This window comes from Amblyomma maculatum, chromosome 9, assembly GCF_055883805.1.
Source record: "Amblyomma maculatum isolate TAMU_Amacu chromosome 9, ASM5588380v1, whole genome shotgun sequence".
NCBI lineage: Eukaryota > Metazoa > Arthropoda > Arachnida > Ixodida > Ixodidae > Amblyomma > Amblyomma maculatum.
In genome coordinates this window covers 102,902,377-103,046,555 of record NC_139352.1, presented here as the reverse complement: position 1 = coordinate 103,046,555, position 144,179 = coordinate 102,902,377, and the positions used below count along the sequence as shown (strand labels likewise).

The window sequence follows — 144,179 nt, the reverse complement described above, 5'->3', positions numbered from 1 at the left end:
TTGCTTGTGACAACTGCGGCTTGAATTCGGCATCGTCTCGGTGCATCAGGGAGAACAACTAAAAGGAGACCTTCTTGGCGCTGTTCAGGAGCGGTATATGTATTCTTCCGCGTATAGAGGGCGGAAGCAGATCCAGAGTTTTGAAACCAATAACGCATGCAGCGCAGGCTACACCAGCCAACGTTGGGCAGAGCGCTGAAGCGCGGTCGCATAGGCACTAGAAGCAGCTATGATCAAACTCTGTTTACGGTACTGGCGCTTCTGGTTGTGACGTGAAATGGTGAAAAAAAAGTTCGATTTATCAACACGGTCCACATACGCATTCACATGCGCTCTGAGAAGCAACTCGCAACATACTACCGCTGTAATGTGTCTAGAATATAATTTCCAGTCAATTTTGAATCTGCCTCCTCTGCTGAGGCCACTGCATGAGGTTATTTTTATCCGGTTTGTGAACCTCGACATAGGTGCTTTGTTTCGGCTGAGTTTTACGTGATGTTGGGACTGACTGCCGACATGTGGAAACAATATTCTACGTACACGCAGTGCGCGCATGCGTGCGTGCGTGCGTGTGTGTGTGTGTGTGTGTGTGTGTGTGTGTGTGTGTGTGTGTGTGTGTGTGTGTGTGTGTGTGTGTGTGTGTGTGTGTGTGTGTGTGTGTGTGTGTGTGTGTGTGTGTGTGTGTGTGTGTGTGTGTGTGTGTGTGTGTGTGTGTGTGTGTGTGTGTGTGTGTGTGTGTGTGTGTGTGCGTGTGTGTGTGTGTGTGTTTGTGTGCTTGCGCACGTGTGCGCGCGCGCGCGGAAGTAGGCTTTATGCAGACATACAGACTATAGCTATTAAAACGAGGACTCTTGTCATGCTCCGCAAAAAGCAAGTTCGCGGTAATACTGAAGAGAATTTTAGTAAAAACTTTCAGTGTTTATTATTTTAAATTTTAAACCCTAATTCTGTTCAGTATCTGCTCACGCCTATATGCGCCCCCGATCTATATTTCAATTTCGGCAAGCGTCAACTGCAGCTGCTGTCGGTTCCTTACGTAGCGCTGCCTTTCGATTGGAGCGCGTGCGCGTTATGAGAATGCCAAGGGAAGTTGACGCGCCATTCCCAGTCACGTCAATCTTTTTGCTCTAAAAATGATTGCAAAATGATAGAATTTTAGCAAGGCACTCAGTTATTGGCATTCCCAAGTTCATTTCTGTCCTGAGTTTCTATTTATTTTTAATTAAGGAAAACTAGAAAATACTCCAGCTTTTTTTTGTGACCGAAGAGGACAGTCGTTGCAACACGAAGTGTCCGCATCTACTTGGACTGGGGGATTTCCCCATTAAGCAAGTCTGCGTTGCGACGCGCATTTATAAACTTTTGTTTTAACGAAAAACAATGTTTATAATGCAGTATTTCTGCTATAAATTTGTAAAACCATATCAAAAAAGCTTGATTTTTTGGGCTACAGTGTGCTCTTATATATAGCCTTGGCAAAAAAAATTTGATGATACAACATCAGCGCTCTGGATACTAGTGCGCACAGGAACTATGTCACTAGTAGCCCTATAATGGTGAAATGTCAAATCCTTTGGTAGTGACAGATTTGGTAGCACTTGGCAGCAGCAACGCCACCTGGAGCAAGGCTTGAGCGCCATTCTACTGTTTGCCACGGATTGCCACCGGTGAAACGTTACCGCACCACAGGACAACTGCTTGTCGCACGTTCCTACCATGGTGACCTGTCATCGCACGCAACCGCACAAGCATCACCTGGCAGCGTTGCCATTAATCTTTGCAGGCCTCAGAGCTGGTGCTGTTGTCGCCATCGATCACATATGAGGGACCACTGTGAGCGTGTCGGCAAACTTGGTAGCAGCAACAACGCCTGAATAAACGCCACAGCACCGTCGTAATCTTTGCCGCAAACTAGTCCTGTGTGCAATCTTCCTCATTCTATAGTCGTGTCGCTGCTAACAAGTTAGAGATTTGTTTTGAATTATTTTTAATTATGTTCGTGTTTAATATTTTATTTTGCTCAAATGAATAGAAGCTGACTAAAATTGAAGAACACATGGGAGCGGATTTCAAGAACTAAAGGATGAACTCCGTCAGGAAGGCAATATGTCCCGTTTAGGCATGCTAACGAGACCTTCTCCCAGAACTTCATGAGATACGAACTGAACGACGACCGCAGCCGAAAGCTCGGCTGCGGTTCCACAATTGAGGAACTAAAAAAAAGCTGAAATTAAACGGAACGTGGCACCAGAAATTGAGAACGAAGCACTCCGGGTGAAATTCGAGCATCTCGATAAAAATGCAGACTAACACGAGAAAAGAATTGTAAATCTAGAACCGTACTTATGTAATACCAATGTCGCAATCAAAGGCATCCACAGGGTATACAACGATAACGTTTTATTGCGAAAGCAATACTGCTAACACTTTTCTGCCGTCGGTTGAGGTCGTTCCTTCGCTTGTGGCGCACGACCACGTGACAGCGTGACGTCACGACCAGAGGAGAGCAAGGGCCCCAACTTCTCTCTTCGGCCGTAGTGGCTCCTTCGCTCGGCGCGGCGGCTACTACGTGACGGCCTCCTCGGCCCGCCGCGTGAGGGCGCTCGCTGGGAGAGGATAAACGGGGCGCCGCAGGCCCCCAAAGCGTGTTCATTGGAATAAACAAACAGTAGAAATCTTGTTGTGTCCAGAGTGAACCTTTTAGTTGCACAAAAGGCGAAGCCATGGCAAATCACCAGCAGAGCCAAGCGCAGCCCTGAGAGGTATTGCTTTCGCAATCACTCAGGCTTAACAAGAGCTAAGCCTTATCTAATTTTTTGACATATTCGCCAAATAGGAAATGCATTCGAAGTCTCGATCACTCCCAATGAACTTGCTGTTTACCACCGAGGGCCAACTGGCAACCAAGGGGAATTGATCTGAGTAGTGTAGTTTAAATCACGTGAAAACCTGACGCGACACTCAGACCTGCAAAGAAAGCCAGGCTTACGAATGAAGAGAAAGGTTTCACTAACTCGGAGCCGGTGTACGTAAACGATCATCTCTATCTCGCACTCGAAACACCTTCGGTGTGGCCACAAAAAAAAACACTGCTCCCAAAACGAACTCGTTTAAGGGCCACATCTTTGCGAAGAGAATAGAACAGTCAAAAATTATACATATGACAGCGGAACGTCACCTATGAAGATAACCAGCCGAGAAGTAACTAGCTCGGAAGTAACCCCTTAGACGCACATATTGGCGTCTGAAACCGCTTTACCGGAATCCATCAGACGCCTTGCCGTATTGCCGTATTGCCGCGTGATTTGAAAAAATCCATTAGAAGAACCTGCTGTATTGCCGCGTGGTTTGAAACTCACCGACTTCGAAGAATAACGCCTTTCTATGCCCCTCGCCGCGTTCAGTGACGGCATTGCTCCTTCAACTACACAGTCGGATCCTACTGATTCTCAGTTCCAGTCCATGATAAACGAATTGCTACCCACGAGCGACCGCCGGATATTGATGGAAGTTCTTAGGAAACATGTGGACGTGTCCTACTTTGCTCGAGATCAGCAACAACTGATTCCACCTTCCCGCACTCATCACATGATTGACACTGGCTCTGCACACCCAATTAGACAGACGCTATGCCGTGTCTCACCTTCAGAACGCAAGATAATTAACGAACAGGTCCGTGATATGATGCAACGGGGAATTATTCAGGAATCATCTAGACCGTGGGCCACCCATGTGATTCTCGCGAAAAATAAAGATGGTACATGGCGATTTTGTGTCGACTAGCGCCGCCTCAACTCTGTCACAAAGGAGGATATTTACCCGCTACCGAGCGTTGATGATGCCATTGACTGCCTCCATTCAACTTTTTCTATTTTCCCTCTCTTGATTTACGGTCCGGATACTGGCAGATCCTGATGCATCCTGAAGACAGAGAGTACTGCGTTCGTGACTCCCGATGGGTTATATGAATTTGATGTGATGCCTTTCGGGCTATGCAATGCTCCGGCTACCTTTGAAAGATTTATGGACACACTTTTGCGTGGACTGAAATTAAAAATTTGCATGTGCTATTTAGATGATGTGGTGAATTTTAGGAGGATTGTCGCCGAACATAACATCCGTTTAGCTGTTGTCCTTAACTGCATGGAGAAAGCCGGCATTATGCTGAACTCTGACTGAACTCTAAGAAGTACCACTTCAGGAAACGCCAGATCGTTATGCTTAGGCATCTGGTTGACAAAGACAGTGTTAAGCCTGACCCACAGAAGATTGAAGCTGTCAGCTGCGTTAATGAGCCCAGGTCTCTGAAAGTACTCAGGTGCTCTCTGGAACTTTGTTCTTACTTTCGGTACTTCATCCCTAAGTTTGCTGACGTAGCCTACCCGCTCCCATGCCTCTTGCGGGGAGATATTCCTTTCAAATGGATTTTTGAACGTGATTCTATGTTTCACAAGCTCAAGTTTGTTCTTACCTAGCGGCCCATACTGCTTCATTTCAACCCTGCAGCTGCCACTGAACTTTACACTGACGCAAGCGGCATCGGCGTAAGTACTGGGCTCATACAACGGGATGACGAGAATCAATACGTTGTCGCTTACGCAAGTCGCATCCAAAGCAACTCTTAACGCAATTATACCATGACAGAGCAGCAGTGTCGTGCCGTGATTTTTGGCGTACAATGGTTTCGCTCGTGCCTTTATGGACGTGCCTTTAGATTCATGACCGATCGTCATTCGCTTTGCTGGCTGGTGAGTCTGGGCGACCCCTGCGGTCGGTTGGCTTGCTGGGCATTACGCCTTCAAGAGTTCAACTTCGCAGTGTGGTACAAAAGTGGCCGCTAGCACGCCGGCGCGGAATGCCTCATTAGGCTGCCTCTCGCGACTACTATTTGCGATGATGACAACTTTAGTGGCTACTTTGCTGCCGTTTCCGCACAATTTCCGTATCTTACCACATGCTATCCAGAATAACAAAAAGGTCAAGACTTGGTACCATGTTTTGAGCAAGCTCGTGATCCGGCACCTACGAACCCTTTCTGCATTCGCCACTGCTTGCTGTACCAAAAAAAAAAAAAATACTCGTTCGGCGGTGCACGTTTTCTGCTCGTCGTTCCGGTTATCATCTACTCTGTTCTACACGCAATGCACGATGACTTTACAGCTGGGCTCTTGGGGTTTGCCAGGACCTTTACCCGCAATATGGAACGTTTTTACTGGCTACATATGCGTCGAATGAGTCATCGTTACGTGACGTCCTGTGTGCAGGCCAGCGGTTAATGCTCCCCGCGACTTCTCCTCTGGGCCGCTTACATTCGATGACACCACAGACCACATCATATGAGCAAGCGGGTGTTGACCTCATAGGCCCGTTTCCCCGCTTGTACAAAGGGAATCGCTGGGTCATCATATGCGGTGACCATATCACTCGTTACTGTGGAACTGCCGCCATCCCATTCGCCACCGCCGTTGACGTCTTTAAGCTGTCGTCCTACGTCATAGGCCTCCTCGGGTCAATATTAGTGACCATGGCCGCCAGTTTAAGGCAGATATTGTGAAACCGCTTCCGCGCTTTTGTACTTGCGAATTGCTTCACTCTACACTGCAGCATCCGCAGACAAATGGCCTCGTTGAACGTACAAACCGAACACTGACGAACATGCTTGCTACGTATGTCGACTCTCAACACAAGAAATGGCATAACGTGCTTCCTTTCATTACATATGCCTATCAAAGCATATGCCTCGAAGCGAAGCCTCGAAGCATGAAACAAATGCTTTTAGTTCATTTTTCTTTTCTCTGTGCACGTCCGCCTCGAAGTTCTTCCGACACCATTTTGCCATTCTCTCTCGACACCGGGCCTTCTGTTTCGAGCACCCTCTGTCGCACTGAAGAGGCTCGTCGGCTCGCCCAGTTACACATTCTTGCCTCACCCCACCTGCCTGGCGCAGTGGTTACGGCGCTCGACTACTGTTCCCAGGAATGCGGGATCGAATCCCGGCCTCGGCGGCCGCTTTTCGATGGAGGCGAAAAGCAAGACGCCCGTGTGCTGTGCGATATCAGTGCACGTTTAAGAACCCCAATGGTCGAAATTTCCTGAGTCCTCCACTATGGCGTATCTCATAGCCTGAGTCGCTTTGGAACGGTAAACCCCATAAACCAAACGAACCGACCAACACATTCTGGCCTCGCAGGATCTCTAAGCAGCGCTACGATCGTCAGCATCAGGATGTGTGCTACCTTCCCGGAGATTTCGTATGACTCTGGACGCCTCTCCGCGAGCGTGGTTAGCCCCGGAAGCTGCTGTCGCACTACACAGGCCCATTTATTGTGGTCACACACATCAATGACATGAATTGCGTGGTGTCTCGCCGATGTTCCTAAGGTCCGCTCTCTCGGAAAACACAAGGTCTGCTTGTCGCAAGAATAAAGCGCTGCCACTTTCGGGACTCTCACTGACAGCGGGCTTCGTCTGCGAAGGGGGAAATGTATGGCAGCGGTGAGGAGAGAAGAAGGAAATGCGAGGATGAACCACGCCAGAAGGAAGTCGGATGAAGAGGAAGCTCGCCAACGTTAAGTGAACGCACCAGCACCAGCCTAACAATAACTTTGGACTCATTTTTGAAACCTCAGATTTTGAAAGCTGTTTATAGTCTTTTGTGATTCTTATATTTTTTTATGGATTTGGATCGGGGATGCCATAAAATAAACGGTTGGTGCTTCTCGGATGGTTCTTGGGGTCATCTATTGCGGAAGCCAAGGACAGAAACCTGGCGGGTGGTGTCTGCAGCGTCTAACTAGAGGTTTTCAAGTTTTGTACATATGTTGCCGAAGCATTGCCATTTAAATTCCAGGTCTGCAATGTGGTCACTTAAGGCTGATAACATTTTATCAGTTGATGCTATTTGGTTTTTGGAATCCGGTGTTTCAATAATAAGCTGCGATTGACCAGCGGTTAACTTCTGTATTTCAGACAAGATAGTGCGAGTATCTGAGAATCTCAGGTTCATTTCCACACCGTCACAAAGTAGTAATAATGCCCAGATGACATTTGTACATTGTGTTGTAAGACCAATCAAACACGGAAGGCTCTGCAGCTGCACCAAGAGAAAAGGGGATCATTTTACTAACCTACGTTTCGAAGGTAAGCTTATTAACGACGTGCGCAGTGATACAGCCGGAGAGCCCTCGGCGCCTGGGATGTGTGTCGTTCTATTATACGCGACGTTTTCCATGTTTTTGGTGATGACTGGGTTGCTCATAGAGGTAATGATACTGCTCCGACGGTCCGGTTGTCGACAAGAATATTTCGAGGTGATGCCGAATGTCGGTGTGCAGGAGACAGTGCGCCATGTTGCCACCTTGACGTGATGGCATGGTAGCGAGAGTGATGGCCGGCGTGCTACCATGAAGGCCAGCTGTAGAGTCCAGGTGAAAATTTGAACGAGAGCCTGCACTGCAAATGTAAGCGTGTTAGCGACGTGTGCAATGGCTCAGCCGGCTTTTATGGACCCAAAAGACAAAGTAGAAATGCATCGGACGTTTGATAACCTAAACAAAAGTACTGGAATAATTTTTATTAAGCCAATAAAGTATGTCTTATACTTCCTTCTTCCCGCGCTAGTGCACGTTCATAATCTAATTATTGAATATGACGTATTTTCAAATAAAATGACAAGCTCTAAACTTGTCATTTACAAAGCTGGCGATAAAAGCTCAATGGCTAATTACAGACACATAAGTTTCATTCTGATCTTCTAAAAAGGACGGGAAATTTTGTTTTCTGGTAACATGATATATTTTTTTGGTAAGACATGTTTGCTTGGTACTTACAGGGTTCAGAATTGGGAAATCAACTGAAACAGCTCTCTTAATCTAATAGAATTTACGGTTGATAACATCAATATTAACTACTTTAATTTAGGCCTCTTTGCAGATTTTACTGCAGCCTTTCGATTGCTTGAGCTACATCATTCTGATAGCTAAACTGTCCCGGTGCGGAGTTTGCGGCATATATCTAGAATTAATTGAATTGTACCTAAGCAGCAGAAAATCATTGGCATGCTTATAGAATCACCGATCAAGCTATCTGTCCATTAATAACGGAGTTCTGCAAAAAGGCCTTTCAGGGCCTCTCTTGTTTTACCAGAGGTATTGCTGTCACTGACAAATTTGTAAATTTTAACCTATATGCTAATAACTGTTTCATATTCCGGGGCCAGAAGCAGGTTTGTTGGTAACGCAATGTGAGGACTTCCTTGAAGCGAAAAGCTTCACTAGGCTAGTCAACACCGGATCTGGATTGCGTGAGATCACGTTTAGCCGCAGCTGCGCATGCGCGACCTCGCCGAGGGACGTCACTAGGAAAGGCGCATGTGTTTGAAGCGAAAAGCTTCACTACGAGGGTCAGAGCCGATGGGTTGGTTGATTTCACAAAATCATTTCCATCGAAAATGGGCATTGTCTTCCCCGCCCCCTGCACTCGTGTCGGGGAAGACGGGGAGTCGTGCGCCTGCGGATTAGAGGCAGGGAGGTAGCCCTCGAGTTGTTGCGGCCTCTTCCGTCAGATGAGCTTTGCGTATGCCATGTGCCGCGTGCCGTGACGTCACAGCCAAGGCTAAATGCGCAGCCTGCTCACTAAGGTCTACCAGCGTTGCCTAGCAATGCTTAAGAGGTATGCGACTCCTCCTCACTAAAAAAGTTAGTATCCATTCAGGAATCGAACCTCCATCCCTTGGATCCCCAGCCGAGCGCTTTACCGCTGTCCCAAGCCGCGGGTTGCGAAACGCTTCTCATAATTCCTCTTGTATACCGTGAGGATGATAGCGGGATTCGGCGCGTGTCAGATACTGCGATTGGCGCACAATTTGAAAGTACCAAAGACTAAAACAGTAATTCACTCCCTTTGCGGTGATCAGAGAGTAGATCTAGAATACATCATATTTAAATGTGAAAACATGCAATCGCCAGTGGGCCTGCAGATGACTCATTGCAGGTGTAGAAGCAAATACACACACCAGAAACGTTTTCACGGAGTTTAAAATACTTTCCATACATAACCTTTACTCTTTAACCTTGGCCAGAAGATACGAGCAAGATCTACATAGCAATGAGGACCTTATTACATCCAATTCAAATTTAAGTTTAAGGGAAGGTAGGTCTACATCCCTGTCACCAGAAATTTGGAAAGTTCCTTTTTTTACGCACAACCTTTAGCCGTCAAATGTTGCAACTTTTACTTCCATTGTTACATAATTATCTCCACACTCACAATATAAACGCAGAAAATGGTAGTATGTCAACGTTGCAGACATTTGTAGCATCATAAAAGAGATGGTACCTTCGTTAAGAATTGTGAAATGATGACGATTTCTTTTTTCTTTTTTTTTTCTCCATCCTTTATATATGTATTGTGTTCATTACACTTATTAAGCAATTTTTTAACATGCAAATGTAGCTTTCTTATTTTATTATGTTTGCTTCAGTTCATGCAATGTCCTTGCACATTTATTTTTTTTTCTATAAAAGATTATACTGTAGATTATGCACTCCTTATGTAAACATTTACGACCGCTGTAGGCTGTATTGTACGACCGCTGTATGCCTGGTACACAGGGGCTTGAACCTCGTCAAGTGAAACGTTTTTCACTTTTGTTCGAACCCCTGCCTATTTGACGAAAATAAACTGAATTGAATTGAAATTCGGAACAGTGGGAGGCCGCATTGCTTAGTTGTGATCAAGGCCGGCAACACGCCATCACGGCCTGAGCCAAGGAGGTCGTCGAGCGCCATCGAGCGACGACCGCCCCTGGGGCGGCTTGAGGAGAAGCGTCCTCCCACGAACAAAGAACACATCAATTTCCCCTCAATAAAGTTTTCTCCTCCGCCTTCTCCCTAAGTCACTAAATTAGGATGACGTCAAGGATGTGACGTCACCCATCTGCCGTTATCTATGAGGACCAAGCGGGAACAAGTGCTCTCCAACGCCTCCAGGCGGCGCTTCCTGCCTTCCGCGAATGACAGATGCTCCGGCTTTCCTTTCCTGTAAACGAATTATAGACCGCCGGTGAACTTAGACGCGCTTGACATGGAAGCCAAGGAGAGTTTAGCTGCTGGCGAATGGCGCAGAAGACTGGGAAAATTAACTTCTGATCCCGAGGTAGTAGCTGCTTTTCACTCCGTATATCCAGGCATAGCAGAGCTAAGCCATGCTTATTTTTTTAGAATTATGCTTGTGAACACAATCCAACGGACTGGAACATAGTCATTCTAATACCAAAATTGTCTTCAGAGCAAAAAAAAAAAATAATATATTTCAGGTTACTCAGAACAATACTTATGAGGCTCAGAATATTGAAATCGTAAAATGTTACATAATATTTGAAGTCAGGTTCTATAGTAACTTCAGCTTGGATTTGCATGTTATGAACATATACCCTCCCCGTAGGGCCTTTAGGGTATTGAAAAAATATGCAAAAACTTTCCTACAGCAGCTCGGCTGATCATACGTTGCCGAACGTTCCTCCCAACGCAAATAGTACTCAAGTTCTATTATGAATATTCCTGTTTCCCGCATCAATTGTTGCAACCTTGTCTGGAGCACCGCTATAAGTAATAACAAGCATGAACTTCTTACAGACCAAAAGAGAATCATTAGGTACATCGGAAATTAACCATGCCTCTCGTACATCGGTATCTTTTTCGCAGCCTATAAAATAATTCCCGTGACATCTTTGGGCGAATTTAAAACTTTAGTGCGTTTCATTCTTCAAACAGTCCATTTCTTGAGCTTCTTATTGCATGGATGGATAGAAGGAATATAGGAGCGTCCCGTTTGAAACGGGGGAGGATGCAATTGCTATCATGCTCGTTTTTTTCCTATATCTTAATTATTGATTTAGGTCAGTTAACTATACCATCATGCCATTTATCGAATTCTTATTTCTACATTACTAGCATTATGACAGTTTTCTACTTTTAGGCCGCCAATCTTCCAATCGTTTTTTTTTTTGCTAGCTTCCACCGCAGGTTCATTCTCCCGGCCACTCGTAATTCTAAATCCCAGGGCATCTGGAAGATTGCGCCTGCACCGACTTCTGAATGGATGCCATCGCATTCGAGTATAAGATGGTCAATAGAGGCTTTACAAAAGTTAGCGCCATCTAGTGAAAGAAACAGAAACTGTGCGCGGCGGCCATGTTTTGTTCAGTCCGTCCGCGCCTCCCAGCGAGTACGCTGTCAACGTGCGCCTTCGTAGAACCGGTGCATGTACCGAAAGGTGCATAGGAATGCTCACAAGCGATTGTTTCCTTTTTTTAATATCACAGCAGTCGCTGTTAGCTCCAAGCTTTATTCGGAATGATGCCAGCATGCTGCTGCGTACCCTTCTGCAGCCAGCGCACCATCGTAGACGCGCACGGAATCAAGGTATACGCGTGTATGCGACCGTTCGTTTGCAGTCCTAATCGGCTTTACAAGGGTCACTTGCATCATGTAAAGCATTACTGCACGTCCCTCTGACTGGGATCTAGCTCACATAATGTGCTATCACCTAAAACAGCAAGGTTGTTTTGCGCGCTATGGAGCCTTGTCAACTTGAAGGATAAGCTTATGCTGCGATGGAGGACACGGGAGAAGGAGCAATGCATGTATTACGAACGCTATTGTGCAAATACGTTCTTTGAAACCTTTTGTACGTAGGTTGAATTTACCATTGTGTATTGGATTTAAGACACGGGCATGATTACCGAAACTACTTTTCACAGTCGTACGAAATGGTAGTGCTTAGTGCAGAGAGAGTCTAGTGCGCCCCAGGTGCGTGTTTCGCATTGCAAAAGCAAGCGGCTGCCAAACCCGCGGCGTCTAGAAAAGCAGGAAAAGATGACATTCCACTAGTGTGTTGTAACATGCTCACGTGCAGCCCGTTTCGACCGGTCCACGTCTAGAGAGCGCAGCTCGGGTTTTATACCTGCCAGAGCGGCCGATAAAATAACGAAGCGTGCGCTTCACTTTTGTGTGTTTTTTTAAGTCACCCGATGGTTCGCTAATTTACAGCTACCTGAAATTCACTGGAATTTTTAAATAGGTCGATTTCTTGTTTATTCCCTCTGTCAGAAAGTAAACATTTGAAGCCGTAATCTCATATGAAAGCGCTGACATTGGAAGCTTCGAGGAACTCGGAGGAGGAGGAACTCGGCTGAAACGAAAAGAAATTTGAAAAGTGAACTCACATTACTGCGAAGTGTTTGTGCTTTGTGCAACTGGCTGTGTTCATAAAATCAGATTTATTTTATATCATATCGTTATAGAAAAATTAGGGGGTCACTTAAGCTCCGCCGTTAAAGGTATAACGCGATAGTGTCTCTCTCTCATACACACACACGCACGATGTTTTCTTTCTTCACTTGTTACATTTTAGCTCTTTTATTTATTTATTTTATTTACCAAATACTGCAGGCCGTAACTGGGCCCTAGCAGGAGGGGCGAAAATAATGCAATGCAGTGAAATATGAATTCATCAAAAATAGCATACTACACACATGTGTAGTATGTTACATGTTATGTATGTTATATTTCTATGGTATATTTCTATCATTTCTTTGTTTATTTTTATTTTATTTGCGTTTTATATTTTTATACACCAATACGCATGCGTCAGCAACAGTCGGCCTTCCATTCTGAGCAATTTGACACTTTTGAACACATTCTTCAATTATTTCAATTAATCAATTACACATTCTAAATTTTCTTCCTTAGCATCACCACGCACTGTGACACCTTTAAACCCTTACTTTCCAAATTTTCATTTTTTTTCGTTTCTTTATTTCTTCAATTGATCAATTAATTACAAAGATTTTATTAACTCGTCATCGCCTATCGCACACCAATCAATATTCAATCACTGGAAGCAGAAATTACCATGGCACTTTTTTTTTTACGTAGCCCCCGATTATTTCCGAGACTAATGCCAACTACTGCGTCGATGGCATGGGCAGGAAAGTGCTAAGCGCCAGTCCAACTTGCGTCAAATTACGCACGATCCTTTTATCATAAAATAAAATGCATCCTCGCTCATTTCACCAACCAATTATCTTCCAGTGGGATGAGCGACGGTGATTGCGCAAACCAAGCAAACAAACTGGCGATGATCTCTCTTAGGCATCTAAGTAAACAGCAAAGGCGCACAGACAAAAAAAAATCCACATTACAAAACTCTGGATACTGTACCTGGATAGGGATGACGCTGCGGATTGCCGAGGGGCGGGGGGGGGGGGGGGGCATGCACGACTCGTAGAGCAATTTGTAACTGCGCTCGGCAGCGCGGCCGGTGGGTCCCGCCACGTCTCGGCTGTGAAAATGCGCTTCTAGGCGTCGCTAACAGAAACCGCCAGAGACCGAAGAGAGGTCCAAGCACAGCACACTAGGTTAAAACGTGAAAAGCGCGAACAGAACGGCGAGCGCTGACGGACGGACACGAAGCGAACAGATGGAGCGAACAAAATATGGTGGCCAGCGCGGGATCAGCGTGCCGCTCACGGTTGCCAGACGTACTTTTGTAAACCCTCTATTGTTAATATGAATTTACCACATACTGCACATGTGTCATCTTCAGGGTTAAATTTCTTTTGGTAGCTGTGCGTCCAAAGGCACCTTGATCTAGCTTCAAAAAGTAGGGCACTGCCTCTTGAGTTATCAAAGAAAGCTTCCTTCCTGATCTGGATTTTCCACTTTCGGTATAGTTCTACACTCTTTTTCTTTTCCATTATATCTATCCAACTTTTGCCTTCTGTGTTTTTCACCCGTAGCTTAACGCTGTTTATTTCTTCGTCCTTGTGAAAATCATACTTACTGATTTTCTTTACCTCTATTTTGTGTCAACGCTTTTTAGGCATAGAGGTTTAAATACTTAAGCCGCCCACCTGTTACTGTCCAGATTCCTCAGGCGTTCCTCATATAATATTTTACTTTGAGCTTCCGGTACTTTTAAAGATGTCCAGCCCATATTTCCCTGTACCGCCTCATTTGTGAATTTTCCGTGGGCACCCAGTGCCAATCGTCCGATGGCTCTCTGCTTTTTTTCTAATGTCGACTGTACCTCTGTTGTTAGGCACAAAATCGTATTTTCGAGCGTAATCCAGGGCACCATAATTCCTTTCTAAATACTTCTCAGCCCCTGATGCCTGTTGTATACACGTAGTGCTCTATGCTTCATTGTCCTGGCATTTCTTTACCCTTTTACCCTAAGTGATTGCTCATGCTTTTCAATGTATGCCAATCCTTGGTTTACCCATACCCCGAAATATTTATATTCTGCCACTCTGGGTATTTCATGGCCTTGTGTTTTAGGATCGTGATCAGTTGAGCTGTTGAAAATCATCAGACCCGACATAACTGCGCTAAAACTGAAGCCTAGAGCGTTCCCTTCGTCTCCTGAATACTTAACTAGAGTTTGCAACTCTTCCTAGCTATCTGCTAACAGCCCAATATTGTCTGCATACATTGAACCAGGGAGGCGCTGCTCTGCCAACTTTCCGCCTACTCTATATGACAGGTTAAAACCTAGGTTACTTTTTTGTATCCTTCGTTCCATATTTATCCCCGTTACTGCCCTTGGACACCTCACTACCAATGGAAGACTCTACCAGTACTTATGCCAGTGATGCCGTTGCCCGCGCTCATGATGCCCATCGGAAAGCTCGTGCCAGGCACTCTGCATCCCGAGACTCCCAAACTTTCGGTACAACAGTCGCTACCGTGACGTCTACTACACTGCTTGGATCTCTTGTCTTGCTGTGGCTTCCGTGCCGTCGAGTGAGATTGTGTGAAAACTTTTGCCCCGTTACACAGGCCCTTACCGTGTATTCCGACCCGTGTCTGACGTAACATATCAAGTTGAATCTGCGTATCCGAAGTCGTCGTCCAGAGCGCTAACCTCCAAAATAGTGCATGTGTCCTTTCAGAAGCCCTATTATGCACTTTCTATTTCGCCAACGTAGAAGGCACTGGTACTGTGCTTTTTTTGAGGGGGGTAGTGTCACCTAGTGGTATTCGCTGGTCGCGCTGAGGATAATGAAGTGCGGCAGGCTCCCAGAAGACTACGACGCTGAGGTGGTGAGATTGGTGCTGTCATCAGTGTTAGTTGTGTGGACAGCCATCGGACCGTGGATCTTCTCCCTAACAGTATAAAGCATGAACAGCAGCGGTGATAGACAGCCTTGTCTTAATCCTTTGCATACTTTGACATCTTCCGTACTTCTTATCTCTTCCCTTGTACTTCTACTTTGTAATCCTGGTATACTTCCTGTAGAAAATTTGTTTTCTCATGACCGATACATTCTTCTTTCATTATGTTTCACAGGAGTTCCTTGTTGACGTTGTCGTACGCCCAGTTTATGTCCAGGAAGGCCAAATACAAAGGCGTATTTTCCACTCTAGATATTTTGATGCATTGGGTAAGCACGAAGAGGCTATCACTAAGCACCTACCATTTCTAAATTCGTTCTGAGGTTCTCTAAGTATTTTATTTCTTTCTACCCATGATTGCATCTTTGATTATTCACCGCCTTCATGGTCAACCTGCATGTAACAGGCATATATTTCATTTCATTTCATTTATTGCACCCTCAGGGCTTTCGCATTACAGAGAGGGTGGGAGTAGTGTAATCGGCCTGTAGGATTTTATATGCAGCCTATCTCCTTGCCCTTTATAAATCAAATTCATTTTACTCTGCCGCCACCTGTCTGGAATTTGCTTATTTGTTTTGACTGTTTCCAGACATTTTAACTACATTTCTTGCTTCTTCGAGATTGTTCATTAATCAGCATGATCGGAATTCTATCTATTCCTGTAGAGTTTTTGTTAATATTTTTTCCGCCTCTTCAAGGTTCGATTGGTCAGTTCTAAGCTGCTTTGTATGCGGCTATCTTATGTTGCTCCCTGATTTGTGGAGATTACCCTATCGTCGTTTTTAAGTGACTCGGCTATAACTGAAATAATGTAGTTCAACGCATTGTCTCCCTTTAAACAATTTCCCTCGTTACCTTGAATCCGGGCCTGCTTTCTTTGATTCTTTTACCTAGCCAGTTTATACGTAACCGCATCCCTACAGCGCCACCAACATGTCCTTTCGATTAGAAGTACTAATTACTCGTACATTTCCCGCTTTAGGATAAATTATAGATATCCCTCGCTAGAACATAATATTCCTTGAGTTCGAAATACATATACATAGTATGCGAAGCCAACGATAAACCAGTGGGAGCAGCAATGTTTTAACGCGTTATGACAAACATATAAACTGCCTATGAATTTTTTTTCCAAAAACATTTATGGCTTTTGTTGTGTGTTCTACGTATTATTGCTCCTTTTAAAGTGAGCATGTATAAGCTACAAACATCCTGTTTGAATTTCCCTATCCCTTTATAGTCACAAGTAAACCATGTCTGTATATATATATGACTATATATGAAGGAAAGAAGCCAACCGTCGGCGAGGCCAAGGAAAGTGTGGGGATGGTAATTTGTCTTTTTTTTTTTGTTTACTTGGATAATCACAGAAATTAGTAATGCAATCTGTTTAGGGGAAATATAATTAAACACAAAGTAGAAGAAAAACAACGTGCCGATGGTGGGAACCGAAAACACGACCTCCAAATATCGCGTCCGGTGCTCTTCCAACTTCCAACGTATACAGGCAACATAAATACCCAAGCAAGGAGCAGGGGGGGGGGGGGGGGGGGGGGAGGGACAGCGGCTGATGTAGCTCAGTTGGAAGAGCACCGGACGCGTTGTTCGGAGGTCGTGGGTTCGGTTCCCACCATCGGCACGTTGTTTTTTCTTCTACTTTGTATTTAATTTAATTATCTTTCCCCTAAACAGATTACATTACTAATTTCTGTGATTATCTAAGTAAACATTAAAAAAAAAAGACAAAGTACCATCCCCAACGCTTTCCTTGGCCTCGCCGACTGTTGGCTTCTTTCCTTCATGTATTATAACGATCACTCTCATTTCCCCTTAATTGATCTGCTTGTAGCTTATGGGGTTCTCGGTTCTGGCAGTCTTGAAGCCATAGGTAGCGTGAGAGGGTTCTAACACAGCTTTCGCCCTCGCTCTTGATCACGTTCTACGTGACGCTGGTGGTAACAAAGGACGTTCCACGTCCGCCGCTATGATTGAGGGTGGCGCTGGTGAACACTCTCAAGGTTCGTATACAGGCAACATAAGTACCCAAGCAAGTAGCAGGGGGGACAGCGGCCTATTTAGCTCAGTTGGAAGAGCACCGGACGCGATATATGGAGGTCGTGGGTTCGATTCCCACCATCGGCACGTTGTTTTTTTTTCTACTTTGTGTTTAATTTAATTATCTTTCCCCTGAACAGATTACATTACTAATTTCTGTGATTATCCAAGTAAACATTTAAAAAAAGACATAAAGTACCATCCCCAACGCTTTCCTTGGCCTCGCCGACTCTTGGCTTCTTTCCTTCATGTATTATAACGAGCACCCTCATTTCCCCTTAATTGATCTGCCTATAGGTATAGATATAAATATATATATATATATATATATATATATATATATATATATATATATATATATATATATATATATATATATATATATATATAAATATATATATATATATATATATATATATATATATATATATATGTCTTATACATGATGACTTTAAATATGGATATATATCTATATAATATATTTTTTCGTTTTTTTACAATATGTTTTCTCGTACTTCAACATTAGTTAGCATTTGTGAATCTTGAATTAAAATTTTGCTTAAAATATTGCGATTTTAAGTGATCTCTCTTCGGCATATGTAATGTATGCTGACCATCCAATGACATTATGCATACTGGTAACTGATTGCACGATTCTAATACCAATTACTGTTTTGCAACTTGATTTATATATCGTGTATCCTTATGTGTGAACATGCCAGTTACGTTGTTATATTATTTTCCCGCCGCTGTTGCATCTTAAGTTTATATTTTTATGTTGACCTGCCCTGTGTGGTCTCTTAGGTTCGAGTCAACCAGCCTCGAGCAGCTTTTTGTCCAAGACTTCCTACAACGTGTGCGGTGAAATAAACGAATTTGAAATCATAGTGTCCAGTGCCTCAAACCTCATTGCCTTTGGTGGTTGGTTGGTCGGTCGGTCGGTCGGTCGGTCGGTCGGTCGGTCGGTCGGTCGGTCGGTCGGTCGGTCGGTCGGTCGGTCGGTCGGTCGGTCGGTCGGTCGGTCGGTCGGTCGGTCGGTCGGTCGGTCGGTCGGTCGGTCGGTCGGTCGGTCGGTCGGTCGGTCGGTCGGTCGGTCGGTCGGTTGGTTGGTTGGTTGGTTGGTTGGTTGGTTGGTTGGTTGGTTGGTTCGCAGTAAGGGAAAGGCGCAGTATCTGTCACACTTGCTCCGTGGACACCTTAACCGCTCCGTAAGGGAAGGGATGAAGGTGGGAGTGAAAGTGGAAAGAGAGAAAGGGGAGCCTTGGGTGAGGGCTACGGAGTAATTTCGACCAAGACTGCCATACACAATTTCGTCCGAGGTAGAATTGCACAATCTACTCTAAATATTCTTAATAAGATTCCCTTCCCAGATAGGGACATTGAATTGATTTGGGTACCGGCACATTCTGGCAACCCTGGAAACGAGGCGGCTCACCAGACAGCCCGAGGTTTAGTCGGCTGGGCGGGGACCACCTCCGCTCTTGGGACAGCCAAGGATAATCTTATATCATTTCATGATTTAACAAACCACTTCCGCCTTGAACGAAGGAAGTTTCCGCCCCGCACAAGCGTCTAAGCAAAGAACACGAAATTACCTGGAGGAGACTCCAAACAAACTCGTTTCCAAACCCGGTAGTTCTCACACATATTTTCCCCAGCCAATTTTCTCCCGACTGCACACTGTGCGATGAAAGAGCTACCCTCAACCATATACTCTGGGGATGCAAGGAGGACCCCCCCCCCCCCCTCCAGAATTAGGAGAAATCTTGCATCCAGATGACTGGGAGACCCTGCTGCGCAGCTCGGACCCGTGCATACAAGACCGGATCCTCAATCGCGCCTACGAGGTCGCTAACAGGCTTGACCTGCTGGCCATCTAGTAGGGCAATATAACTCGGCCCGGCCCTATATAACTATCCGGCTAAATAAAGGTTTCTTCTCTCTCTCTCTCTGGGGATCTTTAACGTACGCTTACATCGCACAGCACACGGACGCCACTTTGTTTCGCCCCCATCAAAACGCAGCCGCTCTGGTCGGGTTCGAACCGGCGTTGATCAATCTTGTCGGCAAGTGTTGTCATCCTCACTGAATTTGCTTGTCTTTTCCAGCCTCATGCTCTCTCAAAACAGCGAGAAGGTAACTTTTGACAGTCAACTAGTTCACCACAAATCCTCAGTTACTTCCAACTTTATTGCGCTCATAGTACTTGCTAGCGGCTGCTTTTTTATTGCACACTTTGCTGGCCCTGCACCATCGGCGAGGGCGAAATATCCGGATGCTGCTTTCTCTGAAGCATATCATAAAGAAATTAAATAAGATCGACCTGTTGTACTGTTGTATACGCGTGCATCTTTTCAACGTGTAGATATATTCACTAATGCACTTCTTACAGACCTGAACCATGATTTTATCAGCCCCCAAATATTCCCAGTGGGACTTTGCCGTCCGTCCAGCTTCATGCATAAATTAGGAAAGTATCATGTTCGGTCGGGAACCCCATTGTAGTGGAAGCTTTTTGCCAACTCTGTATTCACCCTATTGACGGAAGGCCAAATTTTGATAAAATAATCTGTGGATAAGAAGATAGAAAAGGCGGCGTGCCGATAATGGGCAGCAGAGTGCCTCTGTTTCTGTCCTATTCTTCCTACACCTACCCACTGCACCCATTCCTGTGCTTTATGTCTCTACTGTTCCTTCCTAGTTTTCAAAGGAGATCGGTAGAACAAGAGCATTTTCTCCTAACGTACCGCGGTCCCGCTTTCTATCTCGTAGGAAGAGATCTTCCTTCTCTGTTTTGTTTTCTCTAGAGTGCCCTTATTTTCATGGTTACCACCTAGCAATTGTTGCAGTTTGAAACACGCCGCGAAAGGCACAAGCGCTAAAAACACTCTTATTCAATCCGGCGGAATGCGCGGGCGGATTGCCCTCAGGCCGGTCGGGATGCGATCGATGGTAAGCTTTAGCTACGGAGCAAAATCGCCAAGAAACAAAAACAAACTCCTGCATGGCCCTCCACTCTCTTAAAGAAAAACATTGTTCAAACTTTGAGTTTTGTCTATTCTGCTAAGAATCTCTGACGTTTTTTACAGTTTTACGACAGGCTTTCGCTTATGTTCCTGCCGCTTTATATTTTTATTCCTTATTTGATGGTGTGTAAGGAATTTCAACAGGAATTTCCCCAGCTATTTTGCGGTCTGTTGGATGGAATAGGCAGTTTGTTTTTCGTGAAATTGGCGGATGTGCTTCTTGCAATATTGAAAAGCTGCTGTAAACGTTTTTAAATATATCTGTTATCAATGTTCAGCGCTCAAGCCACCTGCCTGAGCTCGGATGATTTATTCAATCACACAAAATATCTGATTTCCGCTCGCCATGAAAAGGGCTGCTATCAGCGTGCTCGTGCTGTCAAGATTCCAGGTGCTAGGAATCGCAAACGGGGTTATATCAATTATCAAATGTTGTGAAATGTTGTTCGCCTAAAGAGGAATAATGTTTTTCAAAGCATCGCTGCGCAGCTATTTTGCGTCCTGGGTCATTTCAGCACGTTTCTGATAGCCTATGTTTGGCGTGAAAGATCTTATTTTGTTGATTAAAACAGCGAATAACCGATTGCTGGTACAGCTACTAGTTCAAGACACGCCCTTTAATTTGGTATCGAGAAACAAAATAATCAATGACCCGCCTTTATTCTAAAAGCAGTGAAGATAATATGCGGCTTCGCTAAGTCGAGCATTGGGCTTTGAAGGAATTTCGTTCCTCGGGAAAATTGTTTGGAACGAAACATCCACTTCAAAATGTAACCCCAAAGCATGCCAAGCACAGAGTCTCTCATTCGATATCAGTGACTTTGAAAGTATTCGCCTAACAGTGTCACTCGCTCACTCGGCAGGTGCTCCTAACCACGTGACTCGCTCCTGGCTCGCCACCGCGCGCTTCATTCGCATCGTGGTTGCACCTTACTATTGACTAGCCCTTCCCCGCGTAAGAGACGTGGTTATTTCCGGCTCTCCGGGGCTCCGAACTTAGGCGCTTTCGTCCTTTTTGGTGGAGGCTTGTTGCCACTGGTGTATCTGTATCTGCTTTGCATGCGTCATTGCACTCACCACCTCATCGGGGCCTCGATTCTCCTCCGTCCGCACAAGGCAGCGATGGTGACTTAGCTCAAGCTAATTGGCAGGTCCATGCATTTTCCTTTCCTCCTTCACCCCACAGTCGCAGCAAAATATGATGTTCTGCAAAGCTTTGAATGAACCGGCTGCCCGTCGTTGGGCTGTGAACCAAAGACGCCAAGTCGAATCTAACCGCACGGCAGACGTTGCGGGTCGGTCAATATTTTCACATACTAAAATATCGCACACCCAAATAAGTGTAGGTGACGCGCCAAAGTGTGAAAGGCACTGGGCCTTCCTTTTCCAGCTAACTAACATTATAGAGCACCGTTCAGGCTTCTTTGGCGGTGAAAATTAGAAACAAGAAAACAGATTGCATTTGAACAAACCATAAACAATGAGTTGGAGCAACAGCAAGCATGCGCTTTTAATTGGAGCACGCCTTACCGAACATCTGGCCCACTTGTAAAGTATTCATTGCAAAGAGCGGCCGTTTCTTTCAATTAGATGCTAATGATACTGGTGTCCCTAACTAGGCGTGGCTGTGCCGTCTGAAGCAAGCGTGTTTCATGAGACTTGACACGCGGTAACGCTTTAGTGAACGTCATACTATACAAGGCTCTTCCTCAAGATCGCTTTCTTTAGCACATTTCGGTGCAAAACGGCGGACGCTTCCGCATTCTGGACTAGGGAACCTTTTATACCCCAAGGCCCATTAGCACCTGATTTCGTTTTCTGCTGGAGGTGCAAGAATGTAAAAGTGAACTCGCAATGGATGAAATGGGGACCTACCATTAAGGAACCGCCGTTTTATTTCAACCTGTGAGGTTCTCTGAGGAGCCAAGGGGCAGGTTTCTCTTCACGAGGTGCATACACAAAGGTTCAATAATTGTGACCACTAATAACGTCCGGACTCAGACATTACCCTGCAGGTTTGCTAGCTTTGTTCGCTGCATGCAATATTATCCCGCTTACTTTAAACGTAGCGCAGGAATTTAAGAACGCGCAATAATTGTGTCTACACCAACTGGACGGAATGCGTCGCCATGCGCATATTTGGTTTTAAAGCTTATATATATATGACGAAAAGAAGCCAGCAGTCGGCGAGGCCGAGGAAAGCATTGGGGATTAAATAAAAAAAAAATACAATCCCCAGTGCTTTCCTTGGCCTCGCCGACTGTTGGCTTCTTTCCGTCATGTATTATATCGAGTACCCTCATATGCCCTTCATTTATCTGCTTATATATATATATATATATATATATATATATATATATATATATATATATATATATATATATTGTGAGCCTTGCGTGGAAGTTCTTTAATTTATTCATTCCATGATCTTCCTCTTTCATTTGTACATACCATCATCATCGTCCCGCGGCGCCGGCTCCGGCACGCGCCTGGGCTTTGTCATCGGAGTAAAACGCCAGACACGGCATCCCTTGCTTTGCCGTCTCGACCTTGCCGTCTCGACCTGGCCTTCTTCCACAAGTGGTGGAGGTAGGACTTGATCTCCTTGCTGTTTTGTGCCCTGCCTCTCGCTGGAGCTACGTTCCGGTCGCTGTTTACCGCCTGCCACCATCGTTATGACCACCGAGAGTACCCACGAATCCGCAGCACCCTCTACCTCGGCTGCACCACCCCCTCTGACTGCGCCCACACGACAACGCGACCCGCCGCTGTTCGCTGGTCGTCGCGATGAAGACGTCGATGACTGGCTGGACACCTATGAACGCTGCAGTAACTACAACCGGTGGGACGATGCTCTAAAATTTCTGAATGTTTCTTTTTACCTCATTGAGGTCGCCAGAACCTGGTTTATTAACCGCGAACCCCCCACCACTAACTGGAACACGTTCAAGCAGCAGTTCCGCCAATATTTTGCGGACCCAGCAGTTCGGACAGAGGTCGCGAAGAATAAGCTCGCCTCTCGCCTCCAAGGTCCCGATGCGTCGTACGCGTCTTACATAGAGGCCATACTTGCACTTTGCCGGCGTATTAGTCCCACCATGCCGGAACCTGAACGCGTACACCATATCTTGAAAGGAATTAATTCAGTGGCATATAACACCCTGATTGCCCAGAATCCTTCTACCGTTGACGCCATTATTGCGACCTGCCAACGTATCGACCAGCTGCAGTCCTCCCGATTGCAGCCCGGCATTGCTACTGGCCCGACCTCTGCTGACATGGATCTGCGGGCACTGATTCGAGCCATCATCCGGAGGAGCTCCAAGCCCTCAAGCCTGTCTGTCAACACGGGTGCGATCATTCTTCGGTACCTTCTAATGACGCCGGTCTCCGCAACATCATTAAAGATGAGCTGGCAACAATCACTCGGCCTATGGTGTCCGACCCTCCTGTAACCCGCCCAGCATCGACTTACGCAAACGTCGCAGCATCACCCCCTCCTTTTGTTCCGCCGCCACAACTGGCACCGCCCTACAACCACATCAACGCCGTGACGACGGCTCAGCCTACGCCACCCTATTACGCACCTTGGCGCTCCTCGGGTGCTCCTAAGTGACCGCGGTACAGCCTTCTTATCGAAAGTCGTTGCCGAAGTTCTTCAAGCGTCATCCACCCTTCATAAGACAACCTCGAGCTACCATCCCCAGACTAACGGGCTGACTGAGCGATTTCACCGCACCTTATCGGATATGATCTCCATGTACATCTCACCGGATCATCGAAATTGGGACATTATTCTACCATTCGTCACTTTCGCCTATAACACAGCAGTACAGCGGACTACCGGTTATTCTCCGTTTTTCCTCGTTTATGGCCGTCCTCCCACTACAATTCTCGACGCTTCCTTTTTCTCTCCGCCCGACTACTCCACATCAGTACCTACCCATTTTTTATCTCGTGTGGCCAGATGCCGTCATCTTGCCCGCCTCAACACGGCAGCGTGCCAGGAAGACCGCAAGACTCGCTATGATTCTACACATCGAGTGGTCTCTTTCCGTCCTGGCGACGAAGTGCTGCTTTATACACCGTTGCGCACCCCTGGCCTTAGTGACAAATTCCACCACCGCTACATAGGTCCCTATGAGGTCATAAACCAAACTTCCCCAGTGAATTACAAAGTGACGCCTGTTGATACCCCAGCTGATCGACGCCACCGTGGAACTGAAATTGTTCACGTGTCTCGCTTGAAACCGTTTGTGCGCCGCGATGCATCGCTTAGTTAGGAGCGGCCAGGCTGGCCGCTTCCGACCCCCCGGGCAGATTGTGTGAGCCTTCCGTGGATGTTCTTTAATTTATTCATTCCATGATCTTCCTCTTTCATTTGTACATACCATCATCATCGTCCCGCGGCGCCGGCTCAGGCGCGCGCCTGGGCTTTGTCATCGGAGTAAAACGCCAGACACGGCATCCCTTGCTTTGCCGTCTCGACCTTGCCGTCTCGACCTGGCCTTCTTCCACAATATATATATATATATATATATATATATATATGTATATATATATATATATATATATATATATATATATATATATATATATATATATATATATATATATATATATATATATTCCACGGCCGCCAGTGCTGCAGGAAGAGTACAGTAGATAGTAAGAAACATTCCGTGAATTCTGAAGAAATGTGCACTGGTTACCAGATTTCGCCTATAGTAGAGTGACGTTAAATCAGGACACTACTTCCTCGAACACGTTATGTACCGAACAATTGATAGGTCTGTGGGGAAATAACTTGCCATAGATGTATGCACTTTATTTGGATCCATCAAGGGATCAGAGGGCGATGAAGACCACAGTCATATTCCTACCTTTTTGAGCAAGCTGGAATCATTTAGGATTCAGCGGTGTTCACTGCTGGATGAATTACTTTCTTTTAGACTTCTGATAATTAAAGTCCCTCAGGACTCCCCATTCCTATTGGGTTCGTTGTAGCGAGGGCGTTAGGACTCCCCATTCCTATTGGGTTCGTTGTAGCGAGGGCGTGTCCACACCATGTGTATCATGTCTGCAATTTCGTTACAATGTTTACATCGCAGGTCCTGTATCGTCGTTTACTAACTGCTTAGTGCCTTATTGGCTGTTTTGACACCTTCCTGGTTAGGATTTCAATTTATTCTTTCAAGCTTTGGCTAGCCTTAAATATGATTCCAAGCAATGAAATATTAGATATGGTTCCAAGAAAAGTAGTTGGGACACCGTAATTATATTGACGGCAGGAAGAAACAGTCGGACGTTCCACCAGTGACGAAGGACGAGGTCGAGAAAGCACTAGAAACTATGAAAAGGGGAAAATCAGCGGGAGAGGATCAGATACCTACAGATTTGTTAAAGGGCGGGGTGGATATTGTGCTAGAAAAGCTGGCCATCCTGTATACGCAGTGCCTGGTGCCATCGATGGTACCGGAACCATGAAAAAACGCGAACATTATCCTTATTCATAAGAAAAAGGACTCTAAGGACCTTAAAAATTACAGACCAATTAGCTTACTGTCAGTTATGTATAAGGTATTTACTAAGGTAATCGCTAATAGAACCAGGACAACTTTAGACTGCAATCAAGAGAAGGATCAAGCAGGATTTCGGAAACGGTACTCTACTATCGATCATATTCATACCATCAATCAGGTGATAGAAAAATGCTCGGAATATAACCAGCCCTTATACATAGCATTCATTGATTACGAAAAAGCATTTGACTCAGTAGAAACCTCGGCGGTGATGCAGGCATTGCGAAATCAGGGGATAGACGAGCCGTACGTGAAAGTGCTATATGTATAGTGGCTGCACAGCAACCATAGTTCTGCATAAAGAAAGTAACAAAATTCCCATAAAGAAAGGCGTTAGGCAAGGAGACACAATCTCCCTAGCACTATTCACAGCTTGGTTAGAGGAAGTATTCATTGGCTTGGAATGGGAGCAGTTAGGGATAAGGGTAGATGGAGTAATCTGCGATTTGCTGATGACATTGCCTTGCTGAATAACTCGGGGGATGAACTACAAATAATGATCGATGACCTAGACAGGAAAAGTAGAAAGGTAGGCTTAAAACTCAATATGCAAAAGACTAAGGTAATGTTCAACAGCCTCGAGAAGGAACAGCAGTTTATGTTAGGTAGCGAAGCACTGGAAGTAGTAGCCGAATATGTCTACTTAGGACAGGTAATAACTGCAGATCCATAATTCATGAAAATGAAATAAACAGAAGAATAAGATTGGGATGGAGCGCATTTGGCAAGCACCCATAGATTATGACTAGCAGCTTACCGGTATCGCTCAAGAGGAAAGTATACAACACTTGCATCTTACCTGTACTCACCTATGGGGCTGAAACGTGGAGGCTAACCTAGAGGGTTCTCTTAAGTTGAGGACAACTCAGAAAGCTATGGAACGAAAAATGGTAGGGGTAACATGGAGATAGGGAGCGTGCAGAGTGGGTCAGAAAAAATAACTCAAGTTACTGACATTCTACTGGAAATTAAGAAGAAAAAATGGGCATGGGCAGGAGCTCCCAACTTGGGTCTCTCGTTTCCCATGGGACGGTTATATCAGAATCAGCCTGCTAGGACCCTGGCATTCACGTTACCCCTATAGGCTACTAAGAGACGTTCATAAGGCTTAGTTAAAGCGGGGCTTTATATGTGGGCTGAGGAAGAAGAAAAAAAAAGAACACTCGGTCACCCGCAGCTAATGCTTTTGTTTAATAGTTTTTCAGCAGCGTTGAACCCTTGTAATTTTTCTTTCTTCTCTGCTTTCTCTCTTCTCACAACACGAGGCAGCGGAGGTGGCTCAGCTACAGAGCCAGCAGCAGGCCCGTGCATTTTCTCTTTCTCCCTACAGCCTCAACAACAACAACCTCCATACCTCGTGCGGATAGAAGAGAAAATAGAGAAGAAAGAAAAAGAAGAGGGAGAGAAAGACGTGTCGAAACAGCCATCGTCTACCACCGAAGCGGTGGAGGGTACAATGACGGCCTACAACACATAAAAATTCGGGGGCAGGCTAGCCTCCACTGCAAGCGGTGTTGACCTACCAGTCCCAGCCCCCTAGGGCACGAACAACAACCCCGCGAGAGCTGTAATAGAAGGGAGCAAGGTGGGACAGAAAGTGGAAAGAGAAAAAGAGGAGCCGTAGTGGAGGGCTACAGATAAATTTCGACCACCTGAGGATCTCTAAAGTGCACTGATATCGCACAGCACACGGACGTCTCTGGATTTCGCCTCCATCGGAACGCAGCCGCCGGTAGAGAGCAAAACACGGCGCATAGCAGGAGCGTTAGAAGGCGAATAGAGCAGCGGAGACGCCCGAAAAGAGAGAGGAACGGCTGCCGAATCGTGGTACCAGACTGCCGAGCGTAATAGACGGAGCAAAACTGCTGAGATGGATACTATAGAATAGTCCAGTCAATGGGCAACAAAAGAGCATCTGAAGGCACACCATGTGACCGATCACTCCTTTCGAGCTGCTGAAAGTGCGTCTCCTACCCAGACATTTGAAGCAGACTTTGCGAGCAATCCGTCTAGGCTGTGGCATGAAATAGACTTGGCGAGTAATCTAATGTATGAGACTGCGTTTGGTGACTCCGCCAAATCGTAATACTGTATAGACAAAATTGAGACCGCTGCATGCTACTTCACAGATCATGGGGCAGTGTTCGTCCCTGTCAAGTAAAATGATTAAGAGATGTGTATACCCAATGTCTCGCACTGCTACACGTGCATGATCACAACACGCTCAGCCAGGGAAACGTACCTCTCGCTACGTACATCCTGTCATAGCTGAGCTAAGCCGCTTTTAATTGTTTTACCAATTGCAACGGCATAATATTTTCTGTGAATTATGTGTAATGTGCATGTTTGGAGCATAAAAGGATACTACAATCAAACGAGTGTTTAGTAAACACAACATGGCTTTTGAACGTTATTGTTTTCATGAATTGAAAGAATTCGTTAGAAATTACGCAAATGTTTATAGAAAATTAGTTTCGTACCTTGCTTGTGAAATCAAAAAAGAGTTCAGTAATACTTGGTTTGTTTTGGAGGGAAAGGAGCAGTGCCACTTAACAAAACTGTACAATTAATAAAATATATATTATAGTTTTTATAGAATATGTACTGACTAACAACGCAATAGTTAATTTCCAATCATGGGCTAAACCCTGTAACGAATCTTGCGTTTTATTCGCGCTGCCGTAGAAGTGGAAATGCCCTTGTGCAACGTGATCCTCATATGCGATAGGCTATTTTACGGTGTGATAATTCCCTTCGTTACCGCGGCGGCAGCAGGCACTAGGATCCGTTCAAATCAGTCGAATAGCGTCAGGTTTGAGTGTAACGCGTCAGTTCCTGTCAAACACAGCGGCACCTTATTGCGTAGCGCGCTTGCCATGCTGGCGGTTTCCGCTTGTCAGAAGCCATGTTCCATCTTTCAAGGAGTACCGTAATCCCGTGAATTCAAAGTCAATATCGAAATTCCGCCTGCATAACCTCCCCAGCCCATCATCCTTTCTCACCCCAAGCTCTTCAAGGCAGCAACAATTCCAAGGACGAGATAGCAAGGGTCAGGACCCTCCCTTCCACATAAACAGCTGTTAGCCAGTTCGTTTGCCTGACTGCTTGTGCCTTTCATTTTTTTGCTACTGCAGGTGGATGCCGCTTGCGGGCGAGATCATTAAGGGCTTTATGAGGTGCTGAACTGAGTCAGCTTGGGTAAAACCAAATTGGGTAAAATGGCCTTTCTTTCCTATTCTTCCTTCGTACGTTGGCATAGAAGCGTTAAAAGGGGGTTAGGGGCTCCTTGAGGCCTTTGCTGTTCGAATCCATAAACGCCCGCTTATCAGTACCTGCAAGCTGGGACGCCGATCATTAAAAGTTAAATTGGTTCACAGGAAGGGAAAGGCGCAGTAACTGTCACACTTGCTCTGTGGACACCCGAACCGCGCCGTAGGGGAAGGGAGGAGGGTGGGAATGAAAGTGTAAAGAGAGAAAGAGGAGCCGTAGTGGAGGGCTACGGAGTAATTTCGACCACCTCCTTTTGGCTAAGATCAAAGTGTAGAATCGCCGATCATTGCTGTTTTTGTTTTAGGTTTCAGTTGCGCAAATGTGTAAAGAACATGAAATGAAATTTGCCGCAGATCCTGAGCTAGAAATGGGCATAAGTATAATATTCAGATTGGGTTGCCACTTTTGACGAGTACTATGCGAAAATGAACGACAGTTTAGAATTGTCCCACAAGAGGGGACACTTACGCTCCGCAGTTAAAGGTGCGACTCGATAGCATAGGCTACCACCCGACATACAGAGCCAAGCTTTAGCCAAGCCGTATGAACGTGACTGCGTGGCCTAGGGGTAACTTGTCTGACTCCGCATCCAAGAGCACTGAGGAGGTTGACTTATATTCACCTTCCCACCTCAAATGGGCAATTCTAGTTGGCGACTCCTTCCAATTGTGTCATATCATATTCTCACGGGTTCTATCGCTACCCGGACGGCAGTCCAGAAGGACAGGGTCAAAGGACGGGGTTAAGGCACAGGAGGCAGAGAGCAGGCGCTTGACCAGGCAAAAGCAGCGGCAGCCCAGAACCACGCGCACTCCGCACGAGCTTCGTCTTCTTCCCCCTCCAAACTGACACGGTTAGCGCGGGTGGTTACACTACTCCTCCCCCTGAAAGGCGCATCATCGCGATGCGCGCTCCAGCGTAACTGAAATGTTACATCGAGCACAGCTCAGTCAGAATACGTAGTTCTAGCGTTCACAGTAAGTTTTGAGGCGAACCACATGCATCACTTTAGAATGAAGGGGCCGACGAGATGTGCCCGGAACAATCGGAATCACCTCGTAATTCACGTCGCTTATACGGCGAACGACCTCGTATGGTCCAAAGTAACGTTTTAGGAGCTTCTCGCTGAGACCGCGACGGCGAACGAGAGTCAACACCCACTCTTTATCACCAGATGAAAAATGAACTTCACAATGCCGGAGGTTGTACCTGCGTGCATCGACGCGCTGGTGGTCTTGGATGCGTAGTCGTTCCAACTGTCGGGCTTCTTCCGCGTGTTGGGTTACCAGTTGGACATCGTCGTAAGAGTAGGCCACCGGCTCATGGGGAAGCATGGCGTCAAGCATGGTAATAACCTCTCGGCCATGCACTAGGCGGAACGGTGAAAACCCGGTTGTTTCCTGAGTTGCGGTGTTATAAGCGAAAGTTACGTAGGGAAGAATGTCGTCCCATGTACGGTGCTCTACGTCCACATACATAGATATCGTGTCGGCCATAGTCTTATTAAGGAGCTCAATATGGTCTCGTTAAGTAGCACAAATATTCGAAGAATAAGTATGCGGCAATGCCACCTACCACCTGCCAGCGCTAGGGCCGTGATTGTCGACGCCCACGCAGACGCTGCATTTTATGTGTAACGGACATTCAATGCTATCGCGTTAAAAATGGTGATAGCAAGTGAGCAAAACTGCATACAAATTGCATCACTGATGATTCTCATACTTGGGACATTGGAATAAAGTGCTTTCTGACATTCGCGCAGAGCCGCCGTGGCTTCCTTGAACCCTCTCTCAAGCATAAGTATACAGTTTAATTTAATATCTTCATTGTGATACCAAGCCCTCAACATCAACATCCAGAGAAAAAAGCGGATGGAGATACGGCTGTGATCCTATTTCTTTCATCTTCCGCGCCTTCCTTTTTGCACTATACAAGTGCGCTCAAGATTAGTCAAAAACAAACGAACAAGCCCTAAAAGACGTCTTAAGCACGCCGTCCTCGCTTCCATCCTCCCCCCTTTCTTCTTTTCTTTGTGGCGTTGCAATAGGGTCGTCACATCGTGGAGGGGAAAGGAGAATTGAAGGGGCGTCTCAATGGGTGAGGTACAAAGCTGTATTGAAAAAGCAGGGTGTCAAAGCAGGGTAGCGTCTCTGTAACGGTGCATGGGAATAGCTAACTGGGTTTCAAGACTGCCTTGTTTCGTACAAATCCCGAGGGAAAGCGGTATTTGGTTTTCAATACAGCTCCTAAAAGTGACGACTTCGACAACGCTGAGTGGTATACAGTCAGCGGCTAGTAGATCTACTATTCTTTTCCCAAATTCTTACCATTTAGTGTTATGTAATAGAAACGTTAAATGCCTTCTTTTTCCTTCTGGAATGCCTCCGGGAAAGGCTGGCCTAGGTACAAACTGACTTGAAGTGTATGTCGATGGAAAGTCTTCACTGTAGCAAAATCAGTTTACAATTCCGATGACAGCGAAACAACTGGTTGTTAGTATAGAGACATCGCCACCGCAAGAAAACGGTACAAGCAATTCTAAAGAGCATCTAATAAAAGGTACAAAGAATATATATTTTTTCTCATGTGCCAGATGAAATTGTATTTGTCATTCCCTCTTCCTGAAGATCCTTGTTTCATTCGCGCAATTCAGTACTGCAGAGCTTGCATTATTTGATGTGGGCCACATGTTTAAAATGCTTCTTCAGGTATAAATACGTTCGGCAACTTTTCATAGCAATTCCTTCATGCGTTTTGAGCTCCTTGGCATAACGAGGCGTTTCCACCGTGGTTACGCTATCCGCGATGCTCAACTGGCATGACTGTTCTTTTGCTTCGCAATCCATACGCTGATTGACTCAAACAAGAGAAGACTCAGGAGACACCGTCGGGGTGCGCGCTTCCGGCGATGGTGCCGACAAAGGCAGATATTCCATCGCGTCAGCAATACAGAATTGGGGCGCTTCTAGCACCCTCCGAATACTGCGCTCTCCACAGTCAGCGCGTTGGTCATCTTTGGGGCTGCGGAGATGGCATGAAAGACACCGGCCGCATGTCTTTGATAGATTACAGAAACATTTCTTTACGAGCTGAATAATTTGCCGTTGGCAAACATCGGATCCGCTTTTTCCCACAGCGCGATTCTCCGAATGCAACTAAATACCCTTTTGGCGTGGACGCCACCACGAAGTAAAGCAGTTCGCTATTGCCAACCGTCAAGTGTAAGACGCAGAGCCATGGAAGAAGTCGACATTATAAGAATGAAAAGATTCGAGCCATCAGTTTGTGAATGGCATCCAATACTTCGAAATGATAAATGGTGTAGTTCCTAACATACCAAGTGGGATGTTAGATATTAAAACAATGCCGAAAGAATAGAAAAATACTCTATATAAAACAGAGAACAAATTGATTCCGCAAGCTGCAGACAGCTATCACATCTGCACATGCGTACGTTCTGAGAAAACACGTGCAGCTGTCTATCAATCATCTTGCAAAAATATTTCCTAAATAACATCGAATCCCGGCCTCGGCGGCAGCTTTTCGGTGGAGGCGAAAAGCAAGGCGTCCGTGTGCTGTGCGATGTCAGTACACGTTAAAGAACCCCAGGTGGTCGAAATTTCCGGAGTCCTCCACTACGGCGTCACTCATAGCCTGAGTTGCTTTGGGACGTTAAACCCCACAAACCAACCAACCAACCAACTACACATTACGGCTACATTAGGAAAGGAAACACAACTTTGATTTTATAGTTAGCAGATCCCGTCAACTCTGCAATTACAAATAAACGCCGGTACATACTGGCACCATGTTTAGACGCAACAAAAGCCTTTGATAGTAATGACTATGAGCTGAGTTTGAAAATTTGGAAACGTAGAAATATTGAGGTTTTAAAGCACAGCTCCATTTGGTGTTTTCAGTAGCATTTTACGGAAAGGCAGCAACTTTTTAGGGATGAGAATAAGCAAAACGAACTTGAACTTTGCGAATCCGGGGTTCCGCAAGAAATTACATTGATACCATTGATATTCAGTACTTGAGTCCGATTTGGGATAAATGAAACCAGCATCAGTAAACATCCAATATGCACATGATACTGCAATTGCTCTAGACATACAGCTGACTCCCAAGGCGGTTTCTCAGGTTTCTACTGTCATTAACGTTTTAAAGAAGACATATTCGAGGTAACTGAGTGGTTAACACAAGTGAAAACTTCAAAAAATAATAAGTATGTATGCTTCATGAACTCTCACAAAAACAATTATTCTCAGTCATTTCTCCTAAATAGTTCACACTGTAATACTTATAGTTGGCCGCAGTCAGTCAGTTTGTGCGGCAAACCGATTTCTGTCCTTAAATGAAATAAAGAAAATGGGCATGAGTGGATTCTAACCCAGGCTGAGGCGAATAAGTCAGCTTAGCTGGACACTGAATTACACCACTCATACATCACCGCACAACTAGCAGCCTCCGACTCGGCCAGCATTCTATCCTGTTATTCAAACATTATATCATTATCCTGTTCCTATAATTAAGCGGCGAAAAGAGCAAAGTTTGCCTAGCGGCCTCCAACTCGCCAATCTTTCCATTTTGTTGAAGTGTTAGATCATAAACATTTTTCTTTAATTACTCAACGAAAACAGCAACGTGTTACTCCAAATTCCGCTGCCATGTGGGTTGGCCTTCTTTCGGCCTTCGTGGTTATTACTTCGATAATTCAAAACTTCCGCAGTGCAGTTTTGTGGTCTTGCTGAGCTGTTTTGTTGCTGTGCTGTTTTCTAGCGTTTTTTTGTGTGTACTTTTTGTCACCGTGCTGCTCTTTCCCTGTGCTGTTTTGTCATTGCGCTGTTTCTTGTGCTTAGCTTTGCCGCATTCCATGTTGTCTTGAGCTTTTCTTTCGTGTCACCCCTGGCAATCAGTAGTCAATCATCAACCTACATTATCAAGGATGATATCAGGCCTGAGGGGAAAGGGGGGGGGGGTTAACTTAGGGAAAGGTGAGGGCGTCGGACTGCATAATGAAGTCTGACAGGTCTCTAAGCTTGCGCCTGGCATCGGTACTGGGGGCCATCCAGTTTTGATATTTCTGGATATGATGAGCACAGGTGTAATGGGTACAGAGACTCTTCGGGTCAGGACAAACGCGCAAAAAAATGTTGCAAATATACGGAGTCAGCAAGAAAATTATACATTGCAGCCGATCCGGGTTTGGCGCCATTAAATCAGTATGCCCGGTGTGTACACTGCACCGGTTCGCACCTTGTGAACGTGACCTTGGGCCGGGCGAGAAAGGCCGGAAAACATGGGGATATTAATATCATAATGATGTGAATAATATGTTACACGGAATTCTACCAGGCGGCACCACAACTATCAGCAATGCATGCGTGACTTGTTTCGAGTTGGTTATTCTACATTGAATGCCTGTTTATAATTAATGACAATGGAATGAGACATGCCTACAATAAAATTTGGCGATAAAAATAGCCGTTCGTATGCTCTCAGTGCACCAAATTTCAGCAAGGTTCAAATACAAAAACAAAACATTCAAATGGTCGCGCTTAGCCTTGCAACAAGCAGAATATCAATATCCCACTTTTGCCTACAAAATAAATATATATATATCGTCAATAAAAAGAAAGCTGACTGCAACCGCTCTCACGTCCGCGAAAAGTTCACTTTCGGGAACTTTCCGCAGGAGCAAAATTCATTCAATTAGGGAAGCAACAAGCGCTACACTCTCGGACAGGAGAGCAAAAAAGCGACAGTTTCAAAGTTCACAGTGACGTCTAAATGTTTACTTAGCAGAGTGTCTGAACGTTGCGATAACGTGATGGGTGACATCAATCTTCCCTTGACAGCAAAGGCTTTGTAATCTGCTGCGTTCTCAGCGCCTTTAAGCATAGGCAGGACGCCTGCATTATCCTTTCAAATAGCGCGTTCCTTTTCTTAACGGCAAAGCCTATCCAAGTAAATAAAGCAAAAGAAAAATGAAGCATGACTTACAGCGATCAAACTGCTGTTTCGCACCATGCGCTGCGCGTATTCAATCCGCGTTTTCTTGATCCCCGTGTCTTTGTCTCCCTCTTTCCTAAGACGCCTCTTTGGAAGAGCCTAGGGCATCGTCTCATTTTTCGCCGTTGATGTTTATCCGCTGCTTGAGCAACAAACCTTGAGGCGGCAATTGGAAGGCTTAAATGCTTCACCAATTTAAGGTGCTGAAACGGCGCATCAGAACAAAGATTGAAAGCAGCCTGTTTTTGTTATGAGACAGCTTGCCTGACGTTGCTTTTCTGACTCAGACTTTTCTAAAGCAGCTTTTAAACGAACAAAAAAAGCAGCAGGGTAAAATGCGGTTTCTCTTCTGTATTCTGCCAACTCTTAATATGTTTTGGTTGCACAAAACAGGAGCAAAACCTGCTTCAAATATGTTACATGCTTCACGTGAAACACGAAGTACACCGCAGATAAAAGCTTGATCGAACCTCGATGCGTAGCATAATCGTTGCTGCCCTCCCACGTTTAGTCATTTTTGCGGAAAGGATGTGAACTGTGTGAAAAGAAGTCTCAGAGCATTTTTCGACTTTTGCTTCTGAAAAAGGCGCTTGTTTCTTTGACGTGTCGATTAACCGCGAAGGTCTAACTGAATATTATGCTTTTTACCTAATTTGAGAGATAGGCATTCAGACCAAATTTAGGCAACCTTCTGCTTAGACGAAGGAATGGCTGTTCTATTACATAGCAAAATCAATTTTTTATTGAAGGGCCAAAACGTCTTCCAACCTTGCCTATTAAGCTATATAGAAGTGGTAAATACAGAACTACTCAGCCCATTGAAACCCACCGCAGAAAACTGCTTTCTGTCTACATCTATCTCGTCCTTGTTCATATGCGCTAGAACGTTTCTGTAAGAAGCAGATCACCCAGCTTATACAGCGCCTGCAGCTAGATGTTCAAAAATATTTTCACAACCTCGAGTCCATTCACACTACATGCATTGTGTACAATTGCGGCACATGCCTACGCTAACATAATTAGCAAATAAACAAAGTCAGGCTGGTATCTTTTATAGGGAAATAATATTGCTACCTCACCCAGACGAGGGAAATGATGTCACAAAGCGGTTGTCTTGCAAAATACTTCGCTTGCTTATCGCAAAGTCTGGTAAACATTACATGTTATAAATATTAGGAATATGCTTAATAAACAGAGAATAAAAACCAGCCAAGGGACGAGGACGAAGAAAGACGATGTACACACGGAAGCTTCCGTGTGTACATCGTCTTTCTTCGTCCTCGTCCCTTGGCTGGTTTTTATTCTCTGACTATGTACCAACTGACCCAGATTTCAACCCTCCTTCAATGCTTAATAAAGTTTTTCACACACACACACACACTGGTGATCGGGGGTAGGCGTTCCATTCCCTGCGGAGGATTATTTTTTCCTCAGAGATTAGACAGAACCCTGCGGTATCCAAAGGAATCTTGAGGACACATCTTCCGTGCAGATCTCGCCCACACAAGATTTTTTGGGCGAAAATGCAATGTTTATTCAACAGCTTGTGGGTGCTAGGGCGCGGGAAAAAAGCTAAGCGAAGGCATGACTAGGCCCGTACCCTCGTTCACCGCTGTTCATCGTACGATACCAAAGGCCGCGGCACTCCAGGTGCGAAGGAAGAATGCGCGCACATTTTGCTCATCGTTAAACCAATTACATTAATATAGTCGATGGAAGGTGGTGTCAACTACTACTGCGACGGTCAGACAAATATGCTGCAACATGTTGAGTGTGGAATAGCCATCCCCCTGGCGAATAGCAGTGATGCGGCCGGAGAACTTTAGCCTCTGTAAAAGTGTAAAAAAGAGAAAATTGTATAGAATAGAAACTGATGCAGAATAATCTATCAGTCACTGAAAAAGAGATTGAGGCGACCGCCAAACTTTGGCGTCTGAGGAAGCATAAAAAAGAGAGGGTGGTAATGAACACAAATTGATACGAAATAAACAACCTGATCGAAATAAAGCAACTCGGAAATAGTTAAGAAGCTAGTTAAGTTAAGAAGAAGTTCTTGTAAAATAACGGTGCAAGAAAACAAACTCAATTATGTAATGGGTGTCAGAGAACGCGAAGACGGCGTTACAGCAGTCCATATCACAACGGCAGCTTGAGAATGCCCTTATTTTGGGGAAAAGCGCTGATAAATGGGATAGCTGGATTTCTGTGACTGAACATGACAGACTTGGCGTGTGACGGTGCCACAACTTGGCGCTTTGCTGCACTGCCTTATTTTAAATCCAAAGCCATATAAGAAGGACGTTCGATATTACTTTACAACCGTCCTGGGCAGGAAACAAAACTTTAGGGGGGGGGGGGAAGAGAAAGGGGAGTGATGGTTTGATTAAACTGATAACGTTGCTAGGTAGAACGTCCACGTAACTAGTGTATCGAAAAGCGTTGTTCTTCCACTTTAGATGTCTGTCGTCACATGACGGGGTTGCCAGCTATGCTCACAAGGCTGTCTGAAACAAAAAGTTTTTGTTTTTTTGCTTGTGCGGCCGGAAGGTAATGATGGCGTAACGACATAGAGGAGCTGGATGACGCACAGTAAAATGAAAGCCGGAACCAAGGGAGTGGCATATTAGATAACTTTTTATCGAGAACTGTAAGGAGAAGCTTGAGGTGCAGCGTCAGTTGGCAGGAGAATGCGGCGCTTTAAAGGATGTCTACGTTAAATGTAATCACGTTACAATAATTTTCTTTATGTCGCATAAGGCTTGTTCAAGTGAACAGCCGTTGATGCATCCACAATTCATAAAAAAGAATACAAATATGCACATGACCTCCTATCATACCTGTCTTTGCCTTTGCCTCTTTTTCTATATATTCACTCATTTCCTAAGTGTATAAACAGTGGCAAGACGCCGCATGTCTCGTCTTTCTTTCCTTTGTGATGTCTGTGTTGCGTACCGCATTTTTTTTTAACCGTGCACAAGCAGCCCACCCAGCGTGTATTCCTATAGCAGATCACAACTGTAAGCCTCCTTCTTTGTACCAGGTTCAATGCGGTGTCATAACAATTCACCCCACATTTCGATGCTGTGAATCTGCCTGTGAAGTTGGGGGCGAATTTTCGAACCGACCACATATGTACAATTTTGCATCGTTAGTGCCACCCTACCCCCGCGGTGGTGGAGTGTTTAAGATGCCCGACTACTATGAGAAGTACCCGGGTTTGGTCCCGACCGCAGGCAGCTGCGTTTTAATGGGAGCGAAACGGAGAGGTGTCCGTGTGCTGTGCGATATCAGAGCTTTTGGATCTTATTCGTTGGAAAACTCCCCTCTAAGAAATGACTGGCTTTAATGTCTATTTTTCTGATGCCTATGAGTTTCCAAGTATTCTAGAAGCGGTCAGTAGATGCTTACTGCTCTTACCGCCATTGCCCTTTTTTATTTCTTAATTTCCACCTTGACTAACACTGCAACTGTTTTGCCTAAGCATTTTCGCTACGAAAACTCTTCAGCTTATTTTACTAACGATGTGATTGTACATTTATCAAGAATCTGAAAGTTTGACGCGTACACACTTCTTTGTTTGGCCGCGGGCGCCGCCACTATTCATATACAGCCGAACTTTGATCATTGAAAACAGCCATTTTTTTTTTTATGTGGGTGCTCTGGGAAGTTTTGCAAGTGGTTATATTAAAGAGCTCTGGTCGAAATTACTCCGAAGCCCTTAACTACCAGCATCTCTCTCTTTTCGCTTTACCTTCCTCCTTCTTCCCTTCTCTTACGGAGCAGTTCAGGTTTCCACAGAATAAAGCATGACAGATACACCGCCTTTTCTTTCCTGTGAGTTAATTACTGTTATTATTAAAGTGTTTTTACACTTGCATGCGTGCGACGCAATCTCGTCTACATTTTTTATTTGAAAATACTATACAGAGTTCCTCTGTGAATTCTTGATGTTGCTCCCCTCGGTACTTCTTCTCGCTATCCTCTCCTGGTCCCGTTCTTTTCCATCGGCCGCCGCTCGTGTGCTTGATATTAGACAGCAATTGCCGCTGCCGAAAACATCGTTTTTTTTTTCGACCGCCACCGGTGGTGGTCAAAATATTTAGTAAGGAGTTGACAAGACGATTTCATGACGGCTTGGCAAGCTCCAGATCTAGGCGGGTGGAAGGCAGGTCGTTGACCGCTCCTGCCTATTCGACGAGCCTCCTTTGTGAGGCCGGATCTGAGCTGGACAGCGTTATCTCCCAACTCTCGTGGTCTGCGAGACTCCATTCAGATTGCTGGTTGAAATTCTTTATATATGAAGATGGTGTGCTCGAAGGTAGCCCGCGGGGCCCCAGAGAGGGTACATTCGGGGTTGGTATTGGTACGGGGAGAACAAAGCCATCATTTCTTCCGTGCGAAAGATACATGCTTGGAATTGTCTTCAAGTGGTTTAGTGTGGCTTAGTAAATGGTAGAGTGTCTCCGCGCGGTAGTGGATTATTATGTCGTTGTACGTGAATAGTCGATCTCTGACACTGTCTGGGTCGACGGTATACTTACAGCTCGGTCGTCATGGGCTAGAGCAGCAGAGTGGGCCTCCTCATTTCAGGGGTTACCCGAATTCCCAGGTACTAATACTAATGAATGGGCAGGGTTGTCTGGGGTTTAGAGTCGAGGATTTGGGGAGAAGGCGCATGTAGCTGACCTCTGGCAAAATTTTGAAGTGCGGTTTTAGAATCACTTAGGGTGAGTGTCGCAGTTGAGGAAGTGATTACTAGGGCTATGGCGAATTTTTCCTCTTCTACGGAGGTGTGGGCTCTAACGGAGCCGGAGGTAGTGAATTTGAGGCGATGGGAGGCAGCTGAGAGCGCACAGGCCTGAAGGCACGGATACTCTGCGGCGTCTACATAAACCACGTCTGAATCACCCGCATATGTCTTGCGAAGGGCTCACGCCCTGGCCTTCCTCCGGGCTTGATGATGGACTGGGTGCATGTTTTCTGGGAGAGTGTGAACAATGAGCTGATTAAGAATGTAAATGTCTTGGGGACACTGTAGATGCGTTCCCAGGGAGTGCCAATAGGCCGCAATTCCAGATAGGAGAGGATGTGACGTCCGTTTGGTGTGGTGGAGGTGCTATCGCGTCTATTGCTAAAGTGAAGCTATGCATCCTCCTCATTTTGTCAATTATTAGGAGCGAAAGAGAGAGATAGACAAGTTTTATACAGTTATGACAAAGTTGTTTAAAATATATAATTTCGCAAATTATATAGTTAATATAATTATTAATTTAATGAAGCAAATGAATAATGAAGAAAAATTAAGAGGACGTTTTAACTTTAGGCCTCCATTACTCATGTTTTCACTTTTCTCCAATATGTTAAGCATCTGGATGTTCCTTTAGTGCGTTAAGTCAGACCTGAACAATGTCTGGCGCTTCTTTCTCTTGAAAAAAAGCTGTGTTAACGTTGTCAATATTATCGCAACATAAGCAAGTTCATGAGGCGTCATAATAACTTTGTTACATTTGTATGACTACCAGGTGAACGCGATGTTTAAATATTAACTCATACTCGGCGTTAACATTCCTTAATGAGAAGGACGCCTGCTCTATTCACACTGACGCCAAAAGAAAAACGTTTACGAGCTGTTCAATTGTGGCTTAGAATGCATGCATGTTTAGTCCCCCAAATATGTGCGGAAGTAATACTCTGTTGGACCGTTTTGTTATCTGACACAATTTTCGTAACTAGAAGTGTTCTTGAAGTGTAACGGGCTAATTTTGTACACAGTGCCACAGCAAACAAAGCGAAAAACTAATGCAGTGAACAATGACAAGCGATGGAGACACAGCCAACTTGCAGACTATGATGGTGGATGGTAAAGACGGTGAACTACACAGCACTCTGGCAAAGCACGCTTTGAGGGCGTGCGTGTATTGAATAAAGTAGATGCTCGTAAACAAGTCATTTCGCACCGAATGCGGAAATGCTCAAAAACCTATTAATCTACTTCTCCATCAGGTCCTCTTGTGCAGGCCGTATGGCTTCCAGGAGCCAATTTCGCCATTTTAAGTTCGAGAGCGTTAGTATACGCTTGCAGGGAAAATTGTCTGACTTACGTCAGCAGTTTTAAGCCTCGCATCTTCAAAGAATGATGAGCACGTGTATCATCATCATCATCATCATCAGCAGCAGCAGCAGCAGCAGCAGCAGCAGCAGCAGCAGCAGCAGCAGCAGCAGCAGCAGCAGCAGCAGCAGCAGCAGCAGCAGCAGCCTGATTATACACACTGCAGGGCGAAGGCCTCTCCCATATTTCTCCACTTAACCCGGTTCTGTGCTAGCTGCATCCACTTGACCCCTGCGAACTTCTTAATCTCATCCGCCCACCTAACTTTCTGCCGCCCCCTGCTACACTTTCCTTCCCTTGGAATCCAGTTTGTTACCCTAAGCGACCATCGGTTATCCTCTCTTCGCACTACATGTCCTGCCCATGTCCATTTCTTCTTAATTTCCACTAGAATGTCGGTAAGCTGTAAAGAACGGGGGAAGCCCTAAAGTGGTAAAGAAGAAATTGGGCATAGGCAAAAACCAGATGTATGCGATAAGGGACAAGACGGGCAACGTCATCACTAATATGGACAAGATAGTCAAAGTAGCCGAAGAGTTCTATACAGATCTCTACAGTAGCCAAAGTAGTCAGGACCGTAATGAGATTGGCGGTAGGGAAAAACAGTCAGGCGTTCCACCAGTGACGAAGGACGAGGTCAAGAAAGCACTAGAAACTATGAAAAGGGAGAAATCAGCTGGAGAGGATCAGATAACTACAGATTTGCTGAAGGACAGGGGGGATATCGTGCTAGAAAAACTGGCCACCCTGTATACGCAGTGACTGGTGTCATCGACGGTACCGGAACCATGGAAGAATGCAAACATTATCCTCATTGACAAGAAAGGGGACTCTAAGGACCTTAAAAATTACAGACCAATCAGCTTACTTTCTGTTACGTATAAGGTATTTACTAAGATAATCGCTAATAGAATCAGAACAACCTTAGACTGCAATCAAGCAAAGAATCAAGCAGGGTTTCGGAAACGGTACTCTACTATCGATCATATCCATACCATTAATCAGCACGTGTCTGTCAAGATTTTAATGAAGATCGTTAGGACTTTCATGCTGAAAAAAAAAAGTGCGGCAAAGGGCCGTCGAATATGTGGAGCTTCACAGCCTCAAACGTTAGGAGCATGCCTTCAGAGGGTGCTCTTTGTCACGTGACACACACGGGGACATTTTCATTCCTAATTTGAAACGTCGGTGCCCCGAAAAATTATGAGCATCCTTCTGGTAGGTGCTACATTTAACAAGTAACCCGCTGTATACTCATTGGTTTAAGGTTAGGCTTCCTGAAATAAATTTCTAAAGCAAAATATATCTTTCAAAAAAGAGTCATAGGGTCTTTATAAATTTTATGTACATGATACCATAACCATGTAGCAACTTGCAGAAAATTAATGATCGCTTGTATATGCCACCTAAATCTTAAAATTGCCTCTGATTTTTTCTGCCGAAGTGAGGAGATCACAAAAACGCAAAGGTAGTACATAAAAAGGCCTTTGTTAACTTTGCTGCATTTTGCCTCTTAACTACGAAAGAGATTTTCGGACAGGCGAAAGTAAATTTCGAAGCCCTCAAAAATTTACCTTGTCACTTGGAAGCCGCGGCACCCCACAGTCGTCCGTGCTTGCTCACTTTATTTTTAACATGTCTCTCTTATAACTTACGGACAAACTCAACCGTATACCCAATCTGTCGCATACGTTATACGCCGATGACATAACGATGTGGGTGTTCCCCGGACGTGAGGCGGAAATTGAAGAAACATTGCACTTAGTCGGGGACGCTGTTGCCGAGTGCACACACAAGGCGGGCCTATCCCGCGCCTTCATAAAACTGGAACTTCTAATTAAGCGATGGGACAACCCGTCGTGTGCTCAACGTAAGTTCAATATAGTTTTCTATCAAAAACTTGTGTTACACGTCTGCCGGAAATGTAATCGATGTCCCCGGGACACATATCTCACAAATGCAGCGGTGTTTACCTGGCGACAATTTCCTTCCCAAAATCTAGTCACCTACGCAATACTCTGCACTATACACCCTTTATTTGTCCATTATGTGAACGGAGGGTTATCTGTACCACGTGCCGTAGGCATGCATAGGATATCCACTTCGCGTGATCTGCAGCTCTTAACAATACCTTAACTGAACACGCACATAGACAAGCGCGCGTGCGAGCGCAGAGCAACACTCGACATTCGGATGAATTTATAATGCGTGCATTACTGTTACGCTTGCTTCTTTGAAATAAATCAAGCTTCGTAATATTTTAATTTGCACAGTATGGATCCTGATTCCGTATGTCTATATCAGCACTTTATTTTCCCTGGCCTAAATAATTTCGGTAGCTACAGTTAGTACGTTTCGAAAACAAGAGCAGACACTGAATCATGGCTTACGTTATGTCTGAATCGAGTATCAACCGTTTTCTTTAACTTTACTGAATATATTTAGTGAGCCGTAATACAGCTACCCCGGCAATGTCTCCCGTATACCACTCATTTACATTAACACGAAGATTAGGTGTCTCTGTTAGGTCACATCTACACTTTTATGCCCTGTCTCTGCATTACAATGTCTTGCGCAAGAAATGTTCATTAATGTGATGACTGAGCTATGTCTACCAACTTTCCGAGGTCACATTTTAGGATATATTTGTTGAATTCAGATAATTACCTCGAAATCCTCCCTTAAAATAGATGATCGCTCATTCATGTCATTATCACGTCACTTAGTAATAAACCAAGAGCCACTGGTTGTGCGCAGAGTCATACCACAGTTTTGTACCGAGAGCTACTTTAGCCATGGTTTGGCTATTTCTCCGTACCCGTCCGTGACTGTCCGTGCGTGTCCGAAGAGCCAAGAAAGAAGAGGAAGTCGTGGGAGGCGAGCTGGCAGCTCACATGGCCGAGCACTAACTTGACGTGGGGCTTCCTTAAATACGTTTGGCCGGAGCTGCCAACTCGAGCATCTCCTTTCATGGGAGGGGGATATCACAATCAGCCTGCCAAGTCTCTTGCAATCATGTTATCCCTAGGCCACGCATGCATGTTCATACAGCTCGGTTAAAGCAAGGCTTTATATTTTGGCTGGTAGCTTACGCTATCGCGTCATCGCGAAGGTGGGAGTTAAGGTTGGAGTCAAGGTGGGAGGTGCCGCAGTGGAGGGCTTCGAACCACCGCACGATAGAGGCTTTCGCTTCGTCGTACTTTAGTGGTGAAGGGTACCCCCTATGGCATCAGTAAAGCTGAAACAATACAGTAAACTACTATGTACAAAAGTTATGTCTTTACTTTCAAGCCGAAATTAAGCGTAGCCGTACAGATAGCTCTCGCGTAACTCCAGGTTTAACGACAATCTAATCCGCAGCTAATTTTTTCTGCAGCTTCGCTCCCAATAGTGTGAAAAAGCCCTACCCTAATGTGACACATACAACCCTGAATACCTAACACTTTGGCCGCTTTAGTTAAAAATGTAGTTAACAGTGTATGATTTCAAAAGAGAGTGGGACAGTGCCACAATGTGAGCAGGGAAAAAAAAGTATGAATGTACATCTTTGGTCTATGAGAGCAGTTTTAGCGCTCTGTGGCACACGAGTCTTCATGCGCGGAGCAGAACTTGCGATTGCTCAAAAACATACAAAGGACCTATAGCAAGGCATTAATATGGCAGATCAATCGATAGCTGGGAACCTGCGTACCAAGCGCTCGTCGCCAATTTGAGGCCGTCTTTGTAAGGACATAAACTATGGTTCTAAACGCTTAAAAACAGGGATGAGAAAATAAATGGGTGTTTCAACATCTGCATAAGATGAAAATAAAAATCCCACGCGAACCTCCGTGTGCTCGTTAGTGATGCTTAAAGAGAGTAATCCCTTTGCGAGCCCTTAGTCCGGAACGATCAGAATTTAGAATGTTTCAAGTGAACAGCAGAAATGTGACACATTGTTGAGAGGTCAGTAATGACCTGTTTTAAAAGGTTAGCATAAAGGTCTGCAGAGTGGTCCTCAGAGTTTAGCGATTTGCTTATTTGCCTTAGGAATCCGTCAGGCAAATCTCCTCGAGAATTTCCGCCGAAGAAAGAAACATATACGAAACGGCTCCTTTTAATAAATATGGACATTTCACATTTTGTTTTGACAGCGAGATATAATCTACGCACAGTGTAAACGTACGCGGAACACTGCTGAGCCAGTCGCCATCGATGCATCCCGAATAACGTACCCGTAATGATGAGCTCCATCACTGACGCACGATATATAAAGTCTCAGAGCCAGCATTCTTCCCGCAGGAGCCCTATTAACTTGAAGAACAAAACTGGAGCGCAAAGAGCTCGCTAAAAAATAAAATCGAAATTGCCTGCGAAGAATAATTCAACCTTAAATGTGATCCCTATTTTTTTACACTGGTGCAAACTGCTGAAGACTTCATATATGTATGGTGAAATGATCCCATGTGTATATTTGGAGCATTTTATCTGCCGGATTGCATGTGTGCCTTCCAAGGTACTAGTATTCACCTCTGTGTTGGACGTGTCAGTTTATATTGTGGAATAAAAGTTGACTTGATGTGCTTTGAATCCTTTTGTTTTCAATGATCCCAGCTGGTCAGGTTCAGAAAGCTCTCATGCTGGTATGAAAGCTCACTCAACATTAAATGTTAACCGCCAGCATGTTATCTTTCGCCACTAAACCTGCACAAGCTAGGAAGCCGCGGTGATCAGTCAACTAAGGGTATTATAAAACTTACATAATTTATCGAGACAACAGGCTTGCTGAGGGGTTTAAAGCTGCGTAAATCTTTACTAACGCACTGAAGTTCTGAAATATTTTCTGTTGTCATTTAGCACAAAGTCAGTACACCATTTACATCAGCACGATTCGTCTGCGGAGTAAAATAATCAAGGGTACAAAAGAACGCGGAGTAAAATAATCACGGGCACAAAAAAACGCTGAAGGGATCACTGTTTAAACAGTAATTGCCATTAGACTAGCTTCATGAATGGCCACCAGAAATCCCTAAATATACATATTTTGTTCCAAATTAAGTCATATCATTCGGGATATCTTCTCAATGCCAGCCCCCTCCCCCCCCCCCCCCCAATTATGCCTTCCTACCCTTTTCTATGGCTACATTCTGTTAAAAGCGGCTTTAATACCATAAGCAAAGGTCGATACCCTGCTCTCGCGTTGCATGCTTTGCCCTTTGCTCCACCTCGAGTTGGGCCATCATGTCGAAGTTGATCCATATCCCGTTCCGAACTTTCGCTTTGATTACTCTTAAACCCCACTTCTCTTTATTAGGCGGCCGAAACAACAGTTGTATCAAGAATTTGATGAGCTGTAAAAAATAAATATTGCGCCAAAAAAAAGTTGTCTCCTGGAATCAGGTATTAACCGAAATTTAGTAACGTTAAGGTCATTATAGAGCGCTAGCTCTGCTATTATGTTAACACTCTTCAGGTTCGAATGGCTCCAAGAATCACAAACAAACGGAGGACACCATTGCAATGCATGAACCACGTCACCATGCCACATGACTACAGGGTCTCAATTGCGGCCGGTATTTTCTTTCCGGTGTACGTACGTATATATTGTCACGCTAATGACGACGATGAAGGATGGTGATGGTGGGACAGAAGAGGAAGACGAAGCGTTGGTGCCTGGGGCTAGTAGGCTTCACCTTATCCCACTGCCATATCACTGTAAATAAACACCCCTTTGCTATTTCATCGTAACAACTTGGTAGAGGTGTCCGTTCGATCCCCAAGTACGGCGCAGCAAGAACAACTGGAGTTTCGACGTAGTCGCCGCCTTGCTGGACTGCCACCGCTTCCAAACATCATGGACCACACCGATTCTAGCCGTGCCGGCCGCGACGCTGCAAGCCAGGCTGGTGACAGGCCTGCCCCCTCCAGCTCTATTCCCTGCCAGCCTTACCGGGAACCACGACCGTTTGCAGGAGAGGAAGGTGAGGACGTTGAGAAGTGTCTACTTCATTATGAACGAGTTAGTCGGTACAACCGGTGGGACCCTATCACCATGCTCACAAATGTCGTCTTCTTTCTAACTCACACGGCGATGACATGGTTCGATAATAACGAGGACAATTTGACAACTTAGGAATGGTTTGCCACCGAGATCAAACAGCGTTTTGGTGACTCTGTACCGAGCAAAAAGCGGGCTGAGCAGACCCTTGCCCAAAGAGCTCAATTGCCGGATGAAACTTGTACCACTTATACAGAAGAGATCCTCAGATTATGCAGATGTGTCAATTCCAACATGCCCGAAGAAGACAGAGTCGGCCACATTTTGAAGGGTATCGCGGCTGACGTGTACAACTTTTTAATCGCCAAAGACAGCCTTGAAACCGTCTCCGATGTCATTAAACACATCCGCGCTTTTCAAGCTCTGAAAACGCGTCGTATTGTGCCAAAATTTGAGCGGCTGGCCAACGTGCCTACCGTGGCCAGCCTTGATGACCACGCCCAACTAGATCTTCCGTCGACGATCCGGCAAATCGTGCGGGAAGAACTCCTGCGGCTCAACCCACTTCCCCTGCACGAATCTGCTGAGGTCTCTGTCCAGAGGGCATCTAGACGGCCGGCTTCACCACCAAAAGCGATTACCGTTCAGCCTTTCCCACAAGCTCCTGAAGTTGCAGCTTCCATTGACTATCCTCCTAAGCATTTCGCCAACCGGAATGCGTCGGTGCCTGACGCCCCAAGGTATGACGTCGCCTCAAGTGCCCATAGATCTTCCATTCGGTCTACCAGGATTCCTGAGCAGTATGAGCATTCAGCCAGACCTACGACGCACCCAGCTGTTCCCTGCTCTTATGCGCAACAGCATTTTCTACCTTCCCCGCCGATATGCTACCGCTGCGGCGTCGAAGGTCACATCGCCAGATACTGCCGCAGTAGGTTCCCACTTCGCTATAACCGTCCGGCGCTTCCAACAGTACCCAACAATCGGCAATACAATCCCGTTTTTCAACAATCAAATACTAAGCGTGGGTATTACCGCAACATCCATAACCAGAATATCCGCGACCACTCCCCTGCATCTGATAGAAGTGTTACTCCACCACCCGCCTTCCGTGCGCGTCGTTCTCCATCACCACGACGGCGCCCCATGTCGCCTCAGCATCCTCAGCAGGAAAACTAACCAGCGCGACCAATGGGGGTGAGGCCGCTGGAAATGGGCTGTGTGCCAACATCCCTCCAACTATAATGCTCAAAAACAAAATTCGTGTGTTTATTGATGGTGTGTATACATTAGCTTTGGTGGATACGGGTGCGACTGTGTCTGTGATGAGTAGTCAGCTTAGGCGCTTGTTGGGACGCAAAGTGATGTTTGAATATGACCGTGCTTCAACGTTTTGTGGTGTGAGTGGAGAGGCGTTGCGGCCACTGGGTGTGCGTAGTGCGCAAGTGTCTGTGGGTGGTGCAATTTTTCAAGCCGAATTCGTAGTCTTACCCCACTCTACGCATGGCATCATTTTAGGAATGGACTTCTTGAAGTTTTGTGGCGCTACCGTGGACTGCCGAAGTCAAGAGGTTCATTTTGATGGCTCGCATCTGCCGACACTTTTTGAAAGTGGCCGTGATGAAGAAACAGTTTTTAGTATTACCGAAGACACAGTAGTTCCACCCTTGTCTGCCATGTTCATCCCCGTGTCCGTTCCACTTCTTGAGAAGGTTTCATTCCAGGCCATGGTGCACCCAGTTCACTCAGCATCCCTGAAGAAAAATGTAATTATCCCTCACTGTATGATATCCGTGCATCATGGTAGTGCTTCGTTATGGACCATCAACCCATCGTCCGAGCCCGCAGTTTTACCAACGGGATTGAAGCTTGCCTCCTGTGGACCCGATGCGCCCCACGTCGTTGCTTTGGTCACAGATGCTACGAGTGCCACCGCACCTTTGCCTGCTGATGAAACTTCGATCTTCCGCATGATCAGCGCCGATCTCAGCTCACCTCAACGCCGTACTCTTGTGGACATTCTTCTACCTTTTTCGCCTATGTTTGACTTTTCTGAAACAGATGGACCAACCTCTCGCCCTGCACATCGGACCCATCATAGCATCGACACTGGTTCGGCTCGTCCCATTCGTCAAAAGCCATATCGCGTGTCCCAATCTAAGCGCAAAGTCATTCATGAGCAAGTGGAGGACATGCTACAGAAAAAGGTGATACAGGAGTCATCTAGCCCCTGGGCTGCCCCTGTTATTCTTGTACGCAAGAAAGACGGTTCGTGGCGATTCTGCGTCGATTATCGGCGTTTAAATTCTGTTACGAAAAAGGACGTCTATCCTCTTCCTCGCATAGACGATGCCCTCGACTGCCTCTCTGGTGCGTCCTATTTTTCTTGTCTTGATCTCAGATCTGGCTACTGGCAAATTCCAATGGACCCTGCGGATAAGAAAAATCAGCCTTCGTAACGCCAGATGGCCTTTTATGAGTTTAATGTTATGCCATTCGGGCTGTGTAATGCGCCAGCTACATTCGAACGCTTTATGGACACAGTTTTACGCGGCTTAAAATGGGACATTTGTCTTTGCTATCTGGACGATGTCGTCATATTTGGGAAATCCTTCCAAGAACACAATGACCGTCTAGTACGTGTCTTGAATTGCCTGCACAACGCCGCCCTAATCCTGAACTCCAAAAAGTGCCGCTTTGGAGAGCGTCAAGCGCTGGTGCTAGGACACCTTGTCAATGGTGATGGTGTAATGCCGGATCCCCAGAAAACTGCCGCTGTTGAGTCTTTTAAACCCCCGCAGACAGTGAAGGAGTTGCGCAGGTTTCTAGGGTTGTGCTCGTATTTTAGACGCTTTATACATCGCTTTGCTGACGTTGCTTACCCATTGACGTGCCTTCTCCACAAAAACTCTACTTTTATCTGGACACCAGACTGCGACGCGTCATTCCGTCAACTGAATTTTCTTTTAATATCGAAACCCATCTTACGTCACTTCGATCCTACTGCAATGACAGAAGTACACACGGACGCTAGTGGAATCGGTCTTGGTGCAGTCCTTGTCCAACGGCACAATGAACGAGAGCATGTTATCGCGTACGCAAGTCGTACCCTGAGCAAGCCGGAGCGAAACTACACAGTCACCGAACAGGAATGCCTAGCTGTAGTTTTCGCTGTGCAGCGTTTCCGTTCATATTTGTACGGACGTTCGTTTACTATCGTAACTGACCATCATTCACTCTGTTGGTTGCGGAACCTTCGAGACCCATCTGGTCGCCTCGCACGCTGGGCCCTCCGGTTACAGGAATATGACTTTGCCGTGGTTTACAAAAGCGGGAGGCGTCATGCAGACGCAGATTGTCTTTCTAGGATGCCAATGGCCACGACTGGACATGAAAGCGACGATTTCGACAATTATATATCGACCTTCGAGCCAGCGTTCTCCGACACGAATGTTTTCAAAACGGAACAGCAAAATGATACCAGTCTGCAGCCTCTCTTTGCCCAAGCCAACGTACCTACAAGCCGTTTTTGTGTGCATGATGGCCTCCTATGAAAAAAGAGTTATTCGCCTGTCGGCCAGCGATACCTACTCGTAGTTCCCAAGACGTTGTGCACAGACGTATTGCGTGTTATGCATGATGATCCAACTTCTGGGCATTTGGGATCGGTTCGAACACTCCACCGTGCTCAAGAAAGATTTTACTGGCCCAGAATGCGCTCGACGGTTGAACAATACGTTGCCAGTTGCAAACAATGTCAACGCCACAAACGTCCAACTGCAACTCCGTCTGGCTTGCTGCACCCTGTGAAGACCCCGACAGCACCGTTTGATCAAGTAGGCATTGACCTCGTAGGTCCGTTTCCGAAGTCCGTGGATGGAAATCGCTGGATTGTAATCTGCGTGGACTATCTCACACGTTACTGTGAAACTGCCGCTCTTCCATCTGCTACGCCGCATCAGGTGTCGCTTTTCTTGCTGCACTCAGTCATCTTACGACACGGGCCGCCACGAATTGTCATCACTGACCGGGGCCGACAATTCACTGCTGATGTTGTTGAAGAGCTCATGCGTTTATGCGCCGTAACTTTCCGACACTCGACGCCATACCATCCCCAGACAAATGGCTTGACTGAGCGCGTCAACAGAACGCTTATCAACATGCTAGCCATGTATGTGGACGCAGGGCATAAGAACTGGGACACCATACTGCCCTTCATCACGTATACGTTTAATACCGCCACGCATGAGACGACTGGGTACAGTCTATTTTTTCTGCTTTATGCCGGACCGCCACGCTATTCTCTGGATACTACCCTGCCCTTCACAAGCCGTGAAGTCCCCTGCCTGGCTGAGACCTTCTGTCTCGCTGAAGAAGCTCAGAGAATCGCCCGATTACGGTCTGGTGCTTCACAAGAACGTTCTAAAGTGCGATACGATGCCAGTCACCGGCGGGTCACGTACTCTGTAGGTGATTTAGTCTGGCTATGGCGTCCAATTCGGCGCCGTGGCCTACATCACAAACTCTTGGCCCATTATGACGGCCCATATGTGGTTATCAAACGCCTTAGTGATTTAACTTATGGAATAGCCCGCCTGACAGCATCGGGTCGCCGGTCTGCCAAAACCGAACTGTGTCATGTTGCCCGCTTGAAGCGATGTCAGCCTCGTACGACTCACGAACACGCCCAGAGGGCTTCGTCTGAGTAGGGGGGAAATGTCACGCTAATGACGACGATGAAGGATGGTGATGGTGGGACAGAAGAGGAAGACGAAGCGTTGGTGCCTGGGGCTAGTAGGCTTCACCTTATCCCACTGCCATATCACTGTAAATAAACACCCCTTTGTTATTTCATCGTAACAATATATATACGGTCCCTTCCAGCGGATGATGAGAGCTTTAGCGAGCGGATTTGGTGATTCCTTCGGCGTTAATTTGAAATTTTGGCATCTCCTTTTGGCAATTAGTTTGTGAAGTCACGGGCGTAGCATTGATGTTGGACGAAAACTAGTCATTTAGAACTTTTGCGCATTGGTTAGTATCAACTGGTTCGCCAACTGCACCTACAAGATCAAGTCGGTTAGATTTGTGTTTAGGAGAGACGATACGCCAGTATTTGGTGGGATTTGTTCTGAGGATAGATAGCAGGTCCACAGAATAAAATTTGTCCTTGGGGGCGCTTAGTTTGTCAATATATGTTTTCGCACAGACCCGGTATTTGTGCCAAAGCATCTTGTCTTTGGTTTTGTTTGGCGAATTGGAATAGTCTTTTTTTTTTTATTAGAAGGCGCTTCAGACTTTTTTTTAAACCAGTGTTTATTGGAATCGGATTTCACAACAAGGTTTTGGATGTTTTTATCTTTTAAACTTAGAATTACTGACTCGTAATGATCCCAGTTTTCATAAACGGTGCGGTTTAGATAGAAATTCAGGATATCAGTGATAGAGTGTGAAAGTTCCTTATTTATGGCATCGAAATTATCTCGCTTGTAGTCAGTGATTACCTTTTTTCGTAGGTGGTATCCTATTCACTTGCATATAGGTGAAAATGTGCAGAAATGCGTGAATACTGACGCCTGGAAGCACGGCTACGCTGTGGATGTTGTCTGAACAGGATGTCAGTAACAGATGAAGGGTGTGGGTACCTCTAGGGGGGTATGTAATAGCTTGATTCAGGTTGAAGTCCAGAGTCAAGTCAAAGAACTCTTTCGATTCTTTAGAGGGAAGGAAGCGAAGCCCAGTTTATATGCGGATTGATGAAATCTCCCAATAGAAAAATAGGCGAATTAAGATATGTACTTATAATGTTGGTTAATACATCATGTAGGGATTTGCAGAATGACGAATCGCTATCTGGTGGTTTGTAGCAAATACCGAAAATTACCTCAATCCAGAGTTGTGCATGCACATGCAGGTTAGCTCACGTTTAGTGTCATGGCCATAACGTGTTAGGATAGCGACAAGCACATCCTCGCCCCTCCGTCGAAGCCAATCAGGACGATATAAAACGTAGTTGTGAAACAAAAGGAATCGAAACAGAAACAGGAAGAAGACGAGAAGTTGACAGGACGAGCGGTAGTACAACTCTACCGCTCATCATGTCCACTTTTCGTCTTCTTCCTGTTTCTGTCGCGGTTCCTTTTCTTCCACAGCTATGTCGAACCAAATGGGCCAAAACTTCCCCCTGTTGAATCATATAAAACGTAGTTCCTATTTAGTGGGAGGCTTTAATTGTCGTTGATACCGTCATGTAACATACGTTTCTGTTAAAAGAACAAAGTCGGCATCAATGTCGTCAATAAGGCTATGCAGTTCATTTTGCTTTAGCATCAGTCTTTGTATGTTAGGGAAGGCGATGCTAAGATGCTTGCAAGACGAAAGACGTGGGTGACTTATTGGCTTAACCTGTTTTGTGGGGTGTCAGGCAGTACTTTGCGAAGAGTTGCCGGGGAACCCGTCGTTCTCATGACTGCCAAGTTATTTCCCTGTCTCGACTACGCTATCAGAAAATGCGTCATACACATGCCACTTGTGTTCCACATGAAGTTTAACAAAACGTAGCTTGAATACGCAGTTTTTGGGTCGAATGAACTTTCTCAATTTAGAGCGAGCAAGCTGCGTGGAAAAGGCATAATATTCTCTAATGGCGTAGTTTGTGTCCTTTAGTTTACGTGCACAGGCAGGGATACTTTCTTTAGTTTTGAAGTGTGCCAGCTTAACAATGATCGGGCGCCTTTTATCAGACTCGAACTTACCCACCCGGTGGGCACGTTCAATACTGCTGGGGTCTATTGTGATCTCAAGCTTATTCGAACAGAATTGCAAGACTTCTGTTTCTGATGCAGTCCAGCTTTCGTTTTCATTGTCATCAAGGCCTCGCACGAGCAAGCTGTCACGAAGAATTCTGTTGCTGACATCAATGCTAGCGGCCTTCAGGATTATAGGTATATATATTGCCACGTAGTGGTGACAAGACCATAGACACCAAAAGAAGACACTGGCTTGATGGTACTGAAATTAACTATTTATTGGGCTGACTTGCTCCCGCAAAATAACTAAGCAACTCGGCGGCGGCGATAAAAATAATCGTGCTCGTCGATTGTCGAACAAAAAATGCCCGTCGCACTTGTAAACGCTCAATTTAAAGGCTGCTCAGAACAATCTAGATAATGTCGCGAACTGCTAGTAGCAAACCCTGGAACATTGTAGAAACATACGCGAGTGATCGGAATCTTCGAGACAGATCTCGGCGCATTGTTCGCGACAAAGAAAATGATAACGCATCGTATCGCGACGAGTATGAACAAACACGGGATACAGAATCGATATGCGTGCTAGAATCACAGTGATAAGGCCTCATGCCGGCGGCTGTTAAAAAACAACAAATACAGTTTTGAAGGTTTTGCGGCATTACTCCCCGCTTAAAAAAAACATCGCCTCAGTGTTCCAAAATAAACAAAGCAATTTAAATAGAAACATTAAAAAATTTAAACTCCACGGATTCATTAACGCGTAATAAGGCTTGAGAAGCACAACATGTACAATTTTTGGTCGTGCGCGTCGCCGTTGTGATGCTGACGGTCCGTCGAGAATGACTTCATAGTCCAGTGGTCCGACGCGGAGAATGATTTTGTACGGTCCAAAGTATCGACGCAACAACGTTTCACTTCTTCCGCAACGGCGAATTAGTGTCCAAACCGTGGCGTCGTAGTAAGTTGTATCGTCGGCTGTCGCTGCGCTGTTGGTCTTTAATACGCAGCCGTGGGAGTCGCCGGGCTTCCTCTGCACGCTGCAGGTAGGCGGCGACGTCCAAATTGTCCTCGTTGGTTACGTGCGGCAGCATTGAGTCGAGCGTCGTCATGGGCTTCCTGCCGTATACAAGCTTGAACGGGCTCGCTCTGGTCGTCTCCTGGACTGCCGTGTTATACGCGAAGATCACGTACGGCAAGGTGGCGTCCCAGGTCTTGTGTTCAGCGTCGAGGTACAAGGCGATCATGTCCGCAATCGTTTTGTTCTGGCGCTCCGTAAGGCCATTGGTCTGGGGGATCTCTTGGAAGGACCATCTAACGCCGAACCCGAAAAGAACAACCGAGGTGCGTTGTGGAGTGTGTGGATGCGTTGAAGGGGACTGAAGGGGGGTCCGCAAAAAGGTCAGGTTTCGCGCCCTTGGCCAATGTCTTGACATCTGAACAATTGCGTGTCCTCATTTCAGATAAAGAAGGGTATTTTGTTATTTTACCAGAGAAACTTTTCAGCGAAAAGGCACACAATTTTATTGTGAAGAACTTTAAACCTGTGCGCGCGATAATGCGCTAAAGCAGAGGCGCGAAGCGTTAAAGATGGCAGAAGATATGAATTTGGAAGGCCTACGGTCATCGATCATGAAAGCCGAAAGAAATGTTCTAGCTATATTTTTTCAGCAAAACTCATAAAACTGGTATTCCTTTCCGTTGCATTGTTACCGAACGGTGCACATGGCAACATGTTGTTTCAATGTTTTTACAAAGCTGTTTATGTTCACTTTCTGTAGAAGATCCGTTAATTGTGCAAAATTCAGTGGCTGTGGTAGAATACGTAAAACGCTGCAACCCAGGTGTGTGTGGGATGCTTAGTATAGATGTACAATATTTATACTATTCATTACCCCATGATAGGCTCCTCCAGTTTGTTAGGAAGTGTATAGAAGAAGACAATGACGAAGAAGCATTCATTTCGAAGTGCGGTGTCTCTATAGGATCTTTTTTGGAGCTTGTGTCTTTTTATCTAAAATCCACTTTTGTATAATAGGATGGTAGTTTGTATATTCAAAAAATGGGGGTGTGCATTAAATCAAATGTAGCGCCTGTATTGAGTAATATATTTATTTCTTATGTGGACAAAGCTGTCGAAAACTGTTTAGGCAAAGATGTAATACAAGTCTTCAGATATGTGGACGTATATTTGGTTTTTGTTGGAGGCTGTGATCTAAGAGACGCCCTGTGGAAGATGTTTTAAATACCTTTACCCGTAATGGGTGTGGTCTTAAATTTACCTATGAAACACCAGATAAAAATCAGCTGCAGTTCTTGGATATGAGACCAGAAGACAAAAGGGACCATGTGTGCTGGTCATTTCAACAGAGGTCTGAAAAGCCCTTGTTAAATTACAATTCAGCACATTCAGAGATAGTCAAGTGCGGCATAGCTGTGTCGTGTTTGGGTTCGGCAATCACAAAATCATGTGTCCACACTATCGACAACAGTTTCAATCAACAGGTTCGGAGATTAAGGTTAGCAGGCTTCCCGAAGGAAGTGATAATACTGGCCTGCAATAAAATCCTGAAAAAGTTAAAGGCATTTGATAAGCGGGATCTATCGGGCACAACAAGAAAAAATGAAAAGTTATGCGGTAATACCATACGTTCACAAGCTATTCCACAGGCTCAAACAAGTTGGCAATAGATATGGGGTTAAAGGATTGTTTTCGGCTCCCAATAGGCTGGGGAAAATTTGTGCTATGGTAGATAGGAGATGTAAAGAACAAAAACAAAAAACTAGCAAAAGATGTCAAGTAAAACATGAGTTGCGTTTTGTGCCATGCGCAGAAGGAGCCGTCTATGATATTCCCTTTACATGCGGGAAGAAGATTATAGGGCAAATGGGGGAATGCTGCAATACGTGCCTGCGCCAGAGTAAACCTTTCTGAAAGGAGTTCCCTCATCCAACTTAGCACTACATTACAGAGATTGTAATCTTAATGATCCCGATTCGTCGAAGGTGTCGAAAAAAGCGTGTACTCCGATCCTTGATAAAGCTAAGATTATTTTCGGGAATCAAAACAAATTGACCAGGGAACTCAGTGAAGTTTATCACATCCATAAAAATAGTGACACGTGCGTTAGCGCACCATCAGTAATCATCAATGATTGTGAACTGTCATATTTGGATCCATAGCTGTGTTTTTTTTTTGTGTGTGTGTGGGAAGGGATAGCGCATTCGCTTCTGGTTGTCATGTGAGAATATATTTCAAATCAAATCAGTTTATTCAAACATCCTATGATGCTTAGGGGCATGGACAAAAAGCCCTCGATGGGCTTGACGAGGTCTGTGCCCCCTACAAGGCATACAGTGGACAGCGTTTGATGCGTCAATAGCAGAAATACACTAGCAGGACGCAGCTGCTTATAGACAGAAAATCATAAAGAAGGATACAAATATGATACGAATAACAATGACAAATTTTTAGGATATGGACCATGACAGATATGATGAACGAAAATTGCATAGCACTGGAAAACACAGCTGAATGAGTACATATGACATGGTCAAACACAGAAACTAACAATATTACTATATGTATTTGTGCAAAAAAATAATACGGAAATCCTTGAATGATTTTTCAGTGATGTCTGTGCCATCTTCTCCGGAAAGCTCGTTAAGGAGGGATGGCAAGCAAACCTTCAACATTTGTTTCCCGTATATTGTACGGCAAACGTCAACTTTCCATTTTTCCGGTTTTCGCGTACAATACAGAGGATCGTTCGCCGAGAGCCTGGCTAGTTCAGCTAATGAATTATTTTGTTTTTTTTTTTTTTCCGATTTGTAATAGCGGATCAGTCTGTAGGGGTGTAGACACTGCATACGGATAATGTTAAACGTTTTGAACAATTCGGCTGTGTGTTTATAAGAAGGCACTTTACCAATTATGCGAATTGCAGTTTTCTGTACAAGCGAAAGTTTATTAATATTTCCGAGTGTAGTAGTTGCCCAGACAAGCGCGCCATAATTCATGACTGAGGAAAACAGGGAATTGTATAGCAATATATTAATAGAAATGGGAAACAGTGAACAGTGGCGGCGTAAATAGCCAGTTGTGCGCGATAGTTTCCTCACAAGGTAGGTAACCTGGTCGTCCCATGACATATTCTCAGAGAAAATTATTCCTAAAGTTTTAAATTGCGAAACTACTTCAATGGGAGTGTTATTGATCACAAGGAATGGAAGATGGAAAACCTTATTGCGTGGATGGAAGATAACTGCTTTGGTCTTATCAACGTTAATTTTCAGTTCGTTTTCAGTTGCCCAAGTGTTTATCAGCGCCAATGTCCTGTTTGCTCTTTCGGCTAAAGTGAGGCTTGATTGTCCGGAGAAAAACATGCTTGTATAGCTTGTATAGCGATGGTTCCGCAACGATGCTTGTATCATCGGCGTATATAATATAGTCAGCAGACTTATCAATGTTAACAATATCATTGAGGTATATTAAAAACAGGAATGGCCCTAAAATACTCCCCTGAGGAACGCCTGAAGCTACTGATTTCACGGCTGAGCAATATCTGTTAATATCAACGAACTGTGTACGGCGTTGTAAATAAGACGATAACAAAGACACGACTTTACCGCGAATGCCATAGTGTTCCAACTTTTGAAGGAGGATTCGGTGGTTGATAAGGTCAGAGGCTTTCGTGAAGTCTAAAAAAATGCCAAACAGAATGTTTTTATTTTCAAAATTTTGTAAGATCAGCTCCTTTTGAGGGAGTAGAGCTAACTCGGTTGATTTGTTTTTTTTTTTGGAAACCATACTGTGCCGGAGTTATATTATGCTTGTCGGAAAAGGCCTTTAAGCGCTGAAGAATAATTTTTTCGAATCCTTTGGACAAGACAGGAAGAATAGAAATTGGACGATAATTCGATAGATTATCTCTGTTGTCTTTTTTATAGATTACGGTAACTCTGGCAGACTGCATATTGCGCGGGAACACACCTGGTGATAGGCAAATATTAAATACATGCGTCAGATAGGGTGCGATTACGTCAATGGCGTACTTGATTGGTGTAATTTGAAGGCCAAGTGCGTCTTCCGATTTGCTGTTGCTGAGTGACACAAACGCTGCAATAACTTCATCCTTAGTGACTGGTTTAAAGAACATAGTGTGACCATTGCTTGGCTCCATGTAACATAAATTATTATTCATATTTCTATTTTGTGCCGAAGCCACGGAAAGGAAATATCGTTAAATGCATTGGCTAGCTCAGCCCCACTTAATTCTGTGTTATCTATCGTTACCTTTGAAACTGTTTCGGGAGACTGCCCGGTTAGAAAATTCAGGACCTTCCACACATCCCCCGATCGCCCAGTAGATGCACTGAAAAGATTCGTGTGGTAACGCCTTTTGGCTGCACGTAACTCTTTGTTAACGAAGTTTCGGCATTCTTAATATTTGTTCAATGTTTCAAGGTCTCTAGTACGCAGAAACGTAGCGAACAGTTTGTCATGTTTTTTAATAATCTTAACTATATCGGTTGTGACCCATGGCTTACGAGCTTTTTTAGGCCGCTTTAACATAACTAGTGGAAATGAGTCGTAGTAGACATCGATAATTTTTTTTTCATTAATTTATTGTATGCGTCTTCGGGGTCAGTCGACGCAAGCACGTCAGCCCAAATTAAGCCAACTAAACGGTCGCGAAACGACGATAGCTTTTCTGGGTTTATAGCACGGTAATAGATAGGTTGTGTGAAGTGTTTGTTAGTGTTGACAGTATGCTCAATGAACATAAAGATCGGAAGATGATCACTTAGCGCGTAATTAATAACACCACATTTCAGACGGGTTATTTCGAAATTTGTGATGAACAGGTCTAATAGAGTCTGAGGAAGTAAGTGTTATTCTTGCGGGTGACTCTATAACATTCCAGCATAGGTGGCAGTTCAACAGTGTTTCCAAACTTTGCTTGACACTGTTATCAGCAAGCCAATTTATGTTGAAGACTCCACCTATTATTACGTGGTATTTGTTCTTGTTAACAAACTCCAAAATAGAATCCAAGAAAGAAAAAAACTGGCATGTGTCTCCAGAGGGTTTTCCTTGTATGTTTCATTAAACCTTCAGTTGTCTTGTCGTCTCTTCTTGTCCCTCGTCCTCTGTCGCAGCGCCGGTAAAATATCGAGGAGGCAATGTGAGGCAACGATGAGGAGAGAAGAATTAAGTGTGTGAAAGAGAAGCTCGCCACCTGTCTGTTAGTGCACAAGGCTAACGTGAAGTCGCGGTCTGTAAAAAAACCCTAAACGAAATTTTGGTAAAATTTGTCGCATCTGGTTTCAGAAAACCACATGCATTTAGCTCTAGCTTATTTTATTACGTTGTTGCTTATATGTTTTATCATGTGATGGTTGCAGCGCGTCATTCGGCACAAAGCATGCGATATCATACTATTTTTTTCAGACATCTATAAAGTTGATTTCGCATTCTATTCTTAATTAGACTAACTGACAATAAGGGATCAAACTATGTGATAAGCAGAAAACATAACTTGAAGAAGAGGCCCAATTCGACCTCACTGGCTGTGATGTGAGCGTCTTCATTTAGTGATTGATTGAAAGCTTTTCTGGCATCAAAGTGTCGGTCGCCAGTATGCCTAAAGGGCCATTTTCAAGCTAAGTAGTAAATTATAGAGGATATATAGGTACTACATTGTTAGGAAAGCAGCCGAAGAACAGAGTACAATTCCTAAGCAAAACTGAGTGTGGACCTGTAGACAAAGTTTGTCGACATTTCATTCAGTTTTAATTTGTTCAAAATCAATGCGGAAGCGTCAGAATTATTTCTTTTCTTACTTGACGCTGTGCGTAACTTGCCTTCGAAAAAATGTTTGCGGCTTCGATCATTTGCACTTGTACGCATACCATGCAGCAAAATATGTTATTGTTTTTTGTGCTTGTTTACGTGAGAGAGCACACTGACACTTGTCCAGAAAGCAAGTTATTTTACGTCCAGACAAGAACACGTTAGAAATTCACCTCAAATCTCAAACAAATCTCGAAATTCAGAGCGTAGTTTTAACGGAGTAAATATTTTACCAATAAAGCGGTTAGAATATTTGTTTAGAGGAATTATAGAAAAGACGCAGACGAACAGAAGTACTGCTACTTTCACATAGCTGGAACTGTAGTTTTAGCATTTACAGTATTTTCACCGACAAACGTGGCAAGCAGTAGAAGAACCCAGCTAGTCCTTTAATGCGGCGAGGCTCAAAATCGAAGAACACGCTCGGCCACGTGCCAAGATATGGTTCGGCCACATGGTGGCGCCAGAAGGACAGCGGTGTAGCAATATCATATTGCTTGGGACGGATGACACACCTATGTAACAAGATGAATAGGGCCATGGAAACCAGGTCAGTGCCACGCCTCGGTCCGGGATGTCAAGGCTCCTTTCTCTATTCGCGAAGGCCTCGGAGATTCCGCAACGTACTTGCTTGGAGAGTACGTGGCGGATTCTCCCTGGCCGTCGCGGCCAGCGAAAGGAGCTATGACATCCTGGACAGGCGCGACACTGACCTGGCTTCCATGGCCCTATTCAACTTGTTACATAGGTGGGTAACCCGCTCCAAGCAGGATATGGCCGCACCGCTGTCCCTCTTCGTGTTCTGCGGAACACGATATGCGCTGTCTTCTTTGCAAAAGCGAAAAGGGCACCCTACCGCACGTTTTGGCAGAATGCACAAAATTCCAGACTCATGAGTTTTATATACGGCTCGAGGTCCGCATTTTGAGTTGAATTTGAATTTATTGGCTACTCCCTTTGTAACGGACGCGAAACTCACTAGCCATGCCCTAGCCTTGAACTTAACACATACATACATATTGCATGCGCACAAAGGCACAGTAACGCTCTCGCATGTTATTCAGTAAGCATGCACGCAGTTTGGGCATTAACGTGCGCGCGCTATGGCCCACCCGCTTCTTGGTCTCTTCTTGGTCGTGGCCGCCCGGCTACCCCCAACGTTGAGCTGAGAGACACGGAGCGCGTGCGGTGGCATGGTGCCATCTTTCGGTGATGGCGTGAGACCGTGCAGTGCAAGAGCAGATGCTCAGTGGGCTCGTCCACCTCACAAACTCACAAGGCGGAGACCTCAGGACGTCTGGAACAATTGCAGCAGTAGTAGGCATGAACGCGCCAATAACGTGGTCGAACATGGTCACCTGCGAAGTGATACGGTGCAGACGGAACAAGGCCTCGATGGTGAGGAACCAAAGTTCCGAGTCCGATGACAAGAAGAGAGGGAGCTTGAGAGCGGAGACCACGGACTCATGAGGTGACGCCGTGTGAGGCGACGGAGGCGGTACATGAGTGGAGAAATCCGTGACCATGGCTTACATGATCGAATGTAGGCGGTGTCTCTAGCTCCGGGCGCTGGTAGGCTTAGCGAAGCGGTTGATGCAAGCGCAGGGCAGGAGCAGAGAGCGAAGACGTGAAGTCCGGAGTCACCAAATTTGTGGAGATGAACCACGGTCTCCGCAAACATATTTGGCAAGACCCGCTGAGCCAGGCGGCAACGAGACAGCGAATGGATATGATCGATAGTAAAGTACCGTTTCCGAAAACCTGCTTGATCATTTGCTTGGTTGAAGTGTAAGGTTGTCCTGTTCTGTTGTCGATTTCCTTAGCAAACATTTACGTAACAGATATTAAGCTAATTTGTCTGTATTTTTATCGCCTTCATTCTGATGAATGAAAATAATGTTAACTTTCTTCCATGATTCCGGTACCGTCGATGAAACCAGGAAATCCGTATACAAGGTGACCAGATTTGCTATCCCGATATCTTCCTCTCCTTCACCAAGTCTGTTCTTACCTAATTTTTCCGAGTTGATCTCCCCATTTTCATAATTTCTAATGCTTTCTTAACCTCGTCCTTCGTCACTGGTGGAACGTCTCACTGTTTTTTATTACTGCCAATCTCATTATTGTTCTGACAACTTCGACTACTGTATTGATCAGCATAGAACTTCTCGGTTACTTTGACTACCTTGTCCATATTCGTGGTGACATTGTCCACCTTGTCATTTAGCACATACATCTGATATTTGCTTATGTACAATTTCTTCTTCGCCGCTTTAAGGCTGCCCGCGTTCTTTAAGGCATGCTCAATTTTCCAATGTCGGCTTCTTTACGGTTATTGATTACCTTTTATATCTCTTCCCGTTCTATCCTGTGATTTGGTTTGGAAGCTTTCATACTTAACGCGTTTCTTAATAAATCTTTCACCTCCTTACATAGTTTACCGTTATCAATTCTAACTATCCTACGACCTACTTCTACTGCGCACTCAATAATGATATCTCCGGAATTATTGTTCATTGCATCCGAGCAAAGCTGTCATCATCGACTAAAGTTGAATATCTATTCTGTAGCGAGATCCTGAATTCTTTTGTACTGCCCCTCATCGCTAATTCATTGATGGACTTCTTTCTAATCTGTTTCGTTCCCTCTTCAGATTTAGAATGTGATACCTTACCATCCTGCGGTCACTGCATTGCACTTTGCCGATTACCTCGACATCCTACATAATGTCGTGGTTAAAAGAAAGTGTGGAGTGATTTTCTTTTTTAGTCCCTCTGTTAAGGCTTTTCCGTGCCATTTCAGGCTCTTCCGTTTGCTGAAGAAGATAATCATGATTAGTAAGGTATCGCGCTCTTCAAACTCAACTACAGCCTCTTTTTTCTCTACCTTAACATTGAAGTGATCCATTAGTACAGTGTACTACGTTTTTATTTTCCCCATTCTACATCTTTGTAAAAGCTGTCGACTGTCTGGTAATGATTACTACATATAGGCGAGAAGGCCTGTACAATCTTATGTTTATACCGCCTATTAAGCTTAGTTACGATGCCTGCCACCCTCTAATTAATGCTATACAATTGCTGTATATTATCAGCTATATCTCATTGACAATGAACCCTGCCCCTGATTTTCGGCTCCCCGGTAAACCTCGATAACACAGTGCATGCCCATCCTTCTGTACCGTATACGCCTCGTTCGGCATCCTAACCTCACTGAGCCCTAAGACATCCCATTTCATAACCTCTACTTCCTCTAACAGCAGTGCTCAACCAGCTTCACTAGCTCGGTTTTTAACGTTAAACGCTGTCAGAGTCAGTTTACAATGGTGGCCTGTCCGGAGCCAGAAATTCTTAGCAACCTTTGCTGCGCTGAAGGCCTGACCGCCGCCGTATCGTTGCTTCGCAGCTGCTGGCGACTGAGGGCCGGGGGTGTCTTGGAGCATTCACAGGAGGTTACATAAGTTGTGTCATGTCTAACCGATAGCCATAATGACACTGGACTAATTCTATGTCCTCATTATTTATATTTATTTGTCAAAATAAATGTAATTCAAAGCATGCTACAAACCTGAGTAGCCATAGAGTTCACTATTTTGAGGAAAAAAAAAAAAAACAAGAGGAAAAACATAGCACACTATGCTTCAATAAAAAAAAGAAACATATACTGTTGTAACTAATAAACAGACCATCACACTGATACAGGCAGCTTTATTAAGCATAAAAGGCTGCATGGTGCTAATATATAGTTGTGGGCTCGCTTTGAATTTAGTGAGCGCATATATATGCTCGCATTCCGCTTCATGATTCGGTGGCATTATGTAATTTTATGTTAGAAATGGCGACGTTTGAAATATGCTTTACTGCCGATTGTAGGCATATTTTTGCAATTTGATATACAATTTGTACAACGCGTCGTAAAGAGAATGCAGTTGAGCAAACTGCAGCTTCCGACATTTCTTAATGCACGAGTGCGCCAAGCTATACTATTCGATTCATTGTGTATAAATACAACTCGCCAAGATCACACTAAATTCGGAGTGTTCATATCAAAGTAATTTATTGGATCTTCTATATAACTGTGTATCTATGTGATGCTCATTGCATGATTATTTCTGTTAGCAGTTGACTGCATAGCGGGCGCGGTATTGTATATATAACGGTTCTGATGGAATTTGGGATCAATTTCTTAGTTTTTTTGTTTCTGGCATCCCTTATGTTTTTCAAGTAAATAATCTGGTGACCTCATTTCGAGAAATTCCTTTCTCATATAAACTAATTTGGTAAATATAAAAAATGCACATGTTACTGCATCTTATTGATGACCTATTTCCCCTCTAAAATTTATAGCACTGTATTAACTTGATTCCTTGATTCCTTAAATTCCTTCATTGGTCCACACATTTCGAATGTGCTTATAACCACAATATTCCGGACTTATGAATGAATGAACCGCAAGGAATTAAAATTTTAGTAGGTAATACACACTGGAAAATTAAATTGGACAAATACCTTCCATAGAAGATATTTTCCAATTTTTCACAGTAGCGGCAAAATCAACAAAATATTCCCTTCAGAAATTCTGAAAAGAAACATTTGCGGGTTTTACTATGGGTGTTAAAGAGAGATAGAGAAAATGAATTAACATTGTGTAATTCATTACGCATTATTTTAAGTCTCGTTTGCATGGGAAAAACAACTAGGCAAAGCGGCTCGCGCAACACCCGATTGTTAGTCATTTTGTTTCCCAAAGCTCTAATTTCTTACCACTCAGCCGCAAGCTGAGGACTAAATAGGACTGAAATAATCAAACATGTTGCCTTAAAGAAAATTTTCACTAAAGTGACTTTTTCTATATCGGATACAAGAGTGGGATCATTATAAGGCAAATGGAAAACGTTTGACCGCGTCACTTATTGTCACGTAGTGGTGACAAGGCCGTAGACGCCAAAAGAAGACACAGGCGTGATAGTACTGTAATTAAATCATTACTGGGCTGACTTGCGCGCTCAAAGGAACTAAGCAACTCGGCGGCGGCGGCGACGGCAGCCAACGTACTCGTCGATCGTCGAACTAAGAATGCCCGTCGCACTCGTCAACGCTCAATTTAAAGGCGGCTCAGAACCACCCAGATAAAGCAGCAAACTGTTACTAGCCCACCCTGGAACATTGTGGAAACATAAGCATGTGGCCGGAATCTTCGAGACCGATCTTGGTGCATCTTGCGCGACAAAATAATACAGAATCGTATCGGAACGACAACACATAATCGATACGCGCGCTAGATTCACAGTGACAAGGCCGCGTGCCGGCTGTCTAAAAAGAACAAACAAAACTCGAATGATTTGCGGCGTTGCATCATCATCATCATCATCAGCCTGATTATACCCACTGCAGGGCGAAGGCCTCTCCCATATTTCTCCACTTAACTCGGTTCTGTGCTAGAGTCATCCACTTCACCCCTGCGAATTTCTTAATCTCATCCGCCCACCTAACTTTCTGCCGCCCCTTGCTACGCTTTCCTTCCCTTGGAATCCAGTTTGTTACCCTCAGCGACCATCGGTTATCCTCTCTTCGCACTACATGTCCTGCCCATGTCCATTTCTTCTTCTTAATTTCCACTAGAATGTCGGTAACGAGTTATTTCTCTGACCCACTCTGCACGCTTTCTATCTCTTAATGTTACCCCTACCATTTTTTGTTCCATAGCCCTCTGGGTTGTCCTCAACTTAAGTAGAACTCTCTTGGTTAGCCTCCACGTTTCAGCCCCATAGGTGAGTACAGGCAAGATGCAACTGTTGTATACTTTCCTCTTAATCGATACCGGTAAGCTGCTAGTCATAATCTCATATTCGGCGTTGCTCCCCCCTCAAAATAAACAAATGCAACAAGTAAACAAAATACAAGAAATAAAATAGCTAGGGCCTTTAACGCGCGTTATAAGGCTTTAGGCGCACAATATGGACGATTTGTTCTGCGCCCCTGAGACTTGGTCGTGCCGTCGGGGATGACTTCATGATAAAGCGGTCCGATACGCCGGAGGAATTTGTACGGGCCGAAGCACCATACAAAGTCGGCTCAGATCCATACAGATAAAGTCGCAAACTGTTACTAGCACACCCTGGAACATTGTGGAAACATAAGCGAGTGGCTGGAATCCTCGAGGCAGATCTCGTCGCACCTTGCGCAACAAAATGATACAGCATCGTCTCGGGACAACAACACATAATCGATACGCGCGCTAGATTCACAGTGGCAAGGCCGCGTGCCAGCGGCTCTCTAAAAAGAACAAACAAAGATTCGAATTACTCGCGGCAATACGCAACATCTGCTATGCATTTCTGCCCAACCCGAGATGGCGGACGCCGGCTTCATGTTTCTGTCACCACTTCTACTCCAGTTTTTTTTTTTATGACCTCCTTAGTTGAAATCCTCACTCCATAGTTGAAACTAATGGTTGCAGGCAATGCCTTCAACCACTAGTTTTTAACGACGGCAGAATCTAATTATCTACACCTTGGATTACGCTTTCTTCAATTTTTAAGCTCTCTTCAATTCACACATCTCAGACCATCAACATTCACTAGCTTTTCCACACATCTCAGACAGTACCGTTTGAGATGTGTAAAAAAGCTAGTGAATGTTGATGTTTTGGTGCCGTGTATTAGGTGAGACATTTGCATGCCTTGTGTTTCCCTATCGATGACAATTTAGGATGCAAATTAGAGGGCTGGAAAAGTGGTTATGCGGGACGCCGTAAGTCACAAATATCTTCCACGTTTCTTCTTGATGTTCTGTAGGCGAAGAAGCTTTCCCTTTGCATGGTGGTAATGCAAGTGAGAAAGGATGGATGATGAACCATGGGAGGCTTACTTTGCGACTGATGGTTGCAAAGCTCAGCGCATGTCGATCGTTGATGAGTAAACTCTGACGCTTTGTTCAGTGGTGAAGAACTTTTATTTCGTTAATTTTAAAGAAACTCGATCGCATGATTTTATTTCAGCTCACTTTCTGCCGACTCATGGCTTCAACTAGTCACCCCCAGAACGCGTGCTCGATTTGCGAAGACCTTTCTCATATCGGCGGACGCGGGCCGCCGCCAGTCCTGAAGACCCGTCCTCCACCACAACTGGCATTCGCCAATAACCTCGGGTTCGCCCTCGCACATATCGATATTTAGCCGTTTCCGCCAATAAGCACTGCTCAGCCAATAGGCGAATCTGTCACCAAGCTTTAACAAATAGATAATTGGCAAACGTCGCCATGGCAGCTGTGGCTAACAATCGTAACTAAAAGTGATCCGGAATCACTACTGAATCTGCAGTGACGAAATGCGGAAGCCTGAGTGTTGCAGCTGCACACGATATATCACGTGCCTCTTTTAGAGATTTCGGATTGCAGAAATTATAATAGCAGATGCGCCTTTGACGACATTGTGTAGAAAGCTGCGCATGTTCTTTTCCTTTCTTCAGGCGAAAGCTTTTCTAGGCTCATGGTGAAAATACCCGTGTCCACAAGATTTCTCCGCGACATGCGAGATGTTTCAGCGAGATTCCGCGAGTGACATATACTGCACCTTTCCATTTCTGTAAACCAATTAGAGAACACCGGTGGGCTGTGATGCGTTCAACGGAAGGCTGATTCTGTTGGACAAGGGGCGTGTGATGTACCAATTAGTGCAGTATAGGAACGCTCAGGCCTACGTAATTCTCCAGTGCAGATTCTGCAATGCTCTCGAAACGCAATTGCGTCACATCCCGTCGGTGACATAACAAAGTCACAATTCCGACGTCCTCGAAGGTCACGTGACCAGAAGTGAGGTACCACTTGTCCGGTAGTGTGGTATCACGGGATCACTTTGGACGTCGCCACTACTTCGATTGGCCATTTTGAAATCCGATTGACTTATTTGGCTATGATTTATTAAATAATAACTCCACATGCACCAAATGTTTTTCATGATGACATCTTTTCATCCCCAATCGACTGCAGTCATTTTCTTTTTTCTATCTCCCCTAAGTTCGACGCAATCGTGCCTACGATTTTCTGGTGAAAAACTCAAGCATAGCCACTTAAGGCTCACGTATTAATAAGCGCATGACGAAAGCTGCTAAACTATGCTCGTGTTCGGAGGGACTTTTAGGACAAAAGAACATGGAAACAGCCGTATAGCCTAAACAACACAAAGGAGGTCAAGCCACATGTTTTGCTATCCTGTCGACGCTATTTTGTCGGCCAAGCCCGCTTTAGTTATCTCTGGCACTTTTGGGGGCTTATAACCTCGCTCGGTTTCGGGGGGAACTTGCTGAGTTTACAGGGTATGTGCGAGGTTACGTGGTTGGTAAAGGCTAGTAACAACCGAGAGCAGACTTGCAATAAGCCAAAGAAAATCTATGTGTCTATTATGGCAAATATTGTCCAGTGGGCAGAACAAAGCAAGAGGAAAGTGTAGTGTAAACAATTTCTTTTTTTGCACGCGTAATAAGTTGAGCAACATTCGTTCGCAGTGGCCGAGAAACTGTGTTAAAAGTTAGCGTAGCATAAATGGCGGTCGTCTGGTCAAGCGCCATTTTTGGCTCATTGTAAGCAGTGTTGGAGTGGCCTATAGTTTGTGCCGCTTCTTTGTGGTGCGCTATATGTCGGACAAACTGAACGATGCGTGAATAGGCTACAAGAATACCTCAATTCTTGCGATAGCCACTTTTGAAGCTATTTACTACTACTTGCTTCGTTTCTCCTGAAGGTGCACCCGCCTTTTCTTCATAAACCAGTAGTCACTTTCAGAAATAAACACCATTGCTCAAAGAAATCTATGAAAGCGTTCTTTACATATATTATAAGAGGTGACTAGACTATTCGCTCTCCTTGAAGGTTAAATGGGACAGCTTTAAAGGCCCCGTTCTTGGAGGCATCTGGCGTTGCTGTTGTCATTGACAGCGTTGACGTTGTGATAGAGAAAATCACGGCCATGGCACGTGGCAGTTGGCAGCTGACATGGCCGTGGGCTGACTGGTAGCTGGGATGCGAGGTGTCCCAAGACGTCGTAAAGTTGACAGGCGCTGACAACGCAAGCTTCAACTTCCAGATGGGAGGTCAGAATATAGCCTTCGGGAACAATTCAAACCCATTAGTGTTACACGGTGCCTCTAAGCCGCGCAGGACACGTCCAATACACCGCTTCGTTAAAGTAGAGTTGTACTCCTGCGGACAAAAGTAAACGGAGCACTCTATTTGCTTCTAATTTTATTCACGCGTTGCATAATTGAAACTGTCATTCGTGGTATGTGCGAACCGGTAGTAGACGACAGTGCACTTCTACTTGGTCAAACATTATTTTCTTATCTCCGGTACAGAAGGAGTGATTTTAATTTGAACGGAAAGCGTGCTCCATTTACTTACGTCCGCACCTGTACATCTATGTCCTATCTTTAATACAGTGTGGGGTTTTATGGCTGTATGCTGGTATATGCGGTATAATAGAGGAAAAAATCAGACAACTCGTTAAGCGAGCAGCACACTGAATGAACGCGAATAATACTCGCGATAGAAGCCGGCGTACAAAAGCAATTAGTGTTGTCGCGTCATGCCCTCAAAGGAACAGCTTAAGTGTACACCTCATTTTGTATCTGAAAATGAGTTTAACTTTTTAAGCCGTACCTATCTTATCAAGAAGTGGCAGAAAGTTAGGTCTGGGAATGACATCAGGAAGCTTGTGAGGATAATGCCGATATAGCTAGCACAGCACCAGGTTTATTTGAGAAGCATGGGAGAGACCTTTCTTTATCACGGAGTGTAGTCACGCTGCTTCTATTGCCGCTGCTGGTGATCATCTTGACTTACATTGACACAGGCGTGTTACGGGCCACCGGTATTTTCCAGCCCTGTCATATGCTCTGAAAACATGTCATCGACCAGGTGAGCACAACATTTGTCAACGACTGCACTATTTTTATCTTAATTTTTGAACCTGTACTCTCTTACTAGCTTGGCGCTGTATACGCCGGATCTCACTTCCCTTTTTTTTTCTTTTGTAGGGTGCACGATGCATAGCGTTCTTCCTGAAATTAATATTAGTTGAAATCAGCTCTCTGTCCTCTCTCGTAGCTTGCACTCTGTCCTTGTTTCAGTGCACTGCTGTCCACCATGAACCATTATGGGTACCGTGAAGTAAAAAATTGTCAGCCGTTTGCCTACATCTCTAGGCACCTGCCAAGGCGGGTAAAAGAGAAAAGCACCGTGTCCAATTTTGGAAGAGAGGATGGAGAGATAGAGAGAACTATGAAAACAAAGAGGAAGAGAGTTTGAGCTGACAAGTCGACTTGTGGCTTACGAGGCAAGCCACGTTTGTCTGAAGCCTAAACCAACTACCATGTTGGGCAGGTGGCAAAATGGAAACACAAAAACCCCCTCTCAAACTTCAGATGAGGAGAAAAATGCGAGAATAAAGAGAGAGAGATAGAGACAGGGGAGACGATGTGCGGCCTAGTGGATTGAGAGGTTATGCAAATGTTTTTTGAAAGCTTAGTACCAAATTTTAATGCGAAAAAAAAAACTTAATTCAGCCATCCTTTTTCTTGACCAAGACAACTGGAGAAGCCCAAGCACGTGTAGACGGCTGAACGACACGGTGCCTTAGCACATTGTCGTCCTGCTCCTCGATGACCCTAAGCTCGGTGGGGGAAGCAGGGTAAGGGCGCTTCAGTTGTGAAGCGTGAGTACCGGTGTCTATGACATGAGTGACAGTCGCATTGCCTCCCAGGACCTCTGCTGAACGTCAAAAGAAGAACGAAGGTAATACAGCAGTGTAAAAAGTTAGGTATGTTGAATAGGGTCCAGGCTGCCGTCAATAGTAGTCGCGAATATGTATTAATGAACGAAATTTGGAACAGAGGAAGGCGGGTAGAGGGCACTCAACATAAGTTCACCGGACGTAGAAGGAAATGGGATTATAAGGACAGGGTCAACCGGGTCTGCGCGTCCTTGGCAGGTCCCAGCAAGAAAGGAACAACGAGAGGGAAACGTGTTGCAAATGTTCCCTTTAGTAACACAGTGGTCCACACACCAAACGGCAGGAGGGGAGGGGGGGATATTTCGGTAAACAAATCGTCGGCTGGGGATAATTAACACACTAAGCAGCAAAACAAAGCTTTAACAGTTGCTTTATTGAGGGCTAAGTACAGGAAGCTTGATTACTAAGGGAAGCATCTTCAACGAAATATGAAATTGTATGTTTCAACATTAGTATGAGAGGTGGTTGATAGCAAGGCGTTTCTAAAGGAACTGAGGAAGTTCCTTTCAATGCTTCATGAAAAGGGACTGCTGACGCGAGATTACTGAACGATACTCTTCTCCGTCAGCAGTGACTTCCAACAGTAGCTGCTCCATAGAGCGCCCGCTGGTTTCTGGAATGAACCAGTAGACAAGGGAGGCACCCATCAGAGTGACGGCGCTGAAGAACCAGCCAGCAGCGACGAAGGTCAGCGTTTTCTGGACTGCACCGAAGAAGAGAGCCACGGCAAACGAGCTGAGCCAGTTAAAGGCGAACGCCAGGCTCAGCAGCATACCCCAGTCACGCAGTGGAACCTGCGCAGCCATTTCCAAACGGTGTGAACTGGGTGTGGCACACAGCGACCTCTCGGTGACTATAAGCAGCGTAGCGAAAGGCTCGAGTTATTGTCGACCGCTTAGGCACTGCTGGCAGCTCGCTCTGTACACGGACGTCATTTTTATTTCGCCGCCATCGATACTTACGGCTACAGCTGGGATTCGATGTCCCGAGCTTAGGTTCGTTAGCCACTGCCAAAGTCATACACGTTGCTGGCTGTAATCAGGGAAATTTGGGTGCCCATTTCCTAAAGAATACAGCAAAGGTATTAGATTAAAGAACTGCAATTGTTTTATTAGTTCACTGTGATTTCCATCTGCGTGAAGAACTTTAAGTAAATTATCTCTCACGCTAGACGGACGAGTTGTGTCGACAATTCTATCACGCTTCTCCTCCAACCCCATCTACCACTCTGCTTATTAACTACGAGAGAAGCCTAAGACATGCTCATCTGGAGGCCAGATCGCCGAGCGTACAGAAAATAGTGAGTGGTATCAGCGCCCTACAAATCCACAAATCAAGGGCTACACAAAGCATCATAGGACTCAGCAGCATTTTCTCTGCTGTGGTGTTTGGGATTCATGCAGCAAGCTCAGCGCTGTGCAAAAAAAGCTGTTTCTTAGCATTTTTATAGCGCGAGCCATTCTACAGAGCTCCGCTTGGGCATTATGTGGCTGAGATCCCGAGAACTTGGCAGGGGATCGGAGGTGTACTGTACCGGGTAGCGAGTCCGCCAAATGGACTGAAAGCAAGTACATACTCTCCCACTAGCGCTTCTATCCAATGTGATATCATAGCGATAGCAATACTGCGGCAGATTTCGGCCCGTCGCGTCGTTCAAGCAAGGCCTACGTTTGACCTTGAACAGCCGCGAAGAAGAGGAAGAAGAACGCTCGATCACCGGCAGCTAATGCTTTCTCTCCATATTCGGTTCAGCCGCATTGAAGCCTTTTCATTTATATGTGGCCGGTAGCTTACGATCTCGCGCCATACTTTTAAACGATGAGCTTAAGTGTCCACAATAATGTAGCACCTTACACTGATAGGGCCTGATAGCGGAATAATGTAGCAGGCAAAAGAAGCTTCCGTCGTGCTATGGCAATTCAACTACGGTTAACCAGAGTTAAACCACAATACGTTTTTATAATCCCAGAAAATAAAGAAATAAGCTATTTTGAGTGCGCTACTCGACAGCTACGCATGCCGTGAGATCAGTTGAAGAAACACTTTCCATGGCATCTAGCCCTCTTGCACAGCTCATGTCTCTGCGATTCACGTTCCGAGCAAATTTTCCACTGCTGTGTCTCGGCAACTGTTTCTCTCTTGGGCCTTAGCTGCCTCCGCGGACGTTGGCGTAGCCATAGACGCGAGTATCACTTTTCTATCATCTCTGCTTATCAGTTGGCGGTGGAGGCTCATGTCGGACTTCAAGATAACTCCCGCGGTCTTACTGAAGGATTGCTCAAAGTATCGCATTGCTCCTTTCTTGCGCCGCTCGCTTTGCCACTGCGAAAGAAGGAGGTGTTCGTGTAACTAGGGGGCCGAAAGCCGAGAAAATGCGTATACAAAAGGAGGAGGCGGAATTCTTTCAAGGTTGCAAAGTAAACTAAGCAGGTTCGTGTGTGTCATAAACAGCGTTAAAAACACTTAACTAATGTCACTCGTACCAAAACGACAAAAAAAAACATGACCGCATATTGCAGCGGGACGCTCAATTATTGCAATGGCTCTCTCCCATTGGAAAACATTCAGGCTCACAGCGCATATGTTCTCAGAGCAGCAAGTCGTTTTTTCGCAGCATTCTAGGGGCCTACATTATGCATTCTGAGAGCGTAAATAAAGTCGGAGACAACCTATAGTGACAATCCATGGGCGGGAGCCTTATATAAAACTGTATAACTGTATAGAAGGTGGTCGACATCCACCATGACCCAACGGTTACCAGCTGGAGTGACTGGCAGTGGCCCGTAAAGATACATACCCAGCACTTCCACCACATGTAAGGGTACGTTCAATCTCAGGTCGGTGTTCCGGTCGAACGTTCAACTAGCAAGCCAGTCTCTTGTGTCGTCTTCTTTTTCTGCTGTCTTCTTTGTTAGCACGCGCCTTTCGAAATACGCTCTTCTTTACGACATTCACCGAGCGTTGGGGCAACACTACAAATTATTTATTTATACATTTGTTTATCTTGTGTACACCGATACAAATAATTCTTACGCGCCTTATTTTTTGGCTGTTTCCATTATTCCTGCGTCTGTACAGCTCATCCCGGCCTCCTTAGTAATAGAAGAGACATCTGGACGAGTTGGTATGGTGACATGATATTGTATGGTGCATTTCGGAACAAAATGATGAAATAGCTTTTAGTAACAGCTGTGGTATATCAACTGGGCCTTTTTTGGAATTGACCTCTTTTTACTTAAAAAGTATGTTTGTTGAATTTGGCAGTGCCGTGTATACCCAGAAATCAGGCATCTGTATTGGTTCAAAGGTCGCTCCTGTTCTAAGTGACATTTTCCTAAGCAGTGTAGACGAATTGATTGCCAAAAGCTTGCAAGGGCTGGGAATAAGAATCTTTCGGTATGTTGATGATTTCCTGGTCTTTTACAAAGGTTGCAATAGTAGCTCAACACCAATGAATATTCTTAAAGTTTTTCAAGAGCAAGGGCCGGGACTGAGATTTACATTTGAACGAATGTCACAAGAGAACGAACTGCGTTTTCTAGACCTCACTTTGAAGTTTTGTGCCCATCATGTTTGCTGGCGGTATTCGCCTAGGAGTGCAAAGCCTCTGCTAGACTATGGATCGCAACATTCTAAGCTAGTAGAAGATGGCATCGCTCTGTCCAGCCTGGGGGCTGTCTTGTCAAAGTCATGCTTTCACAATATGCGAATTAGCTTTAATGAGCTACTGTCTAGGCTAGCGAATGCTGGATTTCCTTTTCACGTCATATTAAGAGTTTGTGATAAGTTAATCACAAAAGTAAAACAGTCGTGCGCAGGTTCACGGGAGCAGGAAGGGGCTGGACAGAGGGATACAAAAAGATTTGTGGCCCTGCCATACCTGCATGGTCTATCACACAATTTAAAAAATGTAGCCAGAAGGTTTAATGTTAGTGTGGTTTTCTCGGCACCAAATAAACTGTCAAAAATATGTAGCATAGTTAAGAACAAAGCAGCGAAAAAAGTCCAGGAAAGAAACACGTGTCGGGTGAAGCATGACTTTTCCTATGTTCCGTGTAAAGTAGGAGTGATATATAAGATTCCGTTATTTTGTGATAAAGTGTATGTGGGTCAAACAGGCAGGTGTATCAATGTCCGGTTACGAGAGCACGAGAGATCATTAGAGATTGGTAGAGGATCTAATCTGGTTGTACACTGTAAGGGATGTGACGGCTGCCATACTTCCCTAACACAGACAGTTATTTTGGATTCCCATCCGGCACAGATTACCCGGGAAATCATTGAGGCCAGGCATATCATTCGATTGGGTGCAAAATGCGTTAGTGAACCGTCAATCGCTTTAACAGATAATGAGGTTGAGTTTCTTGAACGTGGTGTGTGTGTGGGGTTATCATGATTTTCTTGTTTAATGTGCGGTTTGGTGCTGCTTGACTGGGTTATATATCTGTGTTTTTTCAATAAACTTCAGTTGTGAGTTCAGCGCCCGTCCTGTCTGTTCTTCACCTCCGTCCACGTCTGCTGCGCTGTTTTTCTATCACTCCTTAGTAATTTTGGATCGCATTCTTGGGGTCAGTAGTTATTGCGCCTACGCTACTGTCCATGAGAGCTAAGGCAATGGCTACTTCTTCGGCCTCCTCTGCTGAAGTGACTGCCGCTGCTGCGAAAACCCAGGCTCGTCGTTTCTCGCTCGTACCATAATGGCAAAGTATTTGAGTTCCTTTTCTCTTACCACGTCGGCGTAGCCTGCAGCTGGGCGCTACTGTATTTGTCTTCGATGCTTACCGCACTATTTGCTCTCTAGACGCATGCCTTTCACTCCCTTGTTTTCAAGGAGCGCCTTCCTGAATCTAGAGTCGTACGACAGCTAAGTAGTATATTATCATGCAGCCTGCACTAGAGACCGAGAGCCTGAATATTTCTGCTTCCTTTAGCGCCTTTACAATCTCTTGAAATCTTTTGTACATGCTCACTTTAAGTAGCTTTTCAACAATCGTGTACTCAGAACCCTTAAATCTGCTTCGTGGACAGCTCTGATGGTTGCATCAACTGAATGTACCTGACGCGTTGAGGTTCCAGTAGGGTAGAAGGTATGAAATGGGGCTTATCCTGAAGGCTTTTACAGCTCGGACTTACCTTGCTCCTTCATCGAAAAATGATTATTACCGATCTCCTGATCAGTCCAAGTAGTCGTTCACTAGTGGATAAAAGCCCTTTGCGCTGCTCAAATGCTCAAAGCTCAATGCAGGGCACTGTCACGTTCCGAACGTACCAGCTCGGCGGCGAGTAGCCAGCTGATCGGTCCAAGCCCGAAGGAATAGCCTATCAGGTAGGCAACCAGCAACACAAGATTCAGGCCTCGCGCAACAGGGTGCTGATCCCCTGAGCGGCTGGACATGTCAACAACTCCGACAGCGAACAGCATGAACACGCACACACAGGATGACGCGAGGAAAAGTCGGCGACGACCAAGTGCGTCTATGATCGCCGCTGACACCACGGAAGACAGCAGCTGCAATTTGACAAGAAAATGCATGTCAGACTCTAAATAAATGCCGCTTTTTCGCTACATCGCTATCTTGACATTCTTTTCATATGACCACAATATTATTCACATCTTTCCAAGCAGTCCGCTCTTTGTCCAAAACCTTCATCCCATGCCTGGCCTTCGTTTGTCATATCAACTTTATCCACATTCGTGCCACGTCTTTCCCGATTAACCAGCCTAAACAAGGTATTCTCCGATTACTCCACAGCGCCGTCGACTGTCTCTTCCAGCCATCTTGGTTTAATCCATTAGTTCCTTATCATATCTTCTTGAATTGTGTACTACGATTTATTGAAGCAACACAATGTACCTGCCTCCATAGTGTTGCTAGTAGCAATATGAAGGCTAAGGGCCAGGCGCCTCTGCAATTTTGCACTTGGCTGATGGCTTCCTTGCCTTCGGCTGCTTCCGATGAATAAATGCCGATGGAATACCATAGAGTTTCGATTCTTTTTTTTTTTTGTTATGCAGCAAATTTGAAGAGTGTGCGGCTCAACCAGATTGTTCAGCAAGTGACCATTGTATCATTTTTATATAATTCTAGGTCATCCACACATCGTCGTTGAGCGTTGCCGATAGCGGCACGTCAGAGTTAACTTTAGGGCCTGAAGAAGCCAGATTCAGTCACAGTTACGCATTAACTGCCCTTTCGTTTGCTAAAGTACAGTCACTGCTTGGTTAAATACACCGATTATTCAAAAGAATAGTCAGCCTCAACCCGGGTTAAACAAAACCGTGCTGGAAGGCATGACCAACTAGACAAAAGCCTTTGACGCATCTACTACATACGTGTGGCTGGCGCAGATTGTAGAAGAACACTGTGCGGGCGCTGGACACTCCGCAGTGCGAAAAAACTACGGATTCGTGATGAGAGAGGAGTCGCTCGTCAGCCTAGAGCCGCGACCACTGTGCTACTAAAGGTTCAGCCCGACCGATTCTGGGCAGCCAAACTGTCATTCGCTCCGCATCACCAGTCGCAAACGGTATCTTGAATAGCCGCTTGCCATGCTGTTGATTTCTTCTGCGCTTCACTCGAAAGCGCAGATACACGGTATTGAGAACGATGGCTAATACTAGAAACAGCACGGAAAGGGCGCGGAACGTAGCGAAACGTGCTATTCGTGTGCGCATAGAGCTAGGGGATGGGAGGAAGCATCACCAAAAAGTGTGCGAAAGCACATAACAGCACTATTTGGCAAATAGGAGGGTAGAACGCTATGGGAAGGCGCAGGGAAGGAGGCAGGTGACAATATTTACAAGATGTGAATAATGTCAAGGCGAAAGCTTTTACAGGCTTATGAGTGTCCGTTCGTCCGTGTGTGCATGCGTCCGCGAGAAGTGTCACACTTCTTCACAAGATGCCGCGGCATAATGTGTGCGTGTGTGCGTGCGGGCGTGCGCGTGTGTGTGTGTGTGCGCGTGCGCGTGCGTGTGTGCGTGCGTGCGTGCGTGCGTGTGCGTGCGTGCGTGTGTGTGTGTGTGTGTGTGTGTGTGTGTGTGTGTGTGTGTGTGTGTGTGTGTGTGTGTGTGTGTGTGTGTGTGTGTGTGTGTGTGTGTGTGTGTGTGTGTGTGTGTGTGTGTGTGTGTGTGTGTGTGTGTGTGTGTGTTTGGTTTGGTTTGGTTTGGTTTGGTTTGGTTTGTGGGGTTTAACGTCCCAAAGCAACTCAGGCTATGAGAGACGCCGTAGTGGAGGACTCCGGTAATTTCGACCACCTGGGGTTCTTTAACGTGCACTGACATCGCACAGCACACGGGCGCCTTGCTTTTCGCCTCCATCGAAAAGCTGCCGCCGAGGCCGGGATTCGATCCCGCGTCCTTGGGAACAGGAGTCAAGCGCCCGCCGTAACCACTGCGCCACCCCGGCGGGTGTGTGTGTGTGTGTGTGTGTGTGTGTGTGTGTGTGTGTGTGTGTGTGTGTGTGTGTGTGTGTGTGTGTGTGTGTGTGTGTGTGTGTGTGTGTGTGTGTGTGTGTGTGTGTGTGTGTGTGTGTGTGTGTGTGTGTGTGTGTGTGTGTGTGTGTGTGTGTGTGTGTGTGTGTGTGTGTGTGTGTGTGTGTGTGTGTGTGTGTGTGTGTGTGTGTGTGTGTGTGTGTGTGTGTGTGTGTGTGTGTGTGTGTGTGTGTGTGTGTGTGTGTGTGTGTGTGTGTGTGTGTGTGTGTGTGTGTGTGTGTGTGTGTGTGTGTGTGTGTGTGTGTGTGTGTGTGTGTGTGTGTGTGTGTGTGTGTGTGTGTGTGTGTGTGTGTGTGTGTGTGTGTGTGTGTGCGTGAACAATGTTTATTTTCACCAGAAAGGAGGCCCCCTACTCCCAACCCCCGGCACGCAAGCCTAGGGAACAGCGGCCGGGACCCCTGCGATTCGAGGCAGGCAAAGAGGTCTTGGTTCCTTGCGGCCTCTTCCGCCAGGCGGATGGCTATCTTCTGAAGAGTTGGGACCTCGCTCTGCAGAAGGGTTTCCCAGGCTTTTCTACTATTTTTGTCTTCGCCCTTGGGGAGCTAGTGCATTCTCAAAGTATGTGGTTGAGGAGCCCTCGTTCCAGACATTGCTTACATTTATCGTCCTGTCTCTCATCTTTCTGGACGTGATAGGCCCAGACCGGATGGATGTAGTTCCCTGCCTGTAGACGCCGCCATGCGGTCACCTCTTTGTTGCTCAGACGCTTATCTAGTGGTGGCATATCGGTTTTCTGCTTTGTCTATAACTTTCGACCATTTTTGTGTAATTTAACAGACGTTCGTCCATGTTCTGGCAATCGGGCGGCTCCACGGTTACCCGGAAGAAGAGAGCTCGGGCTAACTCGTGTGCCGCCTCGTTCCCAGGAGCAGACGCGTGCGCTGGAGTCCATATTAAGCTGGCTTTTCTATTCAGCTGTTTTCCGGTCATGATTGTCACCGCTTCCGGTGCGATCCTGCCCTTTGCGTAATTGTAGATAGCTGTTTTGTTGTCGCTAACTATGAATTTTGCTTCCGTTCGCACGCAAGCGACCGCTATCGCAACATCTTCAGCTGTTTCGAAGTTATGACTTCTGATACTGGGGCGCCTCTGCCGTCGACTAACGAGGCTACCGCCGCACCCAACTTTCCACTCGCCGCATCAACGTATGCAGCTGCCTTGCTGTCCAGTGACTCGAAGCGCTTTTCGAGTGCTTCTGCTCTCTTTTGCCTCCTTTTCGCTTTGTAAATGGGGTGCATGTGTCGAGGAAGAGGGGAAATGATTAGCTTATCTCGATATAGCAGTAGGATGCTCGACTTTTGTTGCATCCTTCTGACCGTCTGCAGGCTAACCATACTTTAAATGTAGTTGTCTTCTGTAGTTGTCTGGCTTAGCCTTTCGAGTTGCGACACCCTGACTGTCTCTGCTATTTCTTCCCACGTTTTGTGTACCCCCATAGCGAGCAGCCTCTCAGTGTATGTACTCATTGGTGGGCCCAGGGCTCTCTTTATGCATCGTCTAATGAGTGCTACTAATTTTCTTTTTTCCTGTGCTCTAAGGTTTAAATATGGTGTAGAGTAGCTTATGCGGCTTATGACATATGCATGCATAAGTCTGATAAAGCTCCTTCCTTTAAGCATCGGCCCTTCAATGCTATTTTCCTGAATATGCCTAGAACTTGTGTTGCGTAGCCTTCCAGTTTCTTTAGTATCCCGTCATTGTATCCGTTCTCTAGAATATATAGTCCTAGAATTCGTGTTTGGTCAACCTTTGATACGGACATTCCATCCACTTTGAGATCGAATTCTCCGATTTGCTTGCACCTCAACGACTTTGAGTTTTAGACTTGTAGTTCTGATTTCTGCGGTGAGCATCAAAGCCTCCTACTAGCCGCGTAGTCCACTACTGTGTCTGCCGCTCCCTGCAGTCGCCTCTCTATGCTCGCATCACTCCCCTGGTTTACCCAGAGCTTGATGTCGTCCGCGTACATGCTACATTTGAACCCCTCAATGTTGCTCAGCTCTTTTGGGAGACCCCTAATCGCCACGTTGAGGAGGAATGGGGAGAGACCCGATCTCTGCGGTGTGCCCCTGCTTCCCAGCTGCAATGTGGGAGACTCAATGTCTAGGAATTTAATACTGGCTATTCTGTCTGTTAAGACGTCTATTATGTAGTTATATGTTCTGGATCCCACTGCGATCTCCTGGAGACCGCTGAGAATCGCCTCATGCCTGACATTGTCGAAAGCTTTCGTTAACTCTAGTCCCAAGAATACTTTGGCGTCCCTAGATCATGAGTATTATGTCTTGTTTTAGTCGGAGCATCACGTCCTACGTGCACAATCCTGGTCGGAAACCAACCATCTCGTGCGGCCACAGGCTGTTTTGCTCCATGAAACGCGTTAGTCTCTGTTTGCACCACATGCTCCATTAATTTCCCTACGCACGAGGTTAAGGAAATGGGTCTTAGGTTTTCCAGTTTTGGGGGCTTGCCCGGTTTTGGTATTAGGATTAAGTTTGCCGCTTTCCATTGCTGGAATAGCATAAAGTGAGATTGTGACGTCATTAGCGCGTGACCTCATCGGTCACGACCAGACGTGACGTCATGACAGATGTCTTCATCAGGCGATTTACGCATATACAAATCTGACCCCGCCGCGCATCCGATCCAGGCATCCGTGCTGCTCCTTTCATTTGGTGCTTCATGGAACGCCGCACCATACAACATACCGAAGCTGACACAGTAAAGCAAGAATCAGCCGAATTTCAAAGGCTTTCGCCTCATCGCACTTAGGAAGTCCAAAGTGCAATAGAATTTTATTTTGTTGCAGGGCTTTAGTGGGCGCACCTAGACCCACTACGGGGCCAATCACGCATGCGAATACGCATTTGCAATATCACGATGACGGTTAACTGCAGTGATGGAAAACAGCAACGGGCTGACATTTTCTATTGTCGGCAAATGAAGAATACACAATGTGACTTATTCGAATGAGCATTAAAGCACATGACAATGACACCGTTTATTGTCTTCCACTGATTTGCAGTGTACGAATATGGTAGCCGAATTCACGTAGGTGTCATCCGTTATTGGCAATGCAGATGGAAGCAGACACGAACAAACAGCAGCCACTGCAAAGAGGAGATTAGGACACATCAGACGCCTACTCTAAGCTGACGATACAGTGGAAACGTTGTTCCTGAAAGATTCTAACTTATGGTTTAAAACAGCCTTCGGTACGTTCGTCTCGGCTTCCAATAGGCTCCTAAAGGACCGCGCGGCGGCGCTGCTGGATGGATGAATGGATGGAATATAAGAGCGTCGCCTTTGAAACGGGGAGGTAGCAGTAGATATCATGCTCATTTTTCTCCCTATATATTAATTATTGCTTTAGAATGGTTTGCTATATCATCATTCTATTTCTTGAAGTTTTTTCTACATTACTAACATTATGTCACTTTTCTACTTTCAAGCCACCAATCTTCCAGTAGTTTTTTGCTAGCTTCCACTGGATGGATGGATGGAATACAGGAGCGTCCCCTTTTAAACGCGGTGGTAGCAGTAGCTATTATGCTCATTTTTCTCCCTATATCTTATTATTGTTTTAGATTGGTTAACTATACCATCATTCTATTTATTAAATTATTGTTTCTACGTTACTAACATCATGTCACTTCTCTGCTTTTAAGCCACCAATCTTCCAGCCGTTCTTGCGAGCTTCCACCGCCGGTTTATTCACCCAGCCACTGGCATCTCTAAACCCCAGAGCTTCAGGAACAGTAACTGCGCCTGGATCAACATCCGGATGGATACCATTACATTCGAGTATAATATGGTCAATTGTTTCACTGGAGTTTCCACATAAAGCACATGCGTCATCTTCATTGTTAAATTTCTCTTTGTAGCTGCGTGTTCTAAGGCACCCTGATCTAGCTTCAAAAAGTAGGGCACTGCCTCTTGCGTTATCAAAGAAAGCTTCCTTCCTGATCTGCCTTTTCCACTTTCGGTATAATTCCACACACTGTTTCTTTTCCATCGAATTTATCCAATTTTTACCTTCTGTGTTTTTCACCTGTTGCTTAACGCCCTTTATTTCTCCGTCTTTGTGACTAGCATACATACCAGTTCGTTTCCTAGTTCTTTTCCTCCACTGTGAACCAACGCTTTTAAGAATAGATATCTAAATACCTTAGCTCCCCATCTGTTACTGTCCAGTTTTCTCAGGCGTTCTTCTATAATATTTTACCGCCGCATTTGTGGTTTTGCCATGGGCACCTAATGCTAATCGTCCAACGGCTCTCTGATTTATTTCTAATGTAGACTGTACCTCTGATTTTAGGCACAAAACCGCATTTCCGAAAGTAGGTCTGGGCACCATAATTCCTTTCCAAATACCCCTCAAAACCTCATACCTGTTGTATCTCCACAATTCCCTATGCTTCATTATCCCGGCTATTCTTCGCCCTTTGGCCTTAAGTGATTACTCATGCTTTACAATGTATGTCAATCCTTCGTTTACCCATACCCCCAGATATTTATATTCTACTACTCTGGGTATTTCATGGCCTTGTATTTTAAGAGCCTGATCAGTTGAGCCGTTGAAAATCATCACCTCCCACTTAACTGCACTAAAACTGAAGCCTAGAGCGTCCCCTTCATCTCCGCAATACCTAACTAGACTTTGTAATTCTTCCAGACTCTCAGCTAGCAGCATATCGTCTGCATGCATCAAATCGTCTGCTCCTGATGAGAAGCGCCATCTATGGCAGAAAAATGAAAACTGGGAATATGGGGGGCGCGCCAACCGCGCGTTCTCCTTGCACTGTCGTTCTCCCGCTCCCTTCCGAGCATGTGCAGAGCTCGCGCGCTGCTTCTGCGGAGCGTCCCAGAGTACCGTCAGCGGCGCGGCTTGAAAAAAATCTAATTGCTTGATTTTCATTTTCCGTAAATCGAACTTGAATAAGGTTTAAAAGTTCGTTGACAATGCGTACTCTCTGAAGCAAACAGTAGAAAACTACGATAAATACAGGAAGCGATGTGCGCTTAGGAAGTTCTCGATCATATTGCGAACGCCGCGTCATTTGTGTTAGTCATTTTAAACGATAGCTTATATAGCTAGTTCGCTCAATAGCCTCCGACGTAGCAGCCGTACCACATGTCGGAAATATTTACTCGAGGGCTGCGTAAAAAATTGCGTCATGCTTTAGAATGATACAAAAAAATTTGTGGTTCTAGTAATTTATGTTTGATTGACAAGCAAATTGATTCACAGCCTACAGTCGATATTATTTGTCGTATACAGCACACTTTTCTAATGATCAAAGAAGGTTGTCTATACCTCACATGTTCTGAAGGCGTCAAACTAATTTGTTACGAGGCCCCTGAGAGGTTCGCGTTTAAACTTAAACATAGAGAAAAGCACAAGCGTTGTCCTGTGGGCAAGTATGGTTCTACCATTTTCGTATACCTAACTAACTAGACTGCAGCAGTGCGATCGTGCACTTCTACTATTCTACATAAATCAATTTACCTTTATTGGTGCTTGTGCTATCTCTGGTAATCATCTCGCTTTCGCTCTGTATATTTCGCATCAGCTACAACATGGCCACCAATGTTCATCTGATTTGACAACGTGGCCTGAAATACAGTCCCCTCGAAGACATCAAGCGCAAGCATTATCTCTGGCCTTGTTCCTACGGTTGTCGAGAGACACTTTGTCTTCCGAGCATAGACTCTATATCGCCTCCTTTCCCACTCCGATAAAATTTGTTTCACGACTTTTACATCTAGTCTGTACCGTATTCAACCGGACAGTGTTGATCGTTCGTTCTGATTACCCTAAGCGGTTTATAATGCGTCGACAGCCCTTCTAACGACATCCGCGACATCTCGAGCATGGTTTTACACGAAGTGAGGCGCTCCATGCGCACTTGCAGCAACGTCAAGATGATGGCGAATTCGGACGACGAAAGCGGCACACCAGCAGCTAGCGCCAGGTTTTCGACGCACTGTGGCGCCAATGCGATGCCCGTCAACTGCTGAACGAACATAACGTGGTAGGCCAGGAGTACGTTGACCGCTGAAGGAGGAACCCAGATGAACGCTTCCTCGGTACGGTGAGCCTCGCGATCTTCATTGGTTCCCCTGCGTCGGAGCAGACTGAGGGCCTGCACAAATAACATCTTCATTTCAAGCACTACTTTACTAGAGGACACTATTGGGGCGGCAAGCCGATGAACACAAAGAACAAAGAACAGAGAGATTATGTTCGATAACCGTGAGATGCTTTTAATGATCCCCAGCGGGCCCAGCGCGAGCGCTCCTGCCCGCGCCACTGCCCCTTTCTTCCTAGTCCGTAACAATATAGCCTGTACTGAAACGTAACTGCTTTTCCATGCTGATTAGAGGGAATCTAGAGCAGTGTCATTTATCAAAATGCGACGTCGTCAAGTTCAGATATCTACAAGTTGCAAAGCGACGCAAGAATTGAGGCAGCACCGCACTGGCAACTAGAATTGCAACGCACCACAAGCAAAGTGACGTCCATTACTGCAGGTTATAACATCCAAACATCCCTCAAAAGAAGTTCCTTTGCCAGTGTCTTCAACCATCAGTCACGACATCGCGGTTAATCTTCTGGCACGATGTTGCAGGTGGCGTATAGCATATACTTACATGCAATTGGATTAAAAGCGATGTCATCACAAACGGTTCACGCCATTGGCTGGCTATGAGGGGGGCCGGCCGTTTTGTTCTTGAGCTGTATCCAACGATATTCTGGGTACCAGCAATGAATATTAAAGCGCTTTATAGTCTGCAATATATTACCTGCACTATGACAAGTCTTGTGTGTCGCAATAAATGTTATCACCAGTACTCGTAACAAGAAGTTAATAATGAAACGCAATCATATCACATCGAATCAGAGAGGAGCCGATTATGACCGCCTATGAAGCTGCTAACAGCGGGGAGACGTTTTTGACACCGACTAGAAAAATATTGTTGCTTCAAAACCCTACCTAGAATTTTTCGCCGGTCCGGCACAAAGACATTACTACGACCGTTGCACACGGTCTTCTCCTGTACCTCTCCCTGCGCCGGTGCTGCCAGGTGTACCTCACACCACTCGAACATCCCTTACTCACTCCTCCCAGATAATTCATTATCCCTTTTACCAGCAACACATTAACCACCCTATTTACGTTATTTAAACAAAACTGGCTTCGTGTAAACAACATATGGAGCAGCTCATTGAACGCATAGTAGAAGTGGGAAAAATGACGTCTGATATTCAGTGTATGGCTGTTCTCCTCGGATAGCGCATGGAGCTCACCAAAGCGGTAACTTCTTTTGAAAATACTTTTTCCGTTCTCTCCTCACATACAGGAGCAACATCTCAATATCTCAAAAGATCGTGATCCCTTGAGCCTACAGAACAGAGCGTCCTTTATTCAATATCACCCGCTCAACCATCCCTGACAACCGGATCTTCGAATTTCTCATAACAGATGCTACCTGGAATTTAGCCATTCAGTGTAACTGCCTAAATCTCAAATCCAACCTCGCGCTCCGTCATCACTCAATTCTTACCCTCTACTTTGCTCATTTTTAGGAAACTCGTCATGAGATTAACGTATCTGGGCATCGCTTTCATGATCATCCACTGAGGTCCCAATCATTTCCTCGTTCATTAGACGTATCCTGCAGTGTCAACAGCGACTCCCCCACACCTCCTACAACCCATCAGATTGAATCCTGTCTAACACTCCACAAAACATGAAGATTTGTTTTTCCAATCGTCCTAACAAACGGTAACTCTTCAAAACACATTTCAGCTTCGTTGCAGACTCGCCAATAAGTATGACGCCCTTTTAAGCGGCGATTTCAATGTCCCATACGCCAGCTGTCGACATCACACCGCCCAACATCCAGGCAGACTTCTGTACTCCTCTGCATCATTTTAGTATAATCGATAACCCCGACATCCTGTCCAGGGAAGTTGTAGACTCTCAGCTATCTCGCTTTCTCGACTCGGCCTCTTTTTCGGATCTGTATATAAATACTGGCCCCGCAAATAAGGACTTTTTTAACGGTAATATATTCTCCTTTGTTCAAAACATATCTGCATTCGAAAACGCAAAATTCATGTCAGCCACAAAACTCGGAATGAGTTCTGCTGAACCTAGAGAATTAAAATCGCACCACTGCTTCGTATGAGTGATGGGTTAGACCTGTAAAGCGGGCGGAGGAACCATTACAAAGACGAGGTCACGACGACCACCACCCACCCCCTCCTCTGATCCGTCTGCGGAAGTGCACAGATAAGTCAGCAGCCCCAAAATTACCAGCTTACGATCTTTAGACATTCAAGTCATCAGCACTATACTTCCCTTGAAAGTACAAAATACACTCCAATATGTAAATAGATTATCACTAGCTTGCATAAAAACTCTCCATGGCGCCTACTTCTTGCTTTAACTTTCATCCGTGGCACCCCACAAGATACTGTTCTTTCCATTTTCGTATGCTCCCTCTTTCCCGCCAACTTTAAAAATCCAGACCTGTCTCAAGTGCATTATGCTGATGACCTCACACACAAGTCAGCATGGGTCGAGGCCAAAATCCAACAGAGCCTTAATATTATCGCGGGTTCTTGGCGGCCCGAGGCGGCATGCAGAAGGACAGGGCCAAGGACAGAGCCAGCGCACACACAGCGCATGCGTCCGCTCCTTCTTTCCTGTCCCATCTGTAAACGGTGTTTTTCGTCGTTTCCTTCTAATATGAACCAACCAACCCGACGCTATCCTCTTCTTTTGCAGACATTCTCTAAATTACAGACTGCAATCAAATTACAATGATCTTTATCTGGTGTCTATACGTAGGGTGACGCACAGTGTACTCCGTCAATTCAACTTTCCAATACGGCTTATAAGCACAAGTCACTTGCCATTTTGTTCCTGCTAGCACAAACCTTTTTCCTCAGCTTTCTAAGTCACACTGGGCAGTATTGAATCCCTTGTTATTTTGTTATTGGCTCTAGGCCTGCTTTGTTTATATCGTAAATGGATACACATCCCATACAGCTACGCGGCTCACCATAAAAGGCTAAATTACCTTTAAAAAGACCCATGTTTGAAACATTACCTGTCCGCAAAAATTTTCGCCTGCGCGAAGCAACTCACCTGTGCGGCGCTGTGCCTGCGTGCGTGCGCCAGAAGCCAACGCGGGGATTCGACCGTGTGAAAGGCCGCAGCAGCGAAAAGCACAGCCGGCAAGGCACAGGCGGCTGCCAGCCACGACCAGTCCAGGAAGTGGCCCATGCAGCGACACAACAGCACGCCTGCCCCCACGGACACGTACAAGCCCCCGCCCTGGAAAGTGGCATTGCTCACTTCCCTCCACGTTTAAATAGGCTTTGGAGACTACTATTCCTGTTTGTTATTCACTCTTTAGTGTTGAATGATATTTCTTCTTGGAAACTTAAAAATTATTGCGGATCTTCACAACGCAAAAATTTGTACGATCTGTCCTCGCCCAAATTGAAAAACTATAACTGCTATGCACTGCAGGTGACACTGTCCAGTATAGACCACATTATTGACGCAAGTTTTCAGGACAGCGATTGGAAGTGATACACGTTCAAACGTCGGTCATTCGTGAAAGTCGACACGCTTCCACCAGCAGGGTATGGGAGTGGATAACGCTTTTGCAAGTAGTATAATCAGCATGTTCCTGTCATGGCCTGCGAAACGTCATTCACCACAGCATGCTACACTGGGAGCACGAAGGAAAAATTAAGTTATAAACAACGCAAATCTTCATAAATTGCATCCATGTCATTACTTCCCCAAAAATAAACTGCTTTCAGTAGCCTTTAATCCGCTACTCGTAAAATTAGCTTTTTATGTTTCAATTTCATTTCTATGGTATTCAGGAGGCAAGACTATAGTCTGACTCAAATTCTGACAGACGCTCATTCATTTATGTGTGATCCTAAATAAAAACGAAAAGTTTTTATTTAGGCTAATTGCGGATCATTATTTTTCTGCGACAAATGTAATTGCAATCAGCCCCGGCTTTTGCTTAGTACATGTGCCGCAGTATTTTTGGTGCCGACAATGTTTATCAAAATGCAGGAATCGCAGGCTCCCCTGAGCGACCACCCAAGAAGATATATCTATTTTTATTTAATACTATTACTGCAGTTCATATTTTAACGTGTCCTCCGCGCCATTTTGGGTCCCATACAATATCTGCCTGTTTCGGTTGTACACACTACGAAAACTACCCCAACGTCACAACCACGATCATGAACGCACTAGAACGTTACATTGTGACGTCGTCAACTCGAATACATCGCTTTGCAAGATAAGCCAGAAACATGTCTGGTCTGCAAAATAGGTTTCAGTCATTAGTTATTCAAAAACGACCTTCTAAAATATGCACAAGATATACGCAGAAACTTGTGCGTAGACTTTGTGCGTTAGAGGAGCGCGAGTACCAATCGGCATCTATTGGAGTGAAAATTCGGTTTTCCTCTCATTTTTAGAACTGTTTCCTTCGTGCAATTGCTGGGTAAATCGCGTTTTACCCAAGGACGAAGGGCACTACTCTACAGGCAGCATCCGTCTACATGAAACGATCGTTGGAGATAGAAGTTAGCAAACGGAAACGTCTCAAGTAGCGACATTCCGCGCTGATTTCAAGCCACTGCCCTAAACCAGAAAATAGAGGACGTAGAGATTCAGACAAATATAGTTATTCCAATTATATAGGAGGCCTTGTTGCAGCCGATAACAACACACAAGCCACTGGATGCATTTCAAGCAGTTTTTGTTTGATTTATGGGTTTAGCGTCACTCCAAAGCGACTTAGCTTTCAGAGACGCCGTAGTGAAGGGCTCCGCAAATCGCGACCATCTATAGTTATTTGACTTGCACTGACATCATGCAGCGCGATGCTGCCTTGCTTTTTGTATCCACAGAAAAGCGCCCACCACGGACGAGATGCGATCCCGCATCCTTGGTCACACCAGTCGAACGCCCTAACCACTGTGCCACAGCAATAGAGCTTTCCAGCAAGGACCATCCTGCACACAAGCAGTGCTCCACCTCAGAGTAGAAAAAAGGGTACTCGAAAGTATTACAGTGGACACTCGATTTAACGAAGTTGAAGGAGAGCCGTGAATTACTTCGTTAAATCGACTGAGGCATTTCTCGGTCCTAAAATTTGGTGCATCTCATTATAATAAGCGGCAGTATCCAAAAAGCAACTGCAGCATCATACTTGCAAATTCTTATGCTCCCAAAATGAAATGCGGCCAGCAAAAATGACCGGTGCCGGTAGCACACAAGAAAAAAAATTGTTACTCATCAAGAAGAGCCCGAGAGGACTACAAATTTGTTTTCCACCAAAGAAGCGATGATTTTTGCCTGCGTAAAAAACGCTGGATGTCATATTCGCGCAAAAAACGATGACATCCAGCGTCCTCTGCCGATGTCGCTGATTTGAAAGATATGATCGTGACGACGAAGTGAAAGAAGCCCACTTGGTATAACTATAAAAACGACACTATATTTAGTAGTCTTTTCCTAATGACCAAATGTTCTCGATTTGTGAAATTCTACTCTAATTCTGCAGGTTTTTTATTGCGAAAGCAATACTCCGACAGCCAAAGCGAGCCCTCGGGTGGCCGCAGCGATGCCGTGAAGAGACGTAGCTATGCCGGGAAGAGGCGTAGCTACGGTCGCCTAAAAAAAACAGCCTGCCATGACATTTGAATTCACGACAACCTTATGCCACGAGCAGAAGCTGCTAACTCGGGTCGCTCCTTTTATATGGGAGGGTGATATCGGAACTAGCCTGCCAAAACCGGTTGCATTCTCGTTACCCCTACGATTCGCAGGCACGTCCATACGGCTTGACTGAAGCATGACTTTATATGTGGGTTGGTAGCTTAAACTCACGTCATACACCTAAATATGAGCTTAAGTGTCCCCAATAATGCAGCACCTTACACTGATAGGGCGTGATAGGGGAATAGTGTCGCAGGCAAAAGAAGCTTCCGCCGTTGCTTTCGCAATTCAACTAGGGTTAACCATAGCTAAACTATAACTATTTTTTTAATCCCGATATTTTGCAGCTCTGTGGCACTTGTTAGAGGTAACTTCACAAAATTATGTTGCCAGAAAAGATCATTTCTGTGGTCTGAACATGCTCACTGCGAAATAGAGTGCCAACGGTTTGTTGGGACAACAGGAAATTTTCCATAATGTTTTTGTTTGGTGGGCATCCACAGTATCGCTAAAAAGGGAAATAAAATCCCATATTGTAAGATGGGGATTTATTGAGCAGATCAGCAGGACTCGATCAGCAGGACTGGGCAAATCAGCGGCGAACACACCGACAGCGAACATAGTCAGGTCCAACACGCGCAGCGATCACAATGCCACTGCCTGGAATGTTTCTCGTGCACTACTTCCTCTTCACAATTACCCGCGGGACGAAGAGGAGACATCCTGGCCACTTACAGCGTGAGCAAGACGGCAGGGTCATAATAGGGTTTGAGGCGCCGGACGTGAACAACCTCTCGTCCACGCCGGCGTAGATCATGAGACGGCGTAAGAGGTTCCACCACATAATTAACCGGGGAGGTGCGCTCCAGAACTCGGTATGGGCCATGGTATTTAGCACAAAATTTTGAAGACATTCCAGGAGCATTGGAAGGTGTCCACAGCCACACAAGAGCGCCAGACGAGAAGTCCAGTGTCGAGTGTTGGTTGTCATGGTTGGATTTATGGTGGTACTGGGTGTTAGCTGTGAATTCGCGGGCAATTTGTCGGCAGTCTTCCGTATGCTGGGCTGCTTGAGGCGCAGGAGTATACTCTGATATATCTGGCTGATACGGGAGTATGGTGTCGATTGTAGCAGAGGGGTGACGGCCGTAGAGGAGAAAAAAAGGAGAGAAGCCAGTAGCAGACTGTGTTGCGGTATTGTAAGCGTAAGTGACATACGGAAGGACGAGGTCCCAAGTTGAGTGGTTAGAGGAGACGTACATAGAGAGCATGTCGCCAAGGGTACGATTCAAACGCTCAGTGAGGCCATTAGTCTGGAGATGATAGGCGGAGGTGGTTCTATGAATAATGTTGCACTTGGTGAGCAAGGCTTTCACAACGTCACTCAAGAAAACGCGTCCTCTGTCGCTGAGCAGCTCTCGAGGTGCGCCGTGGCGAAGAACAAATCGCTGCAAAATGAAGGAAGCTACTTCTGACGCTGTGGCAGATGGAAGTGCGGCGGTTTCGGCATACCTCGTCAGATGATCAACGGCTACGATAGCCCAGCGGTTGCCGGCCGCAGTGTAGGGAAGTGGCCCGTACAAATCAGTGCCGACGCGGTCAGAACGTTGAGGAGATGGCTTGCGACGTTGACAGGTGAGGCATGAGTGAACATACTTCAGTACGAAGGAGTACATGCCGCGCCAGTAGTAAAGCAGCCGGAGACGAGTGTATGTCTTGAAGACGCCCGCATGACCGGATTGTGGGACAGCGTGGAAATAGTCAGAGATTTGCGAACGTAGCTGATGGGGAATAACTAACAATCACTTGCGGCCATCTGCGCAGTAGTTGCGGCGGTAGAGGAGGTTATCACGAATTTCGAAGTGGGAAGCATGGCAGCGGAGAGCACGCGATGGAGAAGCAGCTGTAGGATTGGAGATAAAATTGAGGAGATAATTTATCCAAGGATCTTGCCGCTGCGCTGACGGCATGTCATTGATGTGAAGCGATGGCGGGGGATCGTCTTAAGAGGAAAGGCTCGTGACCTCAGCTGTAAGGCGGCAGCGGGAAAGTGCATCGGCCTCGTGATGCTTGCGACCGGAGCGGTAAACAACGCGGACATCACATTCCTGAAGGCGAAGAGCCCATCTTGCCAGTGTGCCGGACGGGTCTTTCAGTGAGGAAAGCCAGCAAAGTGCATGGTGGTCGTCACTACGTCAAAAGGGCGGCCATAGAGGTAAGGGCGGAATTTAGTAAGAGCCCAAATAATCGCTAAGCACTCTTTTTCAGTAACAGAGTAATTGAATTCAGCCTTCGTGAGTGTACGGCTAGCATAGGCGACCGCGTATTCAATATAACCTGATTTACGCTGAGCGAACCCAGCGCCGAGACCAATACCACTGGCGTCCGTGTGGACCTCAGTAGGCGTTGTGGGTTCGAAGTGACGTAGGACAGGCGGCGCCGTGAGGATGCGGCGTAAAGCATCGAAGGCATCGTCGCACGTTGGCGACCACGACGATGCCGGACAGAAGGTCTGTCAAGGGAGCAGCAATGGAAGCAAAATTTCTAATAAAGCGGCGAAAGTAAGAGCACAGCCCGAGGAAGCTAGGTAGATCTTTGATGGAAGTCGGTTTGGGAAAGGCTGCTACGGCACAATGTTTGGCAGGATCTGGAGATACACCTTCTTTGGAGACAACATGGCCGAAAATGGTGAGCTGGCGGCCGGCAAAACGACATTTTTTTCAAATTGAGCTGCAGTCCAGCATCAGATAGGCAGGTCAAAACATGATTTAGACGGTAGAGGTGTGTGTCAAAATCCGGAGAAAGGACGACAATGTCGTCGAGGTAGCAGAGGCACGTCTTCCACTTTAGGCCACGCAAAATAGTGTCGATCATCCGCTCAAATGTTGCCGGAGCATTACAAAGGCCAAATGGCATAACTGCAAATTCGTACAAGCCGTCGGGAGTTACAGAGGCTGTTTTGGGGCAATCCGTCGCTTCCAGGGGAACTTGCCAGTACTCGGAACGTAAATCTAGGGAAGAAAAGAGCTCGGCGCCTTGCAAACAATCGAGAGCGTCGTCGATGCGTGGGAGAGGGTAGACGTCTTTTCACATAATCTTATTAAGGCGGCAAACACCGATACAGAAGCGGATACAACCATCTTTATTTTTTACAAGGACAACAAGGGACGCCCAAGGGCTGCTTGAGTGCTGAATCACGCCATTCTGAATCATTAGGTCGACTTGTTCTTCAATAGCCTGGCGTTCCATTGCAGACACACGATATGGGCGCTGTCGCAGTGGTGCGTGGGTGCCGGTGCCAATGCGATGAGTTACTGTAGAAGTTTGACCGAAACAACTTTGATGAGAGTCGAAGGAGGAGCGAAATTGATGTAGTAGATTCAAAAGCTGAGTGCGCTGCGCTGGAGGAAGATCGGCGTCGATGGAACGGAGGAACAAGTCTGTAGAGGGGGGAGCGGGTACAGGTGAAGGGGCTGAGCGCAGTCACGGCAGAGTGCGGCGCATCCTCAGGTTCCTTAGAGATCAGAAGAGATTCAATTGGCTGGATACTGCCGAGGCATTCACCACGGCGCAAATGGGTTAGAGACCCATAACATTAAAAGGCCAGCGGAAATAGCGAGCACAGCGTAGGGCAATGGAACGCACTTGCGGCGCAGGAAAGTATGGGCTGGTGTAAAGAGAACGGTCTCATCACTAACAGAGGCACAAGCGACAAGAACAAGCACAGAAAAGCAGGAAGGAAGGTCGATATCTTCGGCGACGAGGGCTTCAGCACAGGAATTTGAATTTGGTGGATCAGCGTCTGGTAAGGCATAGGGCGAAGTTGAGAACCCCGCTTCAGCTCGAGCAGAATCGATAATAGCAGCGTGACGCGACAGGAAATCCCAGCCTAAAATTACAGCGTGTGACCAAATTGGCCGCACGACGAACTCAATCGTATAAAGGCAATTCTGGATAACTACTCGAGCAGTGCACGCTGCTAAAGGCTTTATATGCTGAGCGCTGGCCGTTCGCAACGAAAGCCCCGCAATTGGCGTCCTCACTTTCTTCAAACAGCTACATAGTTTTGCGTCCATATCCGAAATCACAGCACCAGTGTCAATTAGAGCCATGACAGCAACACCCTCGACGAAAACTTCAATAAGGTTTGCCAGCGACAGATGAAGACTTGGGAAGTTCGACGGGGTCGCAGTTCTCGCCTCAGGAACTGCGGCCTCTAGTTTTCCTCACGTGAAGCGTTCTGTCGACGTCGCTCGGAGAGAGAGACCGGCGTCGCGACGACGGTGAACGGCGGTCGGACATGGCTGAGCGGTCTGGGAGAAATGACGGCTGGCTGGAGGCTCAGTTTTCGCAGAATACTGAGGAGTCGAAGACCAGTACCCAGAGCCATGAGGAGTTCGTGCCGACACTGGGAGACGGTTTCGGCAATAATGAGAAATATGTCCGGCCAGCCCGCAAGTGCAACAAATTGGCCGGTTATCTGTCGTGCGCCAAGGATTGCGTGGTCTTGGAGCCGGTCGAATAAACTGCGCAGGTTCTCGAGCAGGCCTAGGAGGCGGCTTAACGCAAGCAGGTTGCGGCGGAGCATATGTAGGTGGTGGTCTGGCAGCAACAGCCGCATATGTCAACGGGGCTGCGACAGGCATGGATTGAGGGGCTGGAGGAAGGGATTCAGCTACCTGTTCTTGAATGATCTGGCGAAAACTGGGAGCTAGGTGTGAGGAAGGCCCTTCATGGCAGAACATAAGGGAGAGCTGTCGAGCAACTTCTTTCTGAATGAAGCTCTTGATTTTTGGCAGGAGCGCAGAATTTTCAGCTGCATCTGTCAGCTGCCAGCAAGCGACTCAGAGTGCATGGTGTTCGCGCGATATGGCCCTTTGTTTGCGCAGTTCATCAAAACTTGTGACCACTTCAGCGACGGTGCGGATATCTCGCGCAGTCAGCATCTCAAAGCCGTCGTCATCGATGCCTTGCAGAATGTGCTTGTTTTTGTCGGCCTCTAACATCTGTGCGTTGACGCGCTTGAACAAGTCGACGACGTCCTCGGTATAACTCATGAAATCCTCGCCAACCTGCTGAGACCACGCACGCAACCGCTATTCAGCGCGGAGTTTCCTCGCAGCCGGACGGCCAAAAACTTCAGAGAAGCTGGCTTCGAACACGGACCATGATGGAATGTCCGCTTCATGGTTTCGAAACCATAGATTGGCTACGCCGGTGAGATAGAAAATCACGTTGCTTAACTTCGTTTCCGCGTCCCATTTGTTGTAAGCGCTCACTCGCTCATAGGATGTGAGCCAGTCCTCGACGTCATGGTCGTCAGTGCCGCTGAAGATGGCGGGGTCTCGCTGGCGGAGGGAGCCGGAACAGATGATGGCCGAGCCAACTTGTACGGCTTGGTGGTTAACGTCCTCAGGCATTGCAGGAGGTGGTAATGTGTGGCTGCGGAGTTCCAGGGCGAGAGGATAGATCGTACCCAGCACCTCCACCAAATGTAAGATGTGGGTTTATTGAGCAGATCAGCAGGACTCGATCAGCAGGACTGGGCAGATCAGCGGCGAACACAGCGACAGCGAACACAGTCAGGTCCAACACGCGCAGCGATTACGATGCCACTGCCTGGAATGTTCCTCGTGCACTACTTCCTCTTCACAATATTCCTATTTATATTGCGTTTCTAAATAATTTGAGCTCTTGTTACGTTCAAACTCTGAACTTTGGCTACCATTCCTTCTCTTATCATGTGCGATGATTTGGTGGTAATTTTGCTCCGTGATTTAAGTTTCACTTCGTCTGTGAACTCTTCAAACTTTAGTTTGTGGAAGGAGCTCAGTAAGAAAGCTAGTGCTTCGTCTGCCGTAGCCGTATTTCAGGGCTACCTGTTTACCTGAGAGCATACAAAGTAGTGGACCCAGCGATGGTATACTAATGTTCCTTCCGGCCATGCAACCTTCACGGGTACTCGCTCCTAGGCCAGACTAACACTACACGGTCAATATAGGCATAACAAAGATATTACCACGTAGTGGTGACGAAGTCGACGACACAAATGAAGGGGGTCGATGATTTCACTAAAGAAACTCTTTATTTGGGCTGACTTGCGCTTGCAAAAGAACTAAGCAACTCGGCGGCGGCGATAGAAACAATCGTGCTCGTCGATCGTCGGACAAAGAATGCCCGTCACACTCGTCAACGCTCAATTTAAAGGCTGCACAGAACAATCTAGATAACGTCGCAAACAGCTACCAGCACGGGCTGGAACATTGTGGAAAGGCACCCGAGTGACCGGAACCTTCGAGACAGATCTCGGTGCATCTTGCGCTACAACAAAACTGATAAAGGTGTGACTCGCGACATCGAGCATTAACAAACAAAGATTACGGAACTGATACGCGGTCCAGAATCAGAGTGATAAGCCTGTATGCCGGCGGCTGTTAAAAAACAACAAATACTGTTTTGAAGGTTTCGCGGCAATATACTAACACTAGAGGGAGGGTATCAAGGAGGATGCGAGGTAATTAAAAAGGATGCCGACATGACAATGACACATCAGAAGAATTTGATGGACACTTTAACTCGTTATTTATTGGCGTGGTGAATGGCGTTAATGGCATTGGTCTGCAGCTTTTCTCCCGGATATTCTTTACGCATGCGCTCACCCCTAATTGGCACGCGCTTTGTTAGGCGACTAATTATATATATATTTCATGTGTAAGAATTAGGTGGGTATGCTTTTTGAAGGTCATGTCATCTGAAATTTGTCGGCAGGATTTCGTTGGAACGGAATGAGCGATAAGAAAACGAATGGTTGCACTAGATAGAGCATAATAAAATATCTCGCTGGGGAAAACGTTTGGTGCATGGAAAGTAATTATTTATTTAGAGCCAATTAGGTCAATCAGACGTCGGGTATGCCGTATCACCAGTGCTTTGGGGGCAGCATTACGTTCGAAGGAAACGAGTGATAAGAAAACAATAGCTGCACGAGCTAAAAGATGAAACAATCTCGCTGAGGAGAAATTAGGTGCATGTAGAGTAATTTGTTAATAATTATATTAAGTAAGCCCGAACCCGAAATGGTCAAAAGGGGGTAATGCCGACGTCGAAGGGGAGTCACGTGGTACCTAACTTCCGTGGGGTCGTCATAGTGCGATGTCACAAACCGGAAGCCTATTCTCTTGTTTCGTGTCTCATCTTTGTTCCACAAGGAATGCTTATGAATACCCCTAATGCCGATGCCGCACTGATCTTAAACGGTTTTGAAACGTGCACCTCTAGTACCGTATACATATTCATTAACATACTGTTGAAAACTACGGATATGTGAAGGATCCATCTCGACATAGATAAAAGGCCCCAATTTTACCCAAGTCCTACGGGCGTGCCTACAGAAATAGAGCTACCACCCTTGGCTCAAAATCAAACGGTCCTGGAGGATTCGCTTCTCGTCTCCTCCTCTCATGTCAGAGGAGCTACGGGAACTGACAGCTCGTATGAACTCGGTCATGTAGTGTGACCTAATGATGTCACACAACGCGTTGACCAGAGCACGTCATCTGCCAGCTAGTCTATGAGATCCATGCTCTAGATTTTTCGCCCGCAACGTCGGCAATGCCGACGACAGATTTTCTGCAGAAAACAGCCTTAATAACGCTGCTTAGTTTAACGCAACACTAAGTGCTGACGTTCCCGTTTGGAGCAATCTTCCTCAGCATTCTTCCACATTTTTTTTCCTGCCGACTTCCTTATCATCAGTCATCATCATCAGCTGACAGTGCCTGCAGGGCGAAGGCGTCTCCATACGCCTCCAAGTGACCCGATTCTGTACTAACTGCATCTGTTTGACCGCTACAACCTCCTTAACCTCAACCACCCACTTCCTGCCGCCCCCTGCTACGCTTTCCTTCCCTTGGAATGCAATTTGTTACCTTATGCGACCATCACTTATCCTCTATTAGCACTACATGTCCGGTCCATGCCCATTTCATATTGATTCCTTCTATAATGCCAATTATTCGAGTTATTTCTCTCACCCACTCTGCAGGCTTATCTTCAATACGTGGGACCAAACGGACTTCAACTTTGTCCTCCTGACGCTCGAGCATTGTCCTAATAAGACCTGCTGGAAACTATCAATGGGACATCGCCGTTCCCCTTAATAAGCGCTACGGTGTACACGTACTAGAAGTCCCCTACTTTCCGCAGCGGCCACCTCGACCACGTAGACGGGTGCGCAAAGGGAAACCAAGCCAACGGAGAAGCCCACGGCGAAGTGGCCGGCGTATAGGCCTAGCAAGCTGCCAGCCGAGTGGAGGCCGACCCAGCTCACGAGGAAGCTTACGGAGCAGCCAAGAAGTCCTTGGCTCCGGCCCAGCCACTGGCACAGGACACCTCCACACACGCTGCCTAGCACGGCTCCCGGTGACAGCATGCGGTTGAACCTGGACACAGACACGTGTTAGTCGCACGTCATTTCGCTATTGCCTGTATGGCCAGCAAGCTGGACAGACTTCTAAGCCTGAAGTCAGCTATTCGCAAAAGTCTGCTACTGGGGTACACCAAGAATAACTACCAAGAATTTGCTAGTAATTTAGAAATTGGCCAGTTCCTTTCTCATTGACAAGTCAATAACCATTATATTATTCCTTCACCTGGTCACGACACCGTGTTTGGATTTCAGTTTTAAAACAATGTCAACTCCGTTCCTCAATGTGAGTTAATGATAACAGTAAAAAGAGACTACAGAGTTTTGGTCCTCTCGCCTCTCAGAACAGAGAGACTTTCCTTCGATCTACAATTTGCTACGAGACGGCGCTTCTTTGTCAGCTGGTCACCAAACGACTTTAAATTTTACGTTCTGAGCACCTCTAGTCTCAGAAGGAGAAAATGGAATGTGGCTACATCAGGTGACGCATCCTACCTCTTTCCTGTGAGCCATTTTGAGCGCATGTTACCAAACACATACGTTCTTCCATTGAAAACGTTAGTGGGATTTATGCATTGCTTAAGCCTAATAACACGAACGAAAGCTGTGAGCGGTAATCCCTGTAACCCCGCCTTCAACAACCTGCGGCCTTTTTTTTTTAATCGACAGCGTAACGGCACCGTGTCGCTGAAAAGCTGGCGTCACTTTTGTTGTTGTCAATGTCCGTTGTAACATGAACATAAACAATGAATAAAAGAAATTCCAAACATACCAGGATTCAACCTCTTGGCCTTCTGATTGCGAGACCAGCATGCTACCGATACACCACTTTTTTTTATATTGCACCCACAATATACAATATTTAAAAGGAGCCGCCAGCCATATTTGATTTACGTACCAGGTTTAAAATTATTTTAATGATTAAAAAATTTCAATGTGTGGGAGCCAGTCATATGCAGGTTCCACAAGTTTTCATAAGTTCACAATCTCTTGCAGCCCTTTCCTTAAAGTATTTTCTAACTGCCCGTGCATGAAGCGATGCATGACGCACTGCCATCCTGCTTCCCCAATACTGCGCAGGCCCAGCGCTATTAAAAGATCATATGGAATACCGTCCTCATTTTCAATCTGGAGATACCTTATTCCGTGCGGGTCAAGCGGAAAATCCTTTAAAAAGTTCTTTGGAGAACGTCCCAGAAGAAAACCGCTTCCCAGCAGTCCAAGAAAACATGCTCTATGGCTTCATCCTTTTTACATAACAAACAGTGGACTCCCATGGGACAAATATCCCTTTCTCTTGACAACCCGCTATGTAGACAAAAAAAGAAAGTTTTGACTGCATAAGTAATGTCCATTTTTTAGCTCTTTTAAGGACATCTTGGCCATGGCTTGCACTGTACACGGTCCTAAACAATTGTGAAGGGAAGATTGAGTCACATATATACCTGCTGCGTTCCTTCCATGTCACATTACTAAGATAATGCGATAAAAATAATGTATAAAAAAGTGACTGTATTGAACAACTTCTTTCAAGTACCCCGTAATATTCCCTTGAATACTGTGCGCTGTAACGACAAATTCACGCAAACCTCTAGTAAATCTCAACTGAATAAAAGCATGTAAAAAGAGGCCCTTAGCATCCCTAAACAAAATAAAACGGCTAACTGTCGCACAAATAAATGACATGCAAACTGTGCGTGAAGTTCCGCTGTTGGTTCTTTTTGCTCTGGCACCAGAGACGGTAGGTTGAGACGACTTGAAGGCAGGAGCATGAGAGAAGAATAACTGGATATTTATATACACAGCAAACATTCACAACATTTACAGCAGAGTTGCAAGGTGGAACTGGCTAACAAGGAAATATTCCCACCTCTGCGTAGCCGAAGCTGCAGGGTATCTAAACCTAGCCCAGGACGCCGGACTGGGCCCACGGACTCGGTTATAACCCCCTGAGGTCCTCATTTAAGCAACGTCCAATCACCACAGACGTCCACATGACTTCAACATTAACCGGACTAAAACCCTCTATCCACAAAAAAAAGGAAAATCAAAACTAATAGGGTCACGTTCTTCCTACCTTCCACAGTACACCTGGTCGTTCACCTGGCCGTTGCAATGTTAGAGTCAATGAGTAACGTAGCTGCCAAAAACACCGCTGCGGCTCCGTTTCGATGGAGGCGAAACGAAGAGGCGTCCGTGTGCTGTGCGATGTCAGCGCACGTTAAAGATCCCCAGGTGGTCGAAATTACTCCGTAGCCCCCCGCCCCCCACTACTGCTCCTCTTTCTCTCTTTCCACTTTAAACTCTCACTTTCCTTCCTTTCCTTACGGCGCGGCTCAGGTACCCCTAAAAACAAATGTGACAGATACAGCGCCTTTTCTTTCCTGTGAACTAATTATTGTTATTATATATATTGTTACGTGGTGGCATGACAAGCGATGGAACACGGCGACTCAACAGAAACGAAACGACGTGATGACATGACGATGAAATATGCTTTAATGGCCAGCGTTCCTGGCGCGAGTGCTCCACCCCGCGCCACTGCCCGCTTCGTCATCTTCGTACCATTACCCGGGGCCGACGATCGCCCCGATCGGTTGCTAGAAATCCAATGCATGACGTGACGATGAACACAGACACAGAATCAGGACATGAAACGCTGGGCACCACAATGAATGCGAATATGGGCAGAATTCTAGAACCGGAGCATCAAGTTCAATCTTCACCGTTTGCCGAAGGTGAAGGCTCATGGACACGCCGAACGGCTTGGGCGGGGCTGCTGTCTTCGCTAGAGATCTGGGCGGCGATCTCCACGGGCTTTCGGGAGATGGACCCGGCTTACGGTTGGCTTCGACGGTGCAAGGCGAGGATGGGGATGAATCGCACCTCCAACCAAATGTTACGTGGTGGCATGACAAGCGATGGAACACGGCGACACAACAGAAACAGAACGACGTGATGACATGACGATGAAATATGCTTTAATGGCCAGCGGGCCTGGCGTGAACGCTCCGCCCCGCGCCACTGCCCGCTTCGTCTTCGTTGCAATATTTAAAAAAAAGAGCGATCATCGGTCCTGGCACGGCTCGTCTGTCGTCACGAGTGCAGCGCTTTAGTTAGGCGCTTGCCGCCGCATTCCATCAGGTGCTAGCGTGAATGGTCATCTCACCTGCGACTGCGGAGTCGAGACGGCGAGCTCAAGCTGGTGTGAACAATGCTGTCTGTCTATGTCTCCCTCTTGGAAGACTAATTGCCTGACATTCAGCTATAGTAACGCACCCCGCGCCTAGCGACGCCCTCCTGTCTGCGCGCCACCTGCGTCCACTCCTGCTACGAGAACAAAGAGGAGCTGGTTTCACAGCCACATATTTTCCTCGACTTCCCGCGCTAATCTATTGTGCCTGTCGATCCCTTACACTCCCCTTCTAAGATTCTACATGGGGCCAATGAAGCCGTTTAGAATTAATTCATTCAATGGACTGATGAAGCCTAGCGCCCCTTCAGATGCATGCACTACTGCCCGAACGCGAGCGCAACACTGCATCCGGACGAACAATCCAGATATTGCGGGGGCAAAACAGCAACAACAACAAAAAAGCACCATGCACAAAGGCATAAAAAGCAAAACAGAAAGTAAAAGTCAAGAGTGATCACTTCGCAGGAACACAATTTGCGGGCACAAGTTCCGCCTCATACAAAGTTCAAGTTCATGCGCAGGCATCAGTTCTCGGGTTCGCGCACACCCTGATTACCCGAACACCCACGCATACACGAACACTAGCAAGGCTTCAGCACTCATTAGCGCCAGTGTTTCGTCCGTGCACGCCAACCTGAGTCTCCCCGGTCGCACCCCCTGCCGCTTTGTGCACTCGATCCGGCGTGCGACTGTCTTGGACCGCAGTCGCAACTGAGTGAAAAATCAACCGCTTGTATCCCCCTGGGTCGAATACCTCCTGGCTATCGTTACAGCCTAAACCCTCATCTTGGGATGCTCCCGAGGGCACGCTCTGCACGTTACACCGCGACAATGCATCTTGTGCCTTGCCCTGTTCACCACCTTTGCACGAAACCACACCCGTGCGACGCTTGGTCTCGAATACTGAGCAATAGATACCATGGTACCTTTAGCGTGCCTGCAATATCTGAGCTATCCACCAGTCCACTGACCCTTTACCTCGCTGGGAACATATCGCCCCATTTCTTTCATCACAAACATTCTGAATGCCGTGCCCCGCCTGACAGGCGTTTGTCGGCTACGTGGCTACATCGAACATCGAGACTGCAGGAGCGGCCTTCCTGTTGCCTGACTCAATATTGTGTAGCGACAATGCTTTGTCATCGGGCGACGTGGTCAGGTTTTTGTTGGGTGCGTTTGCAACTTGCACGGCCCTCTACATTATGTCCTACTGACCCGCCTCCAATCGCAGCCTCGAAACGGGAGCTCCTGCTGAGCACGGTAGTATAGAGCACTTCATGCAATTTGCTAGGTATTGTGCGCCGTTGCACCTGCCACCTCTCGCTAGCTCCACGAGGTCGCGTCGCTTATCCGTGATAAGTTCTCGCTTTTCGAACCGCCCCATCGGAGCTTGCCTGAGGTTGTTTTTGCGGCACCGCAGAATATGTTTTATAGGAACCTGGCTGTTTTTTGCCGAAAGTTAAGTTAAATTGGTTCACAGGAAGGGAAAGGCGCAGTAACTGTCACATTTGCTCTGTGGACACCCGAACCGCGCCGTAAGGGAAGGGTGGAAGGTGGGAATGAAAGTGGAAAGAGAGAAAGAGGAGCCGTAGTGGAGGGCTACGAAGTAATTTCGACCACCTGAGGATCTTTAACGTGCGCTGACATCGCACAGCACACGACGCCTCTTCGTTTCGCCACCATCGAAACGCAGCCGCCGAGGTCGGGTTTTGATGGAGGCGAAACGAAGAGGCGTCGTGTGCTGTGCGATTTTTCCTTATGACCGCAATGACATCCTCACACAGAGAGAAAGTCGGTAATTGAGGGCTGTCCAGTCCGTCATCAGACACTTTAAAATCGACTGTCTCGATTACACTCGTGCCACAAGAGCTGGGCTGCTCGTTTTCATTGCTGCCCCCCCCCCCCCCAGTGCGGCGGTAAAACTGCTCTGTTTTTCAGCCCTGCCGGAAGCTTAGCCTCGCTTCCTGTCGTTTCTGTAGCTTCCCATGGCAAAAAGATGCTACTGCTGACCGACTGGTTGTCCGCCGTTACTTCACTGCTGTTTTTGTGGTCCTTGGGAGGCCTGCCTGAGTAACTGTTTTCCACGTCCGGTGGCGTAACTGCTGGCTCTATTTCGGACATTTATGCGCCCACTTCCCACATCCACCGTGTTGCCATAGCAACCTTTCGATCAGCTTCATAGCGCTCCGATTTTGCAATTTCAATCGCACGGTCCAAATCGAGCATACTGCCCCCAAAAATGAGCGCATTTCCTCCCTTTAGCCTCCGAAATTCTGCCTGCAGCTCCTTTAACCGCGCCTGTTCCGTTTCCAAAATTAATCTTTTATCCATTTCTGCTTGTTTTCCTCTACCGAGGTATCAACTCAGAAATTATCCATGCGGACCCACGCACCCTTAAAGCTGCCCAACCGACTCGAACGCAGAGAGACCAAAACAATGGGACCAGGGAAACTCACGGTACAGTGTTCTCACGGTTTGATGTGTTGATCCTTGTAAGGCCGCGGTGGCCCTTTCTTTAATGTTTCGGCGCGAGCGCCGCAGAAAACGGCGATGGAACGTTCTCCAAGCTACCAGAAAGCGCCGCGACCGATTACGTCATCTCGGCCACCGCGCTGCGCCTCCTCGCACTCGTCGCCATGCGCGGAGTCAAGCGTGCATTCCCCCGCACGGTCCCGGCCCTCCTCCTCGCTTCGCGCGGGAGGGCCGCGCGTGCTGACCATGTTCGAGAAACTTCGAGGCCTCTCCAGAAGGCCAAGGGGCAAAGGCATAGCTTTGGCAGCGCTAAGCTGTTTTCCGTTCCTCCTCCGCGTCTAGAGGGTTCTGCGCTGGCTATTTAAGAGCGCGCCGCGCAGTCACCGAGGGTTCTGGTTCTGATTCGATTCTCGCTCGGAGAAAAGAGCATAGCAGACAGGCCCCGACTGAGAAGTCGTAAAAAGAGCGATGCACTCGTTTTGCAGTTAGTTTTTCGCTCAGTCTCTTTTGTGAAGTGTGTCGCCTCTCTGTCTCGTGTGAATAAGTTTTCTGTATCTTGTGTTTGTGTCGTATAAAGTTAATTTTCGTTTTGCTGCTGCAAGTTTGTCGGCCTTCGCCTCAGTGTGTTTGCGTGTGAACTACACGTCGCCCGCCGAATCGAGGAGCACCTTGGAGAGGTGAGGAAGATTTAAAGAAGAAACAAGAACCTGTGACGTTTTACTGGCGCAGCCGACAGTACGATTCGGCAACTGCAGCATTCCGCAAGCCCAGCCCGTTACTCGAGCAGTCGCAACGTTATCGGCGCTCACCGAAGCCTGCCGGCCGTTCCAGGTGGAAGAGCTTCGCCGCATGCAAGGACCTAGGGACCCCAAGAGGAGACCGTCAGAGGAAGCGGCGAATAGGAGTGCCCACTAGAGAGGAGCGGCGCGGCAAGGAGGGAGCAACCGTTGCTGAGGTGCTGAGATCTCCCGGGCGTTCGGGGTAGGAACTTCATCGACGCGTGCAAGGACCCAGGGGCCCCCAGCAGTGACGGTCAGTGGCAGCGACGATCGGAAGTGCCCCACAGCGAGGAGTGACGCGGCGAGAAAGGCGGAACCGTTGCTCAGGTGAGCGGGATTTCTTGCGTCCGTTGGTGTGCGTGGCTCAGGCATTAGGAGCGGGAGGTGCGCCGTGTCGACGTGTAGTTAGTTGGATTAGTAAGCATGAACTCCAGAAAGGCAATGTTTTCCGGATGGACCAGTGTGTCCGTTAAAGTCCCCATATGCACACTGAGACGGAAGAATTGCGTAACAAAGACGAATAGTAAGAACCTATTGAAGCGTCGAGAGACAGAGGCGAAAGCAGAGACGGAATTAGAAGTTAGAAAGATGGAGATAGAATTGAGAAAGATGGAAGCAGAACTGAGAAAGCAAGAACTGGAAACTCAAAAAGTGATAGCGGAGGCAGAAGCTCGAAAGGTACGAGCAGAGGTCCAATTATTGGAAAGAAGACGAATGCCTCGTGGATTCCAAATTGAAGCAAGTAAAGTAGAAGAAACTAAAAAGAACCCTTCGAAAGAGCGGCCCCGAACAGTTCTTGTAGGGAGCGTGTCAGGTGACGAAGCGGCCTTGCCGGCCGACACTGCCGCGAGCACTACGCTGGCGGAGACAACCTTCGCCGGAGCGAGCGATGCTGTCGGCGTGCGTGGTGCGTCGCCGGCCAGCGAAGTAAACAACGCCAAAACATCGGCAGTAGTCTTCCCAATAGAAGTGCCCGCGTGCGATCAAATTACCGAGGGCGTCAGCGTCCCGTCAGGTGCACCGGAAGGCGCGCGGCAACAGGAGACCGGACGGAAACTCGCTGTAGAGGAGGTTTTCGAAGAGCGTAAAGCTGCCGTGTGTTTACAAACTGATCCTGACGCGTTTAATGTAGGAAATGCGGGTGAAACAGCGGCACCGAGCGTGACCGCTTATCAAGAACAGGGCGCCACAGTTGATTCAGTGACAGCGGTCGCGAGTCATGCTATCGGCGAGATCAGCGATCATGCATTGACCGCAACAGATGCTGTTTGTAGGGCAGAAGTCCCAGCAGCTGCCGCGAACATCAAGTCAGCACCGCAGCAGTCGCGGAATTGGCCGCCGCTAGCACTCGTGAACTCGAGACGCTCAGTAAAGCGACGAGTCTACCATTCGAAGGCGAGTGTTTAGCATGCTGCGTTGTTGCAGACCTACACGAGCCGCATGATGCCGCGCCCCTCCCTAGCTCTAAAGAGTGTCGAGACGAAACAAATTCTCCACTTGAGCCTGAGCAGCGTTGCGCCGGCGGGCGTGAGCGGTCCTGCTCGCCTGTGCATGAAAGTGTGTGCGCCCGCGAGCATGGAGTGACAAGCGAAGCGCATAAAGAACACTTGCCGGACTTGACCGCATGTGATGTGTGCGGAGCTCCAGGATCTGGGACTTGCCCTGAATGTTTTGCATGCTGTGCGGTGACCGCGCGCGAGAGAAGTGCTTTTGAACTTCGTGCTTGTGAACTTTGTGCTCCAGGGACTGTGACCAGCTTTGAACGTCATGCATGCCACGAAGCGACGGTGAAAAGGAACTGTGCATGTAGACTGTGTTATAGCGGAAGGAAAGTCGCGGCCTTTTGTTATTGTTCGGTTTGGCTGGGCAAAAAAGCCCAGCAATCCTTTTATGTTGGGGCGTGTAAGGCCGTGGTGGCCCTGCCTTTAATGTTTCGGCGCGCGCGCCGCAGAAAACGGCGATAGAACGTTCTCCAAGCTACGAGAAAGCGACGCGACCGATTACGTTATCTCGGCCACCGCGCTGCAACTCCTCGCCCTCGTCGCCATGCGCGGAGTCTAGCGTGCATTCCCCCGCACGGTCCCGGCCCTCCTCCTCGCTTCGCGCGGGAGGACCGCGCGTGCTGACCATGTTCGAGAAAATATGAGGCCTCTCCAGAAGGCCAAGGGGGAAAGGCATAGCTTTGTCAGCGCTAAGCTGTTTTCCGTTCCTCCTCCGCGTCTAGAAGGTTCTGCGCTGGCTATTTAAGAGCGCGCCGCGCAGTCACCGAGGGTTCCGGTTCTGATTCGATTCTCGCTCGGAGAAGACAGCGTAGCGCTCGTTTTGCAGGTAGTTTTTCGCTCAGTCCCTTTTGTGAAGTGTGTCGCCTCTCTGTCTCGTGTGAATAAGTTTTCTGTATCTTGTGTTTGTGTCGTATAAAGTTAATTTTCGTTTTGTTACTGCAAGTTCGTCGGCCCTCGTCTCAGTGTGTTTGCGTGAGAACTACACGTCGCCCGCCAAATCGAGGAGCACCTTGGAGAGGTGAGGAAGATTTAAAAAAGAAACAAGAACCTGTGATGTTTTACTATCCCCTTCGATCGCTCTCCAGTTTCGATGTCCGCCGCCACCTTAGAGAAGCCTGCGATGCGCTGCCGCTCACCTCGGGCCTTGGGGGCGTCGCTGCCTACTTGCGTAGACCCACCGCTGACCGACGCGCTGCGCTTACTAACCGGCTGCAGTCCCGCGTTTCGACGTTCTTCTGGTCCTTGCTCCTACCTCTCTTGGTTTGCTTCGCTGCTGCCTCTTGCTGCCTGCACCTGGTCCATCCAGGTAGTCGATGCCTTGACCTACTGTAGTCTTCACTCATACTTCCGCTGCCTTCCTTGTCTCCTACTTGGCAAGTAGAGACAATTCTGTCAGACTGCGCCAGTAATGTTCCATCGTTCCTTCTTTTTACCTTGTGCACGAGGGGCGCGCCGTCAGAGACGGTACACGATTTGCAGCGAGGGTTCCTTGAATCCGAAGCGCCCCGTCGGAGACGATAAGTTGAGAAGACTTGAAGGCTGGAGCTTGAGAGAAGAATAACTGGATATTTATATGCACAGCAAACATTCACAACATTTACAGCAGAGTTGCAAGGTGGAACTGACTAACACGGAAATATTCCTACCTCGGCATAGCCGAAGATGCAGAGCATCTAAACCTAGCCCAGAACACCGGACTGGGCCCTCGGGCTCGATTTTAACCCTCTGAGGTCCAGCCCTCATTTCCACACCGTCCAATCACCACAGACGTCCACATTGTTGATTCGTTACGACGTAGAACTCCCACTTCAACCTTAATAGGACTAAAATCCTCTCTCCACGAAAAAAAGGAAAATCAAAACTACTAGGGTCACGTCCTTCCTAGATTCCATGGTACACCTGGCAGTTCACCTGGCCGTCGAACCGTTAGAGACAATGAGTAACGTTGGTACCAAAAACAATTTAAAAATAAAAGAGCGGTCAGTGGTCCTGCCACGGCTCGCCTGTCGCCACGATTGCAGCGCTTTTGTTAGGCGCTCGCCGCCGCATTCCATCAACAGTTGGCGTGAATGGTCGCCTCATGTCGAGATGGCGCGCTCAAGCTGGTGTGCATAAAGTCCCTTGATAATTTGAAAGTAGCGACTTTCTTTGAACTATGCCGCCGCGGCGCGCACCCTCACCGATTCTCCTCTCTCACCTCTCCCATCGAACGGTGATTGGCTCCGCGGGCGGTCTTCGAGAAAAGCGCGCGATAAGTTCGCTCTTTTTGTGTTTTTATTTTTCGTCGGCGACATTTTTTGGGCAGCCGCCGCTGCTACGACCGAGCTCCCTGACGTTGCGGGCTTGCACTTCGCGTTATTCGCGCTCCTTTAGTGCAGCACTACGCCCAGTTGCTGCGCATTTCAGTGCCAGAGTGAAAAAGGCTTTGTTCTTTTCGCGATTCCGAGCGTTAAGAAAGACACAGAAGAAAAACGTGGCTGCACAATATCGGCCGCAAGAGCTTTACGCCGACGAAGACTGCCCATCTCTGCGGGGTTCAAGCGACTGTGTATACTGATACTGCATGCAAGCGCATCACTAATCTGCCAATCTCACTTAATTCACTGATCATTTTGCGTCGTTATGCGTGTTATGTTTTCACTTCATGGTTCCGCTCAACGTGCTATAATAGCGACGGCTGATGCATACAATGCGCATACATTCGCATACAATACCCACTTTAGTTTCTGAACCTAGTTATCGCTTTTTAACGATAGCGCGTGCAATGAGGGAGATTATTAAGCATTAATAGGCTTATGTCGCAGGAAAGCGTATAGAGAACTCGTCCACAGAACGTGTCCGCAAAACTATATATCAGCACATCAAACATTTCTCTTTAAACCCTTAAAATTTGACCTTGTCCGTATCTGGCGAAAATTGGTGTCTAACCTAACTTGAATATGGCGAATTCAGTAGTTACGTCCAAATTTCGGGACCTCTCACAAAATGCAGCCCCAGGAACTCTCTGAATTTCACCTCATCCGAATGTGGCCAAAATCGATGTCTAACCTATAATTTGGGTATGGCGAATTCAGTGAAGTCGAATCCAAATTTCGGTGGTCGAGAGGGCTTTGGGGTGCGGACGCTTTCCTTGGATGACGGGAAATCGGTGCTTGGATCTTTGGCTCTCGATTTCGGCTCGACACCACCTCAATTTCGCCGACAGCGGGACCAAAAGGCGTTTCATGCTTAATAGAAAAAGTTCATATTCGTTTTAAAGTCGCCGTGCAAATTCTCAACTACAAAATCGATTAAGCCGTTGCATGTGCACTGCACGGTGCCAAGCTCCTGAACGTTAATGAAAATTTTTTGGACGGCCATCAAAGCAAATATCCCAGCTTGTTCCCAGCAAACATCCCACTACTAAAACTCCACTCGTGAGCAACTTCATAAACTGTACTTCCGCGAAAATTAGTTCGAGGTGAATCTAAATTTAACTAACAATTGCTATGCTGAAAATATTCTGGAGTCTTCAAATATATTGTAAATATTAAGCTTCATATACTATGCCGTGTTGAGACAGACGGTATGGAAAAGTCAAAAGGATTGTGAGATGTATGCAGCAACTTCAGCAAGTGGTTTTGTTCGTGCCGCAAGCGCTCTTTATTGACCCTTTCATTGCGCGTACGAGACGCTAACTTATGTGGCTCGTGGTAGTCAAACGTGTCGCGTATCTTACTCGTGATTTTATTCAATAACAGAGTGTGGAAAAAGCGCGAACTTAAGAGCGCGCGCATGGGCCAGCCAACTGCCCGGACGGCGAGAGAGCGCTGCCCAAAAAAGCGTGCCGTGTGCAGCGCACGCAGCCGGCGGGCGAGGATATTCGAGGAGGAAAACGCCGGAGTGGAGGAGAGTGTCGCTACTTTCAAATTATTGAGGGGCTTTAGGTGTGCACAGTGCTGTCTGTCCCTCTCGTCGGAGATTCACTACCTGTCATTCAGCTATAGTAACGCACCCTGCGGCTCGCGACGCCCTCCTGTCTGCGCACCACCTGCGTCCACTCCTACGAGAACAAAGAGGAGCTGGGCTCATAGCCAGATACTTTTCCCGACTTCCCGCGCTAATCGGTTGCGCCCGTAGGTTGCTTGACCTGTGTCGAGTCCAAACATCGAGATGTTCAATCCACCAAATCGTGTTGCTTTTTCTCTTAATTCTGTGAGCTTACTTCGCCAATAAGTCTCACTGTCAGCGTAAAATTCGAGAGGGAGAAAGTACTTAGCCAGAGTTGTCCATATAACATTGACGAAGATAGACGGGGTCCGGAGCCATTCAACATGCTGTTACGACCGTGCATCATCCGCACTTGCGCGCTCTATTGTTCGCCTGTGGGCATGGATAAGTGCTGTGGATATGTGCTGTTGGTACAAGGGCGCTAAGTGAGCCTGTTTCCAGGAATCCTTTTGTGTAAGCCTGTTTTGCTTTGTGGACACCCTGCAAATGCCAAATTGACCCTGTCAAGAGAACGTCTAGAAAAACACAAAGAAATGTCCCCCTGCGGGAAATAGCCGGAAGTGCTTTCGTTCAATTGTTCATCCTTCCCGTCGAGAAGCGCTATGGTCAAGTAAGAAATGCCTATTGTCCAAAGGAGGCGACAGAGTGACACGTCCGCTGACGTACAGGACAAGAAAGGAGCAAGGTGATTACGGCCATTAGAGGATTTCCCGGGAATGCAGGAAAGATTTGCAATTGCCGGAAAGGGACAATGCTGGGAGCAGTAAGCAGCGCGCACGTGCACTTGGGTTTCTGAGAAGTAAATCCACTTGCCGGAACCAGCCTATCGATTCTTGGCTGAAGAATATAAATGTACCTCCTCGCCGTTCCCAAGCTTTTCCCGCCAACAAGTGACCAGGCCCAACGAAACAATGCCGGGCCAGTCAGTGCTTCAGACCATCTGTGCAGTGATGTGTTCGATTGGATGCCGATATCTGAGGGGCGTGCCCTGGATTTGGTTGGTCAGCATCTTCAGAGAGGGGCTGGACATAGGGGGTTTTAAGGACGTTGCAGAGCACGAAATGTCGCTCTGAGCCCTGGGTAAACGGCTCATCCAGATGCTTCTCGCTATGAACTTTTAACGCTTGCCATTTTGCTGTCATACCCTTCTTCTTCATGTAAATATTCATGTAAATAAGATTTCTCAAAGTGCCATTAAACCTGCTTGTACATATTTTACCAACTTCGAAGAATCAATCCTTCATCAACCCCGAGTCTCTGCACGCTACCAAGCGAAGGCCGGGTCGACGTAGCCCCAGCGTCACGACAACTGGTGACCAGCGTTGGGATCTGGATCTACAAGCTACAACATCTGGTGATTCGAGGTGGATCAGAATCTACAAGCCACATCTTGTGATCGGAGGTGGCATCTCAAGCAACAAGCAGGCGCAACAATCGGCCAACAAGAGGGCAGCTCGGAACATCGATCGCATGTGTGGGTGAGTGCTTGGCTTTTCTTCTGATGTGGACCAGGTTCTAGAACAGGGTTAGATTTTAGAACTGGTAAAAAGTGTTGAAACGCCTTTAGGTTTGGTAGTTTGCACTGTTGTTTTGGAAGTAGCCGACACTCGGAGCGATCATGGACCTACAAAAGCTGCAGAAACCGGAACTGTTGCTATTGTGTGAGGAATTGGGAATTGATACAAGTGGTTTGGCACGAAAACCCTTGATTATAAAGGCAATCACTGATCTGGGAACCGATGATGAGGAGCTCTGTGAAGCATGGAACCTCATCGGTCAAAAAAAAGGAACAGCTCAGACAGCAGAAAGAGCGGGAAAAAGAGGAAAAGGCGCGTGAACTTGAGAGGGAAAAAGAGGAAAAGAAGCGTGAAATTGAAAGAGAAGCAAAAAAGCTGGAGCTAGAAATTGAGCTCCGGAAATTAGAACTAGAGTTGAGCAAGAGGTCGGGCAATTGTCCCCAGCTAGCGGTACCTCTTCTCAACAAGGAGGCAGATTTCAAGATGTCAAAGTACATGCAGCCATATGTGATATGAGGGGATATCGGTCTGTATCTGGCTAACCTTGAGCGAACCTGCGAAAAACTGTCCTTCCAGCGAGACACTTGGTCTCAGAGATTATTGACGGTTCTGCCCTGCGAGGCAGCGGAGGTTGTCGCGCGGCTGAGCAAGGAGGACGCAGACAACTACGAGAAGGTCAAAACTTGCCTTCTGAGAAAGTATAGGCTTAGCGCCGAGGCGTTCAGACAACGTTTTCGGAACGCTACTAAGTCCAGAGACGAGAGTTACCCTGAATTCCTGTATAATTTAAGAGTCAATTTGGGCGAGTGGCTAAAGAGCACTGATTCCTACAGTGATAGGGACGCTGTAGTCGAGCGAATTCTTTTGGAGCAGTTTTATAACTGCCTCCCAGAAAATGAAAGAAATTGGTTACAGGACCGAGGCGACATTAAGTCGGCAACTGAAGCTGCCGAACTCATTGAGGAGTATGCTTCGCGCCGACAATTCAGCAGCCCAGCAGTGGATAGGCCCCGCAATCCCAAGTTGAGTGTGAATAACCGTCAGAAAAGGCACTTTGCTAGATTTGCAAACGAAGAAAGGAAGGCTTCTTCAGGCAAACTCCCTAGAAAGGACGGCAGTGAGAAAAGTGGGGAAGTGACCAACGCGCAGAACACTAAGAATAAGCTTGAGGCTAGGAAGCCGCTCACATGCTTTAGGTGTAATGAGCAGGGTCACATTGCCGTCAACTGCCGGAAAGAAAAGATTGCTTTCTCGTATGTCAGTGACTGCGATGAAAATATGCAGCTTTTGGAACTCTACCTGCATGACCTAGTAGTCAACGGGAAGCCTTGCAAGGTACTGCGCGATTCGGCCGCAACAATGGATGTTGTCCATCCGGCGTATGTGTCGCCTTCCGACTATACAGGACAGTGTGCGTGGATCCGCTAGGTAGTGGAGGAACAGAGTGTGTGCTTGCCCATCGCGAACGTGGTCATCGAGGGCCCTTTCGGCAAGTTAACAACCGAGGCTGCCGTTTCAGGAAAGCTTCCTAAATGCTATCCGTATTTGTTTTCCAACAAATCGGACACGCTACTGCGAAAGAGGGGCATCCTTTTCGGAGACAGAGTTGTGCAAGCCTTAACACGTTCAAAGGCGCGAGAACTAGCTACAGTGCTCATTCCAGAAGAATCCACAGCGGAGGAAACGGCAGTTAAAACAGTGGTAGATGCGGAAGATAGCAGGTCAGAAAACTTTGAGAGCGAGGCATCTCAGATAAGTCAACTTGAAAGTGAGCTTAATGACACGCGGAATGAGGACGTTCTTGAGAATAACCTCTTGCCGCCAGTGTCTAGTAATCTCACGAGACTTTTAAGTGGAACTCGAGAGGACTTAGCTATGGAGCAAGCCAATGATCCCAAGATACAGGAGATAAGGGAGCGCCACCGCGCCACTAAGACAGCAAAGAATATTTCTTTTGAGATGAGAAAGGGAGTGCTGTATCGCTTATTTAAGGATAAGCGCGGAGTGGAGCGGGACCAATTAGTCGTTCCCCAAAAGTACCGCGGAGACTTACTGCGACTTTCCCATGGCAGCTCGTGGTCATGTCACCTTGGAATAAAGAAAACAAAGCAGAGGCTGTTGCAAGAATACTATTGGCCTGGATGTTTTAAGGACACGGAAAATTTTGTACGGTCATGCGACACGTGCCAGCGGGTTGGAAAGGCGCAAGATAAGTGGAAAGCCACCGATGGTGTTAGTACCAATCATTACCGAGCCGTTTCACCGGTTAGCAATAGATGTAGTTGGGCCACTTCCTGTGACAGAGTCAGGGTACCGTCATATCCTCACTATGTTATGCCCAGCCACAAAGTTTCCAGAGGCTGTTCCGCTGCGCGAGGTGACGTCCGAGAGTGTAGTGGATTCGCTGCTGTCAGTGTTTACACGAGTTGGATTCCCTTCCGAGGTCCAAAGTGATCAGGGTAGCGTTTTCACGAGTGTCCTCACCACCTCATTTCTCGAGCGATGCGGCATTAAGGTAGTGCATAGCTCGATCCATCATCCGCAGAGCAACAGCGTAGAAAGGTGGCACTCTGTTCTCAAACGAGTCCTGAGGAGACTGTGCTATGAAAACAAGCGCGAATGGGATACCTGCCTGCCTGCAGCGCTTTTCGCTTTGTGGTCAGTGCCGCACGAATCCACTGGATTTAGCCCAGCCGAGTTGGTGTACGGAAGGTCACTGCGCTCACCTTTGCGAATGGTGCGCGAAGCCTGGGAGGGGCGCGGGGAAGACCCAACAGTAGTAGAATTCATTCTAACCCTCTTGAATCGCTTACATAACACTAAGGAACTCGTTGAGGCCAGCATGAAGTCAGCCCAGGCTCGTTCCAAAGTGTACTATGATAAGTCAGCCCGTCAAAGGACGTTTTGTATCGGGGACCAGGTGATGTTGCTGAGAAGTTCAAGGCAGAATAAGCTCGAAGTACAGTGGGAAGGACCGGCTGAAGTCGTTGCAAAGCTTTCTAACACTAACTACGCAGTGAAAATCCCCGGTAGGCGTAAAGAAGTGCGCATTTATCATTGCAATCTTATGAAGCCTTATGTGCAGAGGGAAGCCGTGGTAAATCTAACGTTAAACCTTCCCGAGGAGATGGGGGACAACTTGATTTGCCTCAGCGGAAAAGGAAGCAACGCTCAGGAGCTTCTCAAAAAGACGGAGAAGAGAGGAGAACTAAAGAAATCCCAGCTGACCGATCTGGGCGAGATAATAACAGAGTTTGAGGCCTGCTTCGTGGACAGGCCAGGCAGGACTTATTTGACTGAGCACGATATTGAGCTGACTTCAGACGTGCCAGTGCGATCAAGGTGCTACCGATTCTCTCCAAGGCAAAGAGAAATTCTGGATAGGGAAGTAACTCGCATGCTGGAATTGGGAGTAATAAAACCCTCGGAAAGCGATTATGCTTCGCCTATGATCTTAGTAGAAGCTCCAGGTAAAGGCCCTAGGCCTGTGGTAGACTACCGAAAGCTAAATTCTCTCACCAGGGATCAAGTGTATCCTATTCCGAATATTGAGGAGAGAGTAGAACAGGTCAGTAGAGCGGCATATGTGACTACGCTGGACCTTACTCGAGGATACTGGCAAGTACCGCTCACTGAACGCGCCAGCAGATACGCGGCTTTCGTCACTCCGACGGGCAGCTACCAGCCAACAATGATGAGTTTCGGGCTCAAAAATGCTCCATTTTGTTTTTCCCGACTCATGGATAGGGTTTTAAAGGGGTGTGAAACATTCGCGGTGCCTTATTTAGACGACATTGCGGTTTTTTCCGACTCATGGGCGGACCATATGGTACATCTAAGAGCTGTACTGAACCTTTTGCGTCAAGCTGGACTAACCGTAAAGGCCGAGAAATGTTGCCTGGCAAGGGCGACCGTGGACTACTTGGGTCACAATGTAGGTCAAGGTTTCAGGAAACCCAGCGAGATTAAGATTTCTGCGGTAGCAGACTATCCGCGGCCGAGAACGAAGACGGAAATTCGAGCATTCCTGGGTCTTACTGGATACTACAATCACTACATCCCTAACTATTCAGCTTTGGCCAGCCCTCTGACCGACGGTCTCCGCAAGACAGAACCGACAAATGTAGTCTGGGACGAACAAAAGGAAGCCTCCTTCGTAAACCTGAAGGCTGTGCTGATTAGCCGTCCGGTATTGCGAGCTCCAGACTATGACCGAGAATTCACGGTCCAGTGTGATGCAAGTGATCGAGGGCTAGGTGCTGTTCTCTGCCAGAGAGATGACGACGGTAATGAGCACCCCGTGCTCTACCTGAGCAGAAAACTGAGTTCTAGAGAGAGGGCTTATTGCGCGTCAGAGAAAGAGTGCGCTTGCATTGTATGGGCCATTCAAAAATTACAGTGCTTTGGAGGGGCCAAATTCACCGTAGAGACGGACCATTGTCCCCTGGCTTGGCTGCAAACTGCGACATCGAAGAACAGTCGCCTTCTTAGGTGGAGCTTGATTTTACAGCAGTACAATTTTGAAATAAGATACAAAAAGGGGAAATTAAATGGGAATGCGGACGCGCTTAGCCGCTGTTTCTAAGCGGTCCGAGGTGTTCCTCACCATGCATCCAAATTGATAATCAGGTTTTTTTTTTCTCGTGCACTTGTACATGTGTGACTATGTAAAGCAGCACATTTGGTTTTCTAGGAATACGTGGGTCCTGAACGTCTTGAGAGTGGGCTTTTCTCGAACAACAATGGCAGTTTTCTTTTAACCTGGTCTCTTCAGACGGGAGCCGACTGCTTGCTTCGACATGTGGTTGAGTTTCAGACAGCTCGAGCAATTTGGGCTACGACAATCAAGACAACGCGACAAGCAACAGCGAGCTTCAAGCGTTCATGTGCAGGCCATTAAGTCGTCTCTTCATGCAGCAGCTGCGACTGCTGCCCTCCGAGACTCTTCTGGCGGGGGAGGAGGCTGTTACGACCGTGCATCATCCGCACTTGCGCGCTCTATTGTTCGCCTGTGGGCATGGATAAGTGCTGTGGATATGTGCTGTTGGTACAAGGGCGCTAAGTGAGCCTGTTTCCAGGAATCCTTTTGTGTAAGCCTGTTTTGCTTTGTGGACACCCTGCAAATGCCAAATTGACCCTGTCAAGAGAACGTTTAGAAAAACACAAAGAAATGTCCCCCTGCGGGAAATAGCCGGAAGTGCTTTCGTTCAATTGTTCATCCTTCCCGTCGAGAAGCGCTATGGTCAAGTAAGGAATGCCTATTGTCCAAAGGAGGCGACAGAGTGACACGTCCGCTGACGTACAGGACAAGAAAGGAGCAAGGTGATTACGGCCATTAGAGGATTTCCCGGGAATGCAGGAAAGATTTGCAATTGCCGGAAAGGGACAATGCTGGGAGCAGTAAGCAGCGCGCACGTGCACTTGGGTTTCTGAGAAGTAAATCCACTTGCCGGAACCAGCCTATCGATTCTTGGCTGAAGAATAGAAATGTACCTCCTCGCCGTTCCCAAGCTTTTCCCGCCAACAAGTGACCAGGCCCAACGAAACAATGCCGGGCCAGTCAGTGCTTCAGACCATCAGTGCAGTGATGTGTTCGATTGGATGCCGATATCTGAGGGGTGTGCCCTGGATTTGGTTGGTCAGCATCTTCAGAGAGGGGCTGGACATAGGGGGTTTTAAGGACGTTGCAGAGCACGAAATGTCGCTCTGAGCCCTGGGTAAACGGCTCATCCAGATGCTTCTCGCTATGAACTTTTAACGCTTGCCATTTTGCTGTCATACCCTTCTTCTTCATGTAAATATTCATGTAAATAAGATTTCTCAAAGTGCCATTAAACCTGCTTGTACATATTTTACCAACTTCGAAGAATCAATCCTTCATCAACCCCGAGTCTCTGCACGCTACCAAGTGAAGGCCGGGTCGACGTAGCCCCAGCGTCACGACAATGTCAAAGTCCTGAGCACTTTTCCCAATTGAATGTACTTCCACTTGCTTCACAGAAAGCTTTAAGCTTTCTAGCTACTTCCGAAATGTTTTGGCAATTAAAGCAGAAAATAGCCACATCATCAGCGTATATGCCAGCGCAGGAACCTCGTTTCTATGCAGTAGTCGAAATCCTCCATACAATTGTTATGTAGCAGAGCGGTTCAATGTATCGGGTTTTAAATATTTGGGGGCTGGGTTTTAAAAAAATCCTATGCAAAATCTACAACCCCATTCGAGCTGAAATTACGTTCACAAAGTAGCAAAATATGGTCTACGTTATCTGATAAGTGATTGAACATCGGTACTTGCCTAGATTTTCCGTAATCGACGGAATATTGCTCTCGGCGGCGTGCACAAATTTCGCAGAAGCGAGTCGAGAAGCTGCGGTGACATGGTGCGCCATCTGTCGAGCGGCGAGGTAACCGCCATCTCCGGCAAGGCCATTGGTGCCGTTGGCGCGCTTGCTTCGAAGGTGCAGATCGTCTGCTCGTTTAAAGTAATGCCACAAGGAAGAGTCACCGCTTCTCTTACTAAAAACAGTAGTGGAAATGCTACATCAGCAGCATTAGAAACAAAAATAAATATTAACTCGTCGCTTGCTCTTCCGCTACGATTCCGGTGCCGTCTGCTTTTGACTGTTGGTCTGTTCTGACGACTCTTGCTCTGTTCTGATCCCGAGGAAAGATCGAAATTTTTTGTGTGTTCGCCCTATAATGCATTGTGTGCTGCAGTGATATGCGTTCATTTTCAGCGATAGAAAAGGCGGCAGCTGTGTCATGGCTTGTTGAATCCGGGTCAGTTCACTGCGTACGCACGAAATTCAAGGTAAAATTTCGCCGTCGTCCTCCTTGTGAAAGGTCACTGCTAAGATGGAAGAAAATGTTCGAAGAAAGAGGCTGTCTTAAAAAGAAAGAAAGAAGTGATAAAGGGGGAACACATCGCAGTATTGCTGATGCCCTTGAGGGTGCATTTTCGTCGGACCCTCAGATGTCCTGTACGCGCGCTGCGCTGTTGTTCGGAGTGAGCCCGTCAACGGTAAGTCGCGCGATGAAACGCAAGGGCTTCTATCCGTAGAAGATGCAAACTGTACAAGCGCTTTCAGAAGACGACAGAGACCGTCGGCTTCAATTCTGCCACTCGGAACAACGAAGGATAACTCAAGACCGGGGACATCTGAACTTTTTATTATTCACTGATGAATCCATTTTTCACCTGGATGGAAAAATCAACATGCAGAACACTCGGTTTTGGGCAAAAGACAATCCTCGTTTTTATTCCACAAACGACAAGACCCCATATATCATGGTTTGGTGTGGATTGTGGCGCGAGGGGCTCGTTGGGCCTTTTTATTTTGAGGACAACGTGACTGCCGAATCATATTTGGAAATGCTGCAGCAGAACATTCTGCCAGAGTTGGAAGCAACACATATGCAGAAAGAAATCTGCATATTTCAGCAGGACGGAGCTCCTGCTCATTACGCCAGAAGTGTCCGCAACTGGCTGGATGCAACATTTCCAAACATGTGGATGGGTCGAGGCTCGTCCAACATGCCATGGCCGCCCCGTTCACCTGACCTAACTCCATGCGATTTTTTTTTATGGGGCTATCTAAAAAGCCGCGTGTACCGCCGAGGCCGACTTCACAGTTGTTCAGAGCTGAAGCAGCAAATTGAGGCTGCTTGTGTAGACATCACGGAGCGCATGAGGGCATCTGTCTTCAAAGAATATGAAGAAAGATTGCAAAGATGTATTGACGCCGCCGGAGGACATTTTGATGTATAAATCACAGCAAGCACTTCGACGTGAACGCCTGAGTACTGTTCGATGTAAGTGCGTGTTACAGTCTCGGGTGTTTTCACTACGATCTCTTTCATATCCCATGAGCAGCTTGCGGACGTTGAACCACAGAAAATGATCAGCCAGATTGGACCAGATTTTGACGGCACCGGAATCGTAGCGGAAGAGCAAGCGACGAGTTTATAGTTATTTTTGTTTCTAATGCTGCTGATGTAGCATTTCCACTACTGTTTTTAGTAAGAGAAGCGGTGACTCTTCCTTGTGGCATTACTTTAAACGAGCAGACGATCTGCACCTTCGAAGCAAGCGCGCCAACGGCACCAATGGCCTTGCCGGAGATGGCGGTTACCTCGCCGCTCGACAGATGGCGCACCATGTCACCGCAGCTTCTCGACTCGCTTCTGCGAAATTTGTGCACGCCGCCGAGAGCAATATTCCGTCGATTCCGGAAAATCTAGGCAAGTACCGATGTTCAATCACTTATCAGATAACGTAGACCATATTTTGCTACTTTGTGAACGTAATTTCAGCTCGAATGGGGTTGTAGATTTTGCATAGGATTTTTTTAAAACCCAGCCCCCAAATATTCGAGACCCGATAGATGTGGTACTCCCGTGATGGGGCTGAGGCCGGTGGGTCACCGCCGTTTGCGGCGCGGGCTAGCCTACCACAGAATTTTTATGCACCCACCACCCACCACCCGGCCGTCATCCACCACCGTTTCGGTGGTGGATGACGGCCGTTGTTGCAGCGCGCGTCTTTCTCTCCCTCTCCCTCTTCCTTTTCTTTCTTCTACATTTTCTCTTCCCTCTTCCTTTTCTTTCTTCTCCATTTTCTCTTCTGTCTGTTAAAGATCCCCAGGGGGTCGAAATTCTCCGTAGCCCTGCACTACGGCTCCTCTTTCTCTCTTTCTACTTTCACTCCCACCTTCCTCCCTTCCCTAACGGCGCGGTTGCGGTGTCCACAGAAAACAAGTGAGACAGTTACCGCGCCTTTCCTATAAATAAATAAATCAGTTTTTCTGTCTACTCGAGGCAGTGGAGGTGGTAAGACGCCCGACTACTGTGCCGGAGTACCCGGGCTCGAACCCGACCTTCGGCCGCTGCGTTTCTATGGAGGCGAAACGAAGAGGCGTCCGTGTGCTGTGCGATGTCAGCGCACGTTAAAGATCCCCAGGTGGTCGAAATTACTCCGTAGCCCTTCACTACGGCTCCTCTTTCTATCTTTCCACTTTCACTCCCATCTTCCTCCCTCCCCTTACGGCGCCGTTGCGGTGTCCACAGAAAACAAGTGAGAAAGTTACCGCGCCTTTCCTTTCCTATAAATAAATCAGGCGCCTCAGCTACAGAGCCAATAAGCAGGCCCGTGCATTTTAACGCGGTAGCGTTAAGGAGCTCGTGTCGCAGAAAAGCCGGTGTCGTCGGCGTCGGCGGCGCTGGCCGTGAGCGATAAATCCTGGCATGCACTTCATAAATAAAAACAAACTTCCAAGATGGGCTGGGTGGGAATCGAACCAGGGCCTCTGGAGTGTGAGACGGAGACGCTACCACTCAGCCACGAGTTCGATGCTTGAAAGGGGTACAAAAGCGCTTCTAGTGAATGCGGTGGTGCCTTAGAAACGTGCCATAGAACGTTATACTGCGTTGTATATCGATAATTATGAGCATGTTACTTGCAGAAGTCGCAGTTACACGAGTAGCGAAGTACGTTTCCGCTACACTACTTCTGCGCTCTGTGCACATGCAGAGCCATCTTGCGGCAAACACAGAAGAACCTCTCCTCGCTATGTGCGGCGCTGCCCCTACACGTGGCGCGCCACTCGCCCCTGACGTTTCGCTGTGCACCCTCACGGGTTATAGAATCAAGCGTCTTTCCTTTCTTTAGATCACTATCTTTGCTCACCCGCTTCTCCCCTTCGGGCCGCGCGGGTACCGGTGTGAGGATGCCGCAATACGCTTCCGTTTAATAAGTTTTCTCGCTCTCTCCCCTTCCAACATCCAGCGTGCGTCACTCGACCAGTGGTGTTTAGGAGACGCGGCTCCTCTTTCCGCTCACAGCGCGATTGCTAGGTGCAGCGTCTGATGCCGGACGCCTCTGACGTGATCGCTGCGCCGTAGCGCTTCTGCTGGGAAAGCGTCCCCTGCGATGTGTGCCGAGGTGCTTCCGAGGAATCATGCTTCTTCGTGGTGCTCCCAAGCGAGATAGAGGACGATCCCATCAAGGCGTCAGCCCCATGATCTCGTCCGCCTTCATGGCGCGTCGCTGCCCGGCTTTCTCCCTCCGAGACACCGAGTTCTTTGGTTCGTTCCGCTTGCTCAGGCGCACGTTTCGTTGCTGCGCCGAACGCTGCGTTGCTCGGCGCTCACCGCATGATTCGTGAGTGCAAAGTCCGACGCGGGGCGCCTCATCAGTGATTGCTGCGCCGTAGCGCATTGTCTTACACTCCTTGGCAGGTCGACGGGTGTTGTATTGCAGGGCCTTGCGCGCTCGCTCTTGAGACGCGTGTGATGGAAGCGGCGCCGTCTACCAGTGCCGGTAGCGCTACAGTGTCTTGCTCATCAGTGTCTTCCTCGCCGGCGAGAACTGATGGACCATCTCCGTCAACTGGTGTTCGACCACGAGGAAGGCCACGCAAGACGGAGGCACAGAAGGCGGGAACCAAAGCTCGCCATGCTGTGCTGACTGACCGACATACTCAGTGAGTGTGAACGCTAAAGGAACACGGGGGCAAGAAACGTTGTAGTGTGCACAACACAGTGCGATAATGTAGATTGTGAGAAGCCCTTGTTTGAACAAATAATTAGAAAAAAGTTGTACAGTGCACTTAGAAGTGTTGAGTATGAAAACTATGTCTTTGTGTGACTCAAGAGCATACCGAGCGAATGAGTGGGCGGTGCGAACGAGGTGCAATAACGCTATCGCGTTCCACTCTTGAAGGCGAAGCTTAAGCGTCCTCCAAATTTTCTTTTCCTTCTTCCTACAGCCACCACAAGATCAAAACAACAGCGCTGAACGAGAGCACCTTTGGCGCACAGAAAGTTCACCCAGAATTCTGTTTCCGACCTTTTTGTTTGCTATAATGTGTGTTGTGCAACCATGTAAGCCATTTTTACTCCTTTGTGTATTATCTTCCAAACATTGACATGATCTAGCAGTTAAAGAGGAATATTGTGAGGGACACGCTCAAATGCTATTTCCAAGTCTACTTGATGCAGTGCAACATGTGTTCCTGCTGTGTCACATACCTCCAGAAGACTGTGCGTATTCTGTATGTTCGTAATAATTCGTTCTCTAATATCGCGTATCGCGGCTGCCAACAATATTTCTCATTACACTTTGAGGCCTAGTCGTCAATACTTTCTTAAAACTTTTGTAAGCCATATTCCAGAGTGTTTCGCTCTAATGTGAAGGGGTGTTTTGGGTATCCTTTGGCGTACGCAATGTCTTTGGACAGGAACTATTACGAGGAGCAAATATTTAGGCAAATAACAGTGTACATTTCCATAAATGTCGCGCTTGCTAACATGCAATTCGGTGGCGATACCATGCCGGTGGCAACCACAACTCAGTCTAGTATGACTTCTTTAGGGTGGATGGCACCGCCACGTTACTGGGGGCCGCCCTTCGCTACTGACTAACAGCGCGGAACGTTCGTATCTGTTGTCTTCGTCTTCTACAAGTGCGTTCTATCTATGCCTTACTGCTCAGAAGCCAACTAGGAGTGCGAACGGCGCATGTGCGTCTGGTCCCCGTCGGCGGGGCCGGCCTAGTAAGTCTAAAGACGAGAAGGCGGAGACGAAGGCTAGGCGAGAATGCGCGATTAGGGTTACACGGGCGAAAGTGTCGAGATGTGGGTACGAGAGGCGGAGGCAATGTGACAGAAGCGTGCCCAAGAGGCGGATTATCGTTAGAACCAGGTGGAGGCAAAGCGGCGGAAGCAGGCCGAATATTCTCTTCCAAGCTAGAGAGGCGGACGCCATGCGCCTTAAAAACTAATTTATTTATAGGAAGGGAAAGGCGCGGTAAATGTCTCAATTCTTTTTTGTGGACACCGCAACCGCGCCGTAAGGGAAGGGAGGAAGATGGGAGTGAAAGTGGAAAGAAAGAGGAGCCGTAGTGAAGGGCTACGGAGTAATTTCGACCACCTGGGGATCTTTAACGTGCGCTGAAATAGCACAGCACACAAAAGCCTCTTCGTTTCGCCTCCATCGAAACGCAGCCGCCGAGGTCGGGTTCGAACCCGGGTGCTCCGGCACAGTAGTCGGGCGTCTTACCACTGCACCACCCCGGCGGGGCTCCATGCGCCTTAAGCGGGTTTACGACGCTTAGTGCAGTGTAGTAGATACTGCGCCTTTCCTTTCTCATGCGCCTTAAGCGGATTTAAGACGCTCAGTACCGAGTGAGGGAGGTGAATAACAGTTCTTTCACAAGAAAGGAAAGGCACAGTATCTACTACACTTGCTCTGCGGACACCTTAACCGCGCCGTAAGGAAAGAGTGGAAAGTCGGAGTGAAAGCGAAGAGAAAGAGGGGCTGTAGTGGAAGGCTGCAGAGTAATTTCGATCAGCTGGGGATCTTTACAGTGCACTGATGGGGTGCCTGCTACTGGTCTACGGGGCTGGGACTGATAGGTCACCGCCGCCTTCGACGGCGTCTAGCCTGCCATCGGACATTTATCTGTTGTAGGCCGTCATTGCACCCGCTGCCATTTCGGTGATAAACGACGACTGTTGCGACGTGCTAAGCGCGTATTTGTCCCGCTGTTTTTCTTTCTTCTCTATTTTCTCTTCCGTCCACACAAGGCAGCGGAGGATGAAACGAAGAGGCGTCGTGTGCTGTGCGATGTCGGCGCACGTTAAAGATCCCGAGGTGGTCGAAATTACTCCGTAGCCCTCCACTACGGCTCCTCTTTCTCTCTATCCACTTTCACTCCCATCTTCCTCCCTTCCCTTACGGCGCGGTTGTGGTGTCCACAGAAATCAAGTGAGACAGTTACTGCGCCTTTCCCTTCCTATAAATAAATCAGTTTTTTAGGCTGCGGAGGAGGTGGGAGGGTGGCTGATCCTGGCCCTGATGGGGTGGGAGCTAGCCTGCCACCGAATTTTTATCTGTTGAAGGCCGTCACTGCACTCGCCACCGCTTCGGTGGTGGACGACGGCTATGCGGCGCGCGCCTTTCTCCCCCTCTAGCTTTTCTTTCTTTGTTTTCTAATCTGTCTGGACGAGGCAGCGGAGATGGTTAAAGATCCCCGGGTGGTCGAAATTGCTCCATAGCCCTCCCCTACTGCTCCTCTTTCTCAGTTTCCACTTTCATTCCCACCTTCCTTCCTTCCCTTTCGGCGCGGTTGAGGTGTCCACAGAAATCAAGTGAGACCGTTACCACGCCTTTTCCTTCCTATAAATCAATCAATCAATCAGCGGAGGTGGCTCAGCTACAGAGCCAGTAGCAGGCCCATGAATTTCCTTTTCCTTCTTCCTACAGCGACAAGGCGCTCACAAAATGAACTGTAACAGATACTGAGCCTTTTTTCCTGTAAACCACTTATTATTTTTGTTTTTATTTTATACTATAATTGTTTTAAAACTTCCATTTTCTAGCCTAAATATTGTGCGTTAATTCTGCTTTTTCTCCTGTTCAATGTTGTCTGTATATTTAACAAACTTTCATCCGTTCCTTACTTATATTTTAACTTCAAAACTTTATATTTGAATTTGACTGTCCCGCGTTCAATTGTATTTCTTTATTGTATTTCACTTTCTTTCTAGCCTTTGTTTTAGGTACCACCATTTGTTGCACCTAGGTCCGTATTCCAATTTTGCGTCGTTATCGAAGTGTCGGCTATCTCACGTGACCTTGAGCCATCTGATTGATCGAAACGCCGGAACTGGGTGTTGCCAATACGGAACCAGAAGAGGTGGCCACAATATATGGCGGGGTTTTCACCACTCAGATTTCTCGAGGTCGGGGAGATAGCGACACTTTCGATAACGACGCAATCTCGGAATACGGTCCCTGGAGTGGTTATTTCCTGACTACTTTTGTACTACTAGGGTCAATGACTGTTCTTTTTCTCCGTTTATCGTTTTCTGTTGTGTGGTGTTACGTTTCTCCACCGACGAGTGGGACAGCTGACGCGGCCACCGCATAGCAACAGGCAGAACCGCGAGCGGATCGGCCATTTCGACGCCGTTCATCGGCCGCGCAACGCTTCCTCCCGCCGACAAGTCTCAGCGTGTTCCTGCCACGCGCCAAATGTGTGTGCGTGCGTGTGTGTGCACAAGCTGGCCAAGCCTGGAGATCGAGGGAAAGTGCGTCGCCCTCTCCTGTCTGCAGGAGGTGGAGGAGATGATTGAGTCATTCGTCGTGAACCAACATGTTTGGCTCTCCCTTTCCTGTGAGGGTTTACCCTTTCCCTGTGAACTGGAAAAACTATAAAAAGCGGCGGCCGACTCCGCTGAGAGAGAGACTACTTTGACGCGCCGTTGGCACGACGCTAGACACCAGCTGTGTGAGAGTGTCTGTAATCTCTCCCGGTCAGCTTCACTGCCCGTTTCTTCATGATGTTGCAGTAAAGGTTGTTTCGTTAACAGACGCCTCGTCTTTGCTGGCACCTTTGATGCCGTCCGCCGTCCACGGAGCCGCCAGGCCAACGCTACCGAGGGGCCGCGCGCCGCACGTAATAACAGCGGGCAGCGGTACCCTACCCCAGGCGCTCGCGACCCCAAATCTAACAATTGGTGGCAGCGGTGGGATGACGACGACCAACCCGTAACCGTGGTTGGAGGGACGAGCCAGGCAATACCGTCGTCCAACAACTGGTGAACAGCGGAGAGACGAGGACGACCAAGCAGTGACCGTGGTCGGTGAAACGAGCCAGGCCTGACCGAAGTGCAACATCTGGTGGGAAGAGCGGAGATGTCCGAGGCGTGACTCGTGAATCAAAGCAGCTCAGCGGAAAGGCGGGAGCAGTGCAACGAGCCCTGTGTGAAGACTGGTTGCCTGCAGCGGAACGACTGCGTTGGATTCTTGGCTGCGAGGTTTGGTGAGTGCGGGACTTTCTTCTACTGAGTTTTGCCAGGCTTTTGTTAAGTAGAGAACAGAGCTGGTAATTGTGTTGTCGTTGTTGCTGGGTTAATTGCAGCAAGGCAATAGTGGGCAGTAGAAAAGGCAGCAGTCGGAACAGCCATGGGTTTGGATTTGAAGTCGTTGCGCAAACCGAAATTGCTGGAGCTTGCAGAGGAGTTGGGTCTGGATTTGTCAGACAAACTCAGAAAACTAGAAGTGTTAAAGGCTATTCTTGCGTTGGAAGCTGAAGATGACGAGCTTTTGGAATGCCTTGAGATCATTGACGAACGTCAAGAGGAACAACGTCACGAGAAAGTGGAACGTGAACGTAGGGAACGTCACGAGAAAGAGATGCGTGAACGTAGGGAACGTTTCGAGAAAGAGGACGCCCGCGTAAGGAAACTGATGCAGCTGGAGATATCAGCACATAGAATGAGCGTGGAAAGGATTAAAGCCTGCAATGTCATTCAGTGTAACGGTTCAATACCGCGAGATGGTCCGCCACCGTTCCTCATTGCCGAGGATGTGGCCGAGTATTTGGCAGACTTCGAGAATGTCTGCAGAAGTAAACGTTTCGAGCGAGATAGTTGGGCGCAGATGTTGGTAGCTCTTCTCTCCGCTGAAGCGTCGGAAGAAATCAAGCGATTGGTTGGCGACCGCTTGAAAAATTACGATGAACTAAAAGAGTCATTGCTGATACGATATCAGATAACGCCTCAGGATCTTCGGAAGAGATATGAGAGCGAGAAACATTGTAACGAGGCATACTTTGATTTGGCCTATCAGTTGAAAGCCGCTATAAGCGAATGGCTAGACAGTGCGGAAGTTCCGGAGCAAATGGAACTTGCACCGGAGTGTGAGAAACAGCTTGGGGAAGCGGCCGAGCAATGTGACCGCAGTAGTGAGCCGACCGATTCTCGAACAGAAGAGTATTGTGTTACCTTGGTCGAGCCACTAGCTGAGACTGTTAGCACAGGCTTAATCGGCGAGAAGTCCGAAGTGACGCCGTTAAGCGAGGTGAACTGCAGGCCGACCCAAATAGCTGTAGCAGATTCAGTTCCATCATATGAGTGTGGGGAACTGGTAATAACTGAACCGTCTCTCGAGTCGAAAGCAGAAGCTTATGTAGAGCGCGACGGAGATGGAAATGAGCTAGAAAATGAGAAACTTTCAGTTTCCGAAATCAGCTGTGTCGTAGAGCAGGGCACGCAGAAAAACGAAGTGCCGATCAGCGAAACTGCGCAGCCCGCGAGTTGTGATCAGCCAGGGCAGACCGACGAGGAGTGCGCGTCCGCTGTAGAGAGCGAGACTTGCGAAGGCGACAGCGAACGACCAGAGCAGAGTCAGAATAGTTCGTGCTCCGACACCACGCTAGGTTGTATTCGCGAAAGCAACCCCAGTGCGAACGCGGACGTGGCACACATGACCCTCACGCAATCCGAAGCGCCCCAGCTGTCGAAGGAGCTTGATCGTGCGCCGGTTAACGCTGAGCGATGCGGCTCATCGGAGGACCCGTGTGACGTGAGCGGCGAGCCAGAGGAAATGCCTAGCTTGAGGGCTGGCGTAAGCGGTTGTTCGGATTTGACTGAAAGTGAGTCATGCGATGCAGCCGCGGCGCCGCCAGAGGAAATGCCTAGCTTGAGTGCTGGCGTGAGCAGTTGTCGTTCGGACTTGACGGAAAGTGAGTCATGCGCTGCTGGCCGCGATGCAGACGCGGCACCACACTTTGACCACTCAGACGACACCGGTGTCCTACTAGCTCCGGTTACCGCTAGAACGTTGACCGCTAGCTTGCCAGAGCTCGCGCCGAAAGAGGGTAGGACTAGAGTATTCAAGTGCTGCCACCGAAAAACGCGGAAGGGCAGGCACGAGAAAGATTGCTGCCGTCGTAAGGAGAGCAAGCTCAAACGGTTGCAAAAAGAAAGCAGAAGGCTAGTAATCCAGCGCTGCCGACGAAAAACGCGAAAGGGCAGGCGCGAGAAAGAATGCTGCCATCGTAAGGAGAGTAAACTCCAAAGACTGCGAAAAGAAAGCACAAAGCATGTGTTTCAGTGCTGCCGTATAAAAAAACGGAAAGGCTGGCGCGAGAAAGAAGCGAGAAAGTTGAAGCTATCGCGAAAGAGGAAGCGACTATCCCAAAGGCACAAATGCGCCCGTGCCCAGAAAATGCGTGACTGGTGCGCAACACGTAAGGAGAGGGATAGGTTGTTCATGAAAGTGAGTGATTCATCCTCATGTAGGTATTTGCACAGAAACAGGAAGGTACGGTTGTTCCGTGAAACGGACAGCCGAAGCTTTAGTGAAAAAGGTGATCTCAACGGTAACGCCGATGGCTTTTAAGTCGAAGCCCATAACGTGAGAAGAAGCCTGTATTCACTTGGTGTTTTTCTTCCTGACTCAGGATTTTGAACAGATTGCATTGTATTATTTTTGTTAGGGAATGCTGTTTTGAAAGCGCGATTTTCAAATTTGTGGACGTGTTCCAAGTTCTGCTGAGCTGCCCTTTAGTATAGACGGGGGCATAAGAGGGAAATAGTCTGGCATAACTTAGTGAAGATTGTGCCGTGCTTGCTGGCTGACCGGTTGAGTTTTTAGCGTGGTTGTGATGCTGTAGGTTGTCAGAAATCTCTCCTGAAGACAAGTTGCAGAGTGCCTTGGAAACCCGGACTTGCCAAGGAATTCTTCAGGCTGACTGGCCCAAGAGAAACAGAGTCGGATGATCCCGGCTAGCAGCAACATCCCGATCCCTCCGGACAGCGGATGCAGTCCCCTGCCCTTCGGGATCTCCCTTCCCCGGCGGGGCAGTCTGTTACGTTTCTCCTCCGACGAGTGGGACAGCTGACGCGGCCACCGCATAGCAACAGGCAGAACCGCGAGCGGATCGGCCATTTCGACGCCGTTCATCGGCCGCGCAACGCTTCCTCCCGCCGACAAGTCTCAGCGTGTTCCTGCCACGCGCCAAATGTGTGTGCGTGCGTGTGTGTGCACAAGCTGGCCAAGCCTGGAGATCGAGGGAAAGTGCGTCGCCCTCTCCTGTCTGCAGGAGGTGGAGGAGATGATTGAGTCATTCGTCGTGAACCAACATGTTTGGCTCTCCCTTTCCTGTGAGGGTTTACCCTTTCCCTGTGAACTGGAAAAACTATAAAAAGCAGCGGCCGACTCCGCTGAGAGAGAGACTACTTTGACGCGCCGTTGGCACGACGCTAGACACCAGCTGTGTGAGAGTGTCTGTAATCTCTCCGGGTCAGCTCCACTGCCCGTTTCTTCATGATGTTGCAGTAAAGGTTGTTTCGTTAACAGACGCCTCGTCTTTGCTGGCACCTTTGATGCCGTCCGCCGTCCATGGAGCCGCCAGGCCAACGCTACCGAGGGGCCGCGCGCCGCACGTAATAACAGCGGGCAGCGGTACCCTACCCCAGGCGCTCGCGACCCCAAATCTAACAGTGGTCTGCAACACATATTACTTATTGATTTCATTTTTTCTGTGCCTGATTTTACCTAAGTTTCATTTCGCCCCGCCGGGGTGGCGCAGTGGTTACGGCGCTCGACTATTGTTCCCAATGGTGCGGGTGCGAATCCCAGCCTCGGCGGCGGCTTATCAATCCAGGCGCGAAGCAAAGGCGCCCGTGTGCTGTGCGATGTCAGTGCACTTTAAAAAAACCCAGGTGGTCGAAATTTCCGGAGTCCCCCACTACGGCGTCTTTCATAGCCTAAGTTGGTTTGGGACGTTAAACCCAACAAACCAAACCAAACCAAGTTCGATTTCATGTGTTATTTATTTCTTTTGTCTTCTCTGTCTATAAAGCTTGAGTGTTCATTTTTTATTCTTATTTGGTGCTTCAGCACCAAAACCATATTATTATTCCTGCGCACATTAAAGTAAAGATTAACTTATTATTATTGTTATAAATATTGGTATTATTATTACATTTGAGTAAAAATAAATTTTATTTTAGGGGAAGGAAGGGGAAGGAAGAAAGGGAAATAAGGGAGGTTGGATTGAAAGTGGAAAGAGAGAGACAGAAGCCACAGCGGAGGGCTGCTGAGTAATTCAACTAGAAATATTATTTTTATTATTATTAACATGCACTGACATCGCACAGCACAAAGGCGCCTCTCCGTTTCACGGCCACCAATATGCAGCCGCCGGCGGTCGGGTTTCAACCCGGGTACACCACCCCAGTAGTCTGGCATCTTAACCACTGCACTGCCGCAGCTGGGCCATAGTTTTTAGTAAATAATAATTGGTTCACAGGAATGGGAAGGCACAGGATATGTCACATTTGTTTCTGTGGATACTTGAACCGCGCCGTAAGGGAAGTGAGGAAGTTGGGACTGGGGGCTGCGGAGTAATTTCGACTCCCTGGGGTTCTTTAACTTGTGCTGACATCGCACAACACACGACCACCTCTTATAATTGGTTCACCGAAAGGGGAAGGCACAGTATCTGTCACACTTCTTTTCTGTGGACACCTGAACCGCGTCATAAAGGAAGGGAGGAATGTGGAAGTGAAAGTGGAAAGAGAGGAAGGCTGTTCGGTACTTTAGGCTTTCTGCAACGGGGGCTCAATATACTGCGGGTGGGCTCCACGGAATCGTGGACACCCACACTTCATTAGATGACGGTCATTTGAAGGTCAAATTTAGTGCCCGCGAAGACCGACTTCACTTTGTGTAGAAGCCAGGAATAGCCACCCTTCACCGCCTCTCTGAGAGAGGTGGTGAAGGGTGGCTGTTCCTGGACCTACAGGGCTGGGACGGTAGGTCAACGCCGCTTGCGGCGGAGGCTAGCCACCCACCGAAGGTTTATCTGTTGTAGGCCGTCATTGCACCCGCTACCACTTAGGTGGTGGACGACAGCTGTTTCGGCGCGCGTCTTTCTCTCCCTATTCTTTTTCTTCTCTATTTTCTCTTCTGTCCGCACGAGGCAACAGAGGTGGTGCCCCGCCGGGGTGGTGCAGTGGAAAGACGCCAGACTACTGTGCCGGAGTACAAGGTTCGAACCCGACCTCGGCAGCTGCGTTTCGATGGCGGCGAAACGAAGAGGCGTCCGTGTGCTGTGCGATGGCAGCGCACGTTAAATATCCACAGGTGGTCGAAATTACTCCGTAGCCCTCCACTACGGCTCCTCTTTCTCTCTTTCTACTTTCACTCCCACCTTTCTCCCTTCCCTTACGGTGCGGTTGCGGTGTCCACAGAAAACCAGTGAGACAGTTACCGTGCCTTTCCCTTCCTATAAATAAATCATAAATCAGGCAGCTGAGGTGGCTCGGCTACAGAGCCATTAGCAGGCCCGTGGATTTTCGTTTCCTCGTTCCTACAGCCACAACAACATTTGTCTTTAATTATAAATCAGTTTTTAAGAAAGGTGCAGTATCTGTCAAGGTCCTTTGAAGGTGAAAACCGACGTCACTCACGACCACGCTACGAAACACCATTACGTCGAACCATAACATATACCATGTAACCACTCACCAGAAGACGTTGCCCTCCAAAAGCAGTGGGGACATGTCTTTCTCGTTGGCAGCATTCTTCGCCAGCGTGCGAAGCGCAGATGGCGCATATCCCAAGGCCGTGCCCATGCACAGGCCGCCCAGCCAGGCAGCGGTTAGAGAGCGGTACTGGGCCAAGCATGGAGCCTTCAGGCGTCCCTTGCCCTCCAAAGGCACCGAAGCTTCGATCTCCGGCCCCAAGACGGTCATGGCGGCGTGCACGGCAGTATCTGTACTCCAGTCAACTATCGCATCGCTTGAAGACTGCCAGAAATCGGATTGTAAGCTGCTGATCCACGATATACAGAAGCAGAGTCTTGTCTTTCAAGCATCCCTTCTTGCATCTATCCAGGTTCCACTGGTTCTGCAAGAAATATGAGGCATGGAACTCATTTATCTTCGTCTTCTTTTCTTCTGGCACCTTTATTAACCTTGTAAGTGCGTCTTGCAAAACTAGGGTCGGCACATCTGTCCTTAACATTCAAAGCTTTGGCAGTGGTGCGCGAACGAAAAGCAAGCCTCTTATCCATTCTGCTTTTCGCAGTGTTAAACGCCTATACTTCACAACACGTGCTGGAGCTGCCTTGAACTGCGACGGCTAACCCTGTCTGCCTGGTCACAGCAGATCATCGGCGATTCCGGTGCATAATCTGCGTCCAATCGCCGTGTGACAACTGTCTTCCGCTGCTTTTAAAATGAACAGCATTCCTGGGACTGCAGTAGTTTGGCAGCGGTGCGCGAACGAAAAGCAAGCCTCTTATCCATGCTGCAACGAAAAGCAAGCCTCTTATCCATGCTGCTTTTTGCAGTGTTAAACGCCTATACTTCACGACACGTGCTGGAGCTGCCTTGGACTGCGACGGCTAACCCTGTCTGCCTGGTCACAGCAGATCATCGGGGATTCCGGTGCATAATCTGCGTCCAATCGCCGTGTGACAACTGTCTTCCGCTGCCTTTAAAACGAACAGCATTCCTGGGACTGCAGTAGTTTGGCAGCGGTGCGCGAACGAAAAGCAAGCCTCTTATCCATTCTGCGTTTTGCAGTGTTAAACGCCTATACTTCACGACACGTGCTGGAGCTGCCTTGGACTGCGACGGCTAACCCTGTCTGCCTGGTCACAGCAGATCATCGGCGATTCCGGTGCATAATCTGCGTCCAATCGCCGTGTGACAACTGTCTTCCGCTGCCTTTAAAATGAACAGCATTCCTGGGACTGCAGTAGTTTGGCAGCGGTGCGCGAACGAAAAGCAAGCCTCTTATCCATGCTGCAACGAAAAGCAAGCCTCTTATCCATGCTGCTTTTTGCAGTGTTAAACGCCTATACTTCACGACACGTGCTGGAGCTGCCTTGGACTGCGACGGCTAACCCTGTCTGCCTGGTCACAGCAGATCATCGGCGATTCCGGTGCATAATCTGCGTCCAATCGCCGTATGACAACTGTCTTCCGCTGCCTTTAAAACGGACAGCATTCCTGGGACTGCAGTAGTTTGGCAGCGGTGCGCGAACGAAAAGCAAGCCTCTTATCCATTCTGCTTTTTGCAGTGTTAAACGCCTATACTTCACGACACGTGCTGGAGCTGCCTTGGACTGCGACGGCTAACCCTGTCTGCCTGGTCACAGCAGATCATCGGCGATTCCGGTGCATAATCTGCGTCCAATCGCCGTGTGACAACAGTCTTCCGCTGCTTTTAAAATGAACAGCATTCCTGGGACTGCAGTAGTTTGGCAGCGGTGCGCGAACGAAAAGCAAGCCTCTTATCCATGCTGCAACGAAAAGCAAGCCTCTTATCCATGCTGCTTTTTGCAGTGTTAAACGCCTATACTTCACGACACGTGCTGGAGCTGCCTTGGACTGCGACGGCTAACCCTGTCTGCCTGGTCACAGCAGATCATCGGCGATTCCGGTGCATAATCTGCGTCCAATCGCCGTATGACAACTGTCTTCCGCTGCCTTTAAAACGGACAGCATTCCTGGGACTGCAGTAGTTTGGCAGCGGTGCGCGAACGAAAAGGAAGCCTCTTATCCATTCTGCTTTTTGCAGTGTTAAACGCCTATACTTCACGACACGTGCTGGAGCTGCCTTGGACTGCGACGGCTAACCCTGTCTGCCTGGTCACAGCAGATCATCGGCGATTCCGGTGCATAATCTGCGTCCAATCGCCGTGTGACAACTGTCTTCCGCTGCCTTTAAAATGAACAGCATTCCTGGGACTGCAGTAGTTTGGCAGCGGTGCGCGAACGAAAAGCAAGCCTCTTATCCATTCTGCTTTTTGCAGTGTTAAACGCCTATACTTCACGACACGTGCTGGAGCTGCCTTGGACTGCGACGGCTAACCATGTCTGCCTGGTCACAGCAGATCATCGGGGATTCCGGTGCATAATCTGCGTCCAATCGCCGTGTGACAACTGTGTTCCGCTGCCTTTAAAACGAACAGCATTCCTGGGACTGCAGTAGTTTGGCAGCGGTGCGCGAACGAAAAGCAAGCCTCTTATCCATTCTGCGTTTTGCAGTGTTAAACGCCTATACTTCACGACACGTGCTGGAGCTGCCTTGGACTGCGACGGCTAACCCTGTCTGCCTGGTCACAGCAGATCATCGGCGATTCCGGTGCATAATCTGCGTCCAATCGCCGTATGACAACTGTCTTCCGCTGCCTTTAAAACGGACAGCATTCCTGGGACTGCAGTAGTTTGGCAGCGGTGCGCGAACGAAAAGCAAGCCTCTTATGCATTCTGCTTTTTGCAGTGTTAAACGCCTATACTTCACGACACGTGCTGGAGCTGCCTTGGACTGCGACGGCTAACCCTGTCTGCCTGGTCACAGCAGATCATCGGCGATTCCGGTGCATAATCTGCGTCCAATCGCCGTGTGACAACTGTCTTCCGCTGCCTTTAAAATGAACAGCATTCCTGGGACTGCAGTAGTTTGGCAGCGGTGCGCGAACGAAAAGCAAGCCTCTTATCCATTCTGCTTTTTGCAGGTGAGCGACTGAACTTTTTGTTGCTTAGCCCATAGTTTCGTGGCGCACTGCTGCCAAACTTGAATTTTTGTGTAGTGCTTTTTGTCACTCTTGTGCCATGTCGAAAGGTAAAGAAATAGCGAAAGCATTGGACGATTTCAAACGTGAAATGAGAGCTGAGCTGCGTTCTGTCAAGGATAGCCTAAAGTTCTGCAGCGACACTTGTGACGAGACGAAAGTTATCAGCTCTGAAATAAAGGCCCTAAGAAAAGAGCTTAGCGAGCTGGTAAGCTGCAATGAGAATTTGAGAGCCGAAAACAAACGTTTGGCTGTAAGGGTTGAAGAACTTGAGCAGTATGGTCGCCTAAACAACCTTGAAATCAAGGGTGTAAAGTCAGATGTTAAACCAATCGAAGTGGTAGAGAAAATCGGCGGGGTCATTAATGAAGCAGTTTCTTCCATTGACATTGACACGTGTCATAGAATCCCCACTAGCCGCAAAGATGAAACCAACATCATAGTCCGCTTTGTGAGCCGAGATAAGCGTCACGCATTTCTTTCCAACGCCAGAAAGCATGGGCTGTCTAATAAGGAGCTTGGCTTCACAGACACAGACAGCGGCCGTATCTACGTCAATGAACACTTGACCTATGCCAACAAAAAACTACTAGGAGCGACCATTGCTAGAAAAAAGGAACTCGGCTGGAAATTTGTGTGGACAAATGGCTGCACGATTTTCGCACGCAAGGATGAATCATCTGACACAATCAAAATCTCTGCAGGATCTGATCTGGCTAAAATGGCTAATTAGGTGTTGACTTATCTGATAGCTGGATTGATATCTCATTGACATGGACAGCCCATTCCATTGCATTCATTGTGATACACGATGCTTTAACAAGCTTGCCACTTCCATGGGAAGATTCTCTGGCATACATATTAACGTCCGTAGTATGAAGGACAAACGTGATAGTCTTGATGAGGTCTTTGGGTCTTTAAATGTGCACTTTGATGTGCTTTTCTTTACCGAAACTTGCTTAAAATCTCAAGATCATTTGCCATTCAAGAACTACCGGCATCATGGGCTCATTTGCCCGAATATGAGAGGTGGTGGTTTTGCCTTGTATGTGAAAAACTGTTATCCACAGTCTGTACTAGAAGACATTTCGATGATAGATCCCAATGTCGAGTGTTTATCTCTGTTCGACATCGTTGTGGTTGTGATATACAGACCTCCTGCTGGGAAAAAACTGCATTTTTTAAAGTTTCTTGAAAGTTTAGTGCTCTATCTTGCCAATTTCCGTTTGCCTTTTGTAATAATGGGTGATCTTTAATATTAATCTAATGCATGATGATTGTAACACACATGAATTCAATAACATTATAGCATCGTATGGTTGTATAAATGCTATATCTATACCACCTAGAGTTACCGTTGATACAGCTTCTCTTTTGGATGTTTGTGTCACAAATACGATGTCTCCTCAAACGGAGGCTGGCCTGTTATCTTCTGAAATTAGCGACCACATCCCGATTTTTTGTTTTCTTCCTATGAACCACAATAAAATAGTATCCAAAAGCGCCGAGGAGGTAACTAGGGATATTGGTGAGACAAACGTTTTTAAATTTCGAACTCATATCGAAAACACTAGTTGGGACAATATCTATTACATATCTGATGTCAACTTGTCATATACTACATTTCTTGCAAAGTTCACTGAATGTTATAATGCTGCATTTCCTTCAATTCAAGTTAAGCAGAGCTTTCGAAAGTCCAGAAAGCCAGCCGAAAGTCCAGAAAGCAGTTATATAAACGAATACAGGTTAAAAATAAAATGTACCATAACTTTGTATGCACTCGTGATGCAAACCTTTTTACTGAGTTCAAGAAATTCCGAGATAAATTAAACAAAGACCTCAAGGCAGCAAGAACGGCTTACTATATAGAACACTTCTCGAGAATATATAACGACCGCAAGAAAGTTTGGCATGAGATAAACGAATTACTAAACAAGCAGAAGTGCAGAGATAACGCAGAAATTCTTATATCTGATTCCAAGACCAGTGGAACTGATATAGTAAACACCATAAACCACTTTTTCATTGAAGCTAGTAAACCCACTTTTAATCAATCTTTATCAAACCCCTCCATGCGTGACCTCATTGAACCTTTATCTAATTCTATTGTGCTGTTGCCTGTGGTTCCACAAGTAGCAGCTCTTTATATTGGTAAAATAAAAAACAATGTTTCCGCCGGCCATGACGGCATCAAAGCCATACCGTTAAAGTATGTATCGGTATCAATTTGCGACGTTCTAGCTTATATTATCAATCTAACTTTCACCAGCGGTGTGTTTCCAGATGAACTATAAATAGCCCGGGTGTGCCCAGTATATAAAGGAGGAAATAGAAATGATGTTACGAATTATCGACCAATTTCGGTATTATCTGTATTTTCTAAGGTATTCGAAGGCGCCATTCACAGCAGAATGGAAAAGTTCTTCAGTGCTCATAATATTGTTACGAAGCGGCAAGCCGATGAAGACAGGAGACAGAACATGACCGATGCGATGGTAGATGACGTTTAATGAATGTTCGCGGGCCTAGCGCGAGCGCTCCTGTCCGCGCCACTGCCCGCTTCTTCTTCCTTGTCGTCCGTAACATGACCCGGGGCCACCGTGCGATCGTCCCGATCGTGGACGAGGAAGTTTAGCGATGTTAATGATTTTATGGCATGATGATGGGCGTGTCTGGATGCTTGAAGAAGAGGAAGAAGGAAGAATAGAACGGCTTGCCGGTACGATGTCTGATGCGTGGGTGATCCGCCTCCCTTGGAGCTGTCAACCATGCGTCACCAGAGTCCATGGGACCGATGGTTCGAGGTTACGTCGGGCAGCTTGGGCGGGGGTTGCGTGTTCGTGTCCATCGGTTCCTTCGGGTCATTCGGGTCTTTCGGGTCCTTCATCTCGGTTCTGATCGGTATGTCTGTTCTCCTTGTCTTCAGGTCCGGGCTGGGGGCTGGGCGGTGGTAGTTGCTCAGGTCTGGGCTTGAAGGGCTGGGGCGAAGCTGCTCGGCGATGTCCCTGGGCCCTCGGTGATGGTCCCGGCTTGAAGATGGCGTCGATGCTCCAAGGCGAGGATGGGGATGTCGTACGCCGCACCTCCAACCAAATGTTACGAAGCGGCAAGCCGATGAAGACAGGAGACAGAACATGACCGATGACGATGGTAGATGATGTTTAATGAATGTTCGCGGGCCTAGCGCGAGCGCTCCTGCCCGTGCCACTGCCCGCTTCTTCTTCCTTGTCGTCCGTAACAATATAATTAACCCGTCCCAGTATGGTTTCTTAAAAAATAGATCGACCGAACAAGCCTTACTTGCTGTGAAAGAGAAAGTTATTGACAACATTGAGTACCGAGCATATACACTTGGTTTGTTTTTGGACCTCCGAAAAGCTTTTAATTGCGTGCAGCATGAAATTCTTTTAAGCAAGCTAACTAGGCATGGAATACGAGGTACTTCCTTGAGCCTGCTTAGAAGTTACTTGAGCAACAGACCTCAATACGTCAAATGCAATAATTTTGTTTCAGATTTCTTGTGTGTTACTCAAGGTGTGCCGCAGGGATCTATTTTAGGCCCACTTGTATTTTTAGTTTACATAAATGATGTTTGTAACATACCTGATTCACCTGATTTGGTCATGTATGCTGATGATACGAATATATTTTTCACAGCCCGAACTCTCCCAGATTTAGAAACTACTGTAAATGACTACATGGTAAAATTGCACGCTTGGATGCAGGCAAATCAATTTAGCTTAAACTTGTCCAAGACTAGTTATATTATTTTCAGACCTATCAACGCCCCAATCCATTACTCACTTGATATAAGGTATGCTAACAAACAAATACAGCAGGTAACCACTCAGAAGTTTCTCGATGTCTGGTTCAATGAACACCTGTCCTGGAATACAGATATTTCTAAACTTGCCACAGATCTTAGCAGAACTGTTGGCTGTCTCTACAGGACCGGTGACCTTTTACCTGTTTCATTAAAGGTATCTATGTATTATGCTCTATTTTTTTCTAAGTTATCTTATTGTGCACTGGTGTGGGGCACCACAAATAGCAATTATCACAAGCTTTTGATTCTGCAAAAAAAGGCACTCCGGGCTATTGAGGGTTATCATGGAAGACCGGAACACTTACCAACATCACCTCTATACCAAAAACATAATCTACTTCAAGCTAACCGAGTCTACACATACCGTTTGTTACAACATATCCATAGCAATAGGCTTTGCTCCGTCTCTCCAAATCGATTTCCTACTAAATACTCTCTCAGACAACAAAGAAACCTCGTCCCAAATACAAAGACAAATTACGGTAAACAGAAGCTTAATTACCAGATTCCAACTATTATCAAAAACCCATCCCTATGTTCAATGCTCAATCTCTCTTAAAGCAGATTTAAAAGAGACATAAAAAAGCAGTTAATACTCTCCGAAGTGGAATAATTGTTTAGCCTGGTTTTGTATTTGGCAAATGCAAATTTTTATCATGTTATGTTACTGTACAAATTTTATTTTTCCGTGTTTTGTGTGCCATATGCTGTTGTTTCTTTTTGAGTGTACAGTGTACATTGTTTCTTTTTTTTAGGTTTTACTCCAGTATGTTTAATTACCACGTTTGCTGTAATGTTCTGTTATCGTTTGTTTTCCGTGTTGCGCGCCGCTGTGAACTGTATGGGGAACTGTGACCCCGTCAAGCCTAACCGCCTTTTGTCGCAGTTCCTTCTTTCATTTTTTTGAAAGAGAAATAAAGAATATCTGAATATCTGAAAGCTAAAAATGGTCATGGGACCTCGATTGCCACTTTCTTTACACAGTCAGCTGGCAGCACTATTTTCCAGCCTGGAATCTACAGCGCTGGCACTTACATCCGAGGCAGCAGCAACGCAAATCTTTGTTGTAGGCATCGCACAAAGCAGGAACCTGGCAGCACTTTACTGAGACCTGGATAGAGTGCTGCAAACAAGGCGCATTCAAGCGCCCGGAGTGCGCTCTCATATGGTATTTATTCTTATAATTTCGCAGGGTTTCGTTTTCGCTGACTAAACTACGCTATGCTAAGGCTACCTTGTTGAAAACGTCTGGGTCTGACATTTTCCTGATGCTCGACAGCTTCCCTGTTCATACTTGAGAGTTAGGGCGATACTTTAAATGGTTGGTTGGTTGGTTGGTTTGTGGGGCTTAACGTCCCAAGGCGACTCGGGCTGAGAGACGCCGTAATGGAGGACTCCAGAAAATTCGACCTATGCGCGGCCGGCTGAATTGGTTGGATTCAGGCCCAGCCTCTGTACGCAAGATACCATGATCAGACTACATAACGATGAGGGTCAGAGACTTCAAGAAAAAAAATGCGAAAGCTATTCTAGGCTTAGATCTTAAGAAAGCTTTCGACAACGTCAGCCACGACGCCATTCTCGACGGGCTCGCTGAGCTAAGAGTAGGCTAAAGAACCTACAACTACATTAGATCATTCCTGCGAGACAGGACGGCAATCATCAGCTTTCAGGGCTTCAATTCGGAGGAGTTCCCGCTGGGTAACAGAGGCACTCCGCAGGGGGCTGTGCTCTCACCTTTCCTTTTTAACATCGTAATGAGGAAGCTCCCCCGTAAGCGTGGTCATCTCGATGACTTAAAGCTAAGCATCTACGCGGACGATGTGACCGTCTGAATGTGCGAAGGGAACGACTCGTACATCACATCCAGGCTCCAAGAGGCAGCAGATATAATCAGCAAACACGCAGAGGACGTAGGTCTATGCTGTTCGCCAGAAAAATCGGAGCTCCTAGTAATGACCAGCAGTAGAGGGAAGATAACTCCAGATATCAAAATTAAAGTCAAGGAGAACTAAGTAATATGCGTTGTGGGGCTAGTTGGTTCATACTCAGATAGGTTTTAATCCTGTCTCCCTTGCCTTTTTGTGTCGTCTTTTTGTGCGCATAAAACCTATCTGAGAACTAAGTCCCGAAAGTACATGAAATTAGAATATTAGGTATGATTATCAACCGCAGGGGTAGTAACAAAATCCTGATTAGGAATTAAAAGATCAGGCGGAGCTCGTAGTCAGAGTATTTAAGAAGACGTCCAACAGCTGATTCTGGATCGCGTATCAGTTCTGTATTCTTTGTTTGTTAACTCGATATTGCGAGACGCACCTTTATCCGTTTCGTTGTAGCGCAAGATGCACCGAGATCTGTCTCGAAGATTCCGGCCACTCGTGTGTCTTTCTACAATGTTCCAGCTTGTGCTTGTAGCAGTTGCGACGTTATCTAGATTGTTCTGAGCAGCCTTTAAATTGAGCGTTGACGAGTGCGACGGGCATTCTTTGTTCGACAATCGACGAGCACTTTTGTTGCTATCGCCGCCGCCGAGTTGCTTTGTTCTTTTACGGGCGAAAGTCAGCCCAGTGAAGAGTTAATTTCAGTACCATCAAGCCTGTGTCTTCTTTTGTTGTCAACGGCTTTGTCACCACTACGTGACATCTGCTGGAGCTGCTGCCTTGGATCCTTCAAGCGAAAACCCCAGCCTTGTTCCTGTTACCCCGGAGGACTTGCCAACAGGCTACCGAACGAGTCGCCGGCTTCAAGGGCTCCAACCTGAACACGGTCCGCTGCCGGACCTCATCCGATCTCTGAAGGCATCGATGCTGACAATGGCCCAGCCTACACCACCGGTTGCTTTCGTCCAACCCCGTGAGCCCCTATGCTTCCATGGACGACCGGATGAAGCTGCGGGAGACGGGATGGACCTTTTCTACCATGTGGCAGAATTCAACGACTGGAACGACGCTGCGAAACTCAGGCAAGTCTACTTTGTTCTTTGAGGACATGCCCGAGTGTGCTTCCAAAATCACGAGATTTCTTTCAAGGATTGAGAGGTATTCAAAGCACAGTTTTTGATGGCCTTTGCAAGTTCTGTCCGAAAAGAAAGAGCTCACGCCCTCCTCCAATCAAGAATTCAACTACCAAACGAGCCAGTTTTGGTCTACGTAGAGGAAATGAAGCGCATGTTTCGCCGCCCCGACCCTAACATGACCGAAGGTGAGAGAGTGAAATTGTGAATGCAAGGCGTTAAAGAGTCGATTTTTGCAGGACTTGTCCGGAACCCGCCGAAAAGCATCGACCATCGAAAAGACGTTGGACATCCGGATGCGCCACTACGAGCGACCACTTCAGCCGGACTATTCAAGCCACTACCCCAGCGCATCTGCAAGCGGAGAGAACATTCGGAACCTCATCCGGGAGATCGAGCGAGAAGAGCTCCGCTGAGTGCTTCCATCATGAAATGAAATGAAATTTATTTCAGCAGAATCGGGGTACATATACTTGGTAATTTTCGTTTTTACATCTCCTGAAGTTCATGAGGCAAAATGCGTCCTAATGGCGCCTGACAGGGCCTCGTGACCTTCACGGACGCTGTGCGGCGAACAGTGCCAGTATTTGCTGAAGGAGACATTGTACATTAGACAAATCACATCACCTTCAAGCGCAGTCTTTTTCAATTCAAAACAAAAAAGAAATAAACATAAGTAATAAAAGCAAAAACAGAGCATCGACAAGAAAAAGCTAACAGCACAAAACAGTTTCACATGTTCTTTGGTGACGGCTCAGGTAACATCAGGTTGAAAACGTTATCAAGGTATAACTCGCCAAAACCACGATTGAAGGCGAGTCCTGGTTCTGACTTAACATTCGATATGAGCCAGCTCGTATTGGTTGTCTTTTTTGTTTCTTATTTCAGATTTTTTTTTTAGGTCTCGGTAAAAGGAAAACATTATCGCGACATTTGATAATAATCTGCAGCCTTTAGCAGTAGTGCTTCTTTCCCTTGTTCTTTAAAATAATAGCGTGTTTTAGAATCGTTTGCGATGGAATGCAGTTCTGGAAACGTGTTTAGTAATAACGGTAGCTGATAATCTATTGACTCCTCCCCGTACGTTGTTCTAGTGCGTTGTTTCACGTATTTTTCTGCTCTTAACAAATGACCACAGTCTGGTCGTCTGTATCTCGTAAGGAAATTTCGTCCGTGTGATTTTATTTTTAAATACAGGTAGT

General features: G+C 46.9%; 1 protein-coding gene across 1 annotated transcript; it reads right to left on the bottom strand.

Annotated features, from left to right (window-relative positions):
* Positions 1 to 72,112: 72,112 nt before the first annotated feature.
* LOC146180074 (facilitated trehalose transporter Tret1-like) lies at positions 72,113 to 133,304 on the bottom strand. The gene is made up of 6 exons (XM_084580320.1): positions 133,078 to 133,304; positions 99,057 to 99,315; positions 88,262 to 88,450; positions 85,010 to 85,246; positions 76,876 to 77,115; positions 72,113 to 72,400 (listed from the first exon to the last, which is right to left on the bottom strand). The coding sequence occupies exons 1-6, from the start codon at positions 133,302 to 133,304 to the stop codon at positions 72,113 to 72,115; spliced, it is 1,440 nt and encodes a 479-aa protein (XP_084436446.1).
* Positions 133,305 to 144,179: the final 10,875 nt, after the last annotated feature.

Coding starts and splice junctions, on each gene's coding strand:
- LOC146180074 (XM_084580320.1), bottom strand. CDS start 133,304: ATGACCGTCTTGGGGCCGGAGATCGAAGCTTCGGTGCCTTTGGAGGGC. Junction 88,451..99,056: donor CGGAAAGTAGGGGACTTCTA/GTACGTGTACAC, acceptor GCCACTTTCCAG/GGCGGGGGCTTGTACGTGTC. Junction 77,116..85,009: donor TCATCTTGACGTTGCTGCAA/GTGCGCATGGAG, acceptor GTCAAATTGCAG/CTGCTGTCTTCCGTGGTGTC.